Below are 144,179 nucleotides of genomic sequence, written 5' to 3'. Positions count from 1 at the left end.
AATTTTTACTGGTCATTTTTTTACTAGTTATTTAAAGTGAAATAAATGTGCATTTAAAAAAAGTACACTGTTGCCATGTTGCTAATAAAACGGTGTAAAAATGTGACAATTATGCACCACTAGCATCATCAAATACTTTCAAACACTCCTCCATCTGCAATTGGTCAGATCGACAAGTAGTACCACCCCAAACTCATGCCATTGGTTAAGCCAATGTTATTATGTCCAGACCAGACTGGCCACTCAAGCAAACAGATTACGTTTCTCTGTCGTTTCACCTTTAAAAACTATTTTACTCAAAATGTGTGTGTCAAGAATATTTATGCTTATTAGATTATCTTGCCTTTCCGCCCATGTCGTCTGCAACAGCTGGTTTCCGGAAGTAAGTCCCATTCATTTTCTCCATAATTGATTTTTAACGATAGCTTTAACCTTTGAAGATTATTATGAAGATTAGTATCATCTATTATGAGCTATAGATCATAATATGCTTTTGTTGAAGCCATCAGTTCACATTATTTCTATGTAATTTTTAAACTAGATAAGTTAAGTTTGTTGGGACAAACTCTGATGTTGGCTTTACAAAGCCGTGTGTTTTTCATTTAAGTTTTATAAGCTTTAAATTTTGTAAATTAAGGTTTGCTTGCATTGTTAAGCATGCTGTGAGCACGTTGTTAACATGATTTAGCATGTTGCTAGCATGATTTAACATGTTTTAACCATAGACTGTAAAAAAAGATGGATGACGCACCTACATTCTCTTCCGTTGAAGTAAGTGAATCCGCCAGTGTCCAAATAGGGCACTGACATCTTGGGTCTTGAGTTTGCGCAGTAGCAACTTGGAGCCAGAGTCTGCGCAGTAGTGAGCGCGAAGTGGAGCCGCAATATCAAGGTCCCGCCCGCACTCCCGCCTAATCAAGAACTTTTTGAAATGTATGAAAACTGGTTATGGAAATGTAGATTAATTAAAGTTAAAGCTTCAATATCCTCCCGAAGTTCCTGAAAAATGTCCGTTGGTGCCTCAGTCTCAAAACTCAGTCCTGGAGGGCTACTGTCCTGCAGAGTTTAGCTCCAACCCCAATTAAACACAGCTGATCCACCTAATCAGTGTCTGGCTGCGTCCCAATTCGCATACTATCCGTACTAAATAGTATTCGAAAAAAGAATTAGTATGTCCCAAATCTTCGTATGTTGAAAAAAGTATTCCAAAGATTCCCGGATGGTTTACTATTTCCGGTCAGAATCCGAAGTGCAGATCGATGCGCACTCTAACGGCTGATATTACCCACAACCCATTGCGAGATGGACGAGGATTCGATTAGAACTACAAACGCGGATAAAAAGTGTTAAAAAACTACAAACATGACGGTTACGCGAGTCTGACGGTTAAGTGGAGAGGATTAGATAAAGTGGTTTGAGTGAGCAATTATCAGTATTTAACCTGACGAAAATATATTTATTCAATATTATCCACATTATATTTCACCTGCAGCAGCATTGAGAACTTTTGTAATGATACGTTTGGCCATTAACTTTGCAAACACATGAGAGGAGTCTAAAGACCCACGAAAGGCAGATCAACGAGCGACTACATTTCTCTCCGATACGGTAGGAAATTAAATTGAAAGTGGAGGATTTTAACTGTGACGATGATTGACAGGGCAGTTTAAACGGTGACGGGACGCACGTAACAGAGTCCGTTAAAGATGACGAAGTAGTATGTCCCAAAGCTTGCATACTCTTCTGCTACACACTCAAAAGTATGTACTTTTTCTTCACAAAAAGAGTATACTTTTAGGACGTAGTATAAGTAGGCGAATTGGGACGCAGCCTCTTACTAGGACCTTGTAAGACACTGATTAGCTGGTTCAGGTGTGTTTATTTGGGGTTGGAGCTAAACTCTGCAGGACAGTGGCCCTCCAGGACTGAGTTTGGAGACCCTTGGTTTAGTTTGTCTATGTCCCATTACATGGAGAGGGCAGGGTTTAAGACCTATTCTGCATCCAGTCACCTGGGGGCGATCAAGACGCTTTGGCTTCCCTTTTCAGGACTTGTGTGGCACACTTGAAACCGCACGGCGACCGCTCGCTCGTTTTTAACATGCTTCTAGCATTAATTCAGTGGTTCTCAAACCTATCCTGGGGACCCCTCACCAGTGCACATTTTGTATGTCTCCCTCATCAGACACACACCCAATTCAAGTCTTCAGCCTCTACAAATGAGCTGATGATTTGAATCAGGTGTGTTAGATGAGGGAGACATGCAAAATGTGCACTGGTGAGGGGTCCCAGGATAGGTTTGAGAACCACTGCATTAATTAACATGTTGATAGTATGATTTAGCATGTTGCTAAGATGTTTTAGCATGTTGCTAGCATGATTTATCATGCTGCTAGCATGAATTAGCATGTTGCTAGAATGATTTAGGATATTGTTAGTATTATGTGGGATGTTTCTAACATGATTTAGCATGTTGTTAACATATTTTAGCATTGCTGATAGTATGAATTAGCATGTTGCTAGCATGATTTAGCACATTGCTAGCATGTCCTAAGCTAGTTGCTAGGCTTTGCTAGTGATAGAAACATAGTGGATGAAGCTCTATTAGAGTTATTCAATTAAAGATTGAATGAAAGTGTATGAGACTTTTATCCTTTTTTATTCTTCCGCCAAATTGGAGCGGTTTGTGAACATTTAGAGAGCAAGTTGACTGAGCATCTGCAACTGTAGACACATATGAATACCTATATCTGCAATAGGCTTCAGCAGATGATTTTGCTAAACTAACACAATATAAGACGAAGGCATCAGCTGACACAACATTAAAAAGTTACCATAGTAAAAGTAAAAACATTAAAAGTACCATAGTAAAAACATGTCATATTGAGTTAATACATACTACAAAAACACAAACCAACACATTCTCACTTGTAAGTGTAAAAAGTTATACCATTTCTTCAGGAATTTAAATGTCTCAAGCTGCGCAATGTTGTGGAATCATTGCAAAATCACTGGAAAACAGCTCTGCAGCAACCTTTAGTAGCACTGCGAATAAAATAATCTTCCTATGCTCTCAAAATACTCCATTGTGTTTCGCATGGGGTCCACTGTTTGTGTTGCGCATGATGTTTCTTCCAATGAGCATTCCAGACCAGTCCTTTATTAGGCTCAAGGTCCGTTGGATACTGCTTTAGCTCCTTTTGTTGGCTGTGAGGCAGCTCTTGGAACACAGCTACTGTGTACTTTTCCATCTTTCTCCATCACCTCAGCTTGTCCTTTGAGGAACAGGTCTTAATTACATCCCTCAGTAGTTAATAGGGAGAAGCTTGGTGTGATTGCAAGGTGTCACTTCCAGAGTTCTCTCTCCATATGAGATCTGAGTCTAGTTGTTGTTCTCTGAGGCTCTTTGCCTCCAGACATCACACACACACACAGAAGTAACAGCATATTCAGTGCCATAACCTCCACTCATTAAAAGATAATTAGGCTTATTTTAATTTTAGCCCATAATTTTCATCTTAGCAACTCCATCCAAAGAGGTGTGATGTTATTCAACGCTCACAGACTAAAATTAGAATCAAGGACATGCAATATGTATGTTAAATCATTTTTTCCCCAAGCTTGTAGAAAGAAGTACTTTAAAGATACACTGTTAATCCAAAATAAGTTGTCAAAACTCAAAAAATGTAAGGCAGATGAATCAAAATTTTAAGTTAAGAAATTCAAAGTTTAAGAAAGCAGAACTGTCAGATTTCAATTTTGTACTCATACATTTAATTGCTCTTTACTTGAAATTTTTAAGTTATTTCATACATTTAACTTAAAATTATCATGTAATATATAACTAGCTAATTCAGCAAATGCTAATTGGTAACACAATGATTTGATAACATTTGCATAGTATAGGAATTGCCCCATTTTAATGTAAATTTAAGCTTGTCTAAATTAAAAGAAAGAAGTTCGTAGAACTCAAAACAATTAAACAATTCAGAATACTTAAAATGTTTCAGTTTCTTGAACTCAAAAGAAAAAGAAAGTTCTAAATACTTATAAAAGTTAATTTGATCAAACTAATTTGTTTAATTTGAGTTTGCCCTATTCAAACCAATTAATTATTTTGAGCGTTAGGGTTTACAGTGTATTTGTGTGCCTTTGTAATGATTGGTGAACTCAAAATACGAGGAGAGCTGGATCCAAATGCAGTTATTTTATTTACAAAAAATACACAAACATGTCAAACAAGAAAGCCGGTTGGAACACCAGAGAGCCAGAAACAGAATGGGCACACCAGACGTACTGCCATGAAGGACAAGACAGGAACACAAGAAACAGGGTTTAAAGACACACCTAGGAACAATAAATTAAATAATCAACAAGAAAACATGTAAAGGGCTACAAAACATGGTGCAGAACAAGAAATAACATAAAAGTCCACACAAGATCAGGGGAACACAGGCTGGGATCATTACAGCCTTCATATAGGTTAACAAGCAAAAAATAAAAAACAACAACATTCCTAATGGAGCAGCTTATGAAAAATACTTGTATCACCTGCTAATTTCCTTATGTTGAATTCCCTCAACAATTACTGCCTCAATTATAATCATACATCCTGTACACACAGCAACTTTTGCATAAAAAAAAACATCATATCCCATGTCATACACCTTTATATTATTTTTATGATTAATCTTTTTATGATAAACATCTCTTAATCAAACATCCCTTAATAAAACATACCACTTTACACTTTACAATAAGGTCATATATGTCAATTATAAATGCTATATATTTTTAAAGCATTTATTAATCTGTTAATGTTAGTAAAATATAGTGGTTTGTTCATGTTAGTTCACATTAGTGATGTAAAAGCTGAATCATTAGTAAATGTTGAAATTGAGTAATATATAATAAAAGCTATTTAAGCATTGCTCATACTAATGTAAATGTTAATGAAACCTTACTGTGAAGTGTTACCAAATGTAACAAAGTATAAATACAATACAGCTTCTGACATTGTGATATTCTTCTTAGGTTTTTGTTTTACAGTCACACAATCAAGACCAGATAAATCAGTAAAACACATCACTACACATCACCACAGTGATTCATCAGAACGGATATACTGCTCTAAGAGTGTGCACTCATTTTGCATTTTGAAAACTGACTGATGTAGATGAAATGCTTCAAAGACCTTATTAGCATCTCATTTTGCATTTTTGCACTTATATTGTTGTGCACGTCAAAATTCACATAACAAACCAAAATGGAGAAAACGGCTTTGCCGGAGCATCAGCATTTCCTCATAAAGTGGTATCTTTGCCCTGATTCCCTGCTTCAATTATTTTCGTAACAGGACTCACAGCTTGAGAAGGGATGAATCATTCTGAATAAGGTTATGATGTTCTCAATCAGAGGCAGATCATAGCTGAAGATTTCATGCTTGATTATATTTGTCCATTTCAGAAAGGAAACGGGATCCATTCCCAAAAAATTATGCAAAACCCCAGGTATTCACCCACTGCATTTATTATTAACCAGGTAATGGGAAAGGTCTACAATCCAGAAAAATCCTACAATCCCTCAACTGATACATCAATATGAGGTTTCTTAGATTATGTATATTTTGTATGTACGTTGTGTATTCTATTTCAGTGTTTTCCTATGTGTGAAATATATCCTAGGTATGTGATCCTCTTAACAAAATGTGAAAAATATAAATAATCATAGCAAGGGATATGTCACAAAGCTGCAGTTTTGTTAGAATATGTCAAGTTTATTTAAAAAGAGCTAAATCCTAATTTGCATGCATGTGCACTATACTATCATGCCGTTGAAATACATCTTACATACACAGACCTCTTTGTACGATACATATAGCGTTGTTTTTTTTACCCTAAATTCATAATCTTATATCATGAGGAATCAAAATTCCTTTATCTTTTGAAATAAAACAGTTCCCTATTTCTGATTCCAATTTCCAAACATCTGCAACTTCATCTTGATCTCAAACAGATGAAGGTATCTGTAACAGTTAAGTACAGTTAGTTTCATTTTCATGGACTTTTAGTTTGTATTTCTCAGTATTTCCCTTGTTCTAGTTTCCTGCCATTATCTGTTGTCATGGAGATTAATTTAACAAGCACAGCTGTCTTCATTTGGGTCATTATCTCAATGAATTTAAGTCCCTCAGTTTGTTTCAGTCCTTGTCCAGTATTGTTTGTGTTGTGTTTGATACACGCGGTCTCGTTCTGTCTGGAAGCTACCTGACTTTTATTTAATCAATATCTACTCTATTTGTGATTCCAACCATCTTCATTGGATCAGAAACGTGACAGCAGCAACATATATGACCCCCCACATTTAATTTACCAATGCTAATTTGATATCCGGAAACTTGGTCCACCCAGTCATGGCGACATTATATATCCAGGATAGATATAGAATCATTGTTAAAAACCAGAATTTTTTTTATTGTGAGAACACCTGGCTGTATCTAGCACTCTACTTTTCCAAAATATTTCTAGGAATCTTTAAAGCTACACTGTGTAACTTTTTTAGTTTATTCTTAGCTAAAAACACTTAGTTCTTTCAAAAATATATGTGCTCATTAATGTATATTTACTTCTTTCAAGTAATAAAGTATTCTCGTAAGTTTATAATATGCCATTGAAAATACATACGGGTGAGGGGTTCGAATGCCGGTCGCCATGTTGCCCTTCCATCTTGAAAGTACATTAGCCAAAGAGGGACATACCCGTAAATTCAAGCTTCACCTTTCGCGTTTTAACACTCGATGGCACCGTGTCGAATGTGGACGAGGTCGAACTGGAAGCCATGTTAATCTTGAACTAAATCGGCCACCGTAGGAGTTAAAACGAAATCGGAATTGAGAGGAACAGAAACTAATATTCACTGGATGGTCATATACCTTTTAACCACTAGATGGGGGAAAATATCACACAGTGTAGCTTTAAGTAAACTTTAAGAGTTTATTTATAATACTGTTTTTCATGAATTTATCACAATTTAATGCAGAGCTATGTTGAAAATGTTGAACTTTTATCTGATTTGGTGGGAATTGTTTTGTTGTGAAAAACTGGCAGTTTTTACGATTTTGTTGCACGTTAAAAATTATTTTTTGGAACTCTTTATTTTTAAAGGTCCCATGACATGAAAATTTCCCTTTATGAGTTTTTTTTTACATTAATATGAATTCCCCTAGCCTGTCTATTGTCCCCCAGCGGCTAGAAATGTAAACCAAGCCCTGAGTATCCTCTGCCTTTGAGAAAATGAAAGCTCAGATGGGCCGATCTGGAATCTTCCCTTGTTGTCGTCATATGGGGAACGATTACCTCCCCTTTCTCTGCTTTGTCCGCCCAAAAAATTTGGAGAAAATGGATTTAGTTTTTAGTGCAATGTCAGCACAGGCTTTACAAACAGACTTTTAAGATATGGATTCGACAGCACCGCCACAAACAGTGAGTAACAGTGTTCATTAATGCCTGATCTGTGATCAGTGATTTCTGATGTGTAGGTAATTATTCAAGTTCACACAGACTTTCTTTCTAAATCGTTTAATACTTTTTATGCATCAACGAATCAATCTCTTAGTAGCATGAAACAAATCTGTTATTTAAATTGTAAATTGTTTAATTGAACACTCTCTTTATGATGTTCGGATCTGTCAATCACACATCGTGAGTATATCCGCACACTTGCCCAAACTGATGTTATAATGAATGACGCTGCTATGCTGCACAACGAAGCTCTTACTGTATTCATATCGATGTCGTGTTTGCTGTTAGTTGTGGTGAAAGCATTTTGTGAGAGAAATAGCGTTGCAATGACGAGATCACTTGCTAAAATCAACACATTCACGATTCGTTATTCTCGACAGGTAAAAAACGTTTATGTTTAGTAAAAAACGTAGTAAAAGTATTCAAGAGGGGTTCCACATGTAATATGCATTTTAAAGGGCAAAAATCAGGATAGAAAAATGTCTTATTTCTAAATTATGACATTTCATGATGTAAAAATCATACTAACAATATAAGTTCACCTCAGGAAACATTAAAAAATAATACAAAAATCCACACCATGGGACCTTTAAGAGTGCAAAGTTAAAGGATGTGACTGCAAACATTTCACAAAATCAGCAAGTAAAGTGTTAAAAAATGTAAAGACTCTAAAGGGGGCGGGGGGCTTCTAAACTTTTCTGTGGTGTGACTGTGCATTTGTGAGAGGGAATTAAACCAAACAGTTAATTCCACCCCTTTTGTCATAGAAACGAGCTCTCTTAAGCTCTAAACAAACTTCACCTGCTCCTCAGTTCATTTTGTTTTTTCACTATAACAAAAGACTCGTCTGAATGTGAGAATCCTTTCATAGTCTTGTTGTTGCTGATTATTAACCTTCCACTGAACTCTCAATTAATCCACCCGGGGGTCATGTCAAGCAGAGCAGGAGTACAACAGCCCACCGTAGCCGGACAACCTTGCTGCATTCGAACAGCCTGATAGCAGCCTGCCGACGACTCTCATTGGTATTCCACGCAGCAGCGAGTGTGTGTGGAGAATTAATTTGTTACATATGTCATGTTCCTCATGCAGTCCTGGCACACATTATGGCTGTGTCTTCTGGGACTACCCTCAAACCATGCTCCGGGGCTGTTTCCACACTCCCAGGAGGACTGGGTAGAAAGAAGAGTAAGAATTAAGAAATTAAAATGATGCACGGCCCTGGAGGATTAGCAGCCAAGGCCTGGTAACTCTGCGGCGGGGAAAATGATGTACATGAAGCAAAGCAAAAGCAATACACTTTGAAAAATAATCAAAATAGTGCAGAGTAAGCAAGGTAATGCTTTGTCTAATATTGATATGTTGGACTCCTCACAACACAAGAGAAGAAAGACAAAATTGAGCAATGACGCAAATACAGCCATCAGCTAAATTTTCCTCCATGAGCCGAGTGCAGATTAGGTCAAGTAGTATTTTCGATACCTCATAGCGTAATCAATAAAAGCAGAAAGAAGACCCCAGTACTGGTTTATTTGAACATAAAGGTTCCAAATTGAAAAATAAAGATTCCAAACACTACGGGTTTGTAGCGATGCAATCGAAGATACATTTTGGGTTCTACCAGAAAGACTCGGTAGGCAGATAAACATCTGGGGCCATATTCACAAAACATCTTAAGTGTAAAAGTAGCTCCTTAGGAGAAACTCTTAAAAAACAAGGGCTGTGTCAGTCCTAATTTTTTACACTAAGAGTATTTCACAAAGCATTTTATCTCTAAATCTGCGAAAAGTTAGGAGCAGTCAAGAGGACTCCTAAGTCACTTAGACCAAATCACAAACAATCCTAATGGCTGTTGCGGACCTTTCTCCCCCTTCTCTCTTCCACTTCGGTTCCTGTCTCCTCACTGTCCTATCATAATTAAAAGGCAAAAATGCCAAAAAAATAGTTTTTTCATTTAATAAATAAATAATACAATAATGTTTTATTACCTGTGGCAGTTGTTTCACGAGTTTACAAAAGATTGGATAGAGTAAAATAGTCAAATAAGCCTGTATTTGCAGAGGGCTGGAGGGCTCTGAGCTCAGAATTTAGCCCAAGCCCAGAGTACTCCCACATATCCCCGGCTGGGCCGAGAGTGAGGGATCAGGGTGGCGGAGGGATGCAGAAAATTGTCGGGGTGTATACTGTATGCCTTCTCTAGAGCTGGTTAGATAGTGCTCCTTCCGAACTTATAAAACATAATTTGTCGCTTGAATTCTGTAATCTCTCGAGATGCAGATATGTAAGAGGCTGACAATTAGCGGAACATATACTTGTTTAACTAGTGACACTTAGCCTACTTTTTAAATCTTTATTTGAGTATGGCAACATTTTTATTTTAAAATCTTTATTTCTATATGGCAACATGTGGCTACAATATTTCTACAATTAAATCTCTGACAGAGACACCTCCCCTATCAGCCAATCACTGTGGGCATAGTTGGTAAGCATGATGACATCATCCATAGCAACGAGATCAACCCACCCTCACTCTTAGCTTAACGGGGCACTTCAGGGCTGGGAAGATGAATGTGTATTTAAACTGTGTCATTTATGTAGTAGAAATTTGAAACCATTTTTGAATTTGGTGCATTTGGCAGAAAATGTATTTTTGTCTCATGTGGATGAAAGACAACAACTCCCAAAATGCACTTGCTTCGCTGTCCTACGATGCCACTCCCTACACCGCCCCCAGCATCGTTTTGATCTTCATAATAATACAATAATTTTGTTCAGTTAGAGAATAAACACTACAATTAAAAACTGAACGTGTGTTTTCAATAAAGTGTGAGTAAGCCAAACTAAAGTCACAGGAAACGCAGCAGGAGTCAGATTTCATTCAGCACGAGAGCGAAGTAAGAGCTGAGCAGAGCTGAGGTAAGCGCGGCTGTCATTCTCGGTGTGTGTCCAGTCTGGCGCGTTTTCAGACCGCATATGGAAGCTAAACTTTCATAGGAATTCATTGAAAAGTTGAAACACTCACTTTGCTCTGCACCGCTCCGTTATTAATGCCCGAGGCCGAGCCGAGCATATTTACATTCTGTGCGTGAGATCTCTCCCATGTGGGCGGGTTGAAAACATGCGGAACAGCTCCTTCTATTGGCTGTGGTTTTTAGCCTCTTGCCAAAAAATCCTCCGATGACGCAAAATGACCATATTTGCGTCATCGGAGGATTTCTTTCCAGAAATAAAATGCATAATTCTCTCGTCTCAGGGGGATATGAGGGGGGAAAGTACCATAATTCAAATATGCTACAAGGTTTCTGCTGATACAAAGCTTAATACTAAATCACTGAAGTTACCCTTTAAGACTTCTCTCTATTCCCTAGTATAAGTTGGTCTCAGCAGCTTTGTGAATAGGTTTTAAGAGAAAACTCTTTGTGCTAAGATAAAATGTTTTGTGAATACGGCCCCTGATAATTTTATTCTCTGAAATAAAATGTCAAACAATTATATATGAATTTGTGTAAGCGTAAGTGGCGTAAGCCCGTCCTTAGTCCAGGTTTTGACTTAAACTGAAAGTTCCTGACTGGTGGTGGTGGTGGGGAGGATGGAGGGGAACTTCAGCCACATCACCAATGAGCAGCAAATGAAAGAGTAGTTTGAGACTTATGTGTATTGTTGGACATAATTAGCTCGCCATAATTAATGAATGATGTGGAATTAGAGTCTTTCTGGTAGAACCTACACTGAAGCTTTTATTTCCCCAACGAACCTCTCTATGAACCTCTTAAAAGAAACATTTTTTTCTTAGTGTGAAGAATATTTCAATAATCTGAAGAACCCTTTGCTACTATAAAGAACCTTTTGTGCAATGGAAAGGTTCTGTAGATGTTAAAGTTTCCCCAATGGAACCTTCAATGCCAATAAGGGATTTTTAAGAGTGTGGTTGCATAAACATATTGCACCATAACTTGAGCAAAACATAGAAGGCAAGATCCATCTCCATTATGACGTGAAAAAGAAAAACAGGAAGTGTCTAAAAAAAGCTCAATGTTTTTTTCTCACGCGTCAGATGATTGAATGCCTCCAACACAGGCCTAACATTTAGAAGCATGCTTTTCTTCAGTGTAATTTCTCCGTCTTTCTGTCTGGCGCGCTCCCACCCTATCTAGGGTGAGATGAAGTGCCCTAACTCATTAGTGTCACATCTGTTCTCACTGACTGAGGTGAAAGCTCGTCCTTCTTGGCCACTCCTCTGGGTGATTGACACATTTTGGTGAGCTCCGGTTGATCGATTGCTCTTAACGGCAGATCGCAATGAGGGCTCTGCGGTGAGACGGCTCTGAGTTTTGGCTCTGACTCAGTCAGAACACAATGACAGAGTGTGTCTCAGTGATGTTGTCCCTGAGCAGCCTCTCCTATACTCCCATCACCCCATGGGACTCTTTTTAAGTGACATTCCCACAATGAGGCTTCCGATGTCCAACGGCTCTAAAAGAAGTGGATGGCGTTCCCATCAGAATGACCAAGAATCTGCAGGGAATTGATTTTTGTCTCGAGCTGTCCCCCTTTCTTCCTCCTGTATATTTAAATCATTTGGGTCGTTTATTGTAGCAAGAAATAGAAAATAATGCGTAAGAAAAGTTTTGTGGAACATTAAGGTCACTGTAGTCGGTTTGGTTTATCTTTCCCTAGTTTAATAGCCTTTCAGAGCTCAGCTGGAAAGAAGTTGAGACCTACCTATTAAATATAGGACACATCTACTTATCTACTTTAGTGCAGATTTGCCTGCAGGGCAACGTGGGAGCTAATATTACATAAACAAACTTTTACATTAAAGAGCACAGGAAAAAAAAAAATACACATTCATCTCCGAATGTAAGAAACAGGACACTTCTGTGTTCTTAAGGTCATTGTGGGCATTACATACAACATTCAAGAATAGATCTCGATTGAATGTGAGTTAACTAAAACAATGGACATTTGGCTGGGTAATGCACACTGAGGTTTAATTTCTGAATGAATAAATGCTTTGAACAAGTTATTTGGGTGCATAATTCCATGATTCACTTATAAAGAAAGTCCCTTTTTGCCATTTACTGGCATTTCCATGTATCTGCGGAAATAATCACGGAAAAGTCCCAGCCGCTAATAAACAGGAAAACAGCCAGTCTAAAACACACAAATGCATTCAAAGAGTGAAAAGCCTCATTGTTGAATATCAGCGCCATTTAGCCATTAAAATTAGAGGACATGAACTAACTGGTAATTAAACTATAAAATCCATGGGTTCTTGAGCTTTTAGTTATGTAGCCCCCCATTTATGGAACTCACTTCCACAGGATATTCGAAATAGTGATAGTTGAACACGCTGACTTTTTGGGACTTTAGCTTATTCACCGTATCCCCCAGCGTTAGATAAGTCCATTATACTACAACATATTATTCTCATCTTCATGTGTGCCATAACTCTGTCTGACGCACCCACCGCTAGCCTAGCTTAGCACAAAAACTGGATGTAAATGGCTCCAGCTAGCCTACTGCTCAATAAGTGACTAAATAACGCCAACATTTTCCTATTTACATGTTGTGATGTGTATAGTTACATTGTGTACTAAGACAGACGGAAAATGAAAAGTTGCGGTTTTCTAGACCGATATGGCTAGGAACTATACTCTCATTCTTGAATTCCTGCGTAATAATTGAGGAACTTTGCTGCCGTACCATGGGTGCAGCGGTGTAATGATATTACGCAGCGCCTGAAAATAGTCCCCAGCACACTTTTTGTGCAAGCAGGTTTTCACGTTGGTTATGTTGACGGAAGTAAGCCTATTTTCAGGCACTGCGTAATATCATTGCACCTGCTAGATGGAGCCGTTTACCTCCAGTCTTTGTGCTAAGCTAGGCTAGCGGTGGTTGCGTCAGACAGAGTTATGGCACGCACGGAGATGAGAATGGTATGTATTGGCTTATCTAACTTTGGGGGATACGGTGAATAAGCTAATGTCCCAAAAAGTCGACGTGTTCCTTTAAAACTCACCATTTTAGACAGGCTTTAATGTGATTGTTTACTATGCACCCAGCTTACTGATGTAGTTTTTTTTAAGGCTGTACAGAGGGCCTCTATATTGTATTATGTGATTTATTTTGCTTGTAAGGTGTCCTTGAGTGTCAAGAAAGGTGCCTAGAAATAAAAAGTATTATTATTAAATGATGTTGGTGGGAAAAGAGGGAAGTTATTCGTGTCAGTGAAAGTTATTACTGTACATTTTGATTCAAGATTACTAAAACCATAGAAATAACATAGGAAAAACCTGCACTGATGAGTCATTCAGAATTACTGCAGAAAATTGCATTATGAAATTACATAAATAAGGTCTGTATTGATTTCATGTTGCCTTAAAACAACAGCTCTTCTACAAGCTTTCATCAAGGGCCTATTTTTGAAAAGACAGGAGGAGATTTGGGTAATACTTGACAATGTTTTGAGAGTTGCTGATGTGTAGGTCTTATTAAACATGATATCAGTGACCTTTATGTGTGCCAAGACATTTCCTGCGGCAAGACCAAGCAAAGGCCTCAGCGGAGTGAAAGGATGTGCTCAGTATGGAAGATGTTTGACGTAATGGGGGGTTGCTTTATATGCTGGGCTGTTGTCACACACAAGTGTTTTGACCCGTGTCACTTGCATTATGGACCGAAAGTGTTATGTGACCTTTTTTAGTCATTTAATTACCTATTATTTGAAGAACACTGCATCTTTTTTATAAGAAGGTGCCTCAATAACGTAATCCTTTAATAATAGCTGTGTCTGTCTTACACTGTATCCCATGGAGATCAAGGCAATGAATATCTCTAGGTTTTAGTCTCTTCTTCATTTCAGCATTATTCAATGTGTCATCTGCATTCTCAGACTCTGCAGACACAGTTATAAATTAGATCGGGGAGCTGGTGGAGAGAGGCCGGTCACTCAAGTACAGCGCAGCAGTGCCCTGTCTACGGCTATAGGGACCTAATGTGATTTAATAAAGACTTCTATTGAGGCGAGGAGCTTGATATTTCAAGCAGTGCTATGATGTCAAAAGCGCTGTGACTGTTATGAACTTTTATGACCTTGTGTGAGGGTATAGATGTCTTGGGTCTTGTTTTATGTGACCTTGAGCTCTAGGCTGTATATCCAATTTATTTCAGCATCCCTGTTAAACATCACTCTTACGGGACACCGGCTCACAGTCACTTTTTTTTTTTAATCATTGCTTTATATAATCTACAACAAGCCAAAAGTAATTAAAGGAGTAGTTCACTTCAGAATTAAAATTTCCTGATAATTTACTCACCCCCACATCATCCAAGATGTTCATGTCTTTCTTTCCTCAGTCAGAAAGAAATTAAGGTTCCCTTTCGAGGCAACTCAAACTGCGTCCAAGACACTTTGGGATACGCCCTCTAGCGTGACACGCCCTCTAACAAAGTGTCTTGGACGCAATTCTCGTTCCCTTTCTCAGGGAACAAGGGTTATAGTCATGACCCAAGATGTTTTTGAGGAACATATTCCAGGATTTTTTCTCCATATAGTGGAATTCAATGGGGTACAACGGGTTGAAGGTCCAAATTGTCTTGCGCTGCTCTGCGATGTGGCATGTATTACGTAATCACGTTGTAAAGTTCACGTGTGACGTAGGCGGAAGTAAGCCGCGGTAAGGCGAAAATGTTCTCCTCCAACTTCAAAATAGTCTGACATCGTTGTTTTACCTTTTTTGTGCATTTGACTTAAAGTCCTTGCACACAGTTCGAAATTCTCTTCTGAAATTTTTGCACGTTAAAAAATAAATACGAGCTCACAGTGTTGTTTACACACTGCCTCCAAAACTTTCGTCCGTCATAAAAAAGAAATCGGAGGACAATTCAGAGCCACCGTACAAGCAAACACCAAAATCCAGAATGTCATCTTGGTCCACTTCATCTCGCAGCAAAAAGTATTGTATGAATTCTTTTTTATGTGGCTCCATTATCGCTAGCAAAGCTAGCTCGGGATAATTAATCTATTGTGGATTTTTTTCAATAACAGATTTTTAGGATGACGAATACGAAAAATGACAGACTAAGTGTGCAAGGACCTTTTGTCTTTGCACGTTTGCTTTGTAAACACTTGAACGGTACTTTCGCCTACGTCACGCGTGACCTTTCCAACGTGATTACGTACATGGCGCATCACAGAGCAGCGCAAGACAAACATTTGTGGTTAAAAAGTATACTTTTTTTTTTTTAAATGTTAAGAAAATGACAGATAAGATAAGATGTTTCGCTAGATAAGACACTTATTCCTTGGCTGGGATCGTGTAAGCCCTTTTCAAGTTGCATTGGAACTGTAATTTGGACCTTCAACCCGTTGTACCCCATTGAAGTCCACTATATGGAGGTATAGGAATGTTGGAATGTTTTCCTCAAAAACCTTGATTTCTTTTCGACTGAAGAAAGAAAGACATGAACATCTTGGATGACATGGGGGTGAGTAAATTATCAGGAAATTATAACTCCTTTAACATAACAACACATTCATATGAAAATGCCCCTATTATGCTTTTTCGAACATTACCTTTCATGCAGTGTGTAATGTAGCTGTCTGTGAATGTAAACGATCTGCAAAGTTGTAAAGCCAAAAGTGGCTGATAAATAAAGTCAAATGTTTACATCGAAAGAATTGACTTTGAACTGCCCAAACGAGTCATCAGTAATTTGAATCCCACTTTGTTACGGCTACACGTCACTGGGTAACCATTTGCATAAAGCCGTCTTCATTGGCTGCCCGCTGTAGCTGTGTTGTGTACATGTCGAGAAGACGCTGTTTTCTGTTCTGCAAAGCAAATTCTATTTGTAAATGCTTCCAAAGGATAAGAATGTGAAGAGTCAGTGGTTAAAATTACCCCAGCAATACAACCGCAGTATAACCTTTTGACGATTTCTCCTCAAAGCTCTGTGAGGTCTAAATGTGATTTACAAAACGCTTATACATTAAAGATTGTGCAGTACCCACTTTATTTGGACCTTGCACCTCAAAATCACAACCTGTAAGTTTGATTAATTGTTGATGTATATATTTTCACCCGGGTGTTCAGAATACGTAGTTTTGTGTTTTAAATTGTGTAGGTCTCCGGCGTACCAGCTAACTCAAGTAATTACTGTCTTACTGAAATACTTCTGCAAATCAGCTGTGGGCCCACTTTTACCTACAATTGTGTCCATTAATGCAGATTGTCTGTTCTTATTACTTTCTGTAATGGTAAAGGATGGAGCAAGATTTGTTTAACAAACTTTAATGTTACACCAGTCATTCACATTAGTGCTCGGCTATAGGCTGTTATGATACAGTTAATGTTGCAGTTCCCACATGTGCACCACAATAAATTAGAAATATATCGGTTTGTTGATGGGCATACATTTGTTAATGCTGATGGAATTAGAGCAGCAACATCAAACTGAGTAGCGTATCACTGAGAAATGTCCTGCTCAAGTCTTCCTTGCGATGGAGGTTTGGATTAATGTAAAACATTAATTATTAGAAATGTTAATGTTAATGTCAAACAATAATTAGAAATGTTAATGTTAATGTAAAACATTATTATTAGAAACAGCCATTTTTATTAGAAACAATCATTTTAATTGAACTAAATCATTTTGGGTTCTATTTATTTTTTATTTTTTTAGGAGCAAATTGCTCCCTAGTCATCTTTTTTTTTTGGACCCCTGATAGTGTATGACTTGGTTTGTAATCCATACAGGGGCCGCATTTGTGCACGTAATAAATTGATATCCCTGAGTGCATTGTTATGTAGCATTAACTATAGACTGTAAATCAACGCTGACCTCCACTGCATAAAAGGTTAAGAGGATTTTACTCGTCCAGATGTCGATAGCTAAAACAAGCAGCTGGGAGAGTGACTGTGGGTGAGCCGATTTAGGTGATAAACTCTGTGTGGAGTCAGAGGTCCATTGACTCGGACGGAGGGGGTGATAATTCTCTAGCTGCTGGTGCAATAGCCTCTGTGTGCCCGCCAGTTGATGTAGACTAACTTGGGGATCCTTTGATGTGGAAGGTCACTGTAAAAGTCCTCATTAAATAGAGTTTTATTTGCCTCCCAGCCGCCCGTCTCCCAGCTCGCTAACCTCTGCCACTGTGTTCCATTTGCATGATAGTGCTACTTTCTATCTGGGGTGCACACTATCAATAGTTTCCTATCCTGAAGTGTCTTGTTACCTGGGCATTCATTGAGATGTCCTCAAGATAGAGGCTTTGTTGCTGTCCCTTTGAACCATGTTCATCATCTCGATGATGAGTCAAAGGAACCCCCTGGGTGAGATATGATATGTGGAATGAACTGCAGATTTTCTTGATGTTCTGATATATGGAGAGGTATATGTGGACTGGTAATTGTTACTTTATAGTTGGTGTCTCCATCCGGATGCAGATTAGATTTGGACTGCGTAAAAGGCCATGCGGTAAAATTACACACTGTGGCTGTTTATGTGATGTGACAAATTACTATATTTACCAAAGAAATGCTTTGAAGCAGTATGTTCAAAGTGGATAACAAGCAAGTTCTGATGACTGTGCTTCAAGATCAGAGTGAAAATGGTGGAACATCATCAGCTGGGTGTAGAGATGACATGAGGAATGTGTGGGTCATTCGTGGGCAGTTATGGCCTAATTGATTGATTGATTGATTGATTGATTGATTGGTAACTTTATTAATTCCCAAAGGGGGTTAGAGAGTCAGATTGGTAACTCGAAGGTTGTGGGTTTGAGTCTTAATACCGGCAGAAAATGACTGAAGGCACCTAACCATTTACCATACTTTATCATTAGTTATGGGTTACCATACTTCAATACATTTAACATTCATTTGTATAGCGCTTTTCACAATACACATAGTTTCAAAGCAGCTTTATAGAAAATGTGTCTACATTACAATAATAGTGCAATGATATCAGATGTGAGTGTGTATTTCAAAAATGTACATATACAAATCACGCAGTTAGCTAACAATGTATAATTTAAGGCAGAAACAATCAGCTCATTGAAGTAATTATTACAAGTTGTGGACATAATGATTACAATATATGGAAAATTTAGCATTGGTGCATGTTGATTCATGAGTTTGTGTCATCTGAAGTAATTGCAGGAGTTGGAATCATCTCTTCATGGGTGTTGGGTCACCTGAAGTCTTCGTAAGATGCTGGATCCAAACTGGAGCTGACATAAGCCCTATTCGGACGGTAATTGTTTCTCACGTAAAAATAAATTTGCATGCCACCTCAGTGATTAAACTTGTGCATTTGGATGGCGATTTATTCACGGTGGAGGAGCGAGTTTTGTGATCCTGTGCAGCTGGGAACGCTTTGCTCACATGGTCAATAACATGATTGTATGCTGTAAATAAAATGTCATATGCTTGGTATAATAAGAATAAATGCATATTTCATTTAATAATAGGAAAATAATATCCTAATTATTATTTAATTATTTAAATCTGTTTAAAAATAGGAAGATATATTGAGGCACATTATAGTTAAAATGGTGTCTGTCTTGTATTTTTATCTCAAAATAAAGGATGTCATTTTATTCCACATGGAAATGAGCGGAAATAAGTTAATACAGCCTCTTATTTGCATGAGGTAACCATAATGCTGCTTGGTTATTTTAACATATATATAATTGCTGCCGTAATAACGGCCCATTTCAAATGTTTATGTGCTTTTCTTATTTTTATTTTTTGAGCGGAGATTAAATATATTAGCCTAGAAATCTAGACGCACCCTAGCAGCAGCAAATCTAATTTGCAGCCAGGGTAGTCTAGCAACTCTCTCCGTTGGCTTGTGAACTGGAAAAAACAAACTCTGGTCAGGCCAATCATATGGTGTATAGAGTCGGTGGGCGGACTTAACATAATGACGGCGTTGTTTACAAGTTGCCGCGGTTCCGCGTGCTACTTGTAAACAAAAAAGCTGGCGAACAGCGGTCATTTGAATCGGCTTTGGCCGCAACTCTGGAAGACTTGGAGTGAAGTTTTTCTTTGAGAAAAGAACAAAGAATGGCACTGAAGTCATTCTTAAGAAATGAAGATGTGTTCGAAGTTTTGCCGACCAGATACAGCGAAAGTTTAATCTATTAACTAGCACAGCTTCACCTTCTTCGTTGCTCTGGTTGGTTGTAGCGCTATCCTATTGCGTGCAGAGAGAATTCGAAAGACAACCGTTTATCGGATTGAGCCCTGCCAACGGTGAGTTCCCAGACCCAACATCTTGATGTTGGTCTGGCTTGTCAGGCTAGAATTATATTGCTCTTGTAAATACTTGCCTGCATTTTTTAAAAGTCTAAATCTTTAAAATGCATCTAAATGACAGCGAAGTGCAACCATACGGTGCTCTGCAGTGGTCAAAAAGTATATAAACAGTGAATTTTGAAGTGATATATTCTTGAAAACTCATAGATTTGGATTCAGACGGCAATTCAATTACCACACGACCTTGGTGTTTGTCAAAAAACAGAAGGTAATTCGGCCGGGGATTTTTACGCGGGTGGTGGGAGAAGAACACTGACATTCTGGATTCGGACGGCAATAAAATCAATGACTAGCCCCTTTCAATGATAAAAATAACTTAAGACCCCGCGAGAAACAATTACCGTCCGAATAGGGCTATACTCTCTAGTTCAGGGCAAACTTGGTCCTGGAGGCCCATTGCCCTGGAGAGTTTAGCTCCAGTGAAACACACCTGAACCAGCTAATCAATGTCTCCCCGGATTACTAGAGAGCTACAGGCAAGTGAGTTTGATCAGGGTTGGAGCTAAACTCTGCAGGACAATGTCCCTCCAGGACCAAGTTTGCCCATCACTGCTCTAGTTAGATCGGGATGGGCATCTCGAGATAAGACAGAAAAGCAAATGGAAAATAATTAGCGTAGCTGCAGTTCATAATATTAAGCAAAGATAATCATGTTCATTTGATCTGATATAACTGAAGTATGAGGTTATAAGATGCCTTATGTGAATGCATGGCTAAAGAAATGCGTCTTTAATCTAGATTTAAACTGGAAGAGTGTCTCTGAGCCCCAAACATTATCAGGAAGGTTATTCCAGAGTTTAGGAGCCAAATGCAAAATCGCTCTCTCTCTCCTTTAGTGGACTAAGATAGATATCCTAGGTACAACCAGAAGTCCAGAGTTTTGTGACCTTAAAGAGCGTGATGGATTGTGGGGCGATAGAGGGTCGGTTAAATACACAGGAGCTAAACCATTTAGGGGCTTATAGGTCAGTAGCAATTCTTTGTAATCGATATGGAGCTAAATAGGTAACCAGTGTAGAGAGGATAAAATTGGTGTTATATGATCATATTTTCTTGACCTGGTAAGAACTCTAGCAGCTGCATTTTGGAGTAATTGTAGCTTGTTTATTGAGGATGCAGGATAATCAGCTAGTAATGCATTACAGTAATCAAGTCTAGAGGTCATGAACTAGCTGTTCTGCGTCAGAAACAGGTGGAAGAAGGCTGTTTTTGTAACTATTTTTGTATTGTTTTTTTTGTTTTTTTGTGACAAGTTGCTGTCTAATATAACACCCAGGTCTTATACTGCAGGATGAAGTAACAGTTCATCCTTCTAAATGCAAATTATATTCTAAGAGATTCTGTGTACAGGTTTTTTGTCCAATAAGTAATACCTAAGTCTTATCTGAATTTAATAGAAAAAAGTACAGGTCCTCCAATATTTTATATCTTTAACACACTCTGGATCATTTAGAGATTTCATCTGGTCATGATGAAATATATAACTGAGTATCATCGACATAACAGTGGAAACTAATTCCATGTTTTCTTATAATGTTACCAAGTGGCAGCATATATATTGAAAATAACAGAGGGCCTAATACAGATTCTTGCGGCACTCCATATACTGATGATATCTCTGTTTTTCCCAATTTAAATAGACAAAATGGTATCTAATACAATCTAAACCACTCAATGCCTGTTCCTGAATACCAGTACAGCGTTGGTCAGAAGCTAGAAGTAAGTCATTTGTAATTTTTACAAGCACAGTTTCTGTGCTATGATGGGGCCTAGACCCAGACTGAAATTTTTCATAGAAATCATAATTTTTTTGCAGGAAGGAACACAATTGAGCTGACTTTTTCTAGTATTTTAGAAATGGACATAAATGGAATATTTGAAATGGGTCTATAATTTGCTACTTCATACTTGGCCTTCAAATGTCATGTAAAATCCCACTTCAAAAATTCCTGTTATGCAATGTCTTCTGAGCTTTGTAACGTGAATGAATACTGTATTCTTGCGTTGTCACTTAAGAAAGTATTTATATGCTAGGCATATAGACATAGGATCAGAAATCATGTCAGTTTCCAAATGATGATGTCAAGGATATGGAATTTGTTTGTTAGAACCAAATGGGACTCAGCACAGATAGCCTCGTGGCCAAGTGCCACGACACATAGCGTAACTATATATTTGATTCTTGGTTCAAGGTCCTTTGCTGATCCCATTCCCCTCTCTCCACCCCATGCTTTCCTGTCTCGTCTGTGTTCATGTGAACTCACCTATTTAGTCATGTGAGTTCTGTCATTGGTTCATTGTCTTGATTAGCCTGGGTGCCAGCCGAACTTAGCCCCGCCCACAACATTTGAGGTCGGGAAGTTCGGTCTGGACTTGAGCCGCTGTGGAGCAACTATGCTCGTCTCTTGACCAGCGTCTTCAAGCCCCTGACCAGTGTCCAGAGGGGACCCCAGCCCTGATCAACGTTCAAGATCCTCTCCAGGCCATGACTCCATAGTTCCGCCCAATACATTTATTTTTTTGCAGTAGGTACCTGGCCAAGGCCACAGAGGCAGTGCTTCTCGGGTCTCCTGAACTCCTGTTTCCATCGAATCCTTAGATCTGCAAACAAATCGAAAGTGCCATCTACTGTCAGGATGTGAATTTGCACGTTCACTCTGCACATCGGCAGTGAAAATTGCTTGGTGATGAACACAAAGACGTCTTGAAAACTGTTGCCGATAAGCGCCCCGGTGTGCACAAGGCTTAAGGGTAGGTTCTAGGGTAGCACTGCAGGGCTACTGGTCAAACAGTGGAAACGCAGCTTGATTTTGCCCTCGGGGCTCAAGATCCGAGGCTGTTGTCTCACCCGGCTGTGAGCCCTGGCTCACACTGGCCCAAAGTGTAAAAGCGGCTAATGTTCATGACAAGCCTGCGCGATTCCAAATGACTGGACCTGTACCTACAGGTAAACACCTACGTCACAGACCCCTGACCTGCTCTCACAAAGGCTTGGTGTTATTTTCTTCCTCACTGAATTTGTCGAAGCTAACATTCAAAGAGTGACCTGCAGCTCTTGATCATTATATTGTGTAGAGACATTTTTTCTTTAAACTTACATGAAACTTTTCTACAATGGGATAACTATGTTGGCAATTTCTGTTCCTCTTTAGAAAACCAATGCAGTCTTAGAAACAGCCTCTGTGGTTGTGAATCGTCATTGGAATGGTTTGCTTTTCTTAAGCTCTGAAGGTTACTGTAATTATCTGCTCCTAAATGATAATTATTATAATGTCTGAAATGAAGGGATTAAACACAACACAGGGATTATAAGGGATGAGGCAATTATGGAAAACGTGTTCCAAACTCAAAGTGTGGTCCAGCGTGCCATTATTTGTACCTGTTTTATCAGGCATCAGGTTCAGGAGGTGCAAGGGAATGATTAAGCTCAGCCAATCACAGCTTCTCTGCATAGTTTCTGGTCAATTTAGGGGTTGTAATGTTTCTTTTGAAGAAAAAGATATTTGATTTTTGCTAGTCGTAAAATCCAGCCTGTGGGTGATTTCTGAGAATGAAAATGCACAACTTGATAGCCAATTCAAGATAGAGTATTGATCATAATCAACTCATTCATGCTTATTTGAACTAATTTCAGATGGTTTCATGAATAAACGTGACTTATTGCTGTCTTTTATATATGTAATCCACATTGCTGCATATACCAGGCATCAGATTCTCATTAGTGCCTTCAAAGCACATTTTACCCTGTGAATAAAGTATTCTATCAGCCAGTGCAGCCTGTAGAGAGAATATTATGATGTGCCATGTCATATAATGAAATGTATCCAAACACACAAGCAGTCGTTTCAAAGAGTGCAGTCTTGAGACTGTCACCACCGAATCGTCCTGATTGTGTTTCCTGCGGTAACGAGGCGAGCTGGGAGTGATCGTGATCTAATGGAGCGTGATTGAATGAGAAATAATTGAATTATGAGGGGACAAATCTTCACAGCTGAGAAAATGAATCAAGGCGAAGCGTCTCAGCTGTTGACTGATGAGCAAAACTGTTTAGAGCTGTTTATGTGCGCTTCTGCTGCTTTTGACAGATGCAACTTGACTCAATCCCTCCAATCCCTCTCAAAAACCGAGAAAACTCAACCAGAAAGTCTTTGCATATTGAGGTGCCTCTTCAACTTATGATTAGTCTCATGAAGACCAAACTCTATTACATGAAAAGTCACTTCATTCAGTGATTCTTTTACAGAGTGCAGTCGCATTAATACACTTCCCGCAGCATGCTCTTCAGAGACTAATACCTTGTTGATCTAGGCTTGTTCAATAAGATCAGTAGCTGAAGAGAAGGCTTCATCGTCCCCTCGGTTACCTGGCCTTCTACCAGCTTGCATTATTCTATAACATCAATAAAAAAGATTATGCATCAATAGGATCCAAAACATTGGAGGCAGAATTAAAATGGAATGAACTTCCATGAAAATAAAAATGGAACAAACTTCAATTTTCAATTTCACATTAATTTTTGGTGAATGAATTACCCCGAAACATGTTATCAATCAACATACAGTATAAATAATTGTATATATATATATATATATATATATATATATATATATATATATATATATATATATATATATATATATATATATATATATATATATATATATATATATATATATATATATATATATATATAATTGTATGATTAGTCAATGTTTGAAATGCAACTTATAGAAAATTGTGTACAAATTAGTTGTATGGACCAAAGTCTTCAAATGGAGTCAATCATCAATATGAAACAATATGGTGGAAAGTTTGTGGTGTTATATGCCTACATTTAAATCTGTGTTAATTAAAATGTGTAGTCAATGGTTCTCAATCAGGGAGCTTGTTAACAGGATAACTTAAAATTATTTAATTAATATATATATATATATATATATAATATATATATATATAAAACACACACACACACGCACGCACGCACGCACACACAGACACACACACACACACACACACACATTCTGTAATCACAAATTTAATCAGGGTTCATTATTTAAATATATAAACACATACACTCCTACTTTCTGTTAATAAAATAATAATTTAAATTGTCAAAATTACAACAGAGAAACCAGAGGAAATATCTTAGCCACTATGGGGGCTTTCAGATATGGTGATGGCGGCCTAAAAGCCGAAAAAGAGTGAACAACTGAAATAAGAAGCAATTAATAATGTAGCTATTTAAGATTTGTCACAAAATGTTTTGGACTTATGAAGTTCCCCTTTTGAATGACTAGAATTCATTTTTACAATTGAATGTCACTGCAATTAAAATTCCAATTCGACCTAATTCCAACTCATGAATTAAAAGGAAGCCAATTCATAAATTCCAAATTTTGCTCCTCCACACACTGCTGCTTACTTATAATAAACACTCATTAGAAAAGAGGGCTGATGCATGATAATTGGAGCAATCTGCTTTTCTCTTTCCACTAGAGAATGCATTTTCACTTGATAAATGCTAATTCTTTTTAGACCTGTGAAAGATTATACATTTTTGTTTTCTGTATTAGTGGTTGTAGTACCTCACTCTCTTTCTGTTGGTTTGTTCTAAGCAAGAATCAAGCTCACGGTCACGCATATGGGTGGCAGATGCTGTAAAGTAGTAAGGCAGAGGGACAAATGAGGCTTTATGCATAACAGTAAGAGGTGGACAGCCAGGCCCTCGAAGAGGGTTTCTGTCACATGAACAATGCCTGCTTTGCTACATGCCTCATTATTTCCTAGTGTGCTCATGTGTTTGGCATAAACAGTCATAGGTATGCTATTCCACTCATGGAAACATAAGATTAAACCATGTGCCATTTATCATTGACAAGTAGGGTGAATTTGGGACCATGTACTCAATAAGCTTTTATATATAGATAGATATAAGGTTTTACGCACGCACACACATATGACAACTTTGTACCTCTAGCTCTAAAATGTGCATACATTTGTAATATGTACCCTTGAGGCAGTACTATGAACCGGGATAAATAAAGTGCAAAAATGTCGCTTTGAGGGTACTGTCCCAGTGACAAGCTGGATTTATATTATATATATATATATATAAATGCCAATGCTGTACTAGCAAGGTATACCTAATAAAGTGTGCGTGTGTGTGTGTGTGTGTGTACATATGTGCCTATTTTGCAGGTTTCTAATAACATTTTGAAAGCTTTATTTGTTTATGTCTTTATTGCAGAATAGTAAAAATTCGGTACTGATAAAAAATATGGGTGTAGAAACAATTGTAAATTTCACAAATAATCGCAAGTAACATTGAATTAAACGTGAAAAGACTTTCCCTCCTACTTTTAAATTCACAATGTTGAAAAATAATTTTCATCGTGTACAATGTATGTTTTACAGGTTCAAATTCTTTTTGGACACCATTTGTAACAAACGAGTCGGGAAATGTCCTCTTCACCCTCCATGGAAATGCACACATAGATTTTACACGATATTAATCCCCAGCGTTTAGCTCGCACGCTTGAAAAAGTGGCACACCTGAGATACAATGGCTCGCCTTATTCCGGAGTGCCCGAAGGCGCTGACAGCAGCGGCAACATCTGGGAGTGCTTTTCAGATGTGTTTTCAGATGTGTTGAGTGTTTACTCAAAACAATCTTGTTACTGATGTATTCAGACAGGCTTCTGGAGAGACACTTTAGCAACAAAGCGGACATGCAGGGTTGCCTGACATAGATAAACACCCATTTATCTTGGTGCTTTCCTTTTGGGTGGGGATTCGGGGTTGGATTACAACTGATAAAAATTAGAGAGATCCGTCAAAAGGGATTCTTTGGGGCTTTCGCACATATTAGCCATGTTTCTGGCCTTACACTAATCTATCCTTGTTCCTTTTCATCTCGGCCTTCCTCTGACTCTCCCCTTGAAATGGATTTTCATGCTCTAATTAGGTGTATCAGCGTAATCTCTGTAGCCTCCTCCATCGTCATCTTCGTGTCATTTAGAGATGCTCACTTCATTGTATCGCTGACAGCCCTGGTTCAAACTATGTGTACAACATGGCGCCATATTGACTGTATCAAATCCAATCCCATGGTGCTTTGTTGAAGCGATCCAAAGTGCATGTAAAAGTGACTTGAATGGCTGCAGCTCCTTTGAAACAGAAGCTAAATATGTTCACACCCTGCGCTGCTCTGATTGGTCACAGTGCATCTGTTTAGAGGGTGCAGATACAGAGAGAGTGGTTAAAGATGAGGATTTGTTCGGATCTGCACAAGCATGATGACAGCCCCAACCGTGTGAATGAGAGCAAGACGGGACCCCAAGTCTTTCAGCACGAGCGCTGAAGCATGTGCACAAGCACACGCCCCGCAGGAGATATAACCATAGACGGACAAAGCCGCCCATCTTAAAATCCACCCTCTCCCTCTGTGCGTCTCCTGATCAATAGAGGAGAGAGATGTGTGCGGTTCTGGGGGCGGGTCACTGAGTTGGTGCCACAGTGTTGGTGACATCTGCTACCCTTCAGTAAAAGCCTGATTGATTAAAGGCACGGTCAGTCTCCCAAAGAAGGGAGTATTTGTTTGAAGCGAAAGAAAAAGCCTCGAGATAACCCAAAAGAGCAGTGACAGTTTTGTTCTCCTCCTTTTAAACCATGGGAGGAGATTGATGCAATTTTCTGGCTTTTGAGAGCCAGTAGAGTTGGGTTGGGGTTTATTGTGTCACTCCATTCTCTCCTCAGACACTGACGAGAGTCGTGTGAATGCCCCCCCTCCCCCATCCACTGAAGGAAATGGAGGAGAAGCGAATCATCATTTAATTATGAAGTTTAATAAACTTGATCTGAAGGGAATACTTATTTTGCTGTCCTTTGGGCGGTTCATCTTTCTGCTTGACACAAATAAACACATCTTTTAAAATATTTTCACACTTATTACTTTATGTCACCTTTGGTGTTTGGTGCTATTGTAGTGGAAGCTAGTGAAAAAAAAAACTGCCTCAGTCTCATGAAAATGTTTTGATTAACCTGCAACACAACTTTGTGGGGCTTTTTCATGTTTTTATTTTTTTTCTGTATGTGTTGTTGTGCTCCTACAGTTCGTAATAATAATAACTATATGAGGTGACCGGCCATATGTGAGAAAATACGACATAGTGTGAATGAATGAAACATCTGCACCAAGGTTTCTATTTACATTTGAAAGGTTTATTTTTTTAAGTCTTTATTGCAGAAAAATATTGCAGAATAGCAAAAATTCAATACTGAAAAAAACATTGGTGTAGAAACGATATTCACTCAGAAATTTCACAAATAATCGGCAAGTAACATTGAATTAAACGTGAAAAGACTGATTTTTCCCCCCTACTCTATAATTCACAATGTTGAAAAATAATTTTCATAGTGTACAATGTATGTTTTACATTACACTGCACCAAGGTTAATTGTGCCAATGTGAACCTTATAATTTTCAGAAAACAGCAAATTATCATGATCCAGGTAGTGTAGTGAGTGTCAAAGCCGAGCACAATAGACCATATGTGTGGTCGAAATCTGTTCTTCCAGAAATACATAAGCGCTGTCTCCCTATTATGAGTCAAGAATGTGGGGTAATTTATGCTGCCTGTGAGCAGAACTTGAAGAAAAGAGATAATTGATTGACATGGCAGACATCGTTACACCCATTACCTGTTCTGAAATACTGGGCCGCCTCTCAATGGACTCTCATTGTCCCGTTCCTAGCTCCCTCCATGGACTAATACGAGCCTCACATCAGGAAGCCCAAAGTAGCCCAGCAAGGGGACTGCGGTAACTACACTGATACAAAAGAAGCATTATTTTCACTCTGTTGCTTAACCTCGGAGACACAGGGTTTCCATGGTGCCGTATGCTTCTAGTGTGGTGCTCTGGTAGGGGGCACAAGCCAAACATAAGTAGACTTAAACACAGATGGAGTGAAGCTTGAAAAAAAAAAAAACACTTGACGTTGTGGAATGAGATGTGTTGTTAAACTGGTTAAACTGGTATCACATTTTTAATAGTTGCAATCCTCATTATATTACAATAGTGATGCTTTCCATCCTACGGTGACGCATTGCTGCCACATACATATAATTTTTTTCCACTCAATTATGTCGTAATAACGAGATGTTATGTCGTTAAAACGACATATATTTTCTCCTAATAAGGACATTTGTTGTATAGTGATGTGTACAAAATATGCCTGTATCCACATTAAAGACATTATATAGCCTATGTGCCTTTGTCACACTTACATGTTTGAAAAGCAGAAGCAAGCTCAGCATAAAATAGGATCTTCCACTGCCTGTATCAATAGCAGTGCCCATAGTATGAAATTGTTGTAATTTATGGATGTAGCCTACAGTTCTTAACAGATAGCCATGGGTAACAGATGCCATGGACCGCTCATGATGAGCCTCAGTGGCGTAACTTTAGCCTAGTAATGACGGACCCCAGTGTAGACACAAATATCATAACTATCTATAATAGGCCTACTGTAATTAAGACATATATTCAAGAAAGGAATTAAAAACAGAAAGACGCTAGTTTCAGCCTTATTCAAAGGCCGCGGAAACATGGCCAGTGAGTTTGTTACGCACGTCATTACATTATTGGTTTGCTTCTTATTTATTAAATATACAGGCAATTAGTGGATGAAACCTTGATCAAAATTAAAATACAATTTATAGAAAACGAAATTCACTTTAAAGAAAGACTTTCTACAAAACAAAGTGGTCAAAATCATGTCTGGCCCCACTCCATGTCTCGTTTATATTATCTCGACAAATATATGTTGTTTTAACGAGAAAAATATGTCGTTTTAACAACATAAAATCTCGTTATTACGAGAAAATTTGTTCCCTTTCAAAAGCTACACTCAATGCTGCAAAAGCTTATGCAAATGGGAAATGTCTTTGACATAAAAAAAATAGTGAGAAAATACTCTGAAAATAGTGTGAAAACACGTCAATGAAATTGACCCGGAGGTATTTATAGCCTCGACCGGTGACGTCATAGGCGCAGTTTTCAACATGGCAGTGTGCAGATTTTTCTCTCTCTTTCTCATCTCTGTTACAAAGAAACATTAGTGGAAAGAGTTCTAGTTAAATCTAATCAGTTGGAAACGAGTCAGCAGAGTAAAACGCTGTAGCCTATATCCATGTTCTCTTTCAAATAGAACTGGATGTGCACGTTTATTGCTGTGTGTGTTTGGGGAAGAGCATGCGGTCACTGCATTGAGTCAGACTAGTGCGAGCATTGCAAGCCTTTACAGTTAGAATGCTTTATGCTCGTCTGGGCTACTTTCAGTCCGCACCAGTTTTCGGAGCTCTCGAATGGGTTTGTTGACGTCCGTTGAATGGGTCCGTCCCTTTCGCTTGCTCGCTCACCAAATGCATGTTTCCCCGCGTGATCCCGAAGCGCGCTCCGGCGTTTCTTCGGCTCGCGCGGGGAATGATGATGAATCTCTGGGTCCGCGGACCTCGAGCAGCCGCCTGCGATCGTTCCTCACATGATGGTGAATCCATACGAGGAATTTATCGAGGTGGTTGTTCGCGCGGTGGCCAGGGCAGTTTGTCTGGTACCGTGAATGAGAGATCCTCGAGCGCAGTGAGCTTGAGGTTTCTGTCTAGAAAGCATTTACTTCACGTGTTTTTGTACCCTTGACTTCGACATTTTCGACTATCATGGGTGCGAAATCGCGTGGATATGTGAGAATACCCCAGGTGGGAGACGCTCACGAGCTATCTCTCGCCTGGGTCTGCATTTTCATTAAAGAGACATACCTCCCCATAAAGCCATGTAGAAAATAATCATGGGCAAAGCTTATATATATATGAATTATATATTGTATATTATTTTATATGGAATATATATTGTATATGATTTATATAAGAATAATAAATATAAAGGGACAGGCTGGTGCTGCGCTGCACACTATGGCTGTCTTGCAAGCATATCAAGCTGACCTTCTGAAGGATTTGAGTGGTTCATTTGGTGACTCAGTTAACTCTGTAGTGGCCAGATTTAAAGGAGTGGAAGAAAAATGAAGTGTTCACTCAGTTTCTTCCTCAATGCACTCAAGGGGAGGGGCTATCAGCCACACAACCTCTCTTCAGTCCTTCAAGATTTAGGGGGGTAATAAGCAGAGTGTGGCGAGTCGCGCTCTCCCTCGTAAAGACTGGAGACCGGCTCGTCATCCTCAACAACCTCCCAGGGCAGACCTCGGGACTGTCATCAATATAAGAAGTCCGGTGGTCTGGTGCCCAGGGCGTGTCAAACATTTGCTCGCCCCACCCCGTTATCCTCAAAACTACTCCATCCCCGCCGCCTCTGGTGATTCGGGGGGGCAGTTGTTTCCAGTGAAATGTTAGACGTTCAGTGTTTAAATCCTGCTATCATCCAGGACATAGAACGTCTAACATCCCCTCAACAGGAAGTGTTAAAATTGTCACTCTCAGAGTCTCAGGCAGCGTGTGAACTTCTGCCAGGCGTTTCTGCATGGGTGTTCAGCACGGTAAAAATTAGTAAACTAATTTATTTGTCATCCTCCTTGTTTGAACGGCGTGGTCTCCACTTCCGTGAAGGCGGAGTTGGCGTTCGTACTGTCACAAGTGACAGCAGTTACTTCCTGGTCCCCAGTAGGGTGGGGGGGGGGGGTTTCTAATCTCAGATCTTCGAGTCTTAAACCGTGAAGCAGTTAAAGTACTCAAGGTCAAGATGTTACAGTGAAGGCGGTCGTGTCGCATATTCAACATTGTGATTGGATTCGGCACGATTGATCCGAAGGACGCATGTTTTCGCATATAAAGTCTGCCACAACACAGGAAGTTCCTGAGGTTTGCTCTTGGGGGCAAAAGCTTACCAATTTCGGGTCTTCCATTTGGCTAGCCTTGTAACCGCACATAAACAAAATGTATGGATGTATTACCGGCTCCATTGGGATTCCGGGGCATTCAAATTTTGAATTACAAAGGCGATTGCTAAAATTAGCACAATCACATGAGATGGTGCTTCAACACAGTGTGTTGGCTCATCTAGTTTCTCTAGGGTTGAGACTCAACACCAAGAAAAGTGTTCTTTCTCCTGCCCAGAGAACGACTTATCTAGGGTTTGTTCGGTTTTTGGTCACAAGGTGGGCACAATGGTTTCCCGCTTGAATCAAGACCATTCCGTATTCCCTGAGCAAAGTCAGGCTAGACCAAGATCTTACTGATCATCAGCACCAGAGTGTTAGGTCTAATGGCATCAGCATCCACGGGTTTCCCTTTGGGGTTGTTGCACATAAGACCGTTTCAGTTGTGGCTCAAAGCCAGAGGACTTAGGGCCAATTCTCAGGCAAATAAAGTGGCGCGCCATGTGGCTTCGCACACTAACTATGTGGTTCAGACCCCGGTTTTTGCCTTGGGTCCCACTCTAGGCGTACCTTGTCGTCGCAAGTTGCTAATGACAGACGCTTCCCTGACGGGCTGGGGTGCGGCCTTAAGTGGTCGTCCAGCCCAACGGGAATGGGAGGGTCATCAACTCAGTTGGCACATCAACTGCCTCGAGTTGACGGCTGTATTTCTGGCCCTGAAATACTTTCTCCCCCAATTGAGGGGCTGTCATGTCCTAGTGCGGGTGGACAGTACAGCTAAATATCTTGTATATAATCACCAGGGGGGTCTGTGCTCACGCTATCAGAATAGCGAGACAGATTTTTCTCTGTGCTCGGAACAAGTTCCTGTCACTCGAGCAGTGTACATTCAAGGGCGGTTGAATGTGGGAGCAGATTAACTGTCCAGACAGTTTTACAGATGGGGGGGTGGAAACTTCACCCAGAAGTAGTCAAGCAGATCTGGATCAGATTTTACAGAGCTGACCACAGGGAGTGGACCTCTTCGCCTCTTCTCAGACAGCGCAATGTCCCTGCTTCTCTCTGTCACCCAGCCTCGCTGGGTCTGGATGTGATGGTTCATACATGGCCCAAAATGTGTCTGTATGCCCTCCTTCCAGTCGCTCTGCTCCTGGGAGTTCTAGCCGGGGTTCGCCAACAAGGGTCTTGCTTCTTATCGATAGCGCTGCGTTGGTCGAACAGGGTTTGGTTCTCGGAGATAGTGTCTCTCCTCAACGGCTCGCCTTGGGCGATTCCGGCAAGGAGGGACCTTCTGTCTCAGGCAGAGGGCACGATATTCCATTCCAGGCCTGACCTGTGGAACCTTCATGTTTGGCCCCTGAAGGGCACCAACTGAGGGACACGGGGCTTTCGCCTGCAGTTATTGAGACCATCCTATGTGCTAGAGCTTCCTCCACTCGGAAAGTTTATGCTAATAAATGGGGTGTCTTTGAAAGGTGGTGTACGACACAAAATGTAGATTCAGTCAACTGCCAGGTAACTTCAGTTCTGGATTTTCTGCAAGAAAAGTTGTCATCAGGCACCTGCCCCTCCACTCTCAGGGTTCATGTGGCCGCTCTTTCGGCTTGCCACGCCTTGGTGGATGGGGTGCCGCTCGGGAGACATCCTCTACTCGCTCGCTTCATTCGTGGGGTAGGCGGTTGAGGCCACCTGTTAGAACCAAGATCCCTTCATGGGACTTAGCTTTAGTCCTCGAGGGTCTGGTTGAGACCCCCTTTGAAACATTAGCTTGCCCCTCCACTCTCAGGGTTTATGTGGCCGCTCTTTTGGCTTGCCATGCCCTGGTGGATGGGGTGCCGCTTGGGAGGCATCTTCTGCCTGCTCACTTTGTTGTGCCAGGCAGTTGTGGCCTCCATTAAGAGCCAATATCCCTTCATGGGACTTAGTTTTAGCCCTCGAGGGTCTGGTTGAGACCCCCTTTGAACCTCTAGAATCAGCGTCTGACGAACTTCTGACTCTAAAGATGGTTTTTCTTATGGCTATAACTTCTCTGAAAAGAATTGGGGACATGCAGGCTCTGTCAATATCGCCATCCTGCTTAGACTTTGCCCCAGGTTTGGTGAAAGTGATTTTGCATCCCCACCCTGACTACCTGCCTAAGGTTCCTTTGTCGACTGTACATCCTGTCACTCTTGAAACCTTCTGCCCTCTGCCGTTCACAACGTCGGATCAGGAGAAACTTCATATACTGTGTCCAGTCCATGCTCTTCAGATCTACGTCCACCGCACTAGCCAGTGGCGTAAGTCAGAGCAACTGTTTGTTTGCCATGGGGGCCGTAACAGAGGTTCTGCCACCATCAAACAACGTCACATTGGGTCAGGGATGCTACTGCTCTTGCCTATGAGGTGCGCGGTCAAGCTTCGCCTACAGGATTAAGGGCTCTCTCCACCAGGGGAGTCGCCTCTTCTACTGCGTTAGCAAGGGGTGCTCCCTTACAAAGTGTTTGTGATGCGGCAGGTTGGTCCTCTCCGCACACATTCTTAAGACTTTATAGCTTGGATGCTCATGCCTCTCTGGGCTCTCATGTCCTTGAGTCGACATCACAGGCTAATGCCTGAGGCTTCTTGCGTTCTTGTGCACACCTACACAACCGTAAGGGGTCCAGGCACCATCAAGCACGGCGGCGTGGGTATTCTCGTTCCCATTTGCATAAGCTTATGCAGCATTGAGTGTAGCTTTTGAAAGGGAACACTTGGGGTTACTTGACTGTAACCCTGTTCCCTGATAAAGCGGAACGAGATGCTGCATTGCTAGGCCGTGCTGATGATGCTTCAGGACTGGTCTTCAAACAAAGAAGATCTGGTTTGCTCCAGCTGAAGCTCATCTATTTATAGCCTCGTGCAGCAGGTGCGCCTATGACGTCACCGGCCGAGGCTATAAATACCTCCGGGTCAATTTCATTGACGTGTTTTCACACTATTTTCACAGCTGGTTATGTCAAAGACATTTCCCATTTGCATAAGCTTATGCAGCATCTCGTTCCGCTTTATCAGGGAACAGGGTTGCAGTCAAGTAACCCCAAGTGTTTTAGGGCGTTTTCACACCTGAAAGTCCGCACCAAGGTCCGAACCGAAGTTCATGTTTTGATACTTTTTATATATTCGGTTAGTTTTGGTTTGGTTTCACATTGCAGCGGACTAAAGAACTTTACATGACGCACTTGCGTCCACTCGTCATCATCTATGTGGGCTGCATCTGGACATTGATTGGTTTGTAAACGGACGTGCGTCTGACATCAGCGTCTTTGACAAGTTGAATGAACGGACGCATATCATGGTTGCCACTACTTTACTATTTTTTTATTCGTTACGTTTAAAAGTGGACATTTCAAGCTTTATATACACATATTTCTCATGTTTGTGAGGCAAGTAGCCTGCTGAGTTTCGGTTTATTTGAGACACGCTCAAGTTCATGTGTAAAGCATGTGATTATTGTCTGCACGCTCCGTGATTATTGTCTGCTATAGACTATTTGCTTCTTATTTATTAAATCCAGACAATTATCTGATTAAACGTTGATTAAAATTAAGATATAATTTATACAAAACGAAATTCCCATTAAAGAAATGCTTTCTAAGCAAAATCATACAAAATTTCGTTCAAAATTATTTCTGACTTTATGTCTACTGACATATTGCGCATATTTTCACTTTTCATAATCAATGTAGCCTAGATTGAATTTAAAAATAACGTTATAATATTTAAACATAAACAGGAACTTCCTGTAAATGGTCTGAAAGTCCGAACCATACAGAAAATGCTTTCACACTAGAAACGAACCGAACCTTTGTTCAGTTTGATCCGGACCGAGACTACCTCTTTTCGTCGGACCAAATTTCGTCTGTTTGGTCCGGACCGTGGTATGGGGGAGGTTTCACACCTGCAATTTTGATTCGGACCAAACTGAAAAGTCCGAAAATCCGGACCAAACAAGGTAGGTGTGAAAACGCCCTAAAGGACATAAGATCTCGTTATTACGAGAAAATGTGTCGTTTTTACAACATAACATATCGTTATTACGACATAATTGAATGGAAAAAATATGAATGTGGCAGCAATGCTTCACCGTACCATCCTACATTTGTCAACATATATTTCACCTCAAGGAAAAAGCAGCACCCTAACTAGCAATATATCAGGCTTTACATGCTTTAAAAGCATAGTTTACCCCAAACAAGAACATTCTGTCACCATTTCCTCACTCTCACGTCGTTCTGAACATGCATGACTAACTTTCTTCTGTGGAACACAAAAGAAGATTTCTGGGGAGATGTTTCAGTGTTTTTTTTTTCTTTTCTTCTTCTTTTGTGTTCCACAGAAGAAGGAGAGTCATACAGTTTTGTAATAACGTAAGGGTGAGTACGTGATGACAGAATGTTACATTTTGGATGAACAGTCATTATTTGAATTGTATAAGAATATGGATTGCTATAAGGGCAGAGATGATGTACTAATCATTCATCAGACAAATGCCAAAAGGACCAAGGTGGCACTTTTGACCATTCTTCTAGAAGAGCATATGTGATGTTAGGCACTGATGTTGAATGAGAAGGCCTGCTCTAATTCATCCCAAAGGTGTTCTATCAGGTTGAGGTCAGGACTCTGTGCAGGCCATTCAAGTTTCCCCAAACCAAACTCACTCATCCATGTCTTTATGGACCTTGCTTTGTGCACTGGTACACAGTCATGTTGGAACAGGAATGGGCCATCCCCAAACTGTTCCACCCCAAAGTTGAGAGCATGAAATTGTCCAAAATGTCTTGGTATGCTGAAGCATTAAGAGTTCCTTTCACTGGAACTAAGGGGACAAGCCCAACCCCTGAAAAACAACCTCACACCATAATCCCCCCTCCACCAAACTTTTCACTTCAGCACAATGCAGTCAGGCAAGTCCTGTTCTCCTGGCAACCACAAAAGCCAGACTTCTCCATCGGATTGCCAGACAGAGAAGCATGATTCGTCACTCCAGAGAACACATCTCCATTGCTCTAGAGTCCAGTGGCGGCGTGCTTTACCCCATTGCATCTGACGCTTTTTTATTTTACTTGGTGATGTAAGGCTTGGATGCAGCTGCTTGGCCATGGAAACCCATTCCATGAAGCTCTCTACGCACTGTTCTTGAGCTAATCTAAGTTTGGAGGTCTGTACCTATTGACTCTGCAGAAAGTTGGCGACTTCTGCGCACTGTGCGCCTCAGCATGCGCTGACCCCGCTCTGTGATTTTACATAGCCTACCACTCGTGGCTGAGTTGCTGTTGTTCCCAATTGCTTCCACCTTGTTATAATACCACTAACAGTTGACTGTGGAATATTTAGTGAGGAAATTTCACAAATGGACTTATTGCACAGGTGGCAACCTATCACGGTACTCCGGTATCACGGAGCTCCTGAGAGCGACCCATTCTTTCACAAATGTTTGTAGAAGCAGTCTGCATGCCTAGGTGCTTGATTTTATAACTGTGGCCATGGAAGTGATTGGAACACCTGAATTCAATGATTTGAAGGGGTGTCCCAATACTTTTGACAATATAATGAATCCATCCATCCATCCATCCAGATCTTTAGTAATCATCATTCAGTTTTATCAAACAGTCTGACCTGAATTAAGATTAATTAAGATAATATTTATCTCTACAAGCTAAGAATACAAGCTAAAGGTTTATTCACATATTGAGTGAATATTCAGTTTGAACAAGACTCTAAATCAGTTCCTATTGACTTATTTACACAAGGGATGAAATTTGACAGAACAGTTTTTTTTTGTATCAGTCTGAAACTATATTTTTCAACACTAATAATAATAAGAAATGTTTCTTGAGCAGCAATTCAGAATATTAGAATGATTTCTGAAGGATCATGTGACACTGAAGCCTGGAGTAATGCTGAAAATTCAGCTTCAACATCACAGGAATAAATTAAAGTTCAACGTTTTTATTCTAAATTGCAATACAATTCACAATATTAGTCTTTACTGTATAAATGCAGTCTGGCTGAGCATAAGATACTTTTGCAAACATAAATGTGTACATTTGGTCATATAGCAGATACTTTTATCCAAATCGAGAACATGGAGAAACATCACAAGCAATTTATGATACAACAGCCTACAATTCTCTCACAAATGACGAGTTAGTGCAAGTGCAAGCTAAAGCTGGAGGTTCATTGAAATAGAGTAGAAAAGGACTAAAAAAAGATTTTCTTAGTTTAATTTAAGAATTTCTTGAAGGTTAAGATTGTCTTATTCGAGCGGGTGGAGGTTGGAAACTCGTTCTATCACAGAGTGAAGGTTCTGGAAAGTGACTTGCATTCACTCACTGACTATAAAGAATGGGAGAGAACATTTGTAAGAGTGTGTTCAGGTGAGAGGCTGTTTCAGTGTCTTGAAGCACCAGTGCTGATGCTATAAAGCAAGACCAGATGACCATTGAAATGTGGGCAGTAAAATCCATTTGGTCATTAAACAATACCCCCATATACCTGGCTGTCCAGGTTGACTTTAGTGTTGTAAAATCCAGCTGTACAGTGTTGTTGTGGACTTGTGGTCGACTGTTGGCATGGCTGGGATGGTGCTTTTTGGTCATAATGTTTCCAGATTCTCCAGATATTCCTGCTGTTGATATTGTTGGTCATCAAGCACAATGAACATGTACAAGCCATAAAGTAATATGCCAAGTTTGTGAAGGCAAAAGAGATAATTGTGCACTATTTGCACTTTTCTGTCCTTTGTTATTATTTTATCATTTGTTTTAATTATGTGTAAATGAGCATGTCTGTAATTTTAATGTTACCAATGCTTTGGCAATGTAAATACATTGGCATTTTTTTACCATGCCAATAAAAACACTTGAATCTGATATGAAAAGCAGTTATACGTCATAGAACTCTGTATGTGTGTTGTACTCTATCTAAGATAAAGTGCACAATGATCTGTTTTTATATTTATTTTATTTTATGTATGTAATTTAGATAATTATTTTGTTATTATCCAAAAGTTATTCATTGTTGATGTTATTGTGCGATTGGTGGTCCTGTTGGTTACACAATGTGTGAATGACCATGCCTTTTTTACTCCACAAAGAAGTGAATAGAAAATTTTAGATATCAATCCCTTCCACTGGCCTTAATGTATTAAACTTTATCACTAAAAACCAGGGGCGAAGCCAGAAATGTTCAAACGAGTTGGCCTTCATAAAACAGGGCGGGCAAATCGTATCGAGTATGAAAACGGCGTGCCAAATTATCAGAAATAAACGCAGCACAGTTTCAAGTTCAAAGTTACAAAAGATCAAAAAAGAAATAACGAATGAACGAATGAATGTACAGTATGTATGGCCAGACATTGCACGTGTCCCCATATTATTAACATTTTACAAAAATCAAGCTCAAAATGGAGTTTTGAGCTTTTTGAACAGCGAATTTTGGAGAATTAATGTCAGAGATGCAAGCTTTGTCCGTCATACAGCCACATCCGAGGCAGAAAAGTGCATTACGTTTTCATCACAGGTTCTAAAGTTTAGGCTACTCTAGCTATGCGGGCAGTTTTTTTTTTTCTGACATTTGGACAAAATCTCATGTTATTAAAGATGAAGTGCTACACACAGGCTATTTAGGAGAGTATTGGCTATGACTCGATGACAAATGCTACACTAAGACACTCTTCTCCACTCCTAAAACACATAAAACATTAGCCTTTACATATGTTTCTTGAGTAAAAAAAATGCTGTACTTATTCAAAGAAACCCTAATATTGTAAACAAGCACTCCATTCATGACAGAGGCGGAGTGGAGTTATGAGGTTTGACTGACAGTTTGAAGAGCCACAAGGTTTAGCCACAAGCTCTTTTTAATACTTTTCATTGGTTAAATATTTAAAATCCCACAGAGAGACGTAAAGGGTGACCAATATTAATGATTTATGGAAAAAAAAAAGACTACATTTGGAGACGTTTCTGCAAGATAGTCAGAGTGGCAATATGTTTAAAATCTTTTAACTTTAACTAACTATATACGCTATAAATCTGTGTGCTGTCCTGTTCTTCTGCAATATTACTCTGAGAAAACAGGGCTTCTGGTTAAACACTGGGATGATCTCATAATCAATTGTCTCTGTTATTGTGCGCTGAGGTTTCATTGGTTGGTTTCTTGCAGCAGTACATATCCAAATCTAAATTAGGCTTTTAAAGTATCGACTGATTTGGTTCACAATTTTCAAATTCAACTCCACATTCCACAAACGCCAAATCGTACCATTACATCCTGGGCTGGACTAACAGAAAATGACAAACCATTTTTAATTTTGACAAGCGTGTGAAATGCACCTATGGGAGAGGGGAAACTACGAAACCCCCTGCGATTGACTATTGAAAACTGCATTTAAACATTCTTTTAACTAAATGCATAAAGTTATAGTGTGATAAGACGTTTATTATAATTATTATCGCTTATTAAATTATTTAATATATCTTTTAGGAAAATTACCAACAATGTTTTGGGTGAGCCACAATTCAAAGTGGGTGACTGCTACAAACTAGTTCTACCAGAAAGACTCGGGAGAATAAATACTGTGACAATTATCCATTTATTAACAACCCAGCAAGCAATAAAGTACTTTGGTCCGTAGCTCGCAATCTGAGGGTCCGGACTCTGCATATCCTGCCTGAAGACGAAGGCAGAGGCGCAGCCGACCCCCCCGTGAGGTATGGAAGGGACCATCCTGGTGGTGGTGGGGTGGATGTAGGGAAGGATTTGACTTGGAGGTGGTGGGGAGGATGGCGGTGAATTGGAGCGTCAGCATCTGCGAACTCAGACATGAGTAGTTACCGATCTTTTATACCCAAGTATTAGAATGTGATTGGATAGAAAAAAAGTTGAAGTGACGTGACAATTAAGTCTTCCCGGCAGAACTTATGCTAAAGCTTTCATGGATGTCAGTTTACAAAGATTCCCATAATTGATCATTTTTTAAATTAACAATAAATGAATCGATTAATCATTAACCAATCTCTTAAATTTAAGTTATCACATTACTTAACAACCACTTACAACCCAAAATACTGAAAATAGGTGTTGTTTTTAAACTTAGAAGTTTGTCTTTACGGTGAATATGATCATCACTTAAAGGGATAGTTCACCCAAAATTGAAAATAAAGTCAGTAATTACTCACCCTCATGTTGTTCCAACCATGTAAGACCTTCGTTCATCTTCGGAACATAATTTAGTATATTTTTGATGAAATCTGAGAGCTGTCTCACTCCTCCATAGGCTTTCAGAGGGAATGAAACTTGATGGCCCAGAATAGTAAGGTAAAAAAAAAAGTAAACGTCATTTAAGGAGTCCAAATGACTACAGTGGCTCTGTATTAAGTCTATCATGCGACGAAAATACGTTTTGAGAGGAAAAACAACAAAAATAACGACTTTATCCCACTATTATTGTTGTTCAATTTGAGCCTCTGACGAGAGTTCGCGGGAGTGCCACGACGCATGCGCGAGAACTGAGATTAACCCTACTCCGAAAGAGTGAGCAGCCAGTAACAAGTAGTAGTAGAAGAAGAACGCCGTAATCTCAGTTCTCGTGCATGCGTCGTGGCACTCCCGCGAACTCTCGTCAGAGGCTCAAATTGAACAACAATAATAGTGGGATAAAGTCGTTATTTTTGTTGTTTTTCCGCTCAAAAAGTATTTTCGTCGCATGATAGACTTAATACAGAGCCACTGTAGTCATTTGGACTCCTTAAATGACGTTTTTACTTACTATTCTGGGCCATCAAGTTTCATTCCCTCTGAAAGCCTATGGAGGAGTGAGACAGCTCTCAGATTTCATCAAAAATATACTAAATTATGTTCCGAAGATGAACGAAGGTCTTACATGGTTGGAACAACATGAGGGTGAGTAATTACTGACTTTATTTTCAATTTTGGGTGAACTATCCCTTTAACAATTGCATTTAAATTTGCTGACATATTAGATGTGCTCTATTTTCATAGCATGGAATTGCTGCTTTACATGAAAATGTGATCTGTAAAATCATTGTTCATTACAGATAGACTTGTTATCGTTGAAAGGTTTCATCTAGCAGAATACTATCAGACGTCACACCCATGGACAGTTGGCTGAACGTCTGATGCATACGATACACTTATCTGGAGCATGCTTGGATTGGTTTGATCGCTCAGATTGACAGGTCTTGATTTAATATAGGAGCACACAGCTGAAACACTACTGGTGCTTAATTTTTCCCCATATGTCTGCTGCACGTTCTGCCCATGAGCCGCACACACCTCAAAACTACTCACTCTAACGATGAGCATGCCTAGTTGACCATTGACAATTAATCCATCATCCATTTAATTGTTAACATCCCTCCTACAAACAATTCTCTTATTCTAAAAATCTATGTCAGTTTATATGGATGCTTTATTTGGATCTTTTAAAGGTTGCTCGAGAGACTGAAAGGCGAGTATGTGCCTTTGGAGTATGAATCGTGTTCCTCAGAATACCACTTCACCTTTGAGGCAACCCTTAAAAAAAAATTCTTAGCTTCTATGCAACCTGTGCACTTGCTGGCGGTACTTGTTAAATTGTGCACTTAAAGCAAATGGAATATCGCAAGGCCAACACTTACTTGGATCGCAAACTCACCCACACCTTGACAGTGTCCTTTAGTATCAAGGGTAAACTTTGGTTCTATTTGTGAATGCCACGCATTGGCACAACTGTACAACAGCAAAAATAACCCCTTGTCTAAAGATTCTGCCTCCCTTGCTTTTGAACTAGCTCAGCTGCACCCTCACTTATGAACTAGAGATCTGGTCTACCATGCACTACTTCAAACAAATACTCTTCTCCTGCCTCCGTGCTTCTCAACTGTGGGATTAAATGCAAGAACATTGGACTCAGAGTAGCTCAGTGAAGCTCAGGGCTCTAGCTGTCGCCAATGTTCGTTAATCCAGGGCAATGTGACACTGCAGAGTGTCCTACTGTAATTGAGGAGTTGTTGCATTTGTGTAGTTTTGACTGGCTCAGCACTGCTGTTCAAAGCATAGGTCTATTGACGGTGACATAAGCCAGCAACAGTTAATTAACTTTTTCATAAAGTAATGCTCGCAGCTGGATTAGAGGACTCTCTTCAATATAAAGTTTCTCTTGTTTGTTTTAGGTCACAGAGGGATTGAGCCAAAGGAGCCTTACAGCTATATGACTTAAATTATACTGGAGTGGATGACAGGCATGCTATTACAAACGAAGGAAAATCGAAATTTCAAATATCACAATAAGTACAGTAAATCTTTCTCTCTTTTCGAAGAGAGGGTGGAAAGGGCGAGATACAGCAGACGTCAGCATTTATGTTACTTTTCGTTCAACCATGCCAAAAGGCATATCCATACTTACTGTAACATTGAGTGTCAAGTAATAATATCTGTCTGTAATATCAAATACATAAAAATAAGGTGTCAAAAATTATGCTTGAAGCTTGTACGTTCACGAGGAGTCAAAGCATGCATATATACCCTAGGGATAAGGCCACACAACCACTGACCACAAACAAAATATTTGCATATACTTATGATATTATACAATACAGCTCATGTCCAAATGTTCGCTATACAGAGTAGAACGATTTTTAAGTTAATTAACACCAAATTTAAAAAGCTTCATCTATAATTCATATGGATCCAGGCCATGCTGTACTTGGTGTTATGAAAATATAGGGCCCTATTTTAACGATCTGAGCGTATGGCCTAAAGCACACAGCGCAAGTGCACTTAGGGCGTGTCCAAATCCACTTTTGCTAGTTTAACGACGGGAAAAATGGTTGTCGCGCCTGGTCTAAAAGGGTTGTCCCTATTCTCTTAATTAGTAATGGGTGTTTTAGGCATAACGTGCAATAAACCAATAAGAGTCTCATCTCCCATTCCCTCTAAAAGCCAGTTGCGCTCGCGTCATCCGGATTCGCTATATACATGGTGGAATTTGCAAGCGAAAAACTGAAAGCATCTCTAGCAAGGAAACGGATCTGCTCGTGCGCGAGGTTAAAGCACGCGAGCTGACCATCTATGGGAATCCGTTGGTCAATTCAGAGGCTGCATCTTTCAAAGGACAAGTGTGAACAGGACCTTTTCAAAAATACGGGTAAATTGGTTCCGGCAATTTACCAGTAAGGGAAGTTGGAACATTACCAGTAAATTACCGGTAATGTGCTCTGTGTGAATGCGGAATGAAGATTACCGGTATATGCACGTATGAAATCAGAACGTGCTGATGTAAGACGTCTGTTTTGGGCCAATCATAAAGACTTATGAAGATGACGTGATCCGCGCTGTTTACAGTAAGGTTTTTTTATCGTTTTTTTTTTCTATTTAAATATGCGCTAAATGATTATCTTTGACTGTTGCGCTATGTCTTGCCGCTTTTTCAACGTGTCACGCTCGAGACCCAGCCTTCTTTTCCATTCATCAGCACTGTGGCTTTGCAGTTGGATACTGAAGTTTTTACATGACTGGAGTGTCGTGTTTTTAAGAGCAAACACGTTCTGTTTGATCATCTGTTATGATGTTGAGATGAAAAAAGATGTTGTCAAATTGAACAGATAGTGAAACTAAAGCATTTCTCCTCATGCGGGCGGATGAAGACAACGGCGCAATGTCTCTTACCGGTAAAAAGCCAGAACGCTGTTGTTTGTGTGAACTGCATATTTGTGTATTTACAGGTAAAGTCATCCTGGTAATTTTACAGTAATTTACCGGTATTGCTGTGCGAAACAGGCTATTGACACATCATGACAGTAACATCATAGCAGATGTGGTACATCCAAATTTCATTCATACTATCCATATTCATACTAGGCCTATATAGAGTACTTTTTTAACAGCCGTGAAGTAAATTCAAGTGCAGTACCTATTCAGACAGTACGCAATTTCAGACTGTCGTATCCTTAATTTCCCGGGAAACTAAGGATGCATTTCGAGGTCACATTTGAAGGAGCCTTTGATTTGGGACAGCGTTAAGCTTTGCTACTTTTGATATAAAGTCTCTGCTGTCAAAATTCAAACCATAAATACCATTTTGTTGCTCTTTAATGTGGTGTGAGAGATCGCTGTAGTCGCAACTGATCATCTCTTCCTCTTTACGGCTAGTTATACAGTAGTACGAAATAAAACTTGAATTAACATCAGAAGGTGTTGAAAGATACAGTGCAACTTACAAAAATGTATCATGCCTCATGTACAACTCAAGCAGTGTTTCAATCACGGAAAGACAGCTTGTGAACGATGACACGTGATGTTATGTTATATTTACCCCAGAAAACACATTCAATCACCATAACTTGTTATTTAGTTAAAAAATTTACTCCAGAGTGGAGCATTTTGATAATATGCACTAACATTATATTTCCACTTAACCCGTTCTTCAATATTTAATATTTGAATAAATTGGATGGAGTATAAACATAATATTGTCAAAGTTTTTAACAAAAATAATGAATTATTAACACCACATTACATTTTACAACATTTGCTTACCTTGCATTGTCATAAAAAGGTCAAATTATTTTACTAATAAATATTAATACACAGAGAAGCATTTTTGTTTATTGTTTAAGAAATACTAACAAAAGATTATGTCAAACTACTTAATGTCTTCTTTTAATGAGGCTTTTTATTATAAGAGTTGTTAAAAAGTTGTTGTTGTTATTATTATAATATCTGCCTTATTTGCAATTTAAATGTTTGTAAATCAGTAATGGCTATAGCGTACCCACAGTGTACACCAATAGTTGAGATATTGTATATATTCTAATATAAGAAAAATTGTAAGTGAACCCGCATTTCAGGAACACAAAATCCTACTGAATAGGTTTTAATTTGGTCCCTCTCTGCACACTTTGGCCCCTCTGTGCCCCCCCTAGAATCCAACAGTCGCCACGGCACCTTGGATACGCTGACTGACATCGGCACCTCCCCTCAGTGCAGTTTCCCTGATGAACGATGCTCCTGTAGCACACTAACAGAGACTTGTCCATTTTGTCAGCCACTTTCACCAGAGACAATAAGTTGCGCGTTACCACTGTTTTCCCAGAGTTTGCGGGGACTGTGACTCCCGAGGCATGCTTCACGGATGGCCGACAGTGTTGTGGTCCCTTTGTGAGTCTCTCCACAGTGCTCTCCCCTGGCTGAGGTTCGCTGCAGCTGTGGCTTCTCAATAGGGCTTATTGTAGACGCGCGGAGTGTGCGCGAGCAGCGCAGTGATTGAGCGGAACGGAGGGAAAGACGCCTGTAGTGCAGGGATGCTCCTGAAGATGTTTCCTTCACTCATTCGGGAAGAGCGCGTCTAGAGCGGCTGCGACGTGACGGAATCCTTCTGCATTTTCACAAGAACATTGACAATTTATACGCACGCGAAGGACCAAGAGGAAAGGTGAGTCTGATTTTTGCAGTGTTTACTGGGGTGCAATGTCGTGTTTGCCGTGCCCGTTAACATACGGCTATACAAAATCATTATAGCAATCTAAAAGTTGAGAAAGGGCAGTAGCCTACTATTTTGGTGTTTGTTGTTATTTTACTTATTTTTTCAGAAAATGTCTGTTTTAGCTATTTAGCTGCCTACAATGAAAGTATTATACGGAAAGAGAAAAAAAAATATTAAAAGGAAAAATGAACGAAGCCTTTTTAAATTCAACACAATAATAAATGCAGTTTCAAATATTGTAGAACAGTGTGGTCAGCATAAAGATTTTAAGAGCCGCTTCTCAAAGTTTCCCTCACTGCCTCTGATGTATTAATATTCAGCGCTTTTCCCTCAGGAGCATCTGTGATGTTCAAAAGTTAAGGTCTGGCAGTCAGCATATTAATCGAGTCGCTACCAAGTAGCCTACAATTTCTCGGTCCTAAGAGCAATAGTTGGGACATTGCCAGTGAGTCGCATTTGTGATGCAAATACTGTCGTCTGTAGTGACTGTGAAAAGATTTAGTTCTGATGGGTTTATCCCAATATTAGTTGTTTTTAATTTTCTGTAGCCATTATACCAAAACAAATGCAGACATCACGGGTACAGAGGTGCAGCTTTTCCTCACACCTCCGTATCGATATCAAATATCTCCCTGTCAGGACGCCACTGCAATGCCAAAAGCAGCACGGAGGCTCGTAGTGGAAACTTCACTTGCAATGTGAAGCTGTCGGCCGCTAGGTGGCGCGTTGAGTGAACTGTGCGAGGCCAACTTGATAAGCTTATATATCCAAAAATGAATTGTGAATTTGGCTGTTGTTCAATATGATAAGATATATATGCTATTTTCAGTATTATTTTCAGAATATGTTCAGCTTTCTTGTGCTGTTACTAATTTGTTAGGCTACTATTTGCTTACTCCCTGGCTTAACTATTTGCTTACTCCCTGGCTTAACATCTGGATGTAGCCTATTTCGTGCCCAAGCACAAACGGGTTGTCGTCAAAGAGGGATGAACAAGAATCTTGCCCTGCAATCTGGGAATCCCACTAAGATGTTTATATGCTATAGGCAATGGGCGTCTTGTTGGTTTTTTTGTGGCCCCAAAGAAGATCATTAAAAAGCGAACCACTAAAATGGTTTTAGATGTTTTGTTTGTGACTGATGTAGTTTTGCCAAGTCATGCTGTCCACTGAGGGGTGAAAAAAATAGTAGCTAGTAAATTTCACAATTCATTACAAAGAAACTGTAAGGGACACATTTAAACATGAAATTTTGAATGAGAAAATCGGAGTTTCTTGTCAAATGTAGTCCAATAATATTTGTTTATTTTTTCCACCCATAAACATGTTGTCCCAGGCATTTTACATTTAAGTGATAGCGTTTTGCATTAAACAGGATGCACTGATTACACTTTTACGAAAAAGGCTTTTTTGTGTGCAGCATGTAATGAAACGTTACATGGAAAAATGGTGTTTTAATATATTGCAAATGTATTCTTTATTAGAAATTTTCATCACACATTCTCATAAGCAGTCATATCCAGCCCAGATCCTTGCATAATCTTGTCATAGTCACCCTCAAGAGTCTGCACAGCGAAGGGCAGCCATAATAAGAAGGCCATATGCTACCAGTCCGCAATGTGCTGTGTTTGATGTCCAGATGCCAGGAGCCTTGCTTTGCTCTGTGCTCGAGCATACTGTCCCTGGTGCGTGCCACAATCGCTCTTGAACCGCAGGGGGGCTATGACTAGATAGTGTGCTGAGATGGGTTTTTGGAGCCGAGTCTCTGGCTGTGGCTGTGGCTGTGGGCGCTCTCTCACAGGGCGGTCTGCGCTGAAGCCTAAGCTCCTCTCGTCAGATGGCATGGGGGGCTAATGAGACTTCATCATCCTGTCCCAGACCATTTGGGCGATCTGTGCTGAACACAAAGTCCGGGGCCTCAGCCAAGCCTGACAGCGAGCAGATTCGGGCGGGGGAAAAATGTTAGTGGGGGGCTGGAAGGAGAAGAGGGACAAATATAGTACACTCGTGGCATGGCATATAGTCGCCTTGTAATGTACAGTAGGCTAAATCATAATAGGTTTTTAGTCATTTGATCCGTCTAAAATAATCAGAGAAAATAAAATTTTGTGATGGGTTCTAATGCAAAACACACACAGATTTGAATATTTTACAGTCAAGTCACGTTTATTTATATAGTGCATTATACAATACAGATCGTTTCAAAGAAGCTTCGCCTTAATACACTGGCAATGTAGCAAAATTGATCAATTATGAAACAATTTCAGCTGTGAAGTAAGTAAAATCCCCATTCGATAACTTCTAAAACTTTAAAGACAGACCTGTTGTGAGCTCAGAGGTTGTTCATTGATGGTATATGCTTTTGTTGAAGCCATCTGTTTCTATTATTCAGTTCAATAACAATGTTGCAAATTGAATCAATTATGCAGAAGGCATTATGCAGCTAAAGTCGGTTCACTGTTGATTAATTTCAGTTCAACAATGGTGTTGATGTTACGAAGATTGTGACATGCTACCCTCACTTTAAATTCTATTTATTTGCGTATTGTTTTTGTAATTTACTCCCCCCATTATAGTTTCAGCCCTAGTCTGGGTCCTAAGCAATTTGGGCACATTTGAGAAATGCCCTGTCTGGCAAACTTGTCCTGAGATATTGCTTCAGACGCACAGCATTAAAAAATCCCTAGGTTTGTTTCCTGTGTCCTTGTTTGCTGTGTTTTAATGCAAGCTTGATAAATGATCCATATCACCTTCCAGCTCTCTATTAGCCTGCGCTACGCTATAAGCATTCCAGACTCAGAGCTCTTTTTATTCTGCAGTGGTGTCATGTAGCACTTCAATGAAACTATCGGAGGTCGGAGATAATTGAGACGTGGTGAGGATTATTTTGCCATAACTGTGTTTTCTTGATACCCATCGTCAACCATTTTTGAAAACTTTTTGTTGAATCTACTCAGTCAAACGTGTAGAGATCTAATCAGCTACTAAGCACTTGTAATTCCCCTATAAAGTGAAGCTTATGATAGAGATTACAGGCTTTAGATGAGACTTTTCCCCACTGAAGGGTCCTGGCACTGTGGTCTTCTGAAGCAAAGCGCAAGACGCTCTGTTCTTCTCCAGCAGCGCTGGTGCTTTTGAGCTTGGAGGGAATACAAGGAGGGAATGGATTCCCTGAGGAATGCTTTGTGATTCACTCTTCTGTTCACCTTCAGAGCTTGAGCTTCAATTATGCTATTATGTTGCAGAGTTAGAGTATCTGTCAAAGCTTTAATGTCACATATATGTTCAACACCTTTTATTTAAACCCTGTATATTACCATCAATTCAATTCAATTCAATTCAAATTTATTTGTATAGCGCTTTTCACAATACATATTGTTTCAAAGCAGCTTTACAGAAAGTGCATTTCATAGATGTACAGTAAAAATGTTAGAAAGACAATGTTAAAGAATAATGTTCGAAAAAGTTAATCAATCGTGTATTAATTTAGGCCATAACAACGCTGGCGTTGAGTCGTCTCTTCACGGGCGTGGAGTCGTCTCATCACAGGTGTCGGGGCATCCGAAGTCTCCATGAGAAGCTGGATACAAACTGGAGCTGATGAACTATTTACCTCGGGACTAGTGTCCCGAGATAACAACAGAAAAGCAGATGGGAAATGATTAGCGTAGCTGCTGTTCAGAATATTATATTAATGCTTTTGATCCGATTTAACTGTAGTATAAAAAGATAATTATAATGTGAATGCTTGGCTGAAGAGATGTGTCTTTAATCTAGTTTTAAACTGGGACAGCGAGTCTGAACCTCGAACAATATCAGGAAGACTATTCCAGAGTTTAGGAGCTAAATGTGAAAAAGCCCTCCCCATTGATTCTCAAATAGCTTACCTGATCTGGCTCAGCTGCTCAGTGAACCCAAACAAACAGATGAACTAGAGGAAATGACTAGCAGTATGAGCACGATTTTATCTAGCACATTAGAAATTGTTGCACCAATTAGATTAAAAAAGGTTAGAGAGAAACCTAAAGCACTATGGTACAACAGTGCTACACATGTTATCAAGAGAGAAACTCGTAACTTAGAGCGTAAATGGAAACAAACAAATTTAGAGGTCTTTAGAATCGCGTGGAAAGATAGTATGTCACGTTATAAAAAGGCCCTAAAAGCATCTCCGCAAAATAATAGAAAATAATCAAAATAACCCAAGGTTTTTATTTAACACCGTGGCTAGACTAACAAATAAACAAACATCGCCTGAGCAAAATATTCCGTTACAGTTTAGTAGTAATGATTTTATGAATTTCTTCACTGAGAAAATAGAAAGCATCAGAAACAAAATTGTAAATGTACAATCTTTAATGATGTCTTATGATTCAACCGCAACTATCGCCCGTCAAGAACTACTACACCGCTTTACAACTATAGGACAGGAAGAGCTAAATAAACTTATCATTGCATCTAAACCAACAACATGTTTATTAGATCCAATACCCACTAAACTACTGAAAGAGTTGTTACCTGTAGTGGAAGAGCCTCTTCTCAATATTATTAACTCGTCTTTATCTTTAGGTCATGTTCCAAGAATATTCAAGTTGGCAGTCATAAAACCTCTCATTAAGAAGCCACAATTAGATCATAATAACCTAGCAAATTACAGACCAATTTCAAATCTTCCATTTATGTCTAAAATACTAGAAAAAGTTGTGTCCGCTCAATTGTGCGCTTTCTTGCAAGAAAATGATATCTATGAAAAATTTCAATCAGGATTCAGGCCGCATCACAGCACAGAAACTGCACTCGTTAAAATCACAAATGATTTACTTCTAGCTTCTGACCAAGGCTGTATCTCAATACTAGTTCTACTGGATCTTAGTGCTGCGTTTGATACTATAGATCATAAACTACTCTTAGATCGACTTCAAAATTATACTGGTGTTCAGGGACAGGCATTAAACTGGTTTAGATCGTACTTATCAGACCGCTACCATTTTGTCTGTCTAAATGGGGAAAAATCAAAGATGACGTCAGTAGACTATGGGGTGCCGCAAGGATCCGTGCTAGGCCCTCTGCTATTCTCAATATATATGCTGCCACTTGGTAATATTATAAGAAAACATGGAATTAATTTCCACTGTTATGCTGATGACACTCAATTATATATTTCATCACGACCGGATGAAAACGCTAAATTATCTAAACTGACAGCGTGTGTTGAAGATATTAAATACTGGATGACGTGTAATTTTCTGCTATTAAATTCAGATAAAACGGAGGTGTTACTTATTGGTCCAAAAAACTGCCCACAAAACCTCTCGCAATACAATTTTACCTTGGAAGGATGTCCTGTCACTTTATCCACTACAGTAAAAGACCTGGGTGTTATATTAGACCGCAACCTGACATTCGAAAATCATATTTCATATGTTACAAGAACGGCATTTTTCCACCTTAGAAACATTGCTAAGCTACGTAACATGCTATCTATTTCTGATGCAGAAAAGTTAGTTCATGCATTCATGACCTCGAGATTAGATTACTGTAATGCTTTATTAGCTGGTTGTCCTGCATCCTCAATAAACAAACTACAGTTAGTCCAAAACGCAGCTGCTAGAGTTCTTACTAGGTCAAGAAAATATGATCATATAACACCAATTTTATCATCTCTACACTGGTTACCTGTGAAGTTCCGTATCAATTACAAAGTATTGCTACTGACCTATAAGGCCCTAAATGGTTTAGCTCCAGTGTATCTAACGGATCTTCCATCGCCCTACATATCAACACTTTTTAATGGTGCTAACGCTCTAACACTTTAAAATAATGAAATTGTTTGAAGCTCATCTGAACCTGCAATAAATATTGTAATGAATCGTATGTACATGCTGCGATAATTGCATGGTTTTGAATTGCCTCGCACTCAAAACCCAATATGGAAGTTGTTCTCTCTGTAAAGCATAGGTCAGATCTCATCTTTTCTCGGACGACGAGAGATTTCCTTAGAGATTTTGACATCCTCTTCAACATCAAAATAAGCTGTTGGGGCGTGAATACTGCTGCTGTTGGTTTGAACTGCTGGAAGGACAGATTTCTCTAGAGAACGTATATGTGCTCTGCCCAAATCCCTTTTGAACTGTTTTTTTCCAGACTTGTAAGTGTTTCACTTTAAAAGGATGTTAGAAACACCTAAAAGGCTCTCTCGGACCGAGAAGCTCCAGGGACCCCTTAGGAAAAATTTGTGCCTGGAATTTTGTCACTTCAACTTAGTGTGCGCACTTTTAAATTGTAGTTCTCCTTTGCAATTTGGAGCATGAGGGTTTTTATACAATATAAAAATCCAGTGTCACTTACATAACACTTTTACCATACGGTGTAGCTTTGTAGTTCTTAGTAGCAGCTCTTAAGCTGGAGGATGTAGGTTCAAACCCCAGATGGGGACCATTCATGAGCCACTGCCATTGTGCTCTTGAGCAAAGCGCTTAACCAACCCCAGAGTGAGTTTCACACAGTACAAAAGTCCCATAAGTCACATTGAATTAGAAACTGACTGGTAAATGAAGAATAATATAAGAATGTAACATACTTGTGGGTCAATGACATGATGCTTATTATTTTATTTAGTCAGGAACCATTCATTTATTTAAAAATACATTACAATGCAATTCATATATAATGGCCTCTTACACCGCTTCTATGAATTTCCAAATTAAAATGAATTTTTATATATTTTTTAAACATATTATTATAGTTAAAACTGGTACAACTCTTATAATAAAAAGCCTCATTAAAAGAAGACATTAAGTAGTTTGGCATAATCTTTTGTTAGTATTTCTTAAACAATAAACAAAAATGCTTCTCTGCGTATTAATATTTATTAGTAAAATAATTAGACCTTTTTATGACAATGCAAGGTAAGCAAAGGTTGTAAAATGTCATGTGGTGTTATTAATTCATTATTTTTGTTAAAGGTCCTATGGCATGGATTTTTTATTTTATTTTATAAAGGTGTACTTATATTGTTAGTATGATTTTTACATCATAAAATGTCATAATTTAGAAATAAAAGGCATTTTTTTCTGTGAGACTTCAGTAAAAACGCCCACTGTTGTGATCGGCTGACATCTTTGCATTTGAAATGAGTATCAGATCTTGTAGCGGAGGGGGCGTGGTTTAACGAGGTCTACGAGGCACGAGCAGGCACGAGCCTGCCAGAGAGACCGATGGACCTGAGTTCACTTCTCATCAGTTCTCTCAGCATGTCTCAGTTCAGTGAACTGTGTAGTTACTAGCATGTACTTCAGGTTATTCGTTTATTTCTAGTCGGAGGGACTGTCACTTATGTCAGAAAGTTAGTAACTTTAGTAAATGATGGATCAGCGCTGACTCAAGATGCGACCCGTTTAGAACGATTCAGTCCAATTTGGTGAACTGGTTCGACCGGTTCACTAAAAAGAACCAGTTCAAAAGAACAATTCGTTTGCAAACGGACATCAATGGACCAGAGACGGAGCGATTGCAAACAAAGTTATATATTGTAACTACTGAGTTGTGAGAGCGCTGTCAGCGCGAGTTTATTTTGTTTGTATCTGAGAGTTCTGAATAAACACGAGTCCCAGTCACGCCGAGCCCGTCTTCCTCCTTATTCCAACTTTGTAACACACGTAATATACCATTAGCATTATTTTTAGATATTTTCCTATCATATGAAAAGCGTCAGCATTGAGTACACAGCACAAACAAAGACAACAGCGCAGTAATCGAATGTAATCCAGTTTATTGTGAGGATAGCTGGCTAGCCTAGCCCGGATACGCTCACGCTTACCCCCCGTCTGCTTAATCTCCCGCCACGTAAGGCGCCTCCGCTGTGGGCCAGATGCAGTACTGGGGGTCGGGGATGTTGAAGGCCGACCGGTCAGTGCAGCCTGAGCTTCGGCGTGCGTGAGGTTTATCTCTAAAGATGTGGCTCTGCCGATGTTGAGCAAAAACTCACGACTGTATGCACATTTTAGAACAGATAGACGTGACGAGGACGTACAAAGATAGAAGATAGAAAAGATAGAAAACACCGTTCTGTCGGGAGAGAGAGAAGCTGCATCACATTTTGCTTAAAATACCAAATTATATTATTATTAATTGAGCATTAAAGTAATAAATTAAAACTTTTTTCTTGAAAATGGTAAAAAAAAAAGCCATATAAAATGGTTTCAATCCCATATGAAACCATCATGAATACAGAATACATGTGTTATACTTATTTGACATTGACCCATACCCTATAAGACAAGTATATGCTAATGGAGCAACTCACTCCTTTGTTGGGACTTGGGATGGTACATATTTGCTTTATTTCTCCAAATCTTTGCATTGGAGCTCTATCCCTCTCCCTCTGTCTGTTTCCCCCTCCCTCCCCGGTTTCCTCCAGCCCTAAAGATTAATGTGCTCCACTTTCAGCAGTGCTGTCAAATACCCATCCAGAGGAAAGAGCTGAATGTCCGTTTTGCTCACCTGTAGTGGTCTGGCTGCACCTGCATATCAAACGGCAACCTCTGAAATGCCAAAAGTCATGTTGTCTAAATCTGAGGTTCTAATGTCAAGTGTTGTTGGAAAAATGACATTCAATCAAGTCTGTATCTGTGCTGACAGACACTCTTTTTGTATATTTCTTTGACTCTTTTCTCTCACTCTGATTTTCTTCAACATCTCCTCCTGGTGTCTGTTCTCACCGCAGGTTTGAGGGCTTCAGCTACAATCATCGTTCATTCCTGTGGTCTCGCCCATCAATCACCGGTCAGACGGTCCTCTCTATCCTGCTACCCGCGCCAGTGCTGAGGGTGGTGCACAGTTTCCCAGGAGCAACGTCTTAGCCTCAAGATCTGGGGCCCGTTCAATACGGAGGAGTGTATTTTTTGTTTCCTTTTTTTTACTTTCATCCTTTCATCAAAATGATGCATATAGGCTCTGCAGTGTGGACTGGACTGACTGTAATGACTATGCTGCTGTTAGCCCAGTGGGACGTGGGCTGCAGGGGTATGACACTGAACTCTGTCCCGCTCCGTCCGGCTTCCCTGAGGCCCATCAAAGCTAGTGTGGGTGAATCCCTTCAAAGACACAAGCGCAACTGGGTGTGGAATCAATTCTTCGTCCTGGAGGAATACACAGGAGATGAACCTCTCTATGTTGGCAAGGTAAAGCAAAATATATCATCTGGCTCTGATATTTTATATGTACCAAGTCAAGTGCACTGAGGTCATTCCTTATGACAACTAGGGTTGAGCACTATTGTTTGAATATTATTTTCATTCTTTGTTCTATTCATTAAGTGAAATGCATACATTTAACAAATATCATCTGAAAGGTCAAACAATTTAGAAAAATACTGAGCAGGCTAAAAAAATGACCTGATATTGTTCAAAGGTTTGGAGTTATAAGAAGTCCCTGCTCACCAATGCTGTGTTTTTTTGGGGATCCAAAATACAGTAAAAACAATAATATTGTGGAATATTATTACAATGCAAAATAATGGTTTTCTATTTTAATAAATATTAAAATGTAATTTATTCCCGTGATGACAAAGCCGAATTTTCAGTATCATTACTCAGAAATCATTCTGATATGGTGATTTGCTGCTCAAGGAACATTTATTATTATTATTATTATCATTGTTGAAAACAGTTCTATTTTTGTAGAAACCGTGATGCATTCTTTTAAAGCTTCTTTTATGAATAGAAACTAGGGCTGTCAATCGATTAAATTTTTTATCACGATTAATTGCACTCTTGTTGTGTGATTAATCGCGATTAATCGCACACTTATCGTAAAATTAAGCATACGCCATTTATCTCATTAAACACATTAATTTAGTCATCATTTGCTATATCCAGCAAAGTAAACAATCAGAAAACTGTATTTTCTGCAAGCTTCAAGGATCATTGGAGACTCCTAAGGACACCAAATATAAGGAGTCCATATAATTATATTATATAATACATTTATACACACCTAAGCACCCATGAAAAAAAACATTATAGAAAAAAAAAACGTTACAAAATTCACAGTATATATAGTATGTGTGCAGAGCAACAACAATGAGACTGTTTTCATTTTAGACGAGTCAAGCTGCAATACCGAACAGGACCACACGGAGATGCCAAAAACTCCTAAATCAACCGCTTTGACTGCATAAACTTATGATTACTAAACACAAAAACGTACACATGACAAATCGATCATTATCCTTCCCGAGTGTGTGGGGAAACAACACAAATGTACTGTGTGTCTGTACATGAATGCAGCGTGCGATCAGTGATCAAGGGTGCGTACATACATGGTTCTTTGTGCATCAATATACCAGACTCTCACGCGCTTACTGTACAACACCAAAATTGCGCTCTTCAGAAACAATCACAGAATACCTGTTAGCGCTGTTTTGAACTGTTTGAATTAATTTGATTACTGGATCACTAAAAACTTTACCAGAGTTTGACGGCTTAAAATGGCCTGATCACAAACAGAGAAACAGAATCGGGTTGAATAGTTAGAATGGACATTTCCTCCTACCAGGGTTATAGATGCTTGTAGATGCTCATTGTGATTGTGATAAACTCCCGACTTCTAAGATCATCTAACTGCGTGACGAAAATTATGTTAAAGAAGCAGCTTCACGTTCTTCTGTAATTTAATTGCGTTAATTGCGTTAAATTATTTTAACACGTTAAGGAATTTAAATTAATCACATGCGTTAACACGTTAGCAGTGAAAGCCCTAATTTAAATAAAATAAAAAAACTGCATTTATTTGAAATAGAAATCTTTTGTAATATTATAAATGTTTTTACTGTCACTTTTGATCAATTAAATGCATCCTTGCTTAATAAAAGTATTATTAATAATAATAATAATAAAATAATAAAAAAAACATCTTACTGACCCCGAACTTAATAACGGTAGTGTAAATCCCATGCATCTCATTTGATTACTTACAGATACAGTGTGGTCATTTTTCGGGTCATTGAGTGACTACGTTCACCTCTGAATGTAGTTGAAGTTGCACAGTTTTGAACAATTTTGGGCTTTGTTTTCACTGTTATTTATCATTGCTCCATTTCATACAAATCACCCAAAATGGATGTTATTACCAGTTGTAAAAGAGATCTTAGATTGCATCCAGTGGCAGCCTGTTAACTGGGCTGACATGTTTATTTGGATAATGTACATGGGGTGCCCGGAAGCCAGTAGAGCTGTCCAGTCGCAGACTTATTTCTCTGGAGTGTCTGGCAAAGTCTTGTGCCTCAGCCGCACATGATCGCCATTTCTGCTAAGCATGTGATGCTAATTAAACATGACTAGCTAGCTATTGTGCATAGACTTGGCATACACAGGCATCTTAGGACAGACTCTTGCTTAACATGAATAGTACCTTTTAAGTAGAAGTGTTTTGTGAGAAACATTTAATTTAAAGGGTGTCGTATCATGAGGAATCACGTTTCACGTTCATCAAGTTTTTTTTTGCTTATATAATCTGAAGATATTAGGTTAAACTTATTTGGCTTGCTGTCCACTGATGAGGGGCTTGATGAAGCAGCTTCAACTCGAGCTCTGATATACCCCCACAGTGACTAAATATAGGATGTGATTATGTAGGGTAAGGTACCTAAGATAAAGGTGGAGTTTGGGGAGGTGGTGGGATGCTGGAACACCTGGGGCCTATACTATGAAGTCGGTTTAGCTGGCTAGCCAGATCTGTTTAAGCTTAGTTTGTGCCAATCCTGGGTTTTAGGTACCATTCAAGTGTCTTGGCTTTTAGCGGTGTTCATCTCCATAGTAAGTTACGCTCCACGGCCAACCTGCTCAAGGGCAGGTTATGTTCTGGATAAGTGATCTCAAACTGAAATTGGACCAATCAGCTGTGAGCAAAGAAACACACCTCTGATGCAATAAAGTCACTCCCCCTGTTTCTACTCCAAATTAAAGGTCACTACATAGCAAATGTTTTTTAAAGGCTAAAGCGTCTGGCTTTTAACAATGCTTATTTATAATAATACTAATTTTTAATGATTTACATATATATGTAATTATTATACCCATAATCAATTACACATGTATCATTTTAGTTAATCAATCATTAATAGGCACTTTGTTGAAATGAATATAAATAGCCTATAAAGGTCATACAAATAAGCTTTAAAATCAATAAATAAAGCTATACAAATTACTACATGTGAGCTTAAATGTTCAGTTCTCTCTATATATCAACTTAACTAACTTCATAACTTTTACTTGCATTGACGTACACGTTTTTTCTTTAAGTTGTCCTCTTTCATGGACAGCTCTTTTCTTCTTGCTGTGTAAATTTTTTTAAATTCTTAATATTTTTCAATCATGTAATGTTCTGCAGAAGAGAGAAGTGAATCTCAGTTTCACCGATCCACAGCATGTGATTGGCTGTTCACTACTGATGTCACAGCTAAACTCCTAAACTCAGGACCAAAGCCTGAGTTGACAGAGAAAGCTGATGATCAGCATCATGGGACCAACAAAGCCTGAATAGATTGGTTAGGTTTTGTCAACTCGAAACTAATCCTGTAACCCTGAGTTTGTTAAACTACCATCATGGTACAGGCCCCGAGACTGAGGAGAGGTAAGCAGCTGCTTATATACTTGATTGGAAGATTAGATGGGTTCGCTCCTCCCTAAATTATGTTTAGGACCATCACTTATTGAAACTCGAACAGTAGAAAAGCTGCAAAGGGGGCTTGTTGAATGCATCAAAACATCAGAGAGTGAGAAAAAAAATGCAATTAAAAACAGAAATATGATGTGCTTGAAAGTTTAAACACTTTTGATTGTCACATTTGCTGAACTGATGTTTTGAAACGGCAGAACGATATCTGCCAATTAGAAAGCATTTCTCATTATGCCCCAGTGAAACAGATACCTTCACATACACGTCTCATCGTGATGAGGTTTAAGTACGTTGTCAATCAAGCTCCTTAATGAAGTGCATGTGAAGAACAGATGCTCTGCCTTCATATTTCCTGCATGTGAAAATCTGAATCGGTTATATTATATTATTCTCAGGCTCTCTTTTAAAAGCTTTGCTAATATTCATTTTCAGAGAAGACAGGGGTTGATGTATGCTGTCCCATCAAAGGCCAGGCTTGGGCTTTTAAAGTGTTTTTAATAATTTTCTTTCATATTAATGACAGTCTGTAGATAAACGTGTAGCTTATGAATATCTGATGCATTGTTTGATCGAAACTCTTTGGCATGTGTATGATCATGTTTCTAATGAATATCCCATGTAATGTTTGATCAAACCTCTTTGATACGATGTGGATTTTACAGTCGATGTGATCCACAGTAAATGAGCCACACAAAGAGAAAAAAGCATCATCACAAAAGGAAGCGTATTTTCTTTTATGTATTGGCTCCTGTCCTCTAGCAATGTGATTGCTTTATTCACACAAGCTTGTAAGTAGTTAGCTCGATGCTAAACGCAAAGACAGCCAAACACTTTCCCATTTTAAAGATAATGAGCCAGATACTCCAACACGCCACCTGCTCTACTATCCTTGGCTTTTACAATACATTATCTCTCAGCCACTACATCACACACCTCTCTACCGTCACACACTCAAAACCCTGACAGCCAGGTTGAACCTTATTAGATTTTGGCTCATCTCCAATTCACTCTAGCCGGAGGGATCCGGGCAAAAGAGAAGTGACTGAACACAAATGTTTCCCCCGTACTGAATAATGATCAGCGGAGTAATGTACAGTACAGGTTGGCTTATCTCTCTATCTTCCCATAGGAAAGAGAAGTCACGAAATCTTTTGAAGGTCTCAGATGTTTCTCCTGGGCTATAAAGAGATTATGCTTAGGTTCTCATTAGAAAGCAAAGGCTCGGGAAGATGTTTTAGGTTGGGGGTGCTGTGTTTTTTTTGGGGGGGGGGGGGGGGGTGTCACCATATTTGAATAAGAAACAATATGGAGTCTATAAAACACGAAGCACAACAAGCATATCTGTGAGAACATTCGTTTAAACAACACACCGAGATTTGACTGCACATCACATTTTTGACCTTGTTGATCCTTCTTGCAATCGTAATACCATGGACTACTATGGCCTACATTAAACCTTTAAATAAAAGGGCTGGATCATATAGCCTACAGCAAAAGAGCCTGCACAGCGACCGGAAATAAAAAAATGAATGCAAAAAACCTGCATTACCAGAACATGTGAGCGAAGCGGAGGTCCACTCATGAACCGCTCACCAGTTAAACGACGTGCGCTCAAATCCCGCTCTAACATTCAATTTCTCTGTACTGTAGCCTACTATACTTGTTGTAGCCATTAAAACACCTATTTAGTTTCATATGTTTAAATATTATAATGTTATTGTTTAATTTCATTTACGTTGATTATGAAAAGTGAACAGGACACATAAGATGTGCAATATGTCAGAAGACATGGGGGTCTGAAAACATTTTGACCACTTCGTTAAGTTTTGTTTTGTTGAAAGCCTTTCTTTAAAGTGAATTTATTTTTGTATAAATTGTATCTTAATTTTAATCAATGTTTTATCAAGCAATTACCTGGATTTAATAAATAATAAGCAAATATAGCAGACAATGACATGGAGGCGCCAGCGCCGCGTGAACAACGGCATTAACAACATGTATTCTTATTTCTGTGCCATAGTTATTATATTGATTAATAATAGATAGTTATCTAATCTGTGTGCTTTGTATATGTGCATTTCTGAAATGCATAACATGTACAAATCAATTTAAATTGTAATGTAGATGCATTTTCTGTGAATCTGCTTTGAAACGATATGTATCGTGAAAAACGCTATACAAATAAATTTGAATTGAATTGAAAAATTTGAATTAAATTCGTGAACAACGGGTAAACTACTAGAAAAAAATTTGGGGTAGTTGATGCGTTTGGGATACCTCCCTGAAATGACTTTTTGCAGTTTGGGATGTCTGTAATATAAATGGCATCTACTCCAGTAAAAAAATTCTGAGAGAGGACCCACCCACATTTTGCAATCCTGTGAAACCCCAGCACCCCCACTTCCCACGCCCCTGTTAGAAAGAGGCCCTAATTTTATACCTCTGTTCTCTTGCTATATGTCAACATATGACACATTTGTGTCTATTTTTTATTTATTTTAAGGAATTCTAGGATACACATCTGAGACAAAGTTGATGAGGCAGAACTGAGAACTCCATTAAGCTATGAAAGGGCGACCTTTGAGCAGTAACATTTTCCTCCTGGTTTCTCTTTTAAATTTCTCCATCTTTCACGTCTCAAGTGCTGAATGTATTCTGTATGATGGTCATTGGCTGGCTGCTTGTTCTCCTTTCTTGGCTTTTATATAGACATGCATCCTTTGATCACTAGTGAGCATGAAAGATGGTCTTGTTCATTAAGATAAGGGTGGCATTATATAGACATAAAAGACAGGGTCCTCATAAACAACTAACCATAAGATCTTATAGCCCGTTTTCATATTTTCTTTCTTTTCATGCCTATGCCCCTTTTTTATGGTATCAACAGCAAAACAATAAAGATATGAGTTTAGTGGTTGACTGAGACAGGCTTTTTTTTATAGCTGAGTCTGATATCTGGGGGGCAGGAAGGATAATATGCTGCTTTATATTTACATATTTTATGTTAATACATATTATTAATTGTAATTCAATTATGAGATGCACACACAAATTGTTGAATGAGCCCCTACTCTTCAGAGTTTAATTTAACACTATATTTAAATTTAACTTTAAATTGAGGAAATTAATACTTTTATTCTGCAAGGACATGTTAAATGTATAAAAAAATGACAGTAAAGACATTTTTAATATTACAAATGATTTCTATTTCAAATAAATGCTGTTCTTTTGAACTCTTTTCTCTATTCGTCAGAGAATCCTGAAAAAATGTATCACAGTTTTCACAAAAGCAACATTGCTTTCAACATTGATAATAATAGTACAAAACATTTTCTTGAGCACCAAGTCACCAGATTGAGCTTCTGTTGATGAACATAGGTCCACGCTCAGAAACAAAAATTATAAAATCTGTCACTATAGGACGGTACACTTTAAAAAGGTTCTAATGTACCATTAAAGTCCCAGTGAACCGGAAGTTGCGACTGATTTTTTTTAGTAATGTGACAAATTTCCAAGTGAAACGGAATATTGCATAGAGGCGAAGGTTTTACGTCAACACTCGTCCTCTTCATCTCTCGCTCATTGCTGACTAACGGTTGGAGGGGAGTGGTTAAGGATATTCAAACCCAAGTCGTGAAACTGCCGTCATCAGAAAGGGAACTGTTCAGATTTTGATGAAAAAAAAATTATGTGTATTAACTTGCACGGATTAATTGTTCACCCTAAGACCTGTAATGTGTGCTAACAGACTTTAAGGTACCAATATGTACCTGTGCTAATATGCACTCTTCATGTACAAAGGTGTACCTTTTGAAAGGGTACCACTCCAGTGAAAGCTTTTGTCCCCTTTTTTTCTCAGAATGTACAACTGAGTGAGTGAGTGAGTGAGTGACTGACTGACTGACTGACTGACTGACTGACTGACTGAGTGGAGTGAGTGAGTGAGTGAGTGAGTGAGTGAGTGAGTGAGTGAGTGAGTGAGTGAGTGAGTGAGTGAGTGAGTGAGTGAGTGAGTGAGTGAGTGAGTGAGTGAGTGACTGACTGAGTGAGTGACTGACTGACTGACTGAGTGAGTGAGTGAGTGAGTGAGTGAGTGAGTGAGTGAGTGAGTGAGTGAGTGAGTGACTGACTGACTGACTGACTGACTGACTGACTGACTGACTGACTGACTGACTGACTGACTGACTGACTGAGTGACTGAGTGAGTGAGTGAGTGAGTGAGTGAGTGAGTGAGTGAGTGAGTGAGTGAGTGAGTGACTGACTGACTGAGTGAGTGAGTGAGGGACTGACTGACTGAGCGAGCGAGTGACTGAGTGAGTGAGTGAGGGACTGACTGACTGACTGAGTGAGTGACTGAGTGAGTGACTGAGTGAGTGACTGAGTGAGTGAGTGAGTGACTGAGTGAGTGACTGAGTGAGTGACTGAGTGAGTGAGTGAGTGAGTGAGTGACTGACTGAGTGAGTGAGTGAGTGAGTGAGTGAGTGAGTGACTGAGTGAGTGAGTGAGTGAGTGAGTGAGTGAGTGAGTGAGTGAGTGAGTGAGTGAGTGAGTGAGTGAGTGAGTGAGTGAGTGAGTGAGTGAGTGACTGACTGACTGACTGACTGACTGAGTGAGTGAGTGAGTGAGTGAGTGAGTGAGTGAGTGAGTGAGTGAGTGACTGACTGACTGAGTGGAGTGAGTGAGTGAGTGAGTGAGTGAGTGAGTGAGTGAGTGACTGAGTGACTGAGTGACTGAGTGACTGAGTGACTGAGTGACTGAGTGACTGAGTGAGTGAGTGAGTGAGTGACTGAGTGAGTGAGTGACTGACTGACTGAGTGAGTGAGTGAGTGAGTGAGTGACTGAGTGAGTGAGTGACTGACTGAGTGAGTGAGTGAGGGACTGACTGACTGAGTGAGCGAGCGAGCGAGCGAGTGAGTGAGTGAGTGAGTGAGTGACTGAGTGAGTGAGTGAGTGAGTGACTGAGTGAGTGAGTGAGTGAGTGAGTGACTGAGTGAGTGAGTGAGTGAGTGACTGACTGACTGAGTGAGTGAGTGAGTGAGTGACTGAGTGAGTGAGTGACTGACTGAGTGAGTGAGGGACTGACTGACTGAGTGAGCGAGCGAGCGAGTGAGTGAGTGAGTGAGTGAGTGACTGAGTGAGTGAGTGAGGGACTGACTGACTGAGTGAGTGACTGAGTGAGTGAGTGAGTGAGTGAGTGAGTGACTGACTGAGTGAGTGAGTGAGTGACTGACTGACTGACTGACTGACTGAGTGAGTGACTGACTGAGTGAGTGAGTGAGTGAGTGAGTGACTGACTGAGTGGAGTGAGTGAGTACTCTACAATTACCATTGGATTCAATTGGATAGCTGTTGTATTCTTGAGGTTTTTGGTATCCGAGGTCAAATTCGAGACGAATAGAAGAGCTGGAGATGAAGTTTGTTTGTTTTTTATCTTCAATACACAGTTTCATGCATATTGCATACATATATCTGGACAACTTTACATAAAAGGTGGGCATGAACACTATTGCAAGTTAGAGTTCCGGCTTCTGACCTTTTGACCCTGATCTAACAGAGAGCAGAGACTAAACCCTGTCAACAGCGATTTGGGTTGATGATGCTCTTTACTTGTAAGAACCTGATTTTTTGGTTCATGCAGAAAGTTGAAAGATGCGTTGTGCTCATATAAAGAGACAAACACACTTCTCAGATTTGATGTTGAGACTCCAGGCTGATTGACAAAGGACTTTGATGCTTCCAGAGAGTAAAAGAGAAGAACATTTGAAGCAATTTTCACATAACTTATCTCCATCATAAATAATCTTTTCATTTATATCTTTTTTTTTTTTTTTTGGCTTCAACCAGTCTTTACAAGAAACAAGAAAACTTTAATTTCCGTCTTTAATCATCACTTGAAATAACATTTTCTGCTCTTGGTTTTATGCTTTATCGATTGTCTCTCACTCTTTATTCATGCTGGAAATCAAGATATTTCTGTTACTTTGAACAATGAGCAGAGAAGCGTACAGAACGGCTTATTCGTAACCAAACAACAGTCTGACATACAGCAGTCCAATCTGTTCACCCGTTATTATCTGTGAAATTATACCAGAATGAATTTAATGAATATGTCTATGCCATCTTGATATCGTACCATCAGCGACTGGGATTATTGCCCATGGTGACCTCTTTGCAGCCTGATGAATATGGATATGATAGGTCCAGCTTGAATAAAATGCTCAAACGAGAGGGATGTCAAAGAGAGCGCGATGAATAATGCATATCCGTGTCTCCGGGGTGAGTTCAGTAATATCAACAATTATTAGAAATGACCCCAGTGTCTCCACTGAAAGTACACATTCATTACAGTACTTCCAGGCGAGTTCACTTCGGAATAAGCATAAACAAGTGTCCGATGTCGTTAATAGTTCCATTGCACTAAGTTTCCTGGACTTTTATCCCACCACGTAATTAAAAATCTTGCCTCTGGTTTGGAATCACACTGATTCGACGACTCTCAGCTGCTTGTTGCCCTCTCATTCTCATCTTTGAGCTTCATAAGATGTGCAGGGCCCGTCAGTTTGAATCCCTCAGCTGGGCGTTGCATGTCCGATCATATTCTGCCTATATTCGTTGAGTGAGTCAGAGAAAAAGGCTTTGAATCCAGCCCTAATTGGGGTGGGGGGATCCTTTGATGGTGCATTCTGTTCAATAGCAAGGTGGGGGGAGCGTTCCCAGGCCGACTTCCGTCATGCGCCATTTGCATTTCCTTTTTCCCAGCCTGCCAAAAACAACTCGTAGCTCACCCTCTAAATGCGCACTTAATGAGAAGCAGACCAGGAGTGCCGCTGTAACCCCGCGGCGAGGATGAGAGATCCACACCTTTTTCCCCTTCTGGCCACCAGGAAGCCTTTCGTCAGCCAGGCCGAGCAGATTAAACGCGCCCTCCGCCGAGCCTGCCCTCCCACCACATCAATGATTTGCACAAACTGAATTAAACAAAATGAAACAGAAGAGAAAGAGCTCTTTTCATGTTGCAGATCAACAAGCGTTCCCCAAATCCTCTTTGGAGAGATTTCTAACATATGCTGGGTAATTAAATGCAGTGCGGGAGAAGATGGGCCGCTTTTCATCTGCTTCCAGTCTGTACTGGTCCATGCCACGGCCATTTGTCATCAGTGCAGATGAAAGTCATTGGGTTGGCAGTCACGGCCTGGGCTCTGGTGCCAACTCTGCAAGCATGTGTGCGCGCACATATACACTCAGCAAGTATGGGTTCGTACCCAAACGCCCACAAATGGAGATGGAAGAAAGTGAATTGTGTCTTTTCAGATAATTAAGGCTGAGGGCATTGAGGGTGTCTAGTCACAGAGGTGCTTTTTAATAGAATCCAGCAGAGTCTTTCTCATATGGAGAGTGATATGAGCTGACACCACTGAATCTAATGACAGGGAATAAGGAATCCTCCACAATAAGGGCGAGATGTGGCTCTCACCTCCTCGCCGAAAAGCTGCTCCGCAACACAATAAAATACCATTTGCATTTATATAGCACTCTGCAGGTGTTGATTCAGGTGAAATATTACAACAGGGGGAAGAATCCCACACCACGAGAGCGTATTGAAAGGCACAGGCAAATAGATCCAGTATGTAAAAAGCTATCAAGTACAAATGACTGCCTTTCCTCACAGATTCAGTCGTTTGCCTTTTATTATAGACCGGATTTTAGCCTGCCTCTTGATTACCCGGGGTGGTAAGATGGTTTTAAAAGCAAAGGAAAATGACATTGGAAAGCGTTACATCATCTGAGCTTGGAACAGGAAAGACAATGCATGTCCCGGTTCTGTCGTTAGTCATAAGATATCGCAAACAACAAGCATTGACATATGAACAGCTCCGGAATGCCAAGCTAGGTTTCTTTCACCTTTAAATGGTGAGCCAAGGGTATCTCTGAGGCAATTGTCGCTTTAATGAGACCGTGCGGGTCTATGCTTTTGTGCTTACGCAGCGATTAATGATCGCTGACAAACTTGTAACAGGTCTCAGTTCAGTCCTTTATGCTAAAAATCAGAGTTTGGATTTGTTTAGTGGGTGTGAATACAGTTTTATTTTTTTTTATCTAAATGTGTACCGGTGATTTATTGATTATTGATGAAGGGCTCCAGACTAACATTTGAGAGCAGCGGCACCAGATTTGTGCCAGGGGAGGGGACAAAAACAAATCATCCCAATTTAATTTCACAAATAAGTACAGTTACAAATAATATGACGTAATTGGTAAAAAACACACATTTCCTTTTTAGCTTTATAGCAATAGTTATATCTGTAAGAAGTGTAAAGCTCTGTTAAAACCTAATTATTATAGGAAAATAATTAAATATTCTGATGGTACAACTGAGTTTGGATTCTACTGCCCTTGATTCTACTTTGTACTTGTTTTTTCCATAGCATACATTTGTAGTTTATGATAACCATGGCTCCTCCTCAATGCTCCTCAACATTTCAATATGACTATACAACATTTTTGCCAAAATACCATGGTTACACTTAATGTTATTACAGTAAATCCATGGTAAATTTTGCTGATTTGTGGATTGAACAGCTTTCTAACTTTGGTCAATACAATGTTTTTCCTACTTATCACTTTGAATACGTCATTGTTCTGTTAAAAGATCCTGTAAGACATCAAAACTTCCTTGTTAGTCCAAAAACAGCTTTTATTGAAACCAAGCTCCAAAAACTACTCGTTTTATAATCGCTGGAACTGTAAATCAAACAGCACAAGTTTATCATTGACTGAGTTCCGGACTCTCGCCAAAACTCCCATTATAATCAATGATACTGTCTACACTGCACATTAAATAACGTATTTGCATTGTGTTTGCACTGTTAGTTATATAGAAAGCATTTGTAAGAGTGCAGATATCGAGTTGCAGTGACCAGATCATAATAATCTTTCACTTGCACTCAACAGACATGTCCGTCATCAGCTGCAATGTTCATCACTTCAACCTTTCATGTGACGGCAGACGATAGATCTAAATATAATGCTATAATCAACACTTTTCACGATTAGTTAATCTCGACAGCTGTAATAGTAAAAATGCAGTAAAATTTTTTGAGAGATTTCCACATGTAATACTTATTTCATATGAAAAGATGTTGGCCAATAATAACAGTGGGCGTTTACATTTCAAAACAGCTCTTCAAAAAGAGCGTTCAAATCAGATGGCTAAAATCAGGGTAGAAAATTACCTTTGATTTCTAAATTATGACATTTTTTAATGTAAAAATCATACTAACATTATAACTGCACCTCAGGAAACATTAAAAAAATTGCATTTTAGGACCCCTTTATTGCTGCTGAGAATGTTAGCATTCGTCTAGACTTGAACAAATTTAAATCACCAAGACAATGAGGTTTGTAAAATACATTTTGTGTCAAATTCAAACACTTCTCACTATATGCCGCAGCGCAGTTTAATAGCTGTCGTGTGATCGATCTGCAAGTAAATGCATCTGCTCTGAGCTTGCGCTACGCTCTCTGTTAGGGCGAGCTGATAAATAGCCTGTGCCGCACAGTTCAAACAACGCTGTTTCTTTCCGCATTTGCCGTTTGATGTTTCTTATATGAAATACACATAATCTAAGAGGGTTGGGCAACTTTGCAGTGGAAACAGTGGGACCTCAAACAAAACTCCAGGAAAAAAGTTAACAAAATGCAACCATTTAGTCACAGCCTGGAGCCCTTATGTATGCTTTGCATGTGCCTGTTCACCTTTATTATAGCATTTCTTATGGCTTCCTGTCCCAGAATAACAGCTTGCATCCTTTACGTGTCTTTCAATGTATTCTTGGCAGACAAGTGCAAGTTTTTTTTGTGCTTAAAGTTTTGGTGCTAAATCCAAGGTGACAAAGATATGAATAAAACATGGAAGGTGCATCTTCCTGTCCTGAGCTACAGCTTCACCTAAACTCACATTTCATTTCATTTACTTTACTTTATTTTATAAAAGGACCATGTACAATTTTTAACATAAATGTTTACATTTCATGTATTGTACCGGATTTAGCTCAAAGCTAATTTTCACCCGCAGTCCTTTGGCAGGTCAACATAAACAATAAAATAACATACCCAATACATATATACACAAATACACAAAACAAACAATTAAACAACAACCATGTCAATGTTTACAAAGCTGATTACATTCTAAAAAAGATTTCAACTGCATTTTAAAAATTCCAATAGATTTACACCCTTTTATATCTTCTGGTAAAGCATTCCAGTTATTCGTCGCTTTCACAGCAAAAGACGATTGTCCAAAAGCAGAACGACGAAAAGGAACAGCACAATTTCTCATAGATGATCTAGTAGATCTTTCAGAAATATTAGGACGGAAACCAACAAAATCATTGAGTACCGAAGGAGCCAAACCATTTACAATTTTATAAACTCATGTTGATGACTCTTTTCACACAAAGAGACAAAATTACCTTATCTATATAGATATTATAATATAAGCCATAATGGAATCAGATATAAAATAAAGAAACAAAAAATTAAGCGTCCAAAATAGATAATGACATTTTAATGCGTCTAATCAGTTTGGCTTAAATCCCTTAGCTTTAATATGGTGGTGCTAACGAAGCACGGAAGCTAATTGCAATAATGCTAACCAGCATCCATGTGGAAAACTTGTAGATGATTCTTAAACAAACTAGATGCTGAGTCACTGTGCTAACCTCAATGTGATGGGAGTTTCCCCTGTTCTGTTCATCAGCCTGAAACAGAGCGCAGTCATCCTCAAAGAGCAATGCTAATCATGCTATCACTGCAAAATAGGTTACTCTCTCCTCTAGGAATGACAGAAAGAATGAAGGTTGTTTGATCCAGTACTTGAAGCTAAATACGACTAGAAACACGAACATGAAGTAGGCCTACTGTTGCCATTCAGAGTTATTTTACGATAATTTCACAGGTCTTGCATAATACCATTGTTTAACTGGTGTTTTTAGAAAGACTCTAGTAGGTAGGTAAATTATGGTTTTTGATGCTGTGATATTTTTTTGATAAATAGTAAGCGTTTGGTGTTTTGTGACTGGGTAGCCTAAATACGGTTTAAGAACTATAACTGCTGTTTTGTGGTGAAAAATGTGTGTTCTTTCATTGGGCCTCATTCATGAAACTTTCGTAAATATATGAGCAATTTGTGAGTAAAATGGACCTTTACGTAAACTCTCCTACAGATTCACAAACGCTTCGTATACCACGGATTTGATAGTTAAACGCATGCATATTACGCTTATTCATAATTAGCATAATCCCTGCCCATGAGTTACAACTGCAAATGACGTAGCCAGGAACTCTGTCTAATCTTCTGGGCTTCTTTCTCAGGTTTGGCTTCAGTATTTTGCATAAATGCTAAAGAGACTTATTGACCATATGCCTAGCAATAAATATTCAATTATCGTGTGTCCACCAAAGCATTTTTAGCCAGCTAAAAAACACCTGGGCCCGTATTCATAGAGATTCTAAGAGTCCTCTCAGAAAACTCCTAATTTAGCTTAAAAACTTTTACGTAGGAGTCTTAGCTTAAGAGCTATTCAGGACCGATCTGAGAGCAACTCTGAGCAAGGAAAATGCAAAAACTTTTATCTTAGTGAAGAGGCGGGGCTGACCCCGTTGCTACGTATGACACAGTCTTTTGAAGACTGTGATTGGTTGGTTGTCAAAAAAGGGGGAAAAAAGGAGCGCTTTTAAGTATAGGGTCTATTCTAAGCCTTCACTTTGAAATTACAAGCGCAAATTGTCCTATTTTACCGTTCTCTCTCACCCACACACACACACACACACACACACACACACAATATATAAATGTTCACTGAAAAATTAAATTAAGCATAATTAATTTGTGCTCGTTTAAATAATTTAAATTATTTTTTTTTATTTTAATTTAAGAAAATGAATTGGTTTTATGGGAATTGCATGTGTTTTTGTTTAAATTGAGATCAAATAAATTGATTGCGACCACTTACGATAAAATTTTTTAGTAAATTCAACAAATCATTTTTTTCAGTGTATATAAATCCTTTTATTATTTACCATGCTGTTAATTTCCTATAAGGTATTTGATTGGCTTAGAATTATAAACATTGTTCCACTCTTTCCAATTACACTGATTGCTGGTATGTCTATTTAATTGGTGGTTTGAAAGTTGGTTTTAATGCAACAAACATGATCCCTGCACGATCTAATCTATTGTGTCTTATTAAGTCACTGTTATCCATCGTCTGCAACACATTTCTTCTCCCTCTTCGTCTTTCTGCCATTTTCTCCACTGCTAAAGAAACTCTTAAGCCTCTTAAAAGTCCTCGTCCGTGCTCCTAACAAATTTGGGGCCCTATCTTGCACCCAGCGCAATTGACTTTGTACACCGACGCATGTGTCATTCCTATTTTGCACCCGCGCAAAGCGCGCTTTTCCCTCCACAGAAGCACGTCGCTAAACTAGTGAATGAACTTGCGCTCCCTGGGCGGTTCAGCGCAAAAAAGGAGGCGTGTTCCGGCGCAAAAAATCCCTGGTGCTATTTTGCTGTTCCATTAAACAATTGCGCCACTGACCAGAAAAAACCTAGTCTAAAGTCAGTGGCGCGTTGCGCGTTGTTCATTATGCTATTTTAAGGGCGCATGCTTGACCATAATGTATAGCGTGCACAACGCGCATTCACTTTGCTCATGTAATCTACACAGATGCAACAGTTATTTTTGCAAATCATAAATTGTTACACTAAAAAAATATTAACACATGAGATGACGGAAATCATTGTGGTGTGCCACGAAGATGTGAAAAAATAGGCATAAATCTAGCTTACAAATGATTCAGGCTAATTGTAATAATTAAGGATAAGACCTGTTTGCCCAATAGTGGACTAAGGACATCTGACAAATTGGTTTGTCCGTCAAGAACCAGGAAAAAAAATCGACTGAAAAACTGAAAAAACTGAAAGACTGAAAAAAAAAAGACTGTGAAATCACCTTTACCATAATGTACAACATTACAACTTCACTTCTCTGTCTTTCACTGCTCTTACAAGCACATCAGTCTCCTCGGCTGTGAACCGCTCCTGGCGTGCGCCTGGTAAATACGCCATAATAATAGCAATCCATAATGGAACTTGCGCACCTGCTTTTAAAGGGAATGTTGGATGACGCTCGGATTGGTTTATTCACGTTACGCCCAAACCACACCTATGAATAATGAAGCTACTTCAGACCAACCCATTTTAGATTTGCGCCGGGCGCAAGAGCCATTTATCCCGCCGGGAAAATAGCAACAGCGCCGAGACCCGCCCACAAAGTTACTTGCGCTTCGAGCTTTGACACTTGCGTTTCAGATCGTTAAAATAGGGCCCTTGATCTTAAGACCTCTTTTAAGGGTTAAGATGCTTTCTGAATTACTTTTTTCTTTACTAGGATTTTTTAGTTAATTTTAAGAGTAAACGCCCACATTTCTAAGAATTTTCTTAGAATTTTGTCACTAGGAGCTACTCTTTGCATTAAGATTCTTTATGAATACGGGCCCAGGTGCTCTTCTGAAAATGGCCAGCTGGTGGCGCTTGAAAATGCTTTGCAAGGGCAGTGTTTTTCCAGCTGATATACTGTGGTTGCTATGATACAGAATATCTATGGCAGTAATGTGTTACTAGTGTCTCATTTTGAAGAATATTATTGAATATAAAAAATGCAGTAAAAAGCAGTATTAACTACTCCAATATTGTTGTTCAGTCGGTGTCCAAGTGGGATGATTGCTCTGTGTAGTTTTTGTCCCGCACCTACTCAACTGTGATTGGACGGCCTGGTAAAAATTGACAGTGACGAGTGCTGCCTACCCAACAGTAAAAAAAAAAAAAAAAACATGTGGGAGATCAACAGAAAGACGGCAAATCAACGTGTGAAATTTTATTGCGGTACATAGTGCATCAAAATGCAATGTCGTCAGTTTGCCTAAATTAGAACACAGAACGTTCAAATGTTTTACGCACCATTTACACGTGATAAGGAGCAGGTGTAAATTTATTTCGTACCACCTAACATTTTGAAAATACAAACATTTTCGTGAATCCGAAAATTTACGTCAGAACAGCTTTATGAACAATTTACACACAAATTCGTTCTGCTCTTGTTTCATGAATGAGGCCCATTGTCTTTTGATTATTTAATATGAGTCATGGTACAAGTAGGCTACACACATTAATCCTCTGAGCCCTGAGCTGTTTTCTGGGTACTGGAGGTGTTTTGACATGCCCTGACATTTGAGCTTATTTCTGTTACTTGTAACATGTTCATGGCAAAAGTCTGATTACACTATATTCAGCACAAACTCTGCAACAATAATATGTGGGCTGCATGTATGTAAAAGTTTGTAGTTTTGAGAAAATGGCGTTTATGCGTGGTTTGTGAAAAAAAACCCCAGAAATAACTATAAAACACACACTGAATATTTGTTCACAAGACTTTTGAAAACTGGATCACATAGGCTAGAATTTTTGCTTCAAGACGATGTAAAAATCACTCTGGCAACTCATTCACATAAAACAATATATTGATTTAAAATTTGTAAGACATGTTTTGTGTCAGAAAGGCTTATGCGGGGAGGGCGTGAATCGTCATGAATATTGATGTGTTTCACACCTGGAGACGAAAGCCCTATTCGCATGGGATTAGTATTATCTTGGGACCTTGTGTGATTTACAAATTACCCCCCACCCCCCCATCTGAATTTCCTGTGATGCATTCGCACGGGATAAGCAAAGCCTGTGATTTTATTTGTATTTATTCGGATGATGTCAAGACTTGTAAATGTTTTTTGGTTATAGATATAGCTGTATGATGCTGCTATATGTATATGTATGGCTTGTTACGATAGTCGGTGTTACACCGGTTACATCACTTTCCCACCGTCGTTTTGATTTATTTATAGTAATACAGTTAATTTAGTTCAGTTAGAGAACAGTCGTTACAATTAAAAACTGAACTGAGCACAGACCAGCAGCAGTAATCAGATTGCATTTATCACAAGAGTGAGGAGCTGGCAATATGACGGCGTAAGATTTGGTTTCAAAGCTAAATGTAAAAGCGCCCATTGAAGCGAGTGTGTCATACTGTTCTGTTTTTGTGTTTTTCATTAAGAATAATATTGAACACACCTTTCAAGCAGTTCGCTCCCAAATTGGTTCTAATTCTAAAGTGAAAGTATAATGTGCGCAGGCATTTAGAACGGTGCATGTTATGAATGCAGCCTCCATTCTTCGCGAAATATGGATAAAAATGCGCACAGGAAACAAAAACCTTATATACGACTCTCCAAATCCTGGCCAAATCACAGAGATGCCGATTCACACTGGGACTAATATTATCACAGGACCTCTGTGTTTGGCGAAATATGGTAGGTACTTTACGGGGGAGTTTTTACTTTATAAATTACAGACATGGCCGATTCGCACGGGATTAAGATCACAGACAACCAGGTAATACTAATCCCGTGCGAATAGGGCTAAAGACACTCCCCTAATCCTAATGGCCATATATCAGCTGAATGACTGTGAGGGAACTAGAACAAAGAATATGAAAATATTGGCTCGCTTTTGGTCAGTTTCTTATGCTCACCAATGCTGCATTTATCACAGTAAAAAAATGGTTTCTACTTGAATATATTTTAAAATGCAATTTATTCCTGTGATGGCAAAGCTGAATTTTCAGCATCATCTGCTTAATCAAAAGTTGAAAACAGTTGTTCTGCTTAATATTTAATGGAAACCTTGAAAAACACTTTTAATTGAAATAGATTTTTTTTTCTGAAGTAATATAAACGTACTATATCACCTTAATTGTCCTGTGTGAATGTAAAACTAGCAATTTCTACAGATCTATATGATGCAACTTATTTTGCAGTGCTTAATTCGCAGACAAAAGGCATGTTCATTGCTTTGATTGAGTAGATGTAGTTAATTAAGGGAGGCACCATCTGTAATATCTCTTGCTGTGCAATTTTAGTCACAGCGTCTGAATTGCTATGGAGAAATTACACTAAATCAGAGTGAACGCCTCGCCAGTGCCGATCACTCCAGCAACAACACCCATATCAATTGTGTTATTTATTATGAAGTTCGTCTTAATATGAAAGTCACTCATTATGTGGGATTGTGAGGAAAGTAACTGATGTGCACTGGCAGGCAAGACACATCCAGGTTTGCCACATCCATAATCTTTTCGTATTTGGAGGGAGTGAGAGTGGGTAAGAGAGGGAGAATCATATTAAGAGCACCCCTGCAGGATCCAAGAAGGAGACAGATGAACATAAATTAGCTGTGTGTAAAACAGGCAGCGTTTGTAATCTCACAACGTAATTGGGCTCGCTGGTTTGCCAGAGACAGATGACAGGGATGTAATGACACTCTTCATTTATCTTCTTTATTGTGGTGGAATGCGTTGGCAGCATGAGACTGGTCCCGGTCCAGATGAAGGAAACGTTACGTTGTGCTATCATCCACGTCAACAACAACCCACATTGCTGATTTACAGAGTCAGACACGGCATGACTCAGCCGGATAGTTCGTTAGGGGTGGCGAGATTGCCGGCAGGTCTTACTAAAGGCTGAGAGAGAAGCGGTGACCACTCATCCCAAGACTTTACGGTTCTATCTGGCTTCCTCCAGTAGTTTTCCTCCTCAGGCTCGGTTCTTCCTTCCTCTCGTTCATGTTTTAGCCTCTTGTTCTTGTTCTCAGCAGCCCATTAATGTGCACCCTTTGTTGCTCCTTGGTTCTTTATCTCTTTCTCTGAGCTGAAAATGGCCGCAAGATAGAGGACTAAGTCGAGAAGCGACTCCAGCATTGCATTCCTGCCTAGGAGAGTGATTTACATGTTTTCCTTTTATTCACACACGCACACACAAACATATACAATGAGCTGTGCACAGATAATATTGATTGAAATATTTGCCACAGATATTCCAATATCGTTTTAAGTCATGTTGTTTTCTTCCCGGTGTTGCCGTATTTCCTATTGAAACAGGAAGACTGGGCAGGTCAGATTGAAGGGATTTGTTTTCTTCTTTTATTTTCTTACATAGCCAATAGATTTTAGTTCATAGCCATGAACCATTATTTGCTACTTGGTTGCATTTGATATTAAGGTGATGGATAATTACATTTTGATTGGACAAAAATCTGTGTAGTGCAGAATGAGTCATCAATTATTTTATTTTTACTTTGTTTTCCCAGAATGTAAGAATATATATTCAGGAAATTAGTGGCACCCCTAGAATTTCTAGTAAAATATCCCATTATAGTATTCCCATTAATATATATTTTTAGCACACCAGGGTGATATATATACAATGAGTCTGTTATGCTCACCAAGGCTGCATTTGTTTAATCAAAAATACAGTAATATTGTGAAATCAGAAAGGATTCTGATATGAATTGAAACATTTCTTATTATCATCAATCACAACCATCATCAACACAGTTGTGCTGCTTAATACTTTTGTTGAAACCATAATACTTTTTTCCCCAGGATTCTTTATATAAAATGTTCAAAAGAACAGCATTTATTTTAAAATAGAAACCTTTTGTAACATTATAAATGTTGTTGTGATCATTTTAATGCAGCTTTGCTAAATAAAAGCATTTAGTGACCCCAAATTTTGAACGGTAGTGTAAATGACATCGAAGCCCATATACTGTACATTCTTTATCAGCTATATTGTTGAAGAAAAATAAAGTTTTTACCTTTTAATATTTTTATGCATTGATTTTGGATCAATTAAAAAGGCCGTAAACAATCCTAACAACCATCTGTCACGGTTGGTTTCGGGTTTTTTTTCATGTTTATGTTTTCATGTCTTTTATTTTGTCATTTCAAAGTCATGTTTACTGGTTCTTGTCATGTGACCTCATTTCCCTTATGTGATCATGTCATGTGATTCCCTAGTTTCATGTGTCTTGTTCTGATTGGTTCCCTTCTCAATGTGTCATGTTCTTCTTGGTTGGTCTAGTCATGTGTCCATAGTTCTCATTGGTTCATTGTCTTGTCATGTGGTTCTGGTTGTTCATTGGTTGTCATAGACATATGTTCCCCTAGTCTCTGTATATATAGTCCTCATGCTTGCCTTGTCAGTTTGTCGAGTATTGTTTCCTGTAAACCGCTGTTGGTGAGTTCTAAGTCCAGTCAAGTCATTGGCAATAAAACTGCACTTGGGTTTATCTACACTCGCCTCCATTGAATCTCCACATTACACCACCAAAAGACACCCATAAAAGTCTATGAACAAACTTTTTGAACTTCTGAGAATGGTTATACGTTTGACAGCTTTATTCAGACGAAAAGATATATACGTTTATTGTAATAGTTTTGGATGAGTTTGAGAGCTGGAGCGATATAGCTGAGCACACACAATCTAATGATCTGCAGTCATCATCACGGTGAATTATGGTCAGAATAAACATTTGAAAAAAGAAGTGCAGAGCCGAGCCACACAACAGTCATCAGACTGTAGTTGGCCTTGGAGATTTGCCAGAAATGACATCCAAACACACATTTACTTTGATTAATTAGCCTCAAATGCCATTAGCACACTCGGTTTCTGCACTGAAACCATTGTAATTTTTGATTAACTCACATCATATGTGGAGCAGCGCTGTTTTATTGGCAAGTAAACTGCAACCTAAACCAGATGTGACTAGATGGGAGCTTTTTTCCTTTTTGCAGTCCTGTGGTGTGAAGAATGAATTAAAAGTACAATTCTATATAGAAACTCTGTTAAAATGTGGTCATAAACGGCATGCATAATATAAAATCATTAGAATAATGGTTTTAGATGAATTATAGCATGTCACACCACAGGACACTGCATGCCTGCTACCCAAATTTGTCGTTCATTCACTTTGTCCCATGAAAGTAATGCAGCTATGATACACCAGCCAATCATTCTGTTTGTGTCTGTGAGAAACAGCATCATAAAGACTTATGATATGACAGGGCTGCTTAAATGAAGCAAACAAGTTGTCCATTGAAGATTTGAAGACCAAAAATGTTAGGAAAGAGAAGCGGAGGGGAAGCTAAGGACTTGTAATCCCCATGAGAGCCGAAATAAAGTCTTTCAAGAAATAAACAAGTAAATAAAATCATTCACTGCTGGTGACGGAAATACCAAGTCAGTTTCCATAAAATGGTAACGACATGAGATATGGGCTCATTATGAGGATTTCTGGACTGTTAATTTAAATGAGTTTATGGCTTATGACAGATGTGCATTGTTGGCACTATTCAAACACAATGGTAAATATAAAACAAACCATGTATAATTGTCACGCTTCTTGCAAAACAACTGTACACTCGTAAATCTGACTAAACATTCAGGTCAGAGCGACCTTTCCTCACTGCTGTTCATGTTTCTTTCAATGTTGGAAAGGTAACTCACAGCAACAGCACCTCAAGCCAGATTTTGTATAACAAAAATAGTTTTTTTATCCATCCATGTATGTTGAGATGTGTGAGGAAGAATAACTTGAGTTATGACATTTATTCAGTCCGCTCTCGTCTCTGCTGGAGATGGTTTATCCCTATTTATTATTTAAAACACTACAGAAGTACTTTCACATGAGTAAACAGAACTACTGACATTATCCATTACTATGCTAACTAGACAACCGTTACAATGTTGAACCGTTAATAGCAACTGTTTTCTCCTTTCAACTTTTCCTGTAGCTTCATTCTGATGTGGACAAAGGTGAGGGCAATGTGAAATACGTGCTCACAGGGGAAGGTGCAACCTCCCTTTTCACCATCGATGAGAACACAGGCGACATACATGCCACGAAGCGCCTGGATCGGGAGGAACAGGCCTACTACACGCTGCGAGCTCAGGCCCAAGACCGTGCCACCAACCTGCCAGTCGAACCAGAGTCAGAGTTCGTTATCAAAGTGCAGGATATTAATGACAATGAGCCCAAGTTCCTGGATGGCCCTTACAATGCTCAAGTACCCGAAATGTCTCCTGTTGGTAAGTGCCTTGGATTTGTTCATTAGGAATTCACAATTTATCTGCATTTTTTTTAATTATTATTTATTGGCTCCACTTTATATAAGGTGGCCTTAACTACTATGTACTTACATCAGAATATAAGTACAATGTACTTATTGTGTTCATATTGTATTGCAAAACATTTTTGCTGGTATTGAGGTGGGATACGGGTAAAGTTAGGGACAGGTGTGGTGGGATGGGATGGGTAAGTTTAAGGGTAAATTTAGGGACAGGTGTGGTGGGATGGGATGGGTAAGTTTAAGGGTAAAGTTAGGGACAGGCGTGGTGGGATTAGTAAATTTAAGGGTAAAGTTAGGGACAGGTGGGGTGGAATGGGTAAGCTTAAGGGTATAATTAGTGACAGGTGTGGTGGGATGGGTAAATTTAAGGGTAAAGTTAGGGACAGGTGTGGTGGGATGGATAAGTTTAAGGGTAAAGTTAGGGACAGGTGTGGTGGGATGGGTAAATTTAAGGGTAAAGTTAGGGACAGGTGTGGTGGGATGGGTAAATTTAAGGGTAAAGTTAGGGACAGGTGTGGTGGGATTAGTAAATTTAAGGGTAAAGTTAGGGACAGATGTGGTGGGATGGATAAGTTTAAGGGTAAAGTTAGGGACAGGTGTGGTGGGATGGGTAAATTTAAGGGTAAAGTTAGGGACAGGTGTGGTGGGATGGGTAAATATAAGGGTAAAGTTAGGGACAGGTGTGGTGGGATGGATAAGTTTAAGGGTAAAGTTAGGGACAGGGATGGTGGGATGGGTAAATTTAGGGGTAAAGTTAGGACAGTTGTGGTGGAATGGGTAAGTTTAAGGGTAAAGTTAGGGACATGTGTGGTGGTGTGGGTAAGTTTAAGGGTAAAGTTAGGGACAGGGATGGTGGGATGGGTAAGTTTAGGGGTAAAGTTAGGACAGGTGTGGTGGAATGGGTAAGTTTAAGGGTAAAGTTAGGGACGTATGGTGGGATGGGTAAGTTTAAGGGTAAAGTTAGGACAGGTGTGGTGGGATGGGTAAGTTTAAGGGTAGGGTTAGGTGTAAGGGAAGTGTCAACAGTGTAATTATAAATGTAACTACAGAAATTAATTACAGATGTAATTACATGCAGGCAATTTAAAAAATGTAAGTACAATGTAAAAACATGTATATAACAGTAAGTGCATTGTATCAAATGATTAATTAAAATGTTAGAACAAAGTAGTTAAGCCCACCTAATATAAAAGGGGTCTGATTTATTACTACTGGTTGGTTTAATTAAGGTAATGCAAATATAAATATATATTTTTAAAAACACTAATCATTTAATAATGATAACTGTTAAATTTATCTTTACCAAATCTCATAATGAACATCCTTTTTTATACTGGACATTATAATGTTGCCAAGCCTAAATTTACAATGATTGATTGTTTTTTATTATTATTGTTTTTTTTTTGACAAAATACAATGATAACAACCATTTATCTGTAATCAGTTTTGAAGATAAGTATCAGCTTATCCTATCAGCCAGGGTTTATTGGTGCATCCAATTTAATGATGATTATTGGTAATTGTCTCACGTATTTGTTTAGGCATTGAGGGTTAGCTGAGGATCACCTAAGAACAGTGATATACATAATGAATGCCCCCGGTACAGGGCACTTGTTTGTCAGTTCGACCACGCAGAGTGTAGTAGCTAACAATCACGCAAACATTGACATGCTTTTTTAGAAGAGCAATTAACATGCTGGCTGCCACTGTCTGTCCAACGGCGTGAACAAAGCCATTAGCCTCTGTGAATGCAAGCGACCCTTGTCCTCGATGACTGCTTTATAGATCCATTTAAATTCATTAGCAGTCAACCGGTGATGAATGGATTTGATTAACGAGAAAATGATTAATTTAATTTGGTAATTAAGAAACAGGAGATTTTTTTTGGTGCAAATCTGAGGACCATAACCTAACCCGGACACCTCTCCCTCACGCCAGACGTCAGCATGAGGCCAAAATGAAATTCACAACATATGCCTTCATACTCCCATCCAATCAGTTTCGCACATAGTGGTTTCAGTATGATGTGTGTCCATATGCCGTGTCCTTAACTGGCTATAAATGTATCAGCCTTTTGAATCTAAAAGAGCCTAAAATGATTCTGCAGAGGTACAAGGTTACCTATAAGAGACTAAATCACGTCGCACAATCTTATAGCACTCATTTGGCCTCGGTCCCTGCGGTGAAGTGTTGCCATGGTGCTGCGCTTTTCTACACTCAGCTGTGCCTCCAGATGCTTAGGTTACCAATATGACAACATCTGGGCCTGTCCCCAAATGTCTGCTTTAGTTTTTTACAAGCAACCGCATTTAGGGGAAATCTACGTTTTCTGAGGAACACCACAGTCTGGAGTGGGCCCATAAATTGTGCTCAAATGAAGGCTTGGCACTTTCCATTAGCCATTTTTACAGTTTAAATAAAATCTGGGAAATATCAGTAAGCCAAAGCAGCACTAAACTTCCCTTTGTTCTCCAGATCTACAGGAAAAATGATAATATGTGTGTCCCTGGAACACAAAACCAGTCATAAGTAGCACGGGTATGTGGCAATAGCCAACAATACATTATTTGGGTAAAAACGATTGATTTTTCTTTTATGCCAAAAATCATTAGGATATTAAGTAAAGATCATGTTCCATGATGATATTTTGTAAATTTCCTACCGTGAATATATATATAAAAATGTATTATTAGAAGTAACATGCTAAGTACTTCATTTAGACAACTTTAAAGGCGATATTCTCAATATTTAGATTTCAAATAGTTGCATCCCAGCCAAATATCGCCCTATATCCTAACAAACCATACATCAATGGAAAGTATGGATGTATACATCTCAATTTAAAATGAAAATAACCCTTATGACTGGTTTTGTGGTCCAGGGTCACATATATGAAGTATTGAATCTAAAGATGACAAAAATAACAGTAAATACCTTTACATTTGTTACCAAAAATTATATTCAAAATAAAATGCTGTTAAGAAACTTTCTCATAAAAAAAGTATCTCAATTTTCACAAAGCTATTAAGCTACCCAATACTGAATTCAATATTGATAAGAAATGTTTCTTGAGCAGCAAATCAGCATACAAGAATGATTTCTGAAGGATCATGTGACACTGAAGACTGGAGTAATGATGCTGAATATTCAGCTTTGTCATCAGGAATAAATTAAATTTTTAAATATATTAAAATAGAAAACAGTTATTTTATATTGTAAAAATATTTCACAATGTTACTGTTGTTGTTTTTACTGTATTTCAAATCAAATAATTGCTGTCTTGGTGAGCATAAGAGACTTCTTTAAAAATAACCCCAAACTTGTATCTGCTGCGGATGTCATTGTGCAAAAAAAACTAACAAAAAAAACACCGGAAAGTCATGATAAGATAATGGAAAGCAAGTGCAGTCCACATACAGAATTGTGTTTAAAGTTCGTGTTTGGATTTAGATTAGATTTGTTTTATCCTTCTGGGCTTTTGCAAGGATGCATGGCTTAATGAGAACTGAGGCAACACCAGCTCAGTACTCTGTAATCAAGACAGGCACAAGAATAAAAAATACTGCAGATGCCACGCAAGATATGTTTCTATATGAGTTACATTGTTAATGTACGCATATAAAATAATAATATGAAAAACAATCACAAAAATAATTACGGGTAAAGCAGCGTTTCTATCCCATGTGTTCAAGAAAACATAATCGTAATTTTTGGGGAAATTGGCGCGCAATGGAAATGAAAGTTGTTGTCACTCGGGAGGCCACTGTGACTCTTATCAAATGTGATTACAAAATGCTCTAATGAACTTCATGTACGCTAGTATTCAGCGGCAGATGCCTCGTTTCTGCAATTGACAGCGGGTCAGATGGTTCAGGGATGCAAGAGCAGACATTTTAAAAATATTACACAGCATTTTTGTTTTTACTCTCTCAAAATCCTCAGAAAAATACAAAGCCAGTCAAAACTTTGGGATCAGTAAGATTTCTTTTTTGGTTGTTAAATGAAATGAATACTTTTATATTGCTCAAAAAGAAGATTTATATTTCAGATAAATGCTGATCTTTTAAACTTTTAAACAAACATCGATAAGAAGAAATGTTTCTTGAGCAGCAAACCACTATATTCGAATCATGTTTTCTTGATAGGCTGCATCAGGTTTCAGTTCTGTAATCAAGTGAGGCTCAATGCTCATGAATCCAGTGTATGTCTGGTAACATTTTGACCAAATTGGGTGGATAATTTTTTCCAGGCACATCTGTGGTTGAGGTTAAGGCAACTGACGCAGATGATCCCACATATGGAAACAGTGCCAGAGTTGTGTACACCATCCTTGAGGGACAACCCTATTTCTCAGTGGAACCAAAGACAGGTACGCAGAAGTTACAAATGCTTATTTATTTGCAGAATTGTCAGTAAAATATTCAAACACTAAAATGTTGAGATTTAAAGCGTATCCAGCAGTACATTTTTAAATCATTCTCATCCGTCTATCTCTTTAGCTAAACAGTGTGCAGTGCACATTTGAATTCAGATTAATTTCTATAAAAAGAAAGGAAAAAAAGCACGTGTTCCACTGTAACTTGAGTTATAAGTCTTCTCAAGGCGATGACGCAGTAACCACCAATTCCTGTAATGGAAACATGGAAACGTCAAGAGACCGCTATTTTGATTGACTCACTTAAAGACAGAAAAAGTTGATGGGACTTGTGATGAAGTTACTGCCGCACATTAGCAACTGATTACAGGGAATGAAATCCTTAATGTAATCAGCACTCTAGCTGTAACTGAGGTCATTTCCACATATGGACTCAATCAACAGGGTAAATTACAAACCTTGATTAAACTTTTTCTCTCTTTTCTTTTAAAGTGCCCAGCTAATTTTAGAGATGCCACCACAACATGTGGAGGAAACTGAAGGCAGATATAGCAAATAGCAGTGGTTATTGATTAGGATTCATCGTAGCTTTCTGTGTGCAAAAAAGAAGTAGGTACTATTTAATCACTCTCAGTGTGCCAAGAAATAATTCCAAAACTAACAATGACTTGGAGAGGAAATTGATTTACAGTCCTGCACTGGCTTCAGTGAATTTGACTCATCGATGAGAGATCCATTATGATATGTCCTAACAAATCTGGAAAAGGTCCTTGCTGTTTAGATTACTAAATGGTAATCCTATTTTAATTGATGCACACTCCATATCCCTATAATACAGAAGGGAAGCGATCCATATTGTAATCTAGATGCTTTTTCACAGCTATTTCAGGACAGGAGGATGTTACCATTACACAGTACATCTCATGCACCAACACCCCCCATAATTTTTAATTAAACACTAAACAACAGGACATTCAGTAAAACTTGCCTGAAAATAAAATGCCTGAACTTTTTGTGCAGGCATTGTGAGAACAGCTCTGCCCAACATGGATCGAGAAGCACGGGACCAGTATCTTCTGGTAATCCAAGCCAAAGACATGGTTGGCCAAATGGGAGGACTCTCAGGCACCACGTCGGTGACGGTCACGCTGACGGACGTTAACGACAACCCACCCCGCTATTCACGGAGTATGATTCTACTACTGACTATAAAGCAAACGTGGACCTGATCCACCATTAACGCATGCTGTCTCTCCATTTAAATTGCATGAGTGCAATCTGAGATGTTTAATAACTCGGGCTGATCTCGTATTAGAGAGATCAGGCGCTCGCTGTAGTTGCTGTGTAATTATCAGGTAGATGATCTTCTGAATAGAACTGAACAATCTTCTTTTATAATTGGGGATATTTTAGATCATTGTCATAGTCATTTCTGGCCCTATTTTTAGCTGCATGATTCCATCACCACCATCAGTATGTGTCCGGGAAAGTGTAGAGCTCAGACTGTCCTCGTGCTTGCTATATCTATAGAGTGGCTTACCTGCTACGGAGCAGAGGGATACATTATTAGCTCAGACCCGGCCTTAACAGCTGGGTGATAAGGAAGGAAAAAAGAGAAATAGCATCATCAATAACCTCTGCGTGTGGGTGTGTGTGTTTGCCGGGCCTTTTTTGCAGAATCCTATCAGTTTGCTGTGCCTGAATCCCTGCCTGTGGCATCAGTGGTGGCCAAGATAAAAGCCTTGGATTCTGACATCGGACCAAATGCTGAGATGGACTACAGAATTATAGAGGGCGACGGCCTTGGGGTGTTCAGGGTCGCGCCAGACAAAGATACCCAAGAAGGAGTCATAACTCTGCAGAAGGTAGGCCATAGACAGCCCAAACCTTATATGTACTTTCAGCCCCATTGCTATGACAGCAAATAAGTGAAGGCAATACATTTTTTATGCCTGTGAAGGGAGTGTGATGAAAAAAATGTGCTAGATGTAAAAAGTGTGTATCTTCAGATGCTGTCAGAGGTTAATCCGAGGCAATGCATACAGACACTAACAACTACTGGGATAATTTCCATTATAAGACCCCTTTGAGTTCCAGACAAAGTAATGTATTCTGACTGCAGAGTAAGAGTGCTGAAGAACTCTACGGTAACATGCCTTAATGGTTAAAAATAATTGATTAAAAAAATTATCGAAAAGTCCATGAAAAAATTAGTTTTATGTCTGGTCACAATTGTGAGCGGTTGTAGAACACAGGTCTGAAAAACCTCCAGCAATTAGTTTAAACACTGGGTTAAATAGTTGAAATTCGTGTTTTATTCCATTATCAAAGAAATAAACCTTGTCTGGCTCAGATTAAAAAAGGACAAAATAGCATTCCTATGCAGCAGTACGGCACAAATAATCAAATAAAATGATGACAAAACGATACATTATAGGAAACTCAAACTGAAGCAAAACAATAAATAAGTACAGATGAGACAGATTAACTTAGAAAACTTGCCTGTCATTTCTGAGCTTTGACGTCATCATTGTGTTAAGATGGCAGTATCAGGAAATAAATGTGTGTGGTCACATGACCAAACTACCCAACAATGTTAGACCTGCCCAGAAATCATGTAGACATCTTACATTTGCATTATAAATTAACATTTCCTTCTTAATAGAAGTTGATTTTTAATACCACATTAAAATATGTGAGGAAAAATTGTGGCCACAATTGTGACCGGTGGGATTAAATGGGATCATAAAGAAGTGCTGTTTGCAGCTGGTCATGACCCATATTGAGACCTCCAGTCCACCTACACTTGACTTCTGACATTTTGCTTATGGGCAAAACTATCCTTTATGAATAACACTTATGATAGAATTCACTGTTTCGTTTTTTAACATGAATTCGGTATTCAAAACTTTGGTTAAAATATACTGCATAGCCGGAATTTTGCTTTAAAACGGTAAGGATCGAAACTTGCTGGATCATAGATTTCCCGAAAAACAGACCTCAGGCAGTCAGGTTCCATGACCAGACCTCACAAATTGTCACCGTGACTACTGGTGTCCCCCAGGGCCATGTCCTCAGCCCTCTATTGTTCTCGCTGTTGACTCTTAGCCTGGTTGCCAGGCACCCCGGCAACCATATCATCAACTTTAGCGATGACATCCCAGTGCTAGGGCTCATCAATAACAATGATGAGATATCATGCAGAGAGGAGATGAGAGACCTAGAAAAATGTTGAGGAGTCAACAACCATCTCTTAATGTCAACAAGACAAAAGAGATAATTGTTGACTTCAGGAAATCAACAGTGTTTGGAAACTGCTCTTCCTCTCGCTGGAAGCCCCTACAGTGCAGACTGCTCAGCATGTTACTTCCCTCAAGCAGTGTCTAAAGAAATTCAGTAACAGCATGAAGGACAATACTTTGGCCTTCAGCTTTTTTGCCCTTCTTCATTCTGGGAGAAGCCTCAGGAGGCATACACTCCTGAACCACTGGACCCGAGAACAGTTTCTTCCCACAGGCGATCATGCTCCTCAAGTGCTTTGACCCACCTTACCTCCACCCATCCCCTTTGCTTGTGTGCCATGTTTTTTATAGAAATAAAAACTACATACAGGGGAATTTTTGCACCCATATCTTGAATTTTGTGGGCTTTTCTATTTATTTTGCCAAAACCCGTTTACATTCCAACTGTACCCTGCACAGTGCTTAATTTTTACTATCATAGTGTAATGTTCAAACAAAGTCCACTAATCGTGAATTAAAATAAAGGTACTATATGGTCTAGGGGTGTCCAACCCCAGATTTTAGCTCCAACCTCAATCAAACACACCTGAACCAGCTAATCATGGTGTTCAGGGTGCTAGATAATTACAGACAGGTGTGTTGGAGCAGGGTTGGAATTGAAATCTGCAGGACGGTAGCTCTCCAGGAGCAGGGTTGGACACCCCTGGTCTAGGGTATATCATAGTCCATCTATAAAGTTCTGGGATGTGTTTTGATTCTAGCATATATTGTATATATTTTATATAGGTCAGTGACGTGACACAAATTTTTTTGCCCAACTCAATTTTAAATTATTCCAAAACATCTCTATTATAAATATGATTTCAATTTCTGAATCAGAACACTTTTGATATTTTTTGTGGGGCTTAAAGAAAAAACTTAAAGATAAAACTTTGGAGTGTGGCATAACATTTTATTGTTGTTCATTTAAAAATATGCATTATGCATCAGTTCTGTTTATAATATTACTATTAATAAAATATAAAATATTGATAAACTCCACAAAAAACTTTTCTTTTTTAAGGTTTTATAATATTGTTATTTCTTGAACAAAGCCTTTTTTGGGGGAATGTGTGGACTAGATTTGTGCACTCGAAGTGTACTCAAGCTGTATGGAAAATATTTTATCACTTTTTACTTGGTTACACCACTTGACATTTACACAGCGAAATTAGACTGAAATATTAGTAGAAAACGTTTTTCAAAAAATGATGTACCCAACATGAGTACAACGATAATATGTCTAAAAACTTGCGTATTGAACTCTGTATGTTGTATATACAGTGTTTTATATTTGCACTGTGGTTTCCAGGGAAACTATGTAGGATAGAATTGACAATAAACCGACTCTGACTTCTCATTTTAAAGCTACAGTTAAACGTTCACAAGTGCTGGATTTGGCTTTGTTGCACCCTCAGGGATGTTATGTATTGTCAGTGATATGAAGGAGGCACGGAAGGTAGTTTTCAATGCGTTGCATATTACAGCAGTCAGGAGTGATAAATGACTATATGAGAAAGTATTCCACAAGACATTTTCGGCATCATGTATCTCTGTCTTAAAATCAATGTACTGCTTTGACACTGTTCTTTTCTGTCCTGTCAATCGATAGCAATACTTAAATGAAATATGAGCGCTAAAAGGAGAGGATCAAGGGTTCTTGGATGCATTATATATGTACACACATCACATGGCTAGATTTCAAATCTGAACTGTTTTTGACTTGTCTGGATGCTTACCACATATTCTCTGTCCTTGTTTATAATTTCAAAACTATCTCTTCAACACTTCCCCCTCTCTCCCTCCCTCCTTTTGTGCTCTTTACCTCAGAATCTTGACTTTGAAACAAAGTCAAGCTACACTCTGAAAATTGAGGCATCCAACAGGAACATAGACCCACGGTTCTTGTCTCAAGGACCGTTCAGTGATACGGCGATGGTGAGGCTGACTGTGGAGAATGTAGATGAGCCTCCTATCTTCTCCCCTCCACTCAGTAAAATGGTTGTCTCTGAAGCTGCTAAAGTGGGAACCATCATAGGAACCGTCTCTGCTCTGGACCCGGACTCCACCAATAGTCCCATCAGGTAAGGCATGGCCTTGTGGAATGACTTCACACACCGTAGTGATACTGGTTTTATGAAGGCAAGATTAAATCTTGAGAAAGACTACAGCATTTTAATTAAAGCTTAAAACCTTAATAAAAATATAAGACCTGATTTTCGTATAAAGATAATATCTAGATTGTCTTTAGCTGGATTGCAGTCTCCCCTTGCAGTGTAATATATCTCTGGATAGAGATCTGATCACACAAACCTGTGCAAAATGGCTTATGAAAAAAATATATTTACTACCGTTCAAAAGTTTGGGGTTGGTAACTTTTATGCTCACTAAGGCTGCATTTATTTAATAAAACATACAGCAAAAACAATAATGTTGTGAAATATTTTTACAATTGAATATAACCATTTTACATTTTTATATATTTTACAGTGTTTTTTTTCTCCTTTTTTTGATGGTAAATCTGAATCTTCCATTACTTCAGTGGCACATGATCCTTTAAAAATCATTGTAATAGGCTGATTTACTGCTCAATGAACATGTCTTATTATTATCAATGTAGGAAACAGTTGTGCTGCTTAATATTTTTGTAGAAACTGTAATACTTTTTTTTTTCAGGATTCTTAGAAACTTGAAAATTCAAAAGAACAGTGTTTACTTGTAAGAGGAAAATATCTTTGCTGTCACTTTTGATCAGTTTAGTGCGTACTTGCTGAATTCATTTCTTTTTAAACAATTAAATATTACAGACCCCAAACTTTTGAATGGTAAGGTACATAGTACTATTCACATTGTTGCATGTGAATAAGGAAAATGCATTGAAGGTGTACAAAAATTGTCTCGAGTGACTTTAAATAGGGTCGGGTGCTGTCTGAGTCAATTACATAAATGCATGTTTATATAAAGAAGGCCTAAGACAACACATATGCAAGTCATTAGTGTCATTATTATTGCATTTAATTATTTTGTTTATGTGGGAGTGGATGCAAACGTTGACTGTAAATGAGTAGTGGGGCTCAGTTGTACTGTGCTAAAAGACAAATGCTCATAATTAAGTAGCTCTGTTCCTAAGAGCCTCTGAAAATAATGATTGCTGTTGGGGCTTGTAGCTATGGCTTAAGGGCATACGTATCTATAGAATTCATTTAAAAGTCAAAGCTTGAAACCCATTAAAACTTTTTTTCCAGGTATTCAATTGACAGAAACACAGACTTGGAACGATTTTTCAACATTGAGTCATCAACAGGAGTCATCAGCACGGCTAAGCTATTAGACAGAGAAGCCAATGCTGTACACAACATCACCATCCTGGCTACTGAAAGCTGTGAGTGACCTCAAATTACTTTGTGCAATTATGGAGCTAATTTATATGGTTACTGTTATGGTTTGAAGGTCTTCTGGAAATTTGTGAAGGTTACATTGACAGTAATTATCTTTCTTGGCTGAAACAAAGAATGAAACACAAAATATGAGCCGTGAAAGAGGCCTGATTTATACATATGTGCTACGGCGCTCCTTTTTATTATCGAACAAGGTCTGTCAATTACAGAAGCTGCTACTGCTTGATTTGTCCTCCATAATTGAGCTCTTCTAAACGTTTTACTGAAAGATACCCTACTCGCTTTACTTTTGGTTTGTGTGGTGTTGTAGTCAAGCGATGAGCAGCTGTATTTCATCTTTTTGCAATCCTAAATTCTATTAGGATGAAATCCTTCATAAAATTTCACAAATAATATCATTATCTCATAGCTGCCTCGGCTAACAGTTAGCCCTGCTCCGGAGTGATCAATATTTCAAACCATGTCCTATGTGCGTGTCACGCCTCTCTGTCTTGTCGCACAGCAAATATAGCATAAGCGTTCAATCTATGTGAGTGCGCTCCGGTCAGGATGGGAACAGATGCTGCGCCGCTGAGTTGACCGCTGTCCATTGGCACCTCCAGAATCCGTGTAGCTTGATCGAGTCTTGTCCTGATTGTAGCCGATGGGCAGAACAGCAGCTTCCTCTCCACCTAACTTTTGATGCTAGTTTTCACCGTGACCTTCACTCAAGTGCATCTGTTTTCTCAGATCCCCTGCAGTCTTCGCACAGACAGCCATAACCATATTGACTTGAGTGATGGAAGGGAATAATATCCATCATGTGGTTACATTTTTAACCCATATCCATAAATGTGGATGCACTTAACCAAAGTTTGCAGGTTCGCCCTCATAGACAATCAGTCATTGTCAGAGGCATCCACAGTCTCTGAAATGGGTTTTGGCAGAGAAGATTGAAATGTCCTCTTCTATTTGTCTGTAAGAATGAGACAGAGGCTTGCTATACCAAAAGGTAGCCTCAAAGTCCTTTGTCTGCAGGCGATGTTTGGTGCGATCCTGAAAATCATAAAAGAAGAAATCTCAATTTTGGAAAATGGATGTTTTAGATTCTAATGACAACCATATTTAAAGTTGCTTTTATGCTAGAATCTCTTTGAAGAAAAAAATTGCTTTTTACAGTGCAGGTTGATAATTTTTCACTTTAGAAGATGGCAATGTTAATCTTTAAAGGGTTAGCTGACCCAAATATGAAAATTCTGTCATTTATTACTTACCCTCATGTCGTTCGACACCCGTAAGACCTTTGTTCATATTCGGAACACAAATTAAGATATTTTTGTTGAAATCCGATGGCTCAGAAAGGCCTCCATTGGTAGCAATGTAATTTGCACTCTCAAGACCCATACAAGGTACTAAAGACGTCATTACAAAATCCATACCAGTGGTTGTACAATCATTTTATGAAGCGACGAGAATAGTTTTTGTGTGCAAAAAAAAAATCTAAATAATTACTATTCAACAAGTTCTTGTCTTCCGCCTGGGCTAAAAATGGGGCTAAAGTCCTGGATGCCCGAACCGTGAGAAACGAACAAGTGCACGAAAAAGTGCCTTATCAAAGCCGCGAAATGAAAGTCATATACTCGCGCATGCTTCGAGGTGCTTTGTGAGTTCACGTCAAAGGCCCAGGCGGTAGACAATAACTTGTTGAATATAGTCTATTCACAAAAACTATTCTCGTCGCTTCATAAAATGATTGTAGAACCACTGTAGTGAGATGGACTTTGTAACGACGTCTTGAGTACCTTTTATGAGCCATCGGATTTCAACAAAATTATATTAACTTGTGTTCCGAAGATGAACAAAGGTCTTACGGGTGTCGAAACGACAAGTAATTAATGACAGAATTTTCATTTTTGGGTCAACTAACCCTTTAAAGACACTAATTTAATATCAACGACTGAATAACAACTAATAGTTTTTCTTTTAGACACATTTGTATAATTTTTTTAGATTATTTTTTATCAGACATTTATTGGTCATAACCATAGATTGTAAAAAAATATGGACGTAGTGTCCATGGCGTCACCAATAGGATTCTGAAGAGCAGTTTTAAAGCATAAAGTAGGTTTGAGCTGGCCGTTGCCATTTTGTCAGCGCGTCATCACGCGTCACACCCGGATAACTGAAAATTAGCAAAGAGGCGGGACGTGGGCGGAGCTGAGGTGACATGATGACTAACAGACAGTAGACAAACGACAATCCACCTGTCACTCAAAGTGACCACGACCTTAATTATGCAGAACTTTAAGGCTTTATATAATGTAAACGAATGAGTTATAAAAAAAATTCACACCCCTCACAGTTGTCATGAAGGGCAAAATTAGCTATATAGTCCAAATCCACAATTTGTACCGGGCTGTAAACAATACGGGCTGTGTTTTTCTGCTGTCACTTCCGTATTGGCTTCAAGAGAAACTGGGGGAGATTGCCACTTGGTCATAACATGAAAATAATTATTGACTTATCGTATTGACCAAAATTGTAATATTAGTACATCCTTACTATTAGTGTACTGTATTGGTACCTAACAAATCTGAGTACCTTGTAACGCAGAGTGTGGAATAAGCAGGCAAGGAAGCGAATCTAAGTACAGGAACATTTAATGACAAAACTAGAAAGAAAAAAAAGGAATTCATAATACCACATCAATACATACGTACAACGACTGATAAACCACGAGTGGAACACAAGCACTATAAATACACAGGGAAGCCTAGCTAAACAAGGTAACAAGGGGGCGTGACAGATAGGAAACACCTGGAGAACTAAATCAGCATGAAAAACTACAAAGAACTACAAAGCAAAACACACAACAGGAAATAACGTAAAAGTCCACAAACATACAGGGATGTGACAACCTGAAATAAGCCCAGTAATCATTCTCAATTTATTTCTCAAAACAGTCCTTATCTTGTAATCACAAATGACTGGGAAGAGTCATGGAAATTCATTGGTCAAAAAAGTGCGGAGCTATTTGTAACATATCCTATGCCTGCCGTTTCCATCTACCCACCACCAGAGGTCACCATTAAGACTTTTTCACTGCACACAGTTACATGTTACCCTGGACTACATTTCCCAGGTTTCATTGCTCCTAATTAGTTCCACACCTGTATTCAATCACAAGGACTATAAAACACTGATGCACAAGCTCACTGATTGCAGAGTATTGTTAGCACATGTTGCTGTTTAGCTGATAGCTTCTTTACGGAGCCAACCGTGTTCTTAGTCTGTTCTAGTCTTACTCTGTGTTTTGATCCTAGCCTGGTTTCCTGTGTTCTGCCTGCTCTCTGCCTGCCCTGGACTCTTGCTCGCCTTTGATTATCTCTATTTGTCTTGCCCTGTTTGGATACTGTTTGCCTCTCGCCTGGACCTTAGCCTGGAAGTCAGATTATCCTCTTGCCTTGTCCCCTGGATGAAGTTATCTGGTTGATGACCCTTGCCTGTCCCTGGAATGCTCTTTGTCTTGTCCATATCATGCCTGTTTGCCTTGGTTTGAGCCCTGTCTGTTATTGACACATCTTTAATAAAAGCTTTGCATATGGATCCGCACGCCTCTCATCTCAGTCCCTCCGTAACAGAATACTCTGCCACCCGAGGATCCAGCGACTTCTCTAAAGAACACTGGTCAGGTATGAACCTTGCAAGACAGTTATTGGCCCTAGAACAGGGTATGCGACCGCTAGAGGTATATATTCAGGAGTATTTGGATTTAGCATATTTTTCTGATCTGCCTGATTGTGTTCTCATTGACTTCTTCTGTGAAGGCATAAATCCACCCTTAAAGTCTCGATTAATCCATGAGGGTCCTCGTACATCGCTCAGTCATTTTCTGGATTATGCTCTACTGATAACTGGCTCTTTTTTCACTGTGGGGGTCGCAGAGCCTCCTCACGTCTCAGCAGACCTTCCAGAGTCTCGTGTCGTCTCAGCAGACCTTCCAGAGTCTCGTGTCGTCTCAGCAGACCTTCCAGAGTCTCGTGTCGTCTCAGCAGACCTTCCAGAGTCTCGTGTCGTCTCAGCAGACCTTCCAGAGTCTCGTGTCGTCTCAGCTGACCTTCCAGAGTCTCGTGTCGTCTCAGCAGACCTTCCAGAGTCTCGTGTCGTCTCAGCAGACCTTCCAGAGTCTCGTGTCGTCTCAGCAGACCTTCCAGAGTCTCGTGTCGTCTCAGCAGACCTTCCAGAGTCTCGTGTCGTCTCAGCAGACCTTCCAGAGTCTCGTGTCGTCTCAGCAGACCTTCCAGAGTCTCGTGTCGTCTCAGCAGACCTTCCAGAGTCTCGTGTCGTCTCAGCAGACCTTCCAGAGTCTCGTGTCGTCTCAGCAGACCTTCCAGAGTCTCGTGTCGTCTCAGCAGACCTTCCAGAGTCTCGTGTCGTCTCAGCAGACCTTCCAGAGTCTCGTGTCGTCTCAGCAGACCTTCCAGAGTATCGTGTCGTCTCAGCAGACCTTCCAGAGTCTCGTGTCGTCTCAGCAGACCTTCCAGAGTCTCGTGTCGTCTCAGCAGACCTTCCAGAGTCTCGTGTCGTCTCAGCAGACCTTCCAGAGTCTCGTGTCGTCTCAGCAGACCTTCCAGAGTCTCGTGTCGTCTCAGCAGACCTTCCAGAGTCTCGTGTCGTCTCAGCAGACCTTCCAGAGTCTCGTGTCGTCTCAGCAGACCTTCCAGAGTCTCGTGTCGTCTCAGCAGACCTTCCAGAGTCTCGTGTCGTCTCAGCAGACCTTCCAGAGTCTCGTGTCGTCTCCGCAGACCTTCCAGAGCCTCCTCACGGCAGGTCTGCCACCTCAGAACCCTCATCTGATCTGTCAGGGGAAACCGTTATGCGTCAAAGGTTGGCATCCAGCGTGGAGGATCCACCGCTGGCATCAGTACGCACCGCTGGGATCCCCGAACCGATTCATTCTAGCCCTCCTGCTCCTGAACTTATTCCCCTGTCGGCAGCGCTCCCCATGATGGGGATCGCTTTATGGTGTATCTGGGCTTCGTATACCACTGCTGAATATCCAGAGGTGGCGGCAGATGCTGCAGAATCTTATGAGATGGTATTCGCTTCAGCTCCTGGCGCAGTGGTGACGTATAGCAATGAATTCTCGTCTTGTTTTGAATTGGCAACGGAGGCCGTTTGTGAAATTTTGTCCTGTATCGACCCACCCGCAGAGGCTGTCTCTGAACTTTCATTCTGTTGTGAACCAGCTCTGGAGGCCGACTATGAACTCTTGTCATGTCCTAGACCAGCCATGGAGACCATTTCTGAACCCTTGTTGTCCTGTCCTGAAACCGCTTCAGAGGCTGTTTATGAACTGTCAACCTGTCTTGACCCGGCCACAAAGGCCATCTATGAACTGTCATCCTGTTCTGAACCAGCCAAGCAGACAGTCAATGAATTATTGTACCTTCATGAACTGACTACAGAGGTCCTAAATGAACCGTTTTTCTGTCCTGCTAGTCCTGTCACAACCCTAGAAATGGTACAGGAGTTTCCTGTCGGTTCCAGTAGCTTTGTCATAACCGAAGATTCCACAAATGTCTTATCTGACTATCCTGTTCCTACCCATGAGTCTAATTATGAACTGTCTACCCATCCAGTTCTCTCAAATGTGTCTGATTTTGAACTATCTGTCTTGCCAGTTTCAGTCAATGTTTTTAGTTTTGAGCAGTCTAGTTATTCAGTTCCTATCAACACACTCCATTTCGAAATATCTGCCTATAATGAATCTGTCTCTGAATTTTCTGCAAGTCCAATTTCCTTCAATGATCCAATGTGTGATTTGTCAGCCGGTCTAGTTTCAATCAATGCTTGTGATTCTGAATTGTTTCCCCATTCTGTTTTCCCCATCAAGTCTGATTTTGAACCACCTATCTGCCTAGTTTCCATTCATAAACCCGATTTTGAACTCTCCGTTCATCCAGTCACTCCCAAAGAGATTCTGATTGAACTCATTGCATTTCCTGTCTCGGTCCTTGGGGCCGTGGATACATTGTCTGTGTTTTATGTCTCAGTTTTCCTTAGGTTTCAGTCTTTACCATGGGTCCCTTATCCATCTGGGCCACCGTGGTGGTTCACTTGCATACTCTGGTGGTCTTCAACCCAGCTTGTTCTGCTATGGTCACCTGTCCAGCCCGCTTCGTCCTGGCCCTGGTCGTCTGTCCAGCCCGCTTTGTCCTGGCCCTGGTCGTCTGTCCAGCCCGCTTTGTCCTGGCCCTGGTCGTCTGTCCAGCCCGCTTCGTCCTGGCCCTGGTTGTCTGTCCAGCATGCTTCGTCCTGGCCCTGGTCGTCTGTCCAGCCCGCTTCATCCTGGTCCTGGTCGTCTGTCCAGCCCGCTTCGTCCTGGCCCTGGTCGTCTGTCCAGCCTGCTTCGTCCTGGCCGCTTGCTCAATCTACTCCGCCTTGGCTTCCTGATCTGACTCTGTCTTCAGTCTTACTCCCACCACATGGTCCTGGCCCTCCGTCCCTTCTCCTGTTCTGTTTCGCGTCTGGAAGCCGCTCCTTGGAGGGGGGCTCTGTAACATATCCTATGCCTGCCGTTTCCATCTACCCACCACCAGAGGTCACCATTAAGACTTTTTCACTGCACACAGTTACATGTTACCCTGGACTACATTTCCCAGGTTTCATTGCTCCTAATTAGTTCCACACCTGTATTCAATCACAAGGACTATAAAACACTGATGCACAAGCTCACTGATTGCAGAGTATTGTTAGCACATGTTGCTGTTTAGCTGATAGCTTCTTTACGGAGCCAACCGTGTTCTTAGTCTGTTCTAGTCTTACTCTGTGTTTTGATCCTAGCCTGGTTTCCTGTGTTCTGCCTGCTCTCTGCCTGCCCTGGACTCTTGCTCGCCTTTGATTATCTCTATTTGTCTTGCCCTGTTTGGATACTGTTTGCCTCTCGCCTGGACCTTAGCCTGGAAGTCAGATTATCCTCTTGCCTTGTCCCCTGGATGAAGTTATCTGGTTGATGACCCTTGCCTGTCCCTGGAATGCTCTTTGTCTTGTCCATATCATGCCTGTTTGCCTTGGTTTGAGCCCTGTCTGTTATTGACACATCTTTAATAAAAGCTTTGCATATGGATCCGCACGCCTCTCATCTCAGTCCCTCCGTAACACTATTACATTTGTGACTGCACTTAACACAACGAATTATGAGCCTGTGCCCAGGGGCGTCAGTTTGTGACATTATAGTCACCGGCACGACAATGTTCTTAACAGCCACTGTCCGTGCCATCGACGCTGAGGTAACTTATCACCCGTTTTATTGTTTAGAGCATTGTAAAGCCAGCTACGATACGCATCCAACGATGGCAGTCTGCCTGGATTTAATTCATGGTAGATCCCTCATCCTCTAAAAAGTCAAATTAATAGATGAATTAGCTCAAACCGCTCCCCGTTTCTCTCTTGCCGCCTGCAACTCAGCATGTTTCCTGCAGGTGTGTACGGGACGGAGGCAGATGGGCTCTATATATCTTGGGCTGAAGATAGTGGGAGGCGTGAGTCATATATTTACTAGCGCGGTTTTGTTGGGATATGCGTTTTCCCTAAACCAGAACAGCGTTTGGATTAGACAGTTAGGCTGAATTCTGCTAGCCACATAAAGAGTCGAGCTTGTGTGTTGCGTACAATAAATCACTGTGTTTTCAATGGAATGGTTTATCAACTCCGAATGAGCCAGCATATTTCCAGCCCACTGCTGCTGTGTGTTCACACCTGCAGAATAGATTTATTTTTGGCTGAAGACCACGACCGCGTTTTGTCCTCATCGATGCCCCAATATCATCTCCGGCGCCAAAATGATGGAAATCTCATAATGACAGGACAGCTTGCAAAAATGGAGATTTTGTCGATTAGCACACAACTGAAATGCTCTTAATTGGTTTGGTTTTGTAGTGCATTGTGAGCATGCACCCAATGTGAGGATGTACTAGCAAACAGCAGTCAGCCCACTCAAAGAATACTAGCAGCTGCGTCTGTTCTGGTTGACTAGAGGCAGTATGCCCTCAACAGGTGTTTGCTGTTGGCTTGTGCTTAAGCGCCAATACCATTTGAGATATCTACATTGCATAGTTACACAACAAAAATAACCCCACGCCCTTGTGCAGTCTGTTAATTTGTTGATTGCCAAGTGCAGCATGCCTGATGGTTCAAAAAATATCACCTTATTTGCTAAAACTAGATGTGTACACTGCACAGGGCTTAACGTTCAAACCATTCATGTAAGTACCCGAGTTGACCAGAAAAGGCCCTTACGTCTGCTGTTTTGGATCAGATTGCTGATAAATGGGATGATGTTGCGATTGGCCTGTATATTTTGACAGCTCAAATTTGATTCAAACTCACATAAAATTATATTGCGTGTATTGCTGCAGTAAATTTCCTGGAGTCTTTTTTTTATAGCACTCATGGGAGCAGTGAGCAACAAAAAACCCCAGCAGCTAATTCCTATTTCAGTTTGCTGTATTGCATCAATCGCAGTGACTATCATGTCTTAAGATTTACTCCTCAGTGCGGATTTGTCTCTTTTGTCCCTCTGTATACAAAGGGTCAAATTGTTAATGTGCAACTCAGCTTCAAATATAAATGTTTGTTTCTCTGGATAAAACGGGCCAAGTGAACAAAGTTTTGGCAGCCGCAGTAGGAGAAGTCAATTTGCAATCACTTGTAAGAACATCAATGGGAATATCTAAGTGGAGCTTGAAAGGAAAGTCCAGGAGGAGCATGTTCATCTAATCCTGTCAATCTCAACGCAAGTGTAGCTAAATGGCTACTCAGCACACTCATGTGACAACTGCTTCTCTATGTTTATTATACACTGATACATAATGAATGTACGTCACAATATTACTTAAAGGGTTCACCCACAAATAAAAATTATCCCATTATTTACTCACCCTCAAGTCATCCTAGGTGTATATGACATTATTCTTTTAGACAAATAAAATCAGAGTTATATTAAAAAAGTCCTGGCTCTTCCAAGCATTATAATGGCAGTGAATTGTTGCCTTGTTTATAAAGTCCATAAAAGTGTATATATCCATCATATAACTGCTCCACACGGCTCTGTGGGGTTAATAAAGGCCTTATGAAGCGAAGTGGTTTGTGTAAGAAAAATATCTAAAGTTATTTAGACTAAAATAACTAACTTCTGGCGGAAAGCCGTGCGTAATTCGACTTGCGGCAAAATAATAACCCCTGACACGATGTATGACGCAGGATGTAGGAGTATCGCAAGCTTTGACGCCTCTCGCGGATAGTGCTGGGCAACAAACTCAAGCCCCTATTCTCTTATATTGAAATCTTCCGCCATTTCTCTTTAAAAATTCAAGTTTTAGACTTAAATTCATGACTGGTGTTTTGTCTTGCTCTATCCTCTGCACTTCTGCGTTCGTCAATACACATGCGTCAAGGGTTCAAGGGTTACTCTTTAATTCTCTGTAATTCGATTTCACATTTACATTTATGCATTTGGCAGACGCTTTTATACAAAGCGACTTACAGTGCCCTTATTACAGGGACAATCCCCCTGGAGCAACATGAAGTAAAGTGCCTTGCTCAAGGACACACTGGTGGTGACCGCTGGGATCGAACCAGCAACCTTCTGCGTATCAGTTCCATGGTTTAACCCACTGGACCACCATCTCACAATATTCAATGTGTACGGCAATCCACTAGAAGTTAGTTATTTTAGTCTATATCATTTTAAATATGGACCTTTTTCTTACACAAATGCGCCACTTCGCTTCAGAAGGCCTTTATCAACCCCCCGGAGCAGAAAATTATGATTTAAAGCCCCCAGTGAGCAAACTAACGGTGTCTATGGCCAGAAAGATGCCAAGGCACATATTTGAATAAATGTGTTCTATTAAGTGATGTACGCATTTAAATAAATGAAACATATTGAAATAAATGTGTTTTTCCTCATGTTTTTTCATCTGTTAGTCTGTTCATGCATGTATATTTTTCTTTGTGATTTCAGTGGATCCGTCGCAGGTGGGGAAAGGAGTGGTTCTGATCACAGTGATGGACATTAATGACAATGCGCCAGTCTTTGCCATAGAGTATGAGACCTTCCTGTGTGAAAACGTTGGGCCTGGACAGGTATTGTGCCTCTTGATTCTTCAACAGAAAGGCTATTATATCAAATGTGATTTCAATACTTGTATACAGCAATTTCTGATACATATATTAACTGTGCACTATTACTGTTGGAAGCAACTAATAATTGAGAAAAGAGATTGCTGAGATGTGGTTTGAACCAAGGTTATAATATTGCGTCTTTTATTTTTTTCATTAGTTTATATTGTTGATAGAGCTCAACCAGAAAGAATCTGTCTGGACCTTAGTGTTGATCCATAGCCAGTAAATAACAGCGAGAGCCACAGATGGACAAAATGATAACAACAGGATTCTAGTGACTTTCTGCTGCAGATCACTCTAATCAGGGGATCAAAACAGTGTGCGCTCATGCAGAAAAAGCTTTACACGGATGCAAATGAGACAGAGGTGACTGTGGCATGAAATTGGTTTGTTGGGGAGCGTGGCATTGTGTCAAGTAGCCAAACGTGAGGTCCTGCAGCAGGCAATTGCAGAACACAAACACAAGCAAACCGACGGATTCCTCATTTTCGAGTCCGAAACATGCCCTGATTCAAACACGTTCAGATTTGAATGTTTGTCAGAACGTCATTACTAAAATGAATGTGGTATAAAGGGCATTACGAATGCCACATGATAAACACTCGCTATGAGTGCATGGAGAAAACATTCTGGACCTTTGTTCTGTCCTAATGGGAATGATAAAAGCCACTGACAAATTTTGTGACTTGATGCACCATTGATTTAAAAAGCCCTGGGTAATGTCAGAGGACCAACACCAATGGTGAAAATATAACTGATTCTACTCAACTAGAGGCACCTTTCCTTCATCTGCCGAGTTCATCTGCCGCATTACCATTTTCTCTCTATGAAATCTACATGTAAACAAGTTCATTTTTATCTTCTAATAGTAGAATAATACAAACAAGAACACTTGATTTGATTATCATATACAATGAAAAATATGTTCGTAGCTGAAACCTATGAAAGCCTGTTCCCAGCTCAGAGTAATGGAAAAAAATCTTTATAATGTTGTGATTATTTTATCTTTATATATATATATATATATATATTTATTATTATTTTTTTTTTATAAAAGTTTGTGTTTACATATATGTGTGTGTACTGTGTATAATTATTATATAGGGGTTAATTTAGGATGATTGGAACACTTTTTCCAAGTCATTTCAATGGCAAAAAGTGTCCCAATGACCATGAATTCACCATATATATATAAATACACCCTCCTTCATATATATTTAAGAAATATTTGCATTTATATACTGTATGTATAATTTATCTTATATATAAATAAGGGCTGTCAAAAGATTAATCGCGATTAATCGCATCCAAAAAAAGTTTGTGTTTACATAATATATGTGTGTGTACTCTGTTATATAAACACACAAGCATGTATATATTTAAGAACAAAATATTATTTTTATATATAAAACATTTATATTTATATATTTTATAGATTATATAAATGTATATACAGTATATACATGCAAATATTTCTTAAATATATACCTGAATGTGTGTGTATTTATATATAAATAATAATTAACAGAGTACACACATATATTATGTAAACACAAACTTTATTTTGGATGCGATTAATCACGATTAATCTTTTGACAGCCCTAATATAAATATAAATATTGTATTTATAAATATAACATATTTTTCTTAAATATATACATGCATGTGTGTGTATTTATATATACATAATAATTATATACAGTACACACACATATATTATGTAAACACAAACTTTTATTTTGGATGCGATTAATCGTGATAAATCAATTGCCCAGCACTAATGTTTTTGTATATCACGTAATTTGCGACTTCATATCTCACAGTTGTCTCTCATTGCCCACTGCTCTGGGTGTGTGCTCTGGGTGTGTGTTCATGGTGTGTGTGTGTTCACTACTGTGTGTGTGCACTTGGATGGGTTAAATGCAGAGCACAAATTCCAAAATATTTGGGTCACCATACTTGGCCACACGTCACTTCACTTCACTTCACTTCATTAAACCTGTGTGAACAGCAGTGAAGTGCGTAGGCTATATCTAACAGAAATCAGGCACGAGCACATTTAACAAATTACTCACTCCCAACATTGTATTACGCTGTATTTGGATTTAAGAAAACGGCTCATTTTCAGTTCAAAAGCGCATTAGCCTTCCGATACATAATGATACAGAACATACAAGACTGATGAAGCACTTTTCCATCGGGCCAGACTGTTCTCTTTGTTTGTTAACTGTTCCATTCCGTGCCGATCCAAGCCGGCCGGTACGCTACGGATATGGTTTAGTTTTCTACTGTGGTGCATAACAGAGCTCTTTGCAACATAATACAAACAAGTCAGTTGTTGCCTTGGTTACGCAAGAGTTTACAGATTACAGATGATACGTGATGTAAATATCGACTGCGTTATGAAAGATTATTAATTTGTGTTCACATCACTCAAATAGAGCGTTTAGCAAGCTACGGAGAAACTGGCAGCCAGGCAACACATAAGTGATCGATCCCGAGTGGCAACATCACTACACGCATTCTAGAAGCAAAATAATTGGTGTATGCAGGGAAATTCCTCATACCCCTTCGTTTCGAAGTGTGGTCCCGAAAAATCATTGTTTTAAGGGCTATCTGCCCCTTCCCCTTACCCCTACCTCTCCAGCCAAAAGAGAATCGAGACACCCCTACCCCTTCACGCGAACGCGCAAAACGAAGGGGTAGGGGAAAGTGAAGGGCCTTCATATCACAGTTGCAAATTTATTTCTCATAATTTGTGGCTTGGTTGTGGCTTTTTCTTGTAAATGCAAATATCTAATGATTTAATTTTGTATGTCTCACAATTGTGACTTATAATTATGATTATTTCTTGCATTTGTGACTCTCAATGTGACAAAAATAGTCGTTTTATTTTGTATCTCACAATGATCACCGTGATTTTGGAAACATGTTTATATTGTCTGAAAATTAGGTCCTAACCATATCCCTACATCTAAACCTACCATTACCTATCGCTAAAATCATAGGGAAATGAAGTGAATAACACTGATGTAGAAGGAACCCTGGTCGATTAGTTGATCTGTATTTTGCTCCAGGGTCAACAAAGATGTTGCACCAGTTGAAATCATGTTCACTATCTCACTATCACGTTCTATTTTTTATTAATAGTCAGAAGTAGATTAAGAAGCAAGCTTCCATAGAAACCCCACTTAGTAATTGTAATTGTTTCATTAACATCTTAGACAGATGGTGTATATTTAGAGGCGAGTTAATAGTCAAGCATGTGCAGATGTGTTTGAAATTCTTACTCGTTTAATTACAATGTTTTCATTAATGTATCAGAAATTGACTTGATCTGATCAGTTCTTTTGGGAGCAGTGGAAGACTACTGAAGGATGTTTTTCATTTTCTTAAGAAAAAATAATCCCTCCCACAAGAACTCTCAAAACAAAGAGAGAACAAACAGAACAAGGCTACAGGGTTTACTGAGCATGAGATACTATCCCCTGTAGTGGCATGATTGTCTGGGCCATAACAATTAGTCCTGGCCTGCCGGTGTCCCAGAGTCACAGGGAACAGTGTTTGTTTTGCCTAAATGAAAAGGTGCTGGTGGGCTCTTTTCACAAATGCTATCGCAGCCTTGAAGCGCATTACTGAAGTCCCCCAAGAACACTCTCCATGTGTTTTGGACAGACCAGACTTCCATCACTCCCAACTTTCAGAGCTCTCTCTCTCTCATATTAGAGGCTAAATTACTTTCCCGCCTCTCCGAGGAACAGTAGAACGGTCTCTCTTTCTCTGAACAGAGATGAAAGCATCTGTATGTTTTCATAATGATTTAGCTTCCCTTGTGATTCATGTTCACTTCCATATCTTCAGCCATGGGAGCACTTGAGCGATGCAGCAGTGATAGTCAAATGCTGTCTCGATTGCACGGATCTCTCCTGTGATTCTTAGCGCGATGACTCTGTCCTTATCACGGCCCTTAAAACGCTGTACCTGCAGAACAGAGGCTCTCAGACATCCTGAAGTGCTTTTGGAGACCAAATCTAAAAGTCAAAGCCTTTGAATGAGGCGTTCTTGAGCTGTTAGACAAGGAATTTTGATCAGACAGAGTGTTTGCCGTGAGCACAATATCATACGAACAGTGATGGCACTTTTACGTTCTTTGTCACTTCAATGCCTCGCAAAATAGTCGCAAATGCTGTTTGTGTATTTGCATCTCAGGCAAAATAGGCTCTCTTTCAGCCAGCTTTCGTGCCTGTTGTTACATTATCTATGAGGGTGTCTCCACTTCGTTTTTTTTCTGTACACCTCATCTGTATATTTTTATATTTAGAGCTTCACACCTGCTATATCAAGAAGCCAGCCCCTCTGAAAGAGACTGTATGGAGCTCTTGAATTTGAATTCAGAATTGCCTGGAGAAAGTGTTGCATACCGTTTTGCGGCAAAGCTGTTGCCAGCAAATGAAACTAGGTTGTAGTGTGAATTTGAATTCTTCCTCTTTTTTCACTTTTTTTGTACTCAGAGAGCTAGAATGTGGAACAAGTACATTATTTAAAAATGAGGTTTGTCTGAATGACCAGTTGAAAAATCTGTCTAATGAAGTCCTGTGTTCTTGTGTTAAAAAGAAACGACTCTAGTGAAATGTAACGAACCAAAATGCAGATTTATTTCCGCTGTTTTTAACTTGACAACGCTCACTGCAAGACATTAAAAAATAGCGCAAGCCATGCTCTAGTCTTTTCTTTTTTAAAACCAGAAGTTAGTTTGGATTTTATGTGACTAGATTATTTAAATCAAATCTCGGCATGGATGAAAGAACATCACCTGCAACTCAACCTGGCAAAGACTGAGCTTCTCGCCTTCCTTGCCAATCCAACTCTACAACGCGATTTCAACATCCAGCTAGGTTCATCTTTGATTACCCCTTCAAGGTCGGTCAGAAATCTTGGAGTAACCTTTGAGGACCAGTTGTCCTTCAAAGACCACACAGCTTGGTCATGCAGGTTTGCGCTGCACAACATCAGGAAGATCAGACCATTCCTAACAGAGCATGCAACACAGCTTCTTGTCCAGGCCCTGGTCATTTCTAGGCTTGACTACTGCAATGCACTTTTGGCTGGACTTCCATCATGTGCAATCAAAATGCTTCAAATGATTCAGAACGAATCGACACGTCTTGTCTTCAACGAGCCCAAAAGGGTCCATTTCACACCTCTCTTCATCTCTCTGCAGTGGCTCGCTCTGCACAAGGCATTGATGCTTGCTTTCAGATCACTCTCAGAAAAAAAGGTACAGTGCTGTCACTGGGGCGGTACCCTAAGGTACAAAAGTGAAAAGGTACATATTGGTACCTTTTCGGTTTTGTACCTTAGGGTACCGGCCCAGTGACAGCAATGTACCATTTTTTCTGACAGTGATCCACCACAAGCTCAGCACCTGCATACTTCGACTCGCTCCTGCGAGTCTACATCCCCACCAGAAGCCTTCGCTCGGCAAAGGAGCGCCGGCTCGTGGTACTACCACAGAGAGGCACGAAATCACTCTCCAGAACATTCACTATTCCTTGCTGGCGGAACGATCTCCCCACCGCCATCCGAAATACAGAATCGCTGAAAACATTCAAAAGACAGCTGAAAACTCATCTCTTCCGTGAGCACTTAACCTCATCTTAAAAAAAATAAAGAAATAAAATCCCTCAATTTTTCCTCTATTCCCTCCTTATTCTAGCTTATGCTACTCTAAGCAGTGTCCAAAACGTAGTATTTCAGGCCCTTTTTGTGATTTTTCGCCTCTTCATGACGGATCGGATCGCTTCATGTATTCCTCAGTTGTAAGTCGTTTTGGATAAAAGAGTCTGCTAAATGAGTAAATGTAAATCCTAACATTTTTCGTTTCAAAACACTGTTAGGACATTGTTAATATCTTATTTTCATCAGCAGTATTGCATTAGCACATTTTTGTCTCGTTGTCTTCGCTATTGTTGACAATCAGTTCTATGAACGATGAAAGCTTGGCCTCTTAAAAAATTCAAAACTTTAAAAAATGCATGGAAAATCGAGATAAAGTCTGTTGTTGGCTGACTAGGCGATCATAATCACCCATCTCCAACGTATGTGATACGAGAGGGAATTTTCCCCATCATTGCATCCGATTCTAAAACAGATGGCTTGTTGAAAAAGGTCCCCAGATCCAACAAGTGCCTGTAATGGGGTCACATGCACCAAACGTATGTCTTCACCTTCGCTTCCCAGCGCAAAGCTCTTTTCTCTGTGCCCTTGGTTTCTCTTTTGTTCCTAATATGACTTTTTGAATTTAATAGAAGCTTAATATGAATTGAAGCTTCGGTCTCTAAATGAGCCAGATGATTTGTTACAGGTGATTTAGCAGATTAGATTATGAGTAGTGAGTGTTTTCCCAGGGGGGGTTTTATCTCTTTAAGGTCGTCTATATTCTGTCTCGTTTCTTTATGCCTCAGAAACACGGTCAGCAGTGGCAGGCTGACAGACTGTTTTTTTTTAAAGAGCTCGTGACTGCTAACTCTACACGGTGAAGATTTCCCCTCTTTAAAATCAGGTGCCACAGGAGAGATTCCTTGCCCTCCAGCCATTTTTACATGTACTGCAAAAGGAGCTTAAATCACCAATATTTTTATATATATGCACTTCTTGGCTACACAAGAGACATTTTGTGTTTTTACAGTATTATTCGAAAAAACTATTGACTTTTTGACTTTTCTCCTCAGTCAAATGCAGAATCAGGTTTTGTTTAAGCCGATCTGCCTTGGCAAGATGTTCTTATTCATTTTAAATGAACCCATTGCCTCAATGATTTTATCAATACACTTTGCATTCGCCTTAATGGACTATCTGTAATTAAATTTGTCACAGTTTACTGTAATCAGCGTTTGGTGCCGAGGGAACATCCTGTGCTGCTTGTGTCATTTATGCAGGTTTTTAATAGCGCATGCAATGTTTTACGATTTCAAAAATATTTACAGATAAAATGATAAATCCGTCAGAGTTCCCATTGCCAAATACTCACTTAGCGTAAATGGGGGGTGGGGGATGGTGGGTGTTAAATAAAAATAAATGAGTGGAGAATTAAAGCGCTGAAATCTCTTGGTTAGCACAAGGTCATATTCTCCGGACGAACAAGGAAAAGATCCAGAAGAGTCTGTTAGCCGCAACTCTGCTGCTTTCAGCCTGTGTGTGAGGTTTTAGGAGATTTTTCAAGCAGATTGAGTTTGTGCTGACTGCAGCCTGACACAAGGGAAGAGCTGTGCTCAGAGTATTTAACCCAGCCAAAGCCCACAGATTAGGCCACAACAGTGTGTCAGGAGAATCTTCTTAGCGTACCACCTGATGGGTCACCCTGATATTCATCTCTAAAACGCAGCACTTTGCCCAGCTTTAGGGGGGTTTCGGTCCAGATTTAGACTGGGATGGCCCTCTACTTTGCTAAATCCCGGTTACCGTGAGCGTCATCTCTCGCAGCTTACTGGCTTCGTCTATCCTCCTGATGTTGTTTTCAGTGTGATTTAAACCTGTGAATTGTGTATTTTGTTTCCTCCAAGTTCACCACCTTGAATTCAGATGATGGTTGAAATTTGTTGTGGGGTGTAACATGAAAAAGAGCTGCTGGTTCAACATATTAAATAAGCTAATTAAAGCAAAAAACAAATGTGATGTCTGCACACTGATATAACCGCTCCAATTTATTGCAACGTTTCGACCAACAGGTCTTTGTCAGGCACTTTTTGAAATTAGCTAATTAACTCTGTAAAGAAATGTGTTAACAATGGCAAAGGTCTTGAGGTTAATATTTAAAAGATTAAATGTTACATGTCTTAAATCGTGGCTCTCCTGGCGAGAGATGCTGAAAAGCCAGCAAGGCGCTACACAAACGCCAAGGACATCTGTCTTAATGCATGTGTACACAGACCAATAAATAAAAAATAGCAAAACGGGTTGTTGTGGACTGTAGAAATAGGTTAACACTGTTAAAAATGAACATGTTCACAGAGCAGCATCTACATTTTATTCAGCTCAAAAATATTAGATCATTTGACGTATTCAGTTCGATTACATTAGGTTACATCCACAAATACAATAATGGTCGGGTCAGTTAGATATAACTACTTGAAGAAGCTGCTCATATCCACTTTGCACAGTGTATGTTTAGTTATATGGAAGTAAAATATACATGGACTTAATTCATTATAATTTGACTTATTCAGTGCTTCAACTTGCCACAATAACGTAGTGTCTTATATTATCTTCCTTCTGAGGTATTGACATGCTATTAATTTATGAAGATAAATAACCTATATATTAATTAATTCCATTTGTGAAATATACAGGTTTACCTATAATCTGAAACATCCATTGTTGTTGTGACAGTGCAGTGTTTTGAGCGAGAGAGCTGTGGATTATTTTGTCTGTAGTGAGGCAATAACAGCAGTATTCATCTTCCTGTTCTTTACTCCCTCTTCGACACTGTCTTAGGTCATTGAAACCGTAAGTGCAGTGGATAAAGATGAACCACCCAGCGGGCATCGCTTCTTCTTCTCTCTCACTGCAGAGACAGCAGGGAACATGAACTTCACCCTCCGAGACAATAAAGGTACGTAATTTCATTAAGACAGTTATAGCGAATCCTTGAATCTCAGCTCTTATTCCCAAGACAGAAAAGGCTTTGTTTTATCTATTCATAGGAGTCATTTTTTCACTTTTCACATGATGTCATGTGTCTCTTTCTCTCTCTTTCTCTCTGCAGACAATACCGCTTCTGTCCTAACTAAGCGGAGTGGTTTTCAGAGGAGGGAACAGACTATGTATCGACTGCCAGTGTTGATAGTGGACAGCGGGTCCCCTGCCCTCAGCAGCACTAACACGCTGTCTATTAGAGTGTGTGACTGTGACCCCGATGGGACGCCCCAGTCATGTGGGACAGAGGCCTTCATGCTGTCTGCTGGACTCAGCACCGGAGCTCTCATCGCCATCCTGGCCTGCATCATCACCCTGCTTGGTAGGAAATACATTTAACCCTCCTGAGCACATAAAGCAATGGTTAATAAACCTGTTTAATGAAACAAACTGACATTGACAAAATGACACTTTTCTTTGTTTGCTCGCCGAGCATTTGCCTTTCTGCCGTAGAGGTCTGAAAACATATAGTCCTGCCTCAAACTCACGTCATTGATTGAATCAGTGTTGCTTGCTGTGTCCGGCTGGTCGGGGTGATCAAGTCAACACACAGATGGCTTATTATGAGACGACATTTAACTTTTGTATTGTCAATTATTTCAGAATGAAACAAAATATTCAGCTGGAAACTTGAAGAAAAGGGGCTGAGAAAGTTACATTTTGAAAATACACTGCTGAACAATTTCTTTAAAAAGACCAAACAAACATTTGAACAGTAAAGATACATTAAATTAGTCAAAAGTGACAATAATTACATTGTTACAAACTATTTTTATTTTAAATAAATGCCGTATATTAGAATGATTTCTTAAGGATCGTGTGACACTGAAGAAAGCTGAAAATTAAGCTTTGCCATAAAAGAAATAAATGACATTTTAAAATAAATATATTTTAAATATTGTTTTGGTGAGTATAAGAGACCTCGTTCAATTAACATTTAAAAAATTACCTCAAACTTTTGAACAGTAGTGCATTTTTTATTTATTTTTTGTAGAAAATCATGCCCAAGGGACCTGGGACATTTTATTATTTATCAATAACATTTGATTTAAAAATATTTTGATTTCATGATGTCTTTAAGAGAAAACTAATGTAAAGTTCTCAGAATTTAAAAATGCTAGAGAGATTTCTGAATGCAGCTTCCAATCAAATTATATTTTCCCAATTTTTGTTATTGTTTTTCAAACCATTTTTTAAGAGCTTCTTTGCATTTCCACCTCCCACATACTGACATTTAGCACGCATTTGGGCTGCCGTTACTTTACAAGTGCTGGCACGACAACTCTAGCAGTTGGGACTCGGCATGCGTCGAGAGGTCTGTTTGGCCACAATTGACTTGTTTACCCTCTACAGGGAGGCTGCTGGTCTGGATGATTACTTATTATTTGGAGCCTTATTAGCTGATTGTTTGATGAGTGACCTCTACCCAATATGTACCATTCACTTGGTCTGATTGGTTGACTGGCGTGTCTTTGTGTTGATTTGTTGACCTGAAGACTGCGGAGAGGGAGTGAATGCAGTCCTGATGGTTTGATTGATTTCTTGATTATACCATTGATAGGTTGTCTCTCTGCCTGTGATGGCGACGTGGAGATCTGTCTACGGACACAGCCACAACTCTATTTGCTGACAGATGTCGTCTCTCGTCTTAAAAGAGAGAGTCCTGTTATTGTGACAAGACAGGGATTTCTGTATATACATTTTGAACCAAACCCCAGTAGTTTCCATTTTTTGATCACTCCTTTTTTTTCCTTAGTGCAAAGATTACAAACAAGTAACAAGGAAGCTCTTTCCTCCTCCTCAGGGCTATTACGTCTAAGTATGAACTAGTTAATTTCTATCTTCATAGATACGTTACAACTAAAGAGTAGATCTGAAATAATACATTGCAGTGAAGCTGAGTGCAATATGTTTTAATTTCACGTTCCCCAAGAATGTCCCCTCTCTGCTCTTCTCACACATGACTTGGAGCACCATAAGATCACTTAAAAAAATCATTTTCTTTTCCAGTAAAAAATATCAAACGTGGTGTAGCCAAATTGAGATTTTTAAGACATTTCAGATTGTAAATTGCTTTTTTCCTCTTATTTTAATAATGTCCTCTTAAAATATTAATAATGATATATTTGAAAATGCAATTTATTCCTGTGATGGCAAAGCTGAATTTTCAGCATCATTACGCCAGTCTTCAGTGTCACATTATCATTTAGAAATCATTCTAATATGATGATTTGGTGCTCAAGAAACATTTCTTATAAAGTTGAAAACGGTTGTTCTTAATATTACTGTGGAAACCACAATTTGATTCTTTAGAAAATTCAAAAGAACAGCATTTATTTGAAATAGAAATCTTTATTTTTAAGAATGTATATCAAAAAGAGCAGTGTGAACATTCTTTCGAACATCTAAGAAAGCACAAAAGAGTCATATAGGGGTGAAATATAATGACTGAGTATATAATGACAATATTTTCATTTATGGGTGAAAAAATCCTTTAATGGAGAAAGTAACATTATAAATGTAATTGTATGTGTCCTAGCTGAATAAAAGTATTAAAAATGTAAAAATCCTACTGATCCCCAACTTTTTAACGATAGTGTAATTCAAGAGATATTCTCTGGCAACCCATTCTCACTCCCAAGGTGTCAAAATCTGAAGCATGGTCAAGCGTCGCAATGAAGAAACTAAAGGCACCCCTAGGTGTCACTATATCGACGCTTAGGGTACTCCATTGATTTCAGTTGTTTGCCCAATGCATCAGATCAAGACGCATTAAATTATTTTCATTTGTAAAAGCAGACATGATTTTATGAATATTTATAGGCTACTTTTATGTTTTGGAGCAGCTAACCCTACTCCTAACCTAAACCTACCCACTTCTAAACAATATAAAACACATAACAGGCAAATAAAAAGTACAGTCACATGTATTTATGGCAAAAACTGAGCAAAAACAGTATAAAAGTATTATCTCATGTTGCAATCCAAGTCTTCTGAAGTCATACGATATCTTCATGTAAAGAACAGAGTTGATCTTAAAGGGTTAGTTCACCCAAAAATGAAAATTCTGTCATTAATTACTTACCCTCATGTCGTTCGACACCCGTAAGACCTCCGTTCATCTTCGGAACAGAAATGAAGATATTTTAGTTGAAATCTGATGGCTCTGAAAGGCCTCCATTGGCACAATGGCACTTTACACTCTCAAGACCCTTAAAAGGTACTAAAGACGTCGTTACAAAGTCCATCTCACTACAGTGGTTCTAAAATAACTTTATGAATCGGCGAGAATAGTTTTTGTGCGCAAAAAAAACCTAAATAAAGACTTACATAGTGATGACGATTTCAAAACAAGGCATCATGAAGCTTCGAAGCGTTATGAATCAGTGAGTCGAATCAGCGGTTTGAATCGCCAAATTTCAGCAGTTTGGCGGTTTGACACGCGATCCGAATCATGATTCGGCTCACTGATTCATAACGCTTCGAAGCTTCATGATGCCTTGTTTTGAAATCGTCTTCACTATGCAAGTCGTTATTTAGGGGTTTTTTGTGCACAAAAACTATTCTCGCCGATTCATAAAGTTATTTTAGAACCACTGTAGTGAGATGGACTTTGTAACGACGTCTTTTGTACCTTTTAAGGGTCTTGAGAGTGTAAAGTGCCATTGTGCCAATGGAGGCCTTTCAGAGCCATCAGATTTCAACTAAAATATCTTCATTTGTGTTCCAAAGATGAACGGAGGTCTGACGGGTGTCGAACGACATGAGGGTAAGTAATTAATGACAGAATTTTCATTTTTGGGTGAACTAACCCTTTAATGTTTTAATCGCTGAAATGATGATCCTGCCACTCCATGAACGCACGCACACACTCAGTCAGTCATATCTCATTCAAATGATACACCCGACTCTTGAGCATGACACAATCGGTCACAAGATACACGAGAGCCAATGACATTTTAGGATCAAAGCTGACGTAATGACACAATTGGTTACGAGACATACGGGAGCAATTTCACCATGAAATCTGACGTAACGTTTCTTCGGGCGGCAAGTTTTGAAATTTGAATGTGTGCATGATCTTCGGCGGATGGGGATTTTGGGGATTTTCTTCACACAAATCAATCGTTTGGCCTCGGAACACTTGGAATATTTGTACTTTTTGAATAAATTGTGCATGCAGTCGTATCTGCCTGTCATATACTCTGTTTTGTATCATGTAATACACAAACGGGTAGGTTTAGGGATGGGATGGGGTTGGGTTACATGTTCAAACGTGTGTAAATAGCATAAATAAAATAAATGTAAATAAAATGATGCTGGCTGATTGAATTGGGAATCACAGTCCAACATGTCATAATGGTAAAATCATAACCCAATATAATTCCATCATGACGATAACGTTCCCACACCCAACGCCTCTGTGTATGACGCCAAAGGTTTCTCATTGAAATCAATGCAGCACTTCAAAAAATTACGCCTAGGCGTGTCACCATGCTTCAGATTTTGATGCCTTGGGAGTGAGTGAATGGGTTGTCTTTGAATATAAGAAAATGTTAATATCAGTTTTGCTTCACGTTGTTGTCCTTCCTCAGATTCAACAGGAACCTGTGAGAAACCCCATCTTCACCAAACACCACAGCTTGTGGCCCACAGTAGCAGACTCCATCATTATGTTGATTGATCGCAGTTTATCATCAGTATTTATCATCTGAATGTGCGCTCAGCTAACAGCTGTAACTGATGTTAAATAGTCATTCCTGTGGTTTGCCGTCTTGTGTGAATGTAGGGTTCTCCAGTGCCACCACCCCTCTACCCCCTCTCCTCCCAAACTACACGAGTTGGATTAGACCACTGCGCTGCCTGATCTGAGCAATGCAGTTATTTTTGGCAAAGAGAGTCCGGCCCCTAAGGGGCTCAAGACTGCTCACTCATGGTTGAGGGGAGGAGGAGGCGGAGGAGGATGGCTTCAGAGGACGAGAGTTGCGGAGGGAGCAGAAGCTTCTTTTTCTGCTTTTATCTTATTCAGAGTAATGAATCAACAAGCTTTTTGCCTGCTGTTGCTTTAGTTATCAAAGCAGCGCACAACTAAGCCATGCCAGGCAATGAATGATACAGAAGTGCATGTCAACTTTGAGTCTTTGAGTCTTTTTTTTTACTAACAACATACAAAAGAGTTTCTCCATTAAAGGATTTTTTCACCCATGAAAATATTGTCATTATATACTCAGCCTTATGTTATTTCACCCCTATATGACTCTTTTGTGCTTTCTTTGTTATTTATGATTCCACAGAGAAGCTTTAACATCTATGGAACCTTTACATCCCACAAAAGGTTTTTCATAGTGGAATTAAAATGTACTTCTCACAAAGAAAAAAAAAAAGAGTCTGTTCACCAAAATGGTCACATCACTGAAACCTTTATTTTGAATGAAAGTAGATGATGAAGCCATATGATAGCTTTGTGTGAGGAAAAATTGATTGAATGTCATACCTTGACAGTTGGTCACCATTCACTTTCATTGAATGGAAAAGAGCATCTTGGATGTTGTGCCATAAATAATCCCTTTAGTATTCCACGGGAGAAAGAAACTCGTGCGGGTTTAAAACGATGCGGGGCGAGTAAATGATGACAGATTTTCAGGTGAACTCTCTATTGCACGCTTGCCTGGTGTCATTACAACATCTCAGTCACACTATCAAGCCCACGCATTGATATAATGGTTTAAAAAAGATCAAAAGAAGAGATCTGACCAAACTGCAGCGGTAAACACATTGCTCTTTATCAGTGTTTGCATAAGGTAATCTAAAGGATTTCGGGAGCGCATATCACATGGTGACAGCTGCTGTGTCGTTCTAGTTGTTCTGAGGGAAACCTTGTGCTCATTATTCCAGTCTTAGGTGCAGGAATATAGAGAGGTCAGGTAAGCCCGAGGCGCTCTGATACATTCATGTCCACGGGTCACACTCGTAACATTGACATCACCTTTTCAATTTCTGCTCGACCGATTGCAGGGCATCTTGTCTTCCAGGCGCGCTTCCCTATGGCCTCCGACAGTGCAAGTGGACGCTAGTCAGTAATACTTATGAGGGCCCTTAAGGCGATGTAGTGTGCTCTTGCATCACCCAGAATAAATCATATTTTATTTCGCAGATAATGTCACCATTGTGAAAACGCAGGGACAGACAGGTGTCATAAAGCACAAACACCTTGTGTTGGGCAGCGGCATAAATGTCAACAGCCAGATAGATCCGCATATCGCCAGTATATCTTGATTAGTCTTCACTGCCCTGGGCTATTGGCAGTGGTTGAGATATGTGAAGGGAACGCATGAGAGCGAGAGAAAGAGAGAGAGAGAGAGAGAGAGAGAGAGAGAGAGAGAGAGAGAGAGAGAGAGGGAGCGAAAGAGAGAATGAAGGGCAGTGCATAATCTGGTAGTCGCTGCCTCATTTTTAAGAGGTCGATGAGAACGAGGCCCCCACAAAATATCCCACTTGTTGTTTAATTGATTCTGGATGACGGATTGTTTTCTCAATCCAATTACTGCAAATTGAGGATAATGTTAAATTGATCTGCTGCTCCCGTTGAACATCCATCTTGTGTCAAAATTGCAGAGAGGGTAAATCAAGCCTTAAAGTGGGCTCAGTCTGTAACAGTTAAGTTTTAAGACTGAATTAGATCTATATAACTCTTCATAATTACATAACAGTGGCTTAACAAAATCAAACCCTATACTCTCAGAGTGTGTGTGTGTTTTTTTTTTTTACAGGATACAAAAGCTATACTAAAGGATACTAAAACCCATAAAGATACATTTAAGAGATCTTAGTACCTTATTTACCCCTAAAAGGTTCATAGTAGTGCCATGAGGGTATACTTTTAGTGGTAGATACGGTACAAAGTTGTCTATTTAAGGGTACTGACTCAGGGACAAGCTGTTGTACAATTTTTCCACAGTTTTTTTCTGACATTGTGTGTCTTTTAAAGAACTGTTTTCATATCGGAGTGGTAAACAACAGGATCACGTTGTCTCTAATAAAACTATACTATGCACAGAATTATATTTCAGCAAAATAAATGTTTCTGCTTTAAACTGAGTTGCTTCGAGTTTAATGGAGAAATGAACCGTTTTCATGTAGAAAAATGTTTTGTTTTTGTCCTAGAAAATATTCAAAAAACACCTGCATAAATATAGGAAATGCATATGTAAATTATTAATGAATAGTTCACACAAAAAAATACTTTTGTCATCATTTACTCAGTCATGTTGTTCCTAAACCAAGTCATGTTGTTTGCAAAAGAAGATATTTATGCACAATGTCCAAGCTGCTCTTTTCTATACCATGAATGTTAAGTGTGTTAATGAATGTGGTTTTATTTGAAGCATTACTGAATTTACAAAGCAAGCAAATAAATAATAAAACTGATGCAAATCATATACAATATATTCTATGTTAGAAAAAATATCCAAAGCAACCTGAGCTATTTACCGAAACCAATGATCACTGATTTGTTAGAAAAGATTCCCAGATCTGGACAAATCTCTCTGGTTTACCAACAAGTTCATACCTAATTTTCTCCATATGTAACGCTCTACTAAACTCAAACTTTGGTACAAACTCTAGGTCTTCAGAATATCTCATTTGGTATACTATAATGAATTGTCTATATTTGGCATATCATGAAAGTTAAAGGGGATCAGTGGTTGTAAAAGTGTAACGGAGGCTAGCTAGTATTTGCGGTGCGAGTAAACCTCACTCCTCTGATCTCAAGAGACACTCTAGCGACTGACACGAGAGGTTTCAGCCTTTATCCTCCTAGTTAGAACGTCCGACTCTCATGCCAGCGGACCCGGGTTCAAATCCCGCTTGGAGCGGGCGGTTCGAACAGGAAGGGTTACATTGGTGCTGTGACCCGGATGGAAGTGAGGTTTAGGAGGGTGAGTGTAACGGAGGCCAGCTAGTAGTTTCTGTGTGAGTAAACCTCACTCCTCTGATCTCAAGAGACGCTCTAGCGACTGACACTAGAGGTTGCAGCCTTTAGCCTCCTTGTTAGAGTGCCGGCGGACCCGGGTTCGAGTCCCGCTTGGAGCGGGCGGTTCGAACAGGAGGGGTTACACAAGCTACAAAAAAATCATCATGAGTGATCACAAGTATTCCAAATGACTCATTTCTTTGTCAGCCCTTCTTCTGATAGCTTTGTGTGAGGAAAAGGATTCTTTTTTTTTTTTTATTCCCTGAAAATCTGGCCTTGAAGCCACGGCCATTGTATGGCAGCTTTACGTCATTATTTATATTTTACATAAGATTTTATTTTTGTCTTCGACAGAAAGAGAAAAAATAAGGTTGAGTAAATAATGACATATTTTTCTTCTTTTCTATTCTTTTATATCCAGTTTTGTAGCATTTCCTTTGTTGGCACCATAAACTGTTGCAAGACTGTTGCTCTTGAATTTAAGGTCGATGTTGGCTTTGCTTTTGTTTATATCATTCCCGGAGTGTGTGTGTGTGTGTACTGTGATTATGACTGCACTCGTGCAGCCGCTGCCTCGCCAGCCCACTCGCCCAGCTTGTCTGCCCCTGCAAAACGACACTAGGCCTGAGGATGAAGTATGAGACTTTGGCACCATATTTCACACTCGCTGTGGCAGGCCTGAAGGATGGATCATTAGACGTTTGCCTCCCTTTTTCCTCCACTCTATCTTTCTCTCTCTCTCACTCCAGTCTGCTCCCACTTACACCTCCTCTTTCTCTCTCCCTACTTTATCTGCTCCCTTCCCTCCCCCTCGAGCTTAGCATTGGCAGCCAAATACACATATGCGCTATCTACATTGAGAGAGAGAGAGAGAGATAGACTCCCGTGGGAGGACTGTGTTGTGGCTGTACTGTAAGATCCCTCGCATTCATGGGTCTGAGAGCGGCAACACGGAGGATTGGTTTTTGCATTCCACACACCACAAAAATGGATTTATTTGACTTTTTTGTGCATGTGTCTTGTTATGTTAGTTATTTCTCGCTATTTGCTTCCCCTTTTCTCTTTTTATATTGACAGAATTTATCCGTCTCTTTCACACCATCTTTTTCCGTGCATTATTTGATCCCCGGTTTGAATCACTGAGACACACGTCTTTTGTGCGACGGTGCAGCCTTGCTTCTTGGTGATAGTTTTGATGTGCTGTACACGGGGTCTGTGCTTTCAGGGCAGGGTGATATTTTCTGACTGACATATAATCCAGTCTTATTTTACACATACAGTAGGCATATGCTGCACTCATTAAAAGGATTTAATGCTGGCCTTTCCCGAATAAGCAGCTTGTGTTCAGGCGGGAAGGAAGCAAGTGGCTGTTAAAGCCTCATATTTACAGCAGCAACACATCCTGCCCTAAATCTTGCTCTTCATGCATCTATGTGTTTATCTCTGTCTGTTTGCTTATGTTCACACGACAGAGCAAAGAGTGAGAAGACAGAAGTGCTGGCATGTGCTTGATTCTCAGCCGTGCATGTGTTTTTGTGCGCGGATAAGGGTCCGTACAGTTAATAACCACTGTAAACAAACACGCAGGATGAGATTAAATCAGACTGTAACTCTTTTAACACATCCTGCTCTTAGGAGCACCTCCCATGATGAAACACCTCCTGCTCAGGATTTGTCAGCAGTGTTATTAAAATCGCTACAGCCCAGTCTGATGAACTTATTGATAAAACTAATGTACCAGATCTGCCCTAATTGAACTGCAGAGATAATTCAGCTTATCTTTCATGTTGTACTTTAAAGCGTCAGCCCATGAGGCAGAATTGTTCTATAGGGTGTAAAACAATGAGATGAGTAATACTGTGGGCCAGTGTCATAAATATTGTTGAGATACAGCCACGATCGAGTTCTATCTGATTCTACACCTCTTATGTCTTTGCTTATCCTGCAAGGAAGGTAAATGGACTGTTTGAGATTTGAAGGTGTGTGTGTGTGTGTGTGTATGTGTGGTCCTTGTAAAACCCTACTTTATGGGGACAAAATGTCCCCACAAAGATGCCAATATCTGAAATCCTTGCCCTTGTGGGGATATTTTTTTGGTCCCTATGAGGAACAGTTTATAAATCATACTAAGTGATGTTGAGTGTAATGGGTAAGGTTAGGGCTAGGGGATAGAATATACAGTTTGTACAGTATAAAATTGTTTTGTATGTAAAATGTCTAATGTACCCATAATACATGAAAACCCAACATGCATGTGTGTTTCTTCTTCTTCTTCTTCAGTGCATCTAAATCTTACTTGGAGCTTGATTTTTCATGGAATTGTTATTTACTGTGGCAAGGGCATGAATCTGTAATGAAGCAATTTATTAAACATTGCTCTCATATAAAAGGGGTTTCTTTTTCACATTGTTAGCAAATAGTTTAATCGTAATGACTATTTGTACAAGGTGTAAACACCACTGTGCAGCTATTTGCGCCTCAATAGTTCTGGTGGAAACAGACGGAACTATAAATAAATGCACTTAAGATGTCAGAGAAGTGGCCTTGTTGGGTTTTTTTTTTTCGAACTTGGCGACCCAACTTCTAACTTGTGACTTGTTTGAATCCATGTTCTCTGCAAACTCCACTCTTAATGTCTCTATTATTAAAAAGGAAAATAAATAAATGTAATGAAATTAAATAAATGCAAATAAGTTACTCTAATAAGTTACTTGATGTAGTATTTAAGGTTTTAAACTATATACATTAATAGAATAATTATAACAAACTATTGATAGAGGCTATATGCATAAGTTTGTCAGTAAACAACATGCATGTTATTATATTACCTAATAGTAGTAATGGATTACAGTCCACCAATCAGCTGTCAGCTGTTCAATTTAAGTACACAATTAGATAGAGTAATACTAATTTGGGTCAACCAATTACCAAGCAATGCTTAATTTTGTTCGGCCTGTGGTGTAAAAGGTCACATTAGCAATTAAAGAAAATTAAAGCAAAACATGGTCAGGTCAAAGTGTCTGAATCATTTTGGTCCCAAATTTGTATCAATTTAACTGGTAGTCCACAGTAAAAGAATTGTTGGGTATAAAATGTCACAGTTTACTTTATTTTGCTATCCTCACTTACATAAATGAACTATAGAGTCTTTAGGGTGTCAAAATTGTACCTTTAGGGGTACAACAGCTTGTCGCCCGGGCAGTACCCTTAAAAGGACACATTTGTACCTTTTTTACCACAAAAAGGTTCATATTAGGACCTTAAGGTGCGTATTTGTACTCTAAGGTACTAATATGCACCTTTTAGGAGTAAAACAGGTACAAATATGTCCTTTTAAGGGTACTGCCCCAGCGACAAGTTGTTGTACCCCTAAAGGTACAATTTTGACACCCTATTTCTCTGTGTGCACTAGTAAAAATTATATCTGGTCATTTTTGGTTTGACTGTATATCACTACCGTTCAAAAGTTTGCTGTCGGTAATCATTTTTTTCCACTTCTGCTCACCAAGGCTGCATTTATTTGTTCAATATATACAGTAAAAAGTAATATTCGGAAATATTTTTGCAATTTAAAATAACAGTTTTTTTTTATTTTAAAATATTTTAAAATGTAATTTATTCCTGTGATGGCAAGGCTGAATTTTCGGTATCATTACTCCAGTCTTCAGTGTCACCTTCAGAAATCATTCTAATATGCTGATTTGCTGCTCAAGAAACATTTCTTATTATTATCAATGTTGAGAACAGTTGTGCTGCTTATTATTTTTGTGGAATGATACTTTTTTTCATCAATTCTTTTATAAATAGAAAGTTCAAAAGAACAGCTAATATTTTGTAACATTATAATTGTCTTAACTGTCACTTGACAAATTGTGTTCTTGCTGAATAAAAGTATTAATTTATTAAAAAAAAAAAAACATATCCCCCAACTTTTAAACGGTAACGTGTGCTATTATTTATATTTGTGGTCTACCAGTATGTATACTTAGTATGCATCACCTCTGCCTAACATGCACTGTCGTGCCTCTGTGTTGTCAATGTGCGATTTTACTGATGATAGTTTTGGTTTGCTTGTACTAACGCCATATGATTTTCTGTCTTGGGTTTCCAGTGCTGGTGCTGCTGATTGTGACAATGAGGAGGAGGAAGAAGGAACCTCTGATCCTGGATGAAGACCGGGATGTGCGGGAAAACATTGTGCGCTACGACGACGAAGGTGGAGGTGAGGAAGACACGGAGGCATTTGACATGGTGGCATTGCGAAACCTCAACATAGTCAGGGACAGCAAAGCCCGCCGAGACGTCACCCCGGAGGGGCCCACCCTTTACTGCTCCCGCCCTCCCCCGTACAAAATCACTCCCGACAACGGGATCTTCCGGGAATTTATATGGGACCGCCTGAAGGACGCTGACGTCGATCCTTCAGCGCCTCCCTACGACTCCCTGCAGACGTACGCTTTCGAGGGCAGCGGCTCTGTGGCCGAGTCCCTCAGCTCCCTGGACTCCTTGAGCACAGACTCGGAGCAGAACTATGACTATCTGAGCGACTGGGGACCTCGCTTCAGGAAGCTAGCCGACCTGTACGGTCACGGCGACAGCAGCAATATATTCTCCTCCTAGCCGGGATTAAAATTACTGCCAAGGTCTGCTCAATCAAGAGCATAATGGAAATGAACAATGATCAAGAGAATACCACTGACTCGTTGATGCTTGACAGAAGAGGAGAGAAAAAAAAGGAAACATTCAATGCGCAGGAGGGAGATTTATCTGCAGAGAGCAGCGGTTTTGATAACGAATAGACTGTGGAGATTCGAGTCAGAAGCACTTCTATTTAAATTCCAGTTAGATGCCAAGTCTGGACTTGGAATGTGGTTGCAAGCTCCCAAAGAGCGATCTTCAGACCCTAGAGAATAATGGACGGTGGACCGCTGCGCCATGCGAGCTGGTCCAGGAATACCAATCGTTTCTAAGAGACATTTGAAGTGCTCTCCCCATGGTTATAAATGAGAACAGTGCCATCCAGCTAGCCATACAGCAGCGATGCTCGAAAGATCAATGTTTCTGTTCTATCAGATGTTTCTATGACTCATAGGTTCTTCAAAAAAAAAAATCAATACGAATTCAGCATCCGAGAACACCGATACCTTCCGAACGCATTGACTAGCGAGGATCTGCAGCTCTTGCTTTGTAAAATATCCGTTATGCATAGCTTCACATCATTTATCAGGCCATAGTTCCGCAAGCAAATTTGGGCCGAGGCGCATCGCTATCACAACTTCTGAAGTATCCTGCAGTTACGCTGACCAAAATACAAGTCAAACTCGTAGTGAATAGACTTTGATGTATCGAGCAGGACAGGCCGGAGTGGATTTAATCATTGAAAATGTATAGTACTTGCCTTTCAGTTGATGCTGTCAACCTGAGTTATTTTGAGAAGTTATTTTGTAAGTTTGTAGAGAGAACCCTTATGACAGCGAGCGTTTGAAGGGGAGTCTTTTGTATTAAGCCTATTCCTTTCTCGAAAAACCTCAGTCTCAGCGGATAAACTCAAAGCGGCGAAATGTTTTTTGTAGTGCTCTATGCTGTCCCGTGTACAGTTTTTTTTTTTCTTATTGCAGTGGTTCTTGCTGAATATCGTGTGAGAGCTGTTTGTTTTAAAGCAGGCCTGTTGTTTATATGAGTCTGAGTTGCAAAGTGTAAGGGGGGAAAAAAAGAATGTAAAGACATTAAACTAAATAGCTGATATCGGGCGACGTGTGAAACAGTGTATAACACACGGACAACACAGACCTTACTACTACAGTATATTCAATGTTTAGCTGTTGTCCGACAGGTTATTATCATGATTTTGAATTGTAATGATATGAAATGACAGTAACACATTCTAAAGCTGGGAAGACATTTTGTACAGATTTTTGTAATAAAGCACACAAATTGCAGCACACAGTGTGGCCGTTCTCCTTTCATTGGGACATTCCAACGGTGAATATATACTGTATTGATGTGGAGATCTTACTGCTAAATTGGCTGCTTTTGTTTGTGGAACAGGGTGGTTTTCACACAGACATGATATGTAATCAAGGCCAGCGGAGAGAGCCAACAGGGCTTTGAGTTTGATGAATGACACAAAGCTTGTCAGAGCATTTAAAAGGCCTCAGCTAAATTAGCCTCCGAAAGAGGAGATTGATGATTCAGTTAGTGAACGCAAGCATACATCCAGAAATACGATCACCAAGCGCGGGCAGACTGGGTGTGCGACGACACGGTCGGACGTAAAGCCTAGCCTATAAATTGTCTCGCCTAGGCTAGTTAGATCCCTCCAATGAGCCTAGTCTTGCTGTCGGACTCGTACACAGCTTGACATGGTAGGATGGCAGTCTTTCCACGAACGCCTGTTGCAGCCTGGCCTGCGCTATCACAGTGTGAGATAGCTGTGATCTGTTCTGAGTCATGAATCATGTTCCATTTTAGTTTCTTCCCCAACAAATTCTGGCACTCAGATAGATGCTGTAAACTGTTTTTCAAATGGCACAAACAATACATGTCACTTGCTCACATGCTCATTATCAACTGTGGATGTGCCTATCAAAAATCGGAGATATTTGTCTTGCCCAGTCTGTATGATTATAAAGTGATCATTTTACGCCGTCGATAATGGATTTGGCTTTCAACGCAAGTGATAACTTGTCATTTTGTTTGTTTATCTGACTTAGGGTAATAAAGACTGAGAATACTGTCTGTGATCATTAGAGGGAAGCTGCTATCAGAAAGCAAATGTAATTATTTGTTAACTGGCTCACTAAATGAAAACTAAAAGGGCAATTGAAATCTCATTTGACTTGGCACTAAGTAATAATAAATACAGTTTTAATTAAGCAAGTCACTGCAGCGAGCAGATAATGCAAACAAAGGAGGATAGGGTCACCCCATCATTGTTCTCTTTACAGATATCAGACTCTATAACACATATATCAACGGGACTGAAAATCAATGTCGCTTTTTCTTTTCATGAGTTTAACTCTGTTTACTTTACTTTTACAAACTGGTCAGTGTTTGCTTTGGGATTACGGATGTTATTAGGAAATGATCTCATAAGGCACACGAGAAGAATGCTGGGCTTGTCACAAGTGGCTTAATAAAACATACTGGTGCTCTTTTGAAAAGAAAAATCGTTCATTCGCTGCTTCAAGATCTCAGGCACACCTTCATCATTTATTCAGAATAATTATAAGAACAGCTCTGAATAGAAAGCTCATCCTGTCGTCTGTTTCTTTTTTATTTACATCACGTTGAGTTATGTCTTTTCTTAATGGCTTCGCATTCATTTCCATTAAGTGCAATGTGAACTCGGTGTCAGACTGAGAGTGAATGCATGGTTGTCTAAGTGGCCTTTCATTCCTGAACCGACGAGAAGTCTTAGCAGGCTGGCAATCTGTGACCCGATGTTCAACGTCTTCTTCTCAAAAACCTGATGTACAGAAAAACATGTTCATGGTTTTATAGGAAACCACTTCAATTTATATGCATCATTTTTAATAAAATAATAGATATAATTTCAGTGTGAGTACAGTGCAAGGTCATTTCAACTGCTTAGATGGTAAGTGATTGAAAAGTGTCATAATGACTGCTTCAGTCCGATGGCTGATTGCTCACAATTAATAAGACTTATAAAATGATTTTAACACCATAAGTAGTTCTTACATTCTCCTCACTTGATTAAGGGAATTTAAAAAACAATTCTGAAATGGCACTTATACCATTAAATAGAGTTCCAAACGTAGGTTCGGGAGGAGCCTAAACATTCAGTCCTGTCGAGCATCATTGCGAGCGTTAAAAAGCAGCAGTCACTGCATCATCCCAGCGAAAATTCTTCCAGCATCCCTCCTCCTCCTCTATTTCTCTTATTCTCCCTCTGCGCAGTATTGTTATGGGGGGGTGGGGGTGGGGGTTAACTCGGAGCTCGGCCTGACCTTCTGGTTCGAGCCTCCTTCGAGGATAGCAAGCCATGGTTTGTTTTACCATTAACCATTCAGACTGAATGGGCAGGCAAACTTGTGAAATGTCTTGATGAGCACAGTTTATTTTCTGTGATGTTTTTCTTACAAAACAGGATGTTTAAGAGGTATATCGACAGACATGCTCTCTTTCAGCCAATAGAGTGCAGCAGCATTATTTGTGGCCCTAGTTCCCAAAGTATTTTCCCATATAGGGAAATTATTTGTTTAAGAGTTATAAGCCATGAATCTATGGAAGCTTGTTTCCGCTACAAAATAAAACAATTTAAAAGATAACTGCACCTTTTTAATCTTATAATTCTGACTTTCTTTCTCTCACAATTGCAAGATATAAAGTCCAATTCTGAGGGGGGAAAAGACAGACTTTTTTCTCAGAATTGAACGTTTATATTGCACAATTCTGACTTTATAACTTGCAATTGCGACTTTATATCCCGCAATTCTAGAAAGAAAAAAAAACTGAATTGTGAGATAAAAAGTCCCAATTACCTTTTTTATTCTGTGGCAGAACCAGCTTATGAATCAAACCAACCAGCTACAAGGTCACAAACTTTGATTTGAAGCAAAAAAAGTATTTAAAAATCTGGCAAAAGGAAAAGTTATGGCGCATGAAATGAAAATTCACCCTATCTATTTTGCAAATGCATGTTAAAAGTCTTATTGTGTAGGATTTATTGATGCGTGCGTTTCATTTTTACAATATTTTATTTATTTATTTTTTTTACATCAAAATGATATACATAACTGCAGCTTTTTGGTAATAACCAAATTCTCTGAATTCTCTCTGGTGATGTATGTAGAACTTATCCAATCATTTTGTCTGCTTAAAGTCCCTGTAAAGGCAATTCTGAGATTTGTTTCTAATCACATTAAAAATGTTAGAAATGTATTGCTGAAACCAATTACAAAGACTGTGAACTATGTAGTACGGAATTCAGAAGTTAGATCGTTAAACAGTTTTTCACCGTTGCTGCATTCAGGATTTTCTAGGCGGGGCTAAAACGGTGGCTCGATGACGCACTAGAGCCACAGAGCCTGGCTCCTCCCCTAACACGATCATAACTACTAGGCACATTCGCATCAGTTTGCCCGCTTTTTTTGATAAGCTATTTTATGTACTTGGCGGATTTTTTTATGATTCAAATTTGGCTGGGTGGTTAATAACACATTTATCTGTGGTGTGAGAAACTCAGAACACATGTTTCGTTTTGACTTTACCGGGACTTTAAACTCACTCATGCAAACTTGCATTCATTTGCCTCTATTTTTGTGTGCATTGCCCAAATCTCAAAATCCAATCAACAACCGATACATAGAACCGAAACATAGAATTTTTCGATGAGCTGTTACACTTGAATGTAGGTCAAAAAATTGAAGAAAACATCTGTCCCTATACTTCTGTTTCATTGCATTCTTAATGAGCCAAATAACTACAGTTGCATGACGCATGTGCAAATGACATAAAAACAATGGCACAAATTTAAAACTATTGATTTAAAGATTTATTTATTTAATGTGTATTGCAAAATATGCATATTTAAGTTTGAGAGCCTAGGTAAACTACGCCATTCGCAGTGCTTCATGGGAACACTAAAGGGTTCTTTTGGAACGATTAGCTTGTTGTGATTGTCTGATTGGGCATTATATATATTTTCAGAATCATGGGTAATCGTTTAACATGATTTAAAAATATGTTGAAAAAATTTGGGCTGATGGCTTCAACAAACGGTTATACCATCGATTAACAGCCTTGTAGATCACAGTATAGGTCTGTCTTCTACGGTTTACAAGTTATTGTTCAAAATCAATTCTGCTATGGAGAAAATAAATTGATTTTTACTTCCGGAACACGACTGATGCACTCTATGGGCTTGAGTTGTGCCTACTATTAACCAGTCATGTCCAAATTAGCATAGTGTCAGAATACATATGTAGCCTACAGAATAGAAGAATGTCCTGTACGTGTAGCAATGAAATCGCCAAGACATAATCCTTAAAACATACTGAAGATACTGTATATGAGAAGCGAATGAATTAATACAGATGCACATTGGACAGCTGCTAATTTGAATCTTGAATTCTGTCATTGTTTAAGAGTACACTAGACCACCTCAAAGCAAACAAACTCACATGGTGTTAGAGTGATTGGTTTTGATTTCTCTGGTTCTTTTAAGGTGCCTAGACTCAGCTGAACTTGGACCTGAAAGAGCACAGCTATCAGCAGCATGTCATCTTCACGCAGCACTTGCGAGGTGTTTTCAGCCTGTGAGTCAAACCACCTCAGCTTTCCAACTCAATGCCCTCTCAGATTTTAAATCAGTTTGACAGACACAAATGCCAGAGACAGAGCTCAGCCATATTGATTAGAATTGTCTGTTCTTGTTTGACTGAAATATGACGGCTTCGGGCTTTCCGTGAAAAACTGCGGTCCATTTAGAAAATTAACAACATTAATAAAGTCTCCCTAACACAACAGAATACCCGATTCTTGCTTATACGGTTCCCATGAAACACTTATAAAGCTCACGCTTTGGATTTACAGCTTTCATTACAGTAACGAGATGTTAGTGTGCGTGTTAATATATTGCCTCGCTCTCCTCGGCGGCGCTCCTTGCATGTCCACAACGGCACGAGTGCTGCCAACGACACTCACTTCGCCATCGATTTCCTCTCTAAATTAAATATACGATTTTATGCATTTAACAAGATTGCTCCAAGAAAAATCCAATTACCATTTCAAGCCAGTGGAAAACTCATTAAAAGAGCCAGGATAATTATGCAAGCAATGGCACTTTAAACTAAGGGAAAGGCGGATTCGGAAAATGTTACAAAACCATCTGGGATCCGGGATTTGTAACTCACGTAATATTGGTAAAAAGATGTTATAATAACAAAATAATAAGAGAGATATGCAGAGCAAAGCATTTAAGAGCTCTACTAATGGAGTTCTGATCAATAATTTTAAAGAGCACATCTTAGATCTGTATTCACAATCAGGCACATCTAATGCCGGCCAAATGCAGAGCTGTCTGCTGAAGACTCCTGTTTTCAAGTCGCATGTTAACACTTGTGAGGGTTTGTCCAGAGATTGTCTTATTATTGGGAGATGAGAGGGTCTGTCGCTCTTACCATTGCAAAGAGCATAACTTGGATCACGTCAGCCTGTATTATAATGGCAGTGACGTCAGTGGCCAGCTTTCAGAGTTTTATGACACAGTTTACATTACAGACAATTTCTTTGGATTGAATAATGTTCTGTATTTGGTGTTATATCACTAGTAAACAGTAGGACTGCAATGTTTGTGGAATGTGCTTTACTGATTGCTGTAATAAAAAAACAGTGATACACACTATGTAATCTGGAAGTCTGGAAATGTTAAAATGTTGTTTACCTTCATTTATTAAAAAGCGTTATCATTATTAGGCATATAGGCTACACAGCAGTCATAATAATTACAATTCAAGCCTAATTCATTTGTTGAAACCTGGGAGCAATAGAGAGAATACATCACTTTTTTTTTTTTTTTTCATTAAACAACAATATAATACAAGATTTGTAATTCAATTGCATTATTTCAGCATTATAGTGCACGGAAGTCAGTCGTTCAAGCAAAAAACATCAATATTGTTTATTTTCTTTAGACAATATACAATATCACTCAGTATTACACAACGCCTATTATTAAATACATATTTTTTGGTTGTAATGCCACAAATGAGTAGCCTGGCTCCACCCTCCTACGTACTTCCGCTCAATTTTCATTTTCCTTCAGTACTCCGTCTGGGACTGCTGTATAGTCTTAGGTTTTCTCCGAACAAATTTTTACCGGTCAAATCAGCGAAAAGATAGCCTGACAAGCCAGACCCTCATCAAGATGTTGGGTCTGGAAACTCTCCATTGACAGGGCTCAATCCCAGGGGCGGGATAAACGGTTGTCTTTCAAATTCCCTCTGCACGCAATTGGATAGTGCCATCATGAGCGCCACAACCAACCAGAGCATAGAAGAAGGTGAAGTCGAGCTAATGTTAGTTGATGGACTTTCGCCGTATCCGGTAGGCAAAACTTCGAAGATATCTTCTTTTCTTAAGAATGACTTCAGTGCCCTTCTTTGTTCTTTTCTCAAAGAAAAGCTTAACTCCAAGTCTTCGGCCAAAGCCGATTCAAAAGACCGCTGTTCGTCAGCTTTGTTTACGAGTTGCACGCAGAACCTCCGCAACTCTGTGGTGACGGGCCGTCATTATGCTAAGCCCGCTCACCGACTCTACACACGCTGTGATTGGCCTGACCAGAGTTTGGTTTTTCTAGCTCACAGGTCTACCGAGAGTTTCTAGACTACACTCGCGGCAAAATAAATTTCTGCCGCCAGGGTGCGTCGACTTCTAGGCTAGCGAACAGAGGGAGTGACTGAAAACGATAACGTTGATGTCATGCGCTAGTTTGAGTTGTAGTTCAGTAATGGCGGCAGAGAAAGATGCGAGTGAAGCCATTCATTCCTGGCACCGCTGCCGAATATCCAGAAGTTAAAGCCAGAGCAAGAACAATCTTTGCTGAATTTTATTGGTGGCCATGATGTTGTGGCCCGGGAAAAGTTTGATTTTCCAGCTTGCTCCGTTAGTGGTGAAGGAGTTGGCTGAAGCCGTCCGTCTCCCACCACCCACGTTAAAATCCCCGGCCGAATAACCAACTGTTTTAGACAAAAACCAAGGTCGTGTGGTAATTGAATTGCTCTCCGAATCCACATCTCTGAGTTTTCAAGAATATGTCTTATATCTTATCTATATCTTTGACCAGAATATAACCTTTTTGACCACTGCAGAGCACCATGAGGTTGTGTGCGCTGTAATTTGGATGCAGTCTAGACTTGTATTTCTTTAAATGTTGGCAAGTATTTACAAGAGAAATATATTTAATCACCGTTAAAAAAATTTAAAGAAGAAAAGCACATAAACATTTGAATTGGGCCGTTATTTACGGCAGCATTTATTCTTATCATACCAAGCATTTGACAGCATATTTACAGCATATACAATCATGTTACGGACCACGTGAGCAGCGCGTTCCCGATCACAAAACTCTCCCTTCCACTGTGAATAAATCACAATCCGAATGCACAAGGCTTTATCACTGAGGTGTGAGGTGAATCCTGAGGTGACATACGTCACGACCAAACGTTAGCGATTGGTTATGGCAGATCAGAGTGACTTTGAGCAGATCCAATAGTTTAAAACTTCAACAGAGTACCCGCCTTCAAGGAAGTAAACTCTTGTCAATGGAGAGTGGCCAGACTCTCTGTACAAATGAAATATACGAGAGTCTGGTAAGACCAGGCTAACAAATGAGCCCTACCTGTCGCGAAATTCCCTACTCTTCCTTCTCTAAATAACAGTATTGTTTAGAGTAAAACATGTTGAAGATTAGCGAACAGGCTGTCAATTCTTTAATAAAAAGCTGTTTCCAACAAAAATGGTTATTAAGCACAGTAAAGCCTCTCCTCCATTGATATCCATTTTTTTTTTAAGTATCTCGTCTCCTTCCCTGCGTACCGCCAAAGCCGGTGAGTTAGCTTTAGCCAGTACACAATTTTGGCTAAAGATCTTGTCTTTAGTTTGTCCTCTAAGCAGAGTCCTGTGTTGAGTGTTGATTTTGTGACTTGTGTATGTTTAGTTTACACTCCTGAAAAAAAAAAAAAAAAAACCCAAGCCCAAAATGGATAAACATTAAGCTTTTTAATTGTCTTAACAACAAATTATTGGTCAAGTAATGCTTCCTCGTTTCCTAGCTCCTACGTCTTCAAGTCCATGATCCGAAAACCGATGAATTTTAAAACGACATTTATCATTTTACCACATCCTTGTTTTGTGTTTATGTTGCTGATTTTAAAGTATTTGTTCTGTTGTTCTCTTTATAGTTCATTCCTTTCCTGTTCATATGACAGAATAACAACACATGGTCAACTATTTCCTTTACTTGGCATAGTTCACCTAATCCCGTACCGGGTTTTCCTATTATATGAAGTGAAGAATTAAGTTTTGTATGGCCCATCCTTAGACTTCTTAAAATGATCTGATCTTCTCTACTTAAGTTTTGTATCATTACTTTGCCTTCCTCTGTTTTGTGTATTATAAAAATGTCTTCCTGTTTTACAGTCAATCAAATTTCCTTGCCATTTCTGATTGCAGGCTTCTTTAATTATACCTTTTCCTTCCTTCCTAATGAAACTGTAATAGGAGTGTTCAGTTTAAGTGACTCTTTGGCCGTTTTATCAGATTTTCCGTTTTTTGGTATGTCAACATGTGCTGGTACCCAAGCGAAATGAATTATTGTTCCAGCTTGTCTTAATCTATACAATATATTCATAGTTCTTTGAGGATATCATATCTAACTGTTTGAAATGTTTGTAGGCTGTTAAGTGATGCCACTGAATCTGAACAAATCACAACCTTATTTGGCATGACTTCATACCCAACAAAGTGCCACCTGAATAGCCAACATTTCTGCACTGTACACTGAAGTCCCATACGTTAACCTCCCATATTTTCCTACTTTAAATTCTGGAACATAGAATGCTGCTCCAGTACGACCCATATCTGGGTTTCTTGAGCCATCTGTGTATATTGGAAGAAATGCATAATAAACTGTCGTGATATTTTCTATTGTATAGTTCTTAGGGGTGAAACGATAACCTCATGTCAAGATTCGATACATATCACGATACTGAACTCACAATATGATATTATTGCAATACTCCAAGACATATGGTAAAAGGTTAACAAAAAATTTACTGTTGATTAAAATGCTAAAATTGGTATTACATTGGGGGTGGAAATGAATAGGCTTGGGTTATGCTTGCACTCTGTCACTGAATAGATATATTTAAAATAATATAGGACACTTTTTACTGGTAACATAAGACATTTGGCATTATCATGACCCACAAATATTCCCCCATTGTATTATTATGCATTATATTCAAAATTAGTAGTTTAATGTAGTACTGACACTAAAACTAAACTATACACAATACAGATTGTTACTATCTACGATACATAGCTTACAGTATTGTTGCAGTTTTGTATTGCAATATTATGACACAATATATTGTTCCACCCCTAATAGCTTGATATTAATGTAATTCTGTCCTTTTTGAATACTATCGTGAATTTGTAAATCAGCTTCAGGTTGACTGAAAAACCAAGGAGGTATTGGGGGAATTGTAACCGTTGATGAAAATGATATATTATTTTTAGTGCTGTGCAAATTAGCGCGTTAACGCGGGCGATTCATTTTTTCAGTTTAGGCACTGCTCAGGGAGTTGGCCACATTCATGTACACGATATACTGATTCACCACATAGAAAGCTAGGGAGCTGATTGACACACACCCTGACACACACACACGACAGAAAGACTTGCGCCAGTCTCGTGCACACATCAAGTTCTCTTTGGCTCGTGAACAAACAATAACAAGACAGAGAATTTTGCCAAAATGCCAGTTTTGTCGAGTATTCTCATAATAGGAGTCTTAAATGAGTTAAATAACGTCTTAAATTAACTTGAAAATTAGATGCGCGTGACAGCGCGTCAGATCCGCGTCATGTTCGGATGTGGCCGATCTTAAAGTGATAGCAGCACTAATGATGTCTGTCATTAAAGGGATAGTTCACCCAGAAATGAAAATTCTTTCATCATTTACTCACCCTCAAGTTGTTCCAAACCTGTAATAGTTTCTTTGTTCTGCTTAACACAAAATATATTTTGAAGAATTATTGTAACCAAGTAGATAGAGCAACCATTGACTACCATAGTAGAGGAAAAAAAATACTATGGTAGTCAATGGTTGCTCTATCTACTTTGTTACAAACATTCTTCAAAATATCATCTTTTGTGTTCAGCAGAACAAAGAAATTCATACAGGTTTGGAACAACTTGAGGGTGAGTAAATGATGACAGAATCTTCATTTTTGGGTGAACTATCTCTTTAATGTTCAACAAAGGTAACATAGAAAATTGTAGCTTTAATGATGATTAATCTATATTTGCAGTTAAGAAAGGTGTTTGAGAACTATTACATTTCTGTATAGGCTATGTCTAACAGGGAAGGCCACGGGTAAATATGACATTTATTATAATGGGTTTATGTAAAGATTGTTTTAAGTTCACTTAAATTAAAAGTTGTTATTTTTGAAAAGCCTAATAAATGTTGAAATTGGTAGCTTTCAGTTATACTGTAATGTTGAATGTCTATCATTAATGTTTAAAAAATCACTTTCATAGAGACATCAGCCTTCATTCATAAAAAGATGCCATTACAACAAATATTTAAAATATGCTCTTTAATTTTTTTCTACATTAATTTGGAGTAACTGAAATTATTGCAATATCAAAATATTAAAACTCCAATGTTTTTAATCACAATTAATCATGATCAATTACAGAAAAATTTGATTAATTAGTTCATCTTTTTAAATTGATTCACAGCACTAATTATTTTGTGACATTCCTGCAGCCCATTCCTTTGCTTTCCATGCAAAACCTGTTCCTGCTAAGTTTAGTGTCTCCCAACTCTCCCCTATTATTGATTTTGTAGGATGATCTGATTTATGCCCTTGTAAATTAATCCAGTAAGCAACTGATACTTTTTGACATTTTCTATCTAATGGGGACACTCCTGTTTCAACTTGCATTGCTGAGATTGGTGTTGTTTTAATTGCACCTGCAATACCTCTCAGTGCTCGTGCTTGAATAAAATCTAACCTCTTAAAGGCAGGGTAGGTTAGAATGATCTAAAACACTTTTGTCCAAATTTGTTTAAACTTTCTTTATATGTCAATACATAATTAAAATTTAAGTACTCTGAAAAAGAGAGTATAAAAATCGAGTGACTCTAGACTTTTTAATCTGCAATAAACACCGCTCATTATTTTCGTTCGGGCCGAAACAAGTGATTGGCTTGGGCTTGGTCACTCTCTCTCGCTACCATGGCTACCGCCGCTTTTGCTCCAGGATCTGCCCACATCCGCGCGCCCCAGTGTTGCCAAGTCGGGCTACTTCAAACACTGTTGCCGCGGGCTGTTATTCATGTCCGCGGGTTGAAGCGACCCCAATAATGTGATATTTTTCCCAGGGATTTGCGAATTTTAGCAGGCAGCCCTACCAAAAAGACACATATTTTACCCCCCAATTGCGATTTTTACCGGAGAAACACGATTGGGCTTGTTTTGGGCTAGTTTTGAGTAGCAATTGGGCGGATTTTGTTGTGAAAACCTGGCAACCCTGGCGCACCCGTTTGATTTGAGGAGTTCAAGAGGCTGTATTTCTGCTGGACAGGTAATCTTTCATTTTGATTATACATTTTTTTGGTTTATGTTTTCATGAAGCATGTATCACTAGCACACGTAGCTGCCTAATATAGCTAACATAACATTACTTAGCATAAAGTTACAATGTTATACACAAAGCGAGCCATTAGTAGAGATGATAAATACTCAATATGCTTAGCTCAAGTTGATCGCGTGTTGAATTTCGCAAAATGTAACTTTAGATAACAAAATGCATGTGTAAAAGCTAGTACACCGCATCTAGGAACTTTTTTTAGAACTAATTCAGCTTTAGCTACTACCCTCTGTCTAAACTCTTTTACCATGTTCACCGGGAACTTTACCTGCACTTTTATTTCGGCCCTTGGTTTGTTTTTATATACTCTACCAATGTTTACTGATGTTTTTATCTTGTATCTGTGTGTGTCGTAGACACTGTGTTGTGTGTATATTTTAAACTTTACCAGTATCGTTATTCTAGCTTGATAGTGAATACTAAAAGACATCTTATTTGTTTATATTCATAATGATAAAGTTAGATTTTTTTATTACATTTGATTCTGACATGATGTCACTACATGCACTTCTTCTCGGCTCGCCTCAGGTAAATAATGCATCTTTCAGCTGAGCTGATCGTGGTCGGCGTAGCGCGTTCATGTGTTTTGGAGGCGTGGCTTTGGAAAGAGCCCAGAAGGGAGAAGGTGGACTGAATGGAAATAATGAGCTGTCTTTTAAACAGTCGTGAGAGGTCTACAGACACTCAATTTTTATACTTTCTTTTTCAGAGTACTTACATTTTAATTATGTATTGATATATAAAGAAAGTTTAAACAAATTTGGAAAAACATTTTTTTAACCAAATCTTACCTACCCTACCTTTAAGCATACTGATTGATGCAGATCCATATATAATGCATCCATAGCCTAAAATGGATTGTGCCCTCTACAACAGATACTGAAATGAATAGAGAGACCTGCACTTTTTGTTTTGTTCTTGCCTTTAAATGAAATATTCACACATTCTTTGTATTGTTTGCAGGGAAGAGAAGCTCTTTTATTGCATTGCATGATAATTTGATGTTTTGACTGTAGTTTTGCAGAATTCAGTTCACAATGTATCTGGTTACCATGAAAACGTCACGCGCTGGGCACTCACTGCTGCTTCAGCCGTCACACAATAGAAATGTCCAATTAAATGTGTGTTCAACAAGCTGAAAGTAGAAGATCAAAATCTTTTTTTGGAAATGTTTAAATGTTACTGAAGTTTATTGTCATTGTAAATATTCACTTCCCATGCAACTTCTGCTATTTCACAAGCCAATAAGCTGTGAGTCATACTCACAAAAGTAATGTTAAACCAAACAAAATACAAAACTCTCAGCAATGTGATCATTTTAGTGAGTGATAGGCAGTGGGTTTAAAGGTGCCGTATGTAGTATTAAAACGACTTAAATCAATTCATCAACCTACAGTTTCCTCGCCTTCCATTGTCAGTTGTGCTCGCTCTTGTTGCTAGTGTTGTGGTCCTCAAGACCGGTCTTGGTCTTGTCTCGGTCTCGACCACATTTGTACTCGGTCTTGTCTTGGTCTCAGACTAAGAGGACTCTGGATTTTGTTTCAAGACCGGTCAAGACCACAACTGCTGGGATATTACTAAATTACCAGTGCATTGCCTGATTTATTTATTAACATGATTAATGTGCTGATTTAGAAATTAATTAGGGATTGTGTCAAAAATGTCACCAAAAATGACAAATCACAAAATTTAAGATATTGTTGCAAAAACTTCTTGTATGAGATCTGGATTTATAACATGTGATATAATTAACCAATATCACAAGAGCAAGAGAGCTATTTTCACAAATTTGAGCATGACTGCAAACATGATATTGCTTTAACAAACATTCAATAATAATAAAAAAAAACTTTATCCTCAACATTATTTATGCATTTGTAATTTACCAATTCAGATGCATCTTCTGTAACTGTACTCTGTACTCTGTGGCGCAAAGATGAATTTTGTTGTCAATGATTTAATTTGATTGGTAACATCTCTATATAGTGTCTTATTCTAATTATATGTATTATAAGTAATTTATTATAAGTTATAAGTCATTTCTCAGGTGGTAATGAGGATCTGAATTTAAGAAGTGCTGGTCTGGTCTTGGACTTGACTCGGTCTCGTCCTGCCTTGGTCTTGGTCTTGTCTTGATCTTAACCTCTCAAAGTCTTGATCTTGTCTTGGTCTCGACTACAACACTACTTTTTGTGTATACTTAATCTGGCAAACCGTGTGAGTGTTGAGTCTGAGGAGGAGGGGTCGGGAGAAACTTGGACTGCAGTACCCATTTCAACCGCTAGCTGTTAATATTACATAATGCACCTTTAATCTGTGACATAATTTATTAATAGATTTGCTGTATCCGGCGTCTTCTTTTCACCCCCTCATCCTGCTCCTCTTAGAGCTTAGAATGACATAGTCCTGTTTTCTCGCTAAACAATGTGAGTTATGGCAATAAAAAAATAAAAAAAACAATATGGCGATTTTCGATGCAGCAATGGCGACATTTTTGACAATCACGACAGAAAAGTAAAACATTGCTTTAAGCTTACTAGCAGAAAGGCAGTGTGATCATTCTAATATTGTCAGGGTTGGTGAAGGGAAAGGAGCGAGGACTCAATGATGCAGGTGAAAATGGGCTTTTAATGATAACAAAAAAACAAAAACAAAACAAAACTACCCCGAGGGGGAAAAACAGACTTGACTTGACTTGGCATGGCATGGCATGGCTTGACAGGAGCAGGGAAACAAGAGGTACATTCGACGACAATTCCGCACTGGACTGCAAACACAAGGAGATTAAATAGGGAACAAACAAAAGAGGGTAACGAGGGAAGACAGGTGGGGCAAATGAACCAATAATCAGGAAACAAGGTGGGCGGGGTTAGACAATGGACCCGAGCACATGGCACAAAGAAACACTTAACAAGACATGTGCTCACACCAAACATGACATGAACATGCAGCTAATGAGAACTCATCAGCTGCATGTTCACACAAAACATGACAACATGACGTAGCACGTAGCCAGTGAAAACACCAACCACGTGCTACACAACATAAGACAAAACATGAAAGCACACGGCCGATAAAAACATGAACCGTGTGCTACACAGAACACACAGACAGAAGAGCACACGCTCACAGGACAAAACAAACACGCGGAGCATGAATGTCCGAATCCCAACACAAAACTGAAACCCAAACTAGACTGAAGTGCTGGGATCCGAACACCACGCCCCGCACACAAAACACAAGGACAGAAGAGCACGCAGCTTGAGCATGCTCAAAGCTGCGCGCTCACACAAGACAAGACAAACAATACAGGAGTGTCAGGGCTCTGTCACAAAACCATGAATAAACTAGACAGAAGTGACAGAACCCTGACACTACCCCCCATCAAAAGGGACGCCACCTGGCGTCCCTAACGAGGGACACCAAAAACAAGACAGGAACAAGATAACACGACAGATACACAGACCAAACACAAGACAGGAAAATCAAAACACAGAGACAAAGAGGGGAGGGAGGGAGGGGAGCCAAGTCAGAGCCAGCAGGACAGTCCAGAAAGTCTTCAGCATAGACCAGGGAGGGACGGGAGGGTTGAGCCAGGGAGGCTCAGGCGGATCTGGAGTCCCGGCAGAAGGCCAGGGCGGAGCAGGAGGGACGCACCAGGGTGACTCCAGCCAGTCAGGGCCCCCGGCAGATGACCAGGGCGGTGCCGGAGGGACAGTCCAGGCGGGCTCCAGCGCATCTGGAGTCCTGGCAGAGGACCAGGGCAGGACCGGAGGGACAGAGCAGGGTGGCTCCGGCAGGTCAGGAGTCCTGGCTGAAGGCCAGGGTGGTGCCGGAGGGACGGACCAGGCAGGCTCCGGCGGGTCAGAAGTCCTGGCTGAAGGCCAGGGTGGTGCTGGAGGGATGGACCAGATGGGCTCCGGCGGTTCAGGAATCCTGGCAGAAGGCCAGGGTGGTGCCAGACGGACGGGCCAGGCGGGCTCTGGCGGGTCTGGATGGCTGACTGTGACCCTCCCAGTAATCAGGACAGGAGCCGGAGGCAGAACAGGACACAGGACGGGAGACAGAGTCAATACCAGACATTGATCAGGGGCCGGAGACCTCACCGGCCTCGGGTCAGGGGCTGTGGCTGGCAGGGCAAAGCGAATGGGTGGCGCGGGCAGCGTAAGACGCCTGGGTGGCTCGGGCAGGGCAAGACGCCTGGGTGGCTCGGGCAGGGCAAGACGCCTGGGTGGCTCGGGCAGGGCAAGACGCCTGGGTGGCTCGGGCAGGGCAAGACGCCTGGGTGGCTCCTCTGGGCCGGCAGCGAGCTCTGGGATGGCCTCTGGGCCATGTAGGATGGAGAAAGCCTTCTTCCTCCTCCTCCTCCTTCTCCGAGAATGAGGCAGTGGTCGGGTGCTTACCGCCTCCGGGGGTGCTGCACCCTCTTCGGCCATCTCTGGGGAAGCTGCAATCTCTACGGGCGCCTCTGGGGGTGCTGCAGCCTCTACGGCCGCCTCCGGGGGTGCTGCAGTGCTGATGGCCGCCTCTGGGGGAGCTGCAGCAGTCACACCCGACCAGGGCAAACCTTCAGGGTGTGTTTCCCCGACTGGATAGGAGACTGATGAGGCAGGCCGGTTCTTCCTCCTCCCTCTCCCCGAAGGGGTCATCGGAGGACTGGGGACATGACCATTTGTGAGGAAAAGTGGGGAAGGACCAAGAGGTGGAAGGCCACCCTCTTCTCCACGGTGGTACACATACCCCACAAACTGCCAGAAAGACAATATCCCCAGCATTGCCATCTCCCAGGCTTTGACAGGCTCATTAAGGCTGCTGTTAAAAATGTCCTTGAGCACTGCATCACCGATGTTGAGCCCCTCCGCTGCAAACACGAAACGGTAAGCAAACTCCTTCACGCTGGCTCCCCCTTGCCGAAGAGAGTGGAGTTTGCTACATTGGTCTGCCATCTGCTGAGCGGAAGGGCAGGGAGATGGGAAAAGGAAGATACCCATTTCTCTGCTGAGTCCTCTTTTGGCGGAATTGTTCTGTCAGGGTTGGTGAAGGGAAAGGAGCGAGGACTCAATGATGCAGGTGAAAATGGGCTTTTAATGATAACAAAAAAACAAAAACAAAACAAGACAAAACAAAACTACCCCGAGGGGGAAAAACAGACTTGACTTGACTTGACTTTACTTGGCTTGGCATGGCATGGCATGGCATGACTTGACAGGAGCAGGGAAACAAGAGGTACATTCGACGACAATTCCGCACTGGACTGCAAACACAAGGAGATTAAATAGGGAACAAACAAAAGAGGGTAACGAGGGAAGACAGGTGGGGCAAATGAACCAATAATCAGGAAACAAGGTGGGCGGGGTTAGACAATGGACCCGAGCACATGGCACAAAGAAACACTTAACAAGACATGTGCTCACACCAAACATGACATGAACATGCAGCTAATGAGAACTCATCAGCTGCATGTTCACACAAAACATGACAACATGACGTAGCACGTAGCCAGTGAAAACACCAACCACGTGCTACACAACATAAGACAAAACATGAAAGCACACGGCCGATAAAAACATGAACCGTGTGCTACACAGAACACACAGACAGAAGAGCACACGCTCACAGGACAAAACAAACACGCGGAGCATGAATGTCCGAATCCCAACACAAAACTGAAACCCAAACTAGACTGAAGTGCTGGGATCCGAACACCACGCCCCGCACACAAAACACAAGGACAGAAGAGCACGCAGCTTGAGCATGCTCAAAGCTGCGCGCTCACACAAGACAAGACAAACAATACAGGAGTGTCAGGGCTCTGTCACAAAACCATGAATAAACTAGACAGAAGTGACAGAACCCTGACAAATATGGCTAGACAAGACAGGGTAGCAGAACTCAAAGCGGAAAGACATGAAATTCACATTCTCTATACCACAACACAGTTTGCGTTTGTCCAAATTAATTGCTTACAAAATGAGCCTACACTAGCAGAATCAGAAATAAGCCCTTTTAATATAAATAAAGGTCCATGTTTAATGTTCATTAAAATTAAATGGAAATATTTAATGAAATTAGAAATTATTTAAGAGATTGTTATTTAATTTAGTTTTATACATATGTTCTCATATCCATTAAGGGTGGGACAAAATATTAATAGGGCAATATATCATTGTCCTTCTCCATGCTATACGAGAATCGATATGCTGGCGCCAAATATCAATATTTTAATTAACAAAATAAGGTGCTCTAAATCGATTTCCCTGCTCCCAGCTTTTTCTACTTCATGGCTCCTCGAGGTGGCGCTCAACACATGAATGAGGGAAACATGAACACAAGTTAATTAGCCGGACAGCAGTGTGAGTAAAATAATAGATGCCGCCCCGTTTAAGTCTGGAAAACCTGCCCTTTTCACAGGCATTTTGTTTTCATAGCTCAACAGATATCGTGATGTGTACTATAGGATTGTCTAGCAATATATTGATTACCGCAGAATTGCTGTATTGTGATATTATCGGTATCGTGAGCCATGTATCGTATCGTGAGGTACCCTGTGATTCCCACCCCTAATATAAATATATTTTCTTCTCATTGCTGCTTCCTGACGGTTTAGTCACCCCCTGTCATTTCAAAGAATAGTACTACGATGAGTGGGTCAAGTATAAACGCCTCGTCTATTTGGAGAGGAGCGTGCGCATGCAGCGGAGCATGGCGAAAGTATAAACAAGGCTTGATTAAGAGGAATGATCAGACGTCATTTAACAAGACAATGCTCCTGCCCAAATTGCAAAGACAACCAAAAAGTGGCTTGAGACAAGTCCATCAGGCTCATGTTTTGGCCTTGGTCAGAGTCCAGTAGTGAATATGGTCTCACATTAAACTCAAATGAACTGCGATACATTTTTCAACTACTCATGAACTGTTTGAAGCCATTGACATTGAGTGGAACAACACTGACTGTTCTTCCTGTAAAAAGCTGTCTGTTAGTTGAGGAAGGCTATTCCATGCTATAAGTAAGGTGGCCCAGTAGTGCACAACACAACGCAATATAAAAAGCAAACATAAGTTCACAACACAACGAAAAAAAGCCACAAGACAACGAACAATGCGGTAAAGTTGCCACTGTTCTATAGAATCGGCAATCTTACAAAGATATCAATACCACAATTAGTTTTAACAGTATGTTGGCTAACCATTGTTTATCGACATTTAATACATCCATTATAGCTGCATATTTATGCTTGAGAATGCTTTGACCCGATACCACTGCGCTAAGGGAACGTCTGCCAATTCCACCAAGTGGTTGAAACGTATAATTTGTATGAATTAAAATTACTTTTAACATTTAAAAACAGACATGTTAAAATTCCACAGCTTGATTTTATTGGTAAAACTGACTTAGTAATGCACAACACAACATTGGAATTTGAAAAAAAAAAGTTAATTAAATTCATACAAATTATACGTTTCAATTTTAAACTGAATTGGCAGACGTTCCCTTAGCGCTGTGGCAGCGGGTCAAAACGTTCTCGAGTATAAATATGCAGCTATAATGCACGTAGGTGATTTTTAATTGATATTTCATGTCGATATACAATCGAGAGTCCCCTAGTGGTCGGGAGCATTTCCGTTGTGTTGTGGCTATTTCTTTGTGTTGTGGCTTGATTCCGTTGTGTTGTGGCTTGATTTCTTTGTGTTGTGGCTTGATTTCTTGGTGTGTTGTGGCTTGATTTTGTTGTGTTGTGGATTTATTTCGTTGTGTTGTGAATTTAAGTATGCTTTTTAAATTTCCATGTGTTGTGCACTACTTGGCCAACGTATATAAGGATACATAACACACACAGGTTCTGCCAATCTCATGATAATTGTAAGTACCTAGTATTGCATCCTTCATTTATCCGAAGAGTCTTTAGTTTTATCATATTTATAAAAGACAGATACACCTGAGCTTGTGCAGGCTTGCAGTGGGCGGAGCTAAAGAGTCATAAGCACACACACACACACACACACACACACACACACACACACAAACACACATATACAAACAATACATCATCACATTAACTTTAGATTCACTATACGTTCTTATTCTTTACATTATGTGATGTATTATTAACACATTTCGGGAGGAACACGTTCAGATAATTAAACCTAATTAAACACGAGTGCAACACTTTAAGCTAATCAATTTAATCAACGATAAGAGGTGTGTATATATACAACAGATTTACCTTCTTTCATTGACAGTTTTTATTTTAGCATCCCTCCACCACCCCATCTCCTCACTTTGATTTAATAAACTCTTATTAGACGTCAACACAATCCATAATACAATGCAGTCTAGTTCTCTAGTATCTCTATCACGGGGGGGTACTCTGGGTTCGGACCAAAATTCAGAGCCCGAAGCCCTCCCCCAGACAGCACGCCAAATACGCATAATCTTTACTCTATTTAATTTGATGTAAGTGTGAACTTGTGAAATGCACTTACGTGCCAATTGCCAACAAAACACAGACATTTGATGCAGTTTCACTCACCGCCCGCAGTTACCACTCTTGAGGAACAAACAAACACAAACTGCATCCACTGTCCCCTTAATGCTGGGTTATTTGGGAAGCTGAACAAGGTTATCTTTCCCTCACAACCAGTGATGGGAATAACGGCGTTACAGATAAACGGCGTTACTAACGGAATTATTTTTTTCAGTAATGAGTAATCAAACGAATTACTGTTCCTCCCGTTAAAACGCCGTTAGCGTTACTGAGGGAAAAAAAGCGGCGTTAGTCGCGTTACTATAATTGAGCTCACTGAATCGCTTTTCATCCGAACAGGCTCTCTTTCAGTCGGACCTGCAACGTGTGTGTGTGTGTGTGCGCACGCACCAGCCATGCGTGTTGGGGGTGGGTGCGGTGGTACACATAACTGATGATGATTGGTGGGTGGGAGACAAGGTTGAAGTTGATAGGTTGAGTTCACACCTATTTTTTTCACGGTCTATGGTTCACACACACACACACACACACACACACACACACCAATGACGCAAACGCATATGCACATTCAGTGATGGTCCAACGACTTCAAAGGTAGCTTTCGCAAACTGGAAGTATAAGCGCTACTTTTCCCTCGTTGAGGTGAAAGGTAAGAATATTTATGTAACGTGCAACTTATGCCCAGGAAGAAAGAGTCTCTCCACATCGGTGGCAAGTGATTCTGAAGCGCCTCACATCATCATATGCCACAAAATTAGTGGCTAAAACCCAGGTGATAACGTGAGCTCCACTACCAAAGGAAAGTATAGTACTGATAATATTTACACAATATTTACACTATAGTAGGCCTACTGATAATATTTACAATAATGTATTGAATTTGATAGGTGTCTCTTACATTGTCCCACAGCAACATTACAATAGTGTACATTCATGTACAATGTTTTATAATAATAATTTATTCTATTTAGTGTCCAATTCATTCATTTAACATATCTAATATTGGGGGCATCCAAGTTATTTGACATATTTGAACATTTGGAAAAAAAAAAAAAGTAACACAGTAATTACTTTCCCTGGTAATTAGTTACTTTTATAATGATGTAACTCAGTTACTAACTCAGTTACTATTTGTAAGAAGTAACTAGTAACTATAACTAATTACTTTTTTAAAGTAACGTGCCCAACACTGCTCACAACCAAAAACACACTTAGGTGACATTGTTGATTTCGCTGCCGACGGCTTCTGGCTTGATGGGCGTGCTCTTGCTCTTGCTCTGGTTGACGTGCACACTCGCTCATCCGGGAAAAGTGCCCACACAAGGAATTCCGGCCTTTATGGCGTCATACAGGGCCATACTCGAAAAAAAAATTCAGAAACTTGTTTGAATCCCA

At 39.6% G+C, this 144,179-nt stretch overlaps 1 protein-coding gene across 1 annotated transcript; it reads left to right on the top strand.

Moving 5' to 3' along the window:
- Positions 1 to 45,738: 45,738 nt before the first annotated feature.
- Positions 45,739 to 122,832, top strand: cdh7a (cadherin 7a). Its single transcript, XM_079819238.1, has 12 exons — positions 45,739 to 46,187; positions 54,963 to 55,419; positions 78,664 to 78,958; positions 83,249 to 83,368; positions 84,395 to 84,562; positions 85,052 to 85,239; positions 88,486 to 88,739; positions 89,901 to 90,037; positions 100,060 to 100,181; positions 108,714 to 108,831; positions 108,985 to 109,236; positions 121,001 to 122,832. The coding sequence occupies exons 2-12, from the start codon at positions 55,177 to 55,179 to the stop codon at positions 121,507 to 121,509; spliced, it is 2,406 nt and encodes an 801-aa protein (XP_079675364.1). The 5' UTR covers positions 45,739 to 46,187; positions 54,963 to 55,176; the 3' UTR covers positions 121,510 to 122,832.
- Positions 122,833 to 144,179: the final 21,347 nt, after the last annotated feature.

The sequence above is a fragment of the Gobio gobio genome (genome assembly GCF_949357685.1).
Source record: "Gobio gobio genome assembly, chromosome: 6".
Taxonomy (NCBI): domain Eukaryota; kingdom Metazoa; phylum Chordata; class Actinopteri; order Cypriniformes; family Gobionidae; genus Gobio; species Gobio gobio.
This window is presented reverse-complemented; position numbering and strand designations above follow the sequence as displayed.

Excerpts from the sequence above, each read along its gene's own strand:
- cdh7a (XM_079819238.1), top strand. The coding sequence starts at position 55,177 with ATGATGCATATAGGCTCTGCAGTGTGGACTGGACTGACTGTAATGACT. Across the intron at positions 85,240-88,485 it reads GAGTCATAACTCTGCAGAAG|AATCTTGACTTTGAAACAAA; the intron begins GTAGGCCATAGA and ends TCTTTACCTCAG. Across the intron at positions 108,832-108,984 it reads CACCCTCCGAGACAATAAAG|ACAATACCGCTTCTGTCCTA; the intron begins GTACGTAATTTC and ends TTCTCTCTGCAG.